We start from the raw sequence: 144,179 nt of genomic DNA on the forward strand, positions 1-144,179 counted from the left end.
TATTGCTTCAGGGATATGCGGTGGTCAGTCCCTGACCTTTCCGCATCCTCCATATTTGGTGGCTCACGGGCTCGAGCCCCAGTCTAATCAAGAAGCGTGTACTATGCACTGCTGCTCCTGCCCACCTGGCTACAGAGGCACCAGTAGTTGAGTAGAAAAGTAGTAGTAGTTGATTAGTAGTTTCAAAGTTGAGTAGTTGCAACAGAGCCCATAAGTGGTGCTCTCGTCGCTTCACACTGCTGCTCATTGCACTAGAAATAGCAGTGACACAGTGATAACTTGACAGCGTTTCGAGTGCTATGCGAAACAGGTGGCACTCAAATAAAAATTTTCAAAAACAAATTTCCACAAAAAAAAAATTTGTGGAAATTTGTTTTCTCTCTTATATAAGTACCTAAATAATATCCCCAATTTTGCCTCTTGGCCCGCACACCTAAAATATTTACTACTGGCCCTTTACAGAAAAAGTTTACCAACCCCTGTTCTAAACCAACTAAACCTGGAAACTGAAGAGACTGATTCCTCCCCCAAAAACTCAATAATGATTATGTTATCTGCCCAGGTTGTATTCCACTTATTTTCTGAAAAATAAAAAAAATTATTGTTGGCTCTGTTTGTTTCACCCTTGTAATCACATTCAATCTTTCATACTGGGAATTTTCCAAACCACTTAAAGCAGGTTACTGTCAAGCAAAAAAAATTTATTAAGCAATTACAAACCACTCTATTAAACAGTATTGCCAAGATCGTTGATACAATAGTACATAGTTACCTTTACAACTATTTAAGACCTCAAATGGTTAAAGGCCTCCCATTTAGAATTCATACAGTGAATTCTAAATGGGAGGCCTTCGACGAATTAATCTTGGAAGCTACTAGGCTTTTCATACCAACTAAGAGATACTGTTCAAGATTTAGACATAAATGGATGTCAGATGAACTAATGAGGCTCGTGCTAGAAAAGAAAAATGCATGGTGACACAGAAGCCTATGGCAGATATAAGCTAGTCTGTAATCAAGTCACAAAGGAGATTAGGCAAGCAAAGTCTGATTACAAGAAATCCTTGGAAAAGGATGCAAAGAAAAACAAAAGACCTCTTTACTTATGTAAACTCTAGAAGGAAGGGGATGAATCAGATTGGTCCACTTGGTGTTGGTTGTTCAACTGTTGATGATCCTGCTCAGATAGCTGACAAACTGAATAAGTGCTTTGCATCTACATTCACATATGAGGAATTCTGTAAGGAAGGGGAGGACAGAAGTTTATTAAACTCTAACAGGAGCTAAATGATTTTGTAATAACAGAGAGCAAGGTACTGCATATTGGTAGCAGTAACCCAAGAGAAACATACCGTGTGGTACTACACTCAGGGAGGTGGAAAACGAAAAAGACCTGGGGGTAATTGTGCAGTCAGAATATGAAGTTCTCTGAGCAGTGCAGACTGGCTGCTAGAGCAGGTCACGGAGTTTTGTCAATGATATATAGGAATTTTGCTAGCAGAGACAAGTTTGTTTGTTATTTGGTTTTAAGGAGCATTAACAACTAAGGCCATATTCCTCCGGGGATATGCGGTGGTCACTCCCTGACCTTTCCGCATCCTCTGTATTTGGTGGTCACGGGCTCGAACCCTGGTCCAATCATCCAATCAAGAAGCATGTGCTACGCACTGCTGCTCCTGCCCACCTGGCTACGGAGGCGGCACAGAGACAAGGAAGTGATTATACCTTTGTATAAGACAATGGTCAGGCCGCACCTTGAGTACTGCATACAGGTTTGAAGGCCTCATTTTAGGAATGATATAGAGTTGCTAGAACGAATACAGAGAAGGGCAACAAGATTGGTGAGAGGAATAAAGGGGTTCTCTTACCAGGAGAGGCTTAAATTCGGTAAGTTGCAACATCTGGAGACTAGGCACCTGCAAGGTGATCTGAATGAGGTGTACAAGGCCTTGAATGGTTTGACCACCCTCAATGCTGGTGGGATACTTCCACTTGCTCAGATTAAGCATCTGAGGGGGGTATAGACTCAAATTGAAGAAAGACAGTTGTAGAACAGATGTACCAAAGTTTGCCTTTAGCCAGCAGGTAGTTGTTTGCTGGAACAAACTTCCATCTGTTGTTGTGGAAGTTGATAGCTTAAATAAATTTAAAGCTGAACTAGATAAACATTTGGAGTGACCGGATGGATGAAATGGGAAGGTTTTTTTTTTTTTTTTTCGGCTGATGCTTTATAAGCTTGCTTTCTTGCATCATAAGCCTCAACTAATGCTAATAACAAACCTCACTTTACAGCCTATCCACACTGTGAGAGAACTGCATATCAGTTAGTACCCAGTATCTCAACTTTTTTTTTTAATCTTCAATTATCTTAAGTTGTTAAGATAAGTTATCTTTAGTTGTTTTAATCTTCAATTATCATTGCTATTAAACAAATGCAGAACTTTGCATTTATTAATGCTCTTTTTACTGAGATTACCTGAATAATTTATCTAGACTTCTGATGTACCATGCTCTGAATATCACTTATTACAATATCAGTTAATTAATGAATATCCAATGGGGTACTGCCACAGCCGAATACAACACCTGCCTGCCTTTTAAAAAAATATAAAATTAAACTGTGTAAAATACAAGTGACACAAAATCATTAATGTCAAAATTTTTTTTTCTCAAATGGAAACTAAAAAGGCACATCATATGATGTACGAGGAAAAAAACAAAACCAAAACTAATATGAACAGGTTATACTCTATTACCTTTAACTAACATTCGAAAACAGAAGAAAGGCAAATTAGTTTATTATGAACAAGCAATATGTGTTAAAAGCAGTACATTTCCGATGACTTTTTCTGAAATAACCCGACATCTGCTTATCGTTTAGTTATTACTAAAATTGTAATAAAATGGAATAATTTATATTAAGATATGAGAATCCTTCAATACATTTTTAAAATAAATAATTTTACATCGCGCAATGATCAGCAGACAACGATCACAAAAGGCATACAGATATTTAAAAGCCGATTCAGTGCTACGTGAAGTCTGCTCAAGGTCGAGAGACAGTGAATAGCAGCTAACATACAGAAAGAAACTACTAGTATATTAATTAAAAGTTAATACTACATCATTTTCACTGTCAGGATATTAATAAAGCCACATTTACAGAACAGACAACCATAGCACTAAATCAAATCGTGTGCATTAATCAATAGCCTGAAACTACGAACTGAAACCCTCACAAAAATGTGGTAATCAGGTTATCCAACACGTGCACTGTTTCTCATTTTCTCTTAACCTCATCCACAGACGAATCTGATAATGAGGTTATGAATTGTTACATATAAATATGTGTATGAATACGTGTCACAGATTGACAGATATTGTCGGGAGTGAGAAAAAAAATATACATATAATAAAATCAGAACCACCCACCTTGAGGGCGTGAAGTACAGTACCTACAAAATAAGTAAGAAAAAACTGCAATAATTTAATGGTATAATTAACCGACGCAAGGTTCCCTACTTGAGAGCATACGTTGCAGCACCGCACGACTTAATTGTAAAAACTTCTACGTTCCGATACAGGGTTGCTTAAGCATTGTTTAATTGTTATCAGAATACATTCCCAATCAAAACTTAGTAACAAACTGATAGAGAAAAATCAAAGGGCATCCCTTTAAATAAACCATTATCAATGTTTTTTTTTTTTTTTTTATCTTTATCCATTTCAAACCATACTTCTCGTATTGACGAAGGGACACCAAAAAGAGGCCAAAATGTAATCTAATTTTCCAATTTAATTTTTGTTTTAATATTATTATTTTAAGGAGATGATTGTTCGTGAATACTAACCAAAACTTAGCTGCTCGATAATAACACTTGTAAGTTAATCATAGTATATTAATGTATGCATGGTGGCAGAGGCGGATTTAACGGCGGGGCGCACAGGTCCGCGCCCCGGGCCCCGACTTCTGAAGGGCCCACGCAAAACCCCAACTTTATACGCAAAACCCCAACAAATTAGTTGAACTAATAAGTTCAACTATTAGTTCAATCTTTGTGATTATTATTATGCTATTATTAATTATATTATACATATATTATATCAAATTTTATTGGAAATAAAACATTAATAGTACATAATATTTTTTATTTATTTAAAAAAATGGTTAGCATGTATTTTTATTTTCCCTGTCTTTCTCTTTTTTTAAGTGGCCCAATATTTTCTTCTGTGCCCGGGGCCTCAATCGACCTTAATCCGCTACTGCATGGTGGCACCTAAACCATCTCCACCGTATGATCAGTATCAAGTAGAACATCTACCAATAGTAAAAAAAAAAAAATAAATAAATAAATAAAAATAATAATAATAAAAGAGCCACTCTCCCACCGGGGAGCAAACACCAAATTGGCGATTGCTTCACGGTGCTCATCCCTAGAAGCCAGGGCAGGATCAACTTTTCCTTTCTGTGCACAATGCACAATCCACTTGTAAGTCACTAATCCAGCATCGAACCGAGAAATTTTGTTTTGGGGGGGGGGGCGAAGTTACATCTCGTACATTTCATATTAATAGTGTTTTCAAGCGCCAAACACATAGCACTGCCAATCATATAATATAAAAAATGTTATTTGTTGTGGGGGACAGAATTACATCACAAGACCATCCCCCCGCAGGTTTTTTCGGAATTTTTCGTCCCTGGACGAAAAATCAATATAGCCGAAGTTACTGAGGCTAAACTCCTACAACAAACACCCTGGAAAATTTTGCTACTTTTGTAAGAACTTTAGTTTAGGAAGATATAAAGAAATAAAAAATCAAATGGTCCAAAGTCAGATGAACAAGAAGGATGTTGTCAGCACAGATTACTAAGAAGTCATACAAATGTGTGCACATTATCAGATTTACAGAATTGGTATAGCATAATTAATTAATCGTGGATGCTACTAAAAGTTCCATATCTATTAAGAAATATTGTTCAAGGTTTAGGCCTAAATGGTTATCAAATGAACTAATGAGACTCGTTACAGAGAAGAAAAATGCATGGGATGCATATAAATCATCAAGCGACTCAGAAGCCTATCGCATATATAAGCTAGTCTGTAATCAGGTGACAAACGAGGTCAGGCAGGCGAAGGCAGATTACCAGAAATCTTTGGCAAAATTTGCTAATAAAAACAGCAAGGATTTCTTTACTTATATAGAAACTCTAAAAGGAAGGGGTTGAATCTGATTGATTGTTGCACTTGATATCAATGGTTCAACTGTTGATAATCCTGCTCAGATTGCAGCAAACAAACTGAATGAGTATTTTGCATCTACATTCACATATGAGGAGTTATTAAGGTTTGAAAATGGCAGAAGGTTATCAAATTGTAGCAGAGTGCTTAATGATTTTGTAATAACTGAGAGCAAAGTGGAGGAGAAATTTTTGAAGTTAAACATACCATAGGGGCTCACATCTGGTGAGTATGGGCTTGGCACACCCAGGGTCCCGAGCTGAATATCATCATTCTTCACTTTCTTGGTGATTTCCTTCTCTCTCTCTCTCTCTCTCTCTCTCTCTCTCTCTCTCTCTCTCTCTCTCTCTCTCTCTCTCTCAATGGTTCCTAGGGTAAATCTTTTTTTTTTTTTTTTCTGGCTGGTGCTGCATAAGCCTCAGGCTTCCCTTGCACCGTATGGCTAATAATAATAATAATAATAATATAGGCACCTGGGGTGATGGGCTCTATCCAGTTATATTAAAGAGGGCGGATCAGCAACTAAGCAAACCCTTAGCCATAATTATGAGAGCATCCTTGGACTCAGGAGGTTCCAACGGACTGGACATGTGCAAATGTATCCCCAATTCACAAAGGGGGATCGAAGGGTGACATTACAGACCAGTTAGTTTAACTTCTGTTCCGGGTAAAATAATGGAGTCACTGATTAAAGATGCATTGCAGGATCATCTAGACAAAACTGCAGCAATAATTCAGACACAGCCTGGGTTTGTTAATGGAAAGTCTTGTCTGACAAATTTGATAGGAATATTATGATGTGGTTACAAAGGAACTGGATGCGAAAAATAATTTGATATCATATATTTGGATTTCAGTAGAGCTTTTGACAATGTTGCGCATGGAAGACTATTGTACAAATTGGAGCAGAATGGTATTAAGGGTAAGTTGCTACAATGGATAAAAGGATGGTTGAGTGGAGAAGACAGAGGGTGGTAATTAATGAGTGCTGCTCTTCGTGGACTAATGTTATTAGCGGAGTCCCACAGGGTTCGGTGTTAGGTCCTCTGTTGTTTTGTATATTTCTCAATGATATTGATGAAGGTATATCAGGCTCAGTGTCGAAGTTTGCAGATGATACAAAGGTTGGCAGGGTTGTTAATGACAATAATGGCAGTGTGCTACTGCAACAGGATCTAGATAATTTGGGCAGAAGGGCTAGCAAGTGGCAACTAAAGTTTATCCTTGAGAAATGCAAAGTACTGCATACGAGTAGAAGTAACTGCAGAGAAACGTACCAACAGTGTGGTACTACACTTAAGGTGGTAGAAAATGAAAAAGACCTGGGAGTAATTGTGCAGTTAGATATTTAGTTTTCTGAGCAATGCAGACAGGCTGTCAGTGCAGGTCGTGGGGTTCTGTCAATGATATATAGGAATTTTGCTAGCAGGGAAAGGAGGTGATTGTCCATCTGTATAAGGCAACGGTCAGGCACGCCTTGAGTACTGCGTACAGGTCTGGAGGCTCATTTTAGGAAGGATGTAGATTTGCTTGAGCGTGTACAGAGATGGGCAACAAGATTGTTGAGGAGAATGAAGGCATCCTCTTACCAAGAGAGGCCTAAATTCTGCAAATTGCAGTGGCTGGAGACTAGGCACCTGCGCTGTGATCTGATTGAGGTGTATAAGGCCTTGAATGGTTTGAGTACGCTGAATTCTGATGGGAACTTTCCATTTGTTCAGATTACGAACCTAAGGGGGCACAAATTCAAATTAGAAAAGACAGATGAAGAATAGATGTGCGGAAATTTTCCTTTAGCTAGCGGGTGGTTAATTGCTGGAACAAACTTCCATCTGTCGTTGTGGAAGTTGATAGATTAAATAAATTTAAGTAGGAACTGGACAGGCATTTGGAGGGAACGGTGTGATTTTTTTTTTTTTTTTTGGCTGATGCTGCATAATCTCATACACTTGCTTTCTTGCATCACATGCAACTACTACTACTAAAACCAATTATTACATGCCCACACTGCGTAGTGTCCACTTGCCCGTTTCAGGTGGTAGATGACTTTCATCAACCGGTGAAATACCACCACTTTGCTTATTGGAGGCTTGAAGTGGTGAAACCCATGTTTAGTCTCTAGAGCAAAGTTTCCGGCATCGCCCCTCCTCCCATACTTCTCCTTCAACCCATGCACGGTACTAAGTATTATAGGTTTTGATACCTTTCGTGTTTGGGGTTTTCATAAAAAAAAAAAAAAAAAAACACCCAACATATTAGTTTCTGGATCATTGGGGAAAAAAGATCATTAGGCGGCCTAATGATCTTTTTTCTTTATCCATTTCAAATTCTGATTCTAAAGTAGGGCCTACCCGCAATGGATCAGAAAGTGTATTACGGCGTGTCGAATCACACGTACATGTCATTCGTATCCAAACTCTCCTTCAGAAAATTCTGTGTAGTACAGTTTCATAGAGGTATACTGTCAGATGATTCTTGTACTATGGACTTGGATCATTGTTCATCGAACAAATAGCACCAGGTGGTACATTGCATTCTGGTCAATTCCGCTCTTCTTATATTGTGCTAACAGTATGATGAATCCCAAGCGAAGTGGTAAGCAGGAGTTGGAAAGAGTTTTCCGAAGAGAACATGAATAGTGAAACAATCGCTGCATAAGAACAGAAGTTAGACAGCCATTATGAGAACGTTGAGGTTATAAAGGAGAAAGAATTTTTCTAGCATTGCATAGTATGAAGTCAGGGAAGGCAGCAAGGCCTGGCATGATACCCGTTAAATTTTCAAGTGGTCAGGATAGAGAGGAATCCCATTTATGAAGAGGCTAATGAATAAAATAACGAGAGCAGCCAAGATACCAGATGCTTGGAGGGAGACTCTTATAGTACCAATATATAAAAGGAAACACAAGACTGCAATAACCATAGACCTATCGAACTAATGAGCCAGACAATGAAGTGGTTATAGAGGGTTGTTGAAAGAACACTAACAGTTAAACTGCAAGACCAGATTACCAAGATCCAGCTTGGCTTTATGCAGGGAAGAAGAACTGCCGATGGATTATATAGCAAGGGTCCTGCAAGAGAATTGTAGGGAGAATGAACAAGCTCTTCACCTAGCCTTCATTGACCTAGAAAAGGATTATGATAAAGTACCTAGAAGTCTTCTGTAGAAGTTTCTGAGGAAGAGATGTGTTCCTGAGACCTATCTCACTCTTATCCAGGATATATACCAGGACAAAAGAAGTAGAGTACGTAGTGCAGCTGGAGTTAGTAATGCCTTCACTGTCAAAGCCGTCTTACACCAGGGCTCTGCCCTTATGCCGTTTCTATTCATCATCATAATGGACACACTAACTAGACATTCAGAGCAATGGCTCTTACAGTTTACGCTCTGCAGATGACATCGTGCTTAGTGGTGAATCTCCAGAGAGAATACAGGAGAAGCTAGAGAGATGGGTAACCTTTATAGGGTGGGAAGTTCTAAAAGTCAACAGGAGTGCTTTGGAAACCAAGATGGCTCTCTCAGCATTGGCAATGTACAGCAATAGGGTTAACAAATACAAGTACATTGAGTCGGTGCTGCACACAAATGGCAGCTGTGAACAGGACGTCCGAAGTCGAATAAAATTTGGATGGGCCAAGTAGTGGGAAATGTTTTGCAAGACAAGAAGATGCCAACTAAACCGAAATCAAAAATTTACAAACAGGTGGTAGGGTCATGTATATTATTTGGCTCGGAATGCTGGGCTGTCAGAAGAAAAGATGAAGGGGCTTAAATGTCAGCAGAAATGAGAATACTAAGGTGGAGTTTGGGAATATCACTGAGAGATAGAAGGCAGAATGAAGATGCGAGTCAGGGGATGCAAACTGCACCCATTAACATGAAGATTAAGGAGAACAGACTTAGATGGTGGGGTATGTCTAGCGTCGCGAGTTTACACACATTACCAAGCATGTGCCTACCTGCAAGGTTCCGGGTCAAAAGAGGAGAGGCAGGCCGAAGATACAAGAGAGCGGAATGCAGCAAGATATATAAGAACTAGGGCTCACTCCAGCGGACTGTGCCAACCTTACTTAGTGGAAGCGTTCCATCCATGTCGCTGACCTCTAACATTAGCATTAATGATATTAAGAGTAGGAAACCGCAGAATTTATTAACAAGTACAGATCACTGTTGAAAAAAAAGCCGTAAATTAGGGTTGAATTTGAAAGTGTCTGTAATTCTGCCCAGACACCATAGAAGGGAGTATATGATGAGAGCCGGGTCGATCAATACGGTCTTGGAAAGATTGTGCAGGGCTCAAGGGGTGAAATTTTTTTCGGCCTGGTCTGTACTTGTTAACATGAGAGACTGCTTCTACAGAGATGGGAAACACTTAAATAGAAAGGGTGCAAGAATATTTGCTGATGCTATCGAGGCAGTGTTAGGTGGGTCGGAAAACTGCTATCTTGGGGGAACACAAGGACTAATACATTAACAGTAGCCACTGGTAGAGGTGAAAGTGATTCTCGCACTGCTTCTATTGGAATGAGCAGCAGCCTGGAAAACAAGATGCAGGATATTTCAGACTGCTAGGAGTCATTGCGGTACATATAAACACATGGGTTGTGTTAGGGCAGTTAAGAATAGGAACAGGTGCATGTATACCTGCGTGTACACCAATGCAAGGAGTTTGGTAAATAAATTTGATGAATTTGTGGTTTTGTTCAAAACATTAAAGGGGGATATTGTTGGGACATCAGAGACGTGGTGTCACACAGATATAAGGAATGCAGAACTAGAATTTGGGGAGTACAACGTCTACAGAAAAAAAAAATCAAATTATTACTTTAGGGTTACCCGTAATTAAATATATTAACCCGTATTTGTGTCTGTAAATTGCGTATGTTCTGTGGTTGATTTGCCTGTTTTGCTGGACGAAAAACCTTGCTATCTACGCCTGAGACCAACTAACTCAGCCACGGAGTGAAAAAAGCCCATTAAAGTTCCTCTCGTCATCGACGGGATTCGAACCCAGTCCTTTTCCACTCGGTGTGGGGAGGGCGGTGACGATACGACTGTGCTACGCGCGCAGACTACGTCTACAGGAAGGATAGACAGGATAGGAAGGGAGGAGGGGTTATGCGATTAGTTAAGTAACACATAAAATCCAAGGAAGTGAAGCCAGTCGACATCGCTGGACAGTGCAGTGTTGAGTCAGTTTGGTGTGACATAAGCATTGGGAGATCAAAATTGAGAGTAGGAGTGTGCTATAGGCCTAATGACTCAGATGAGTATAATAAGGACCTGTACAGGGAAATAGAGTGGGCCAGTAAATCAGAGAGTCTTATAATGGGAGATTTTAATTTCCCAGATATTGACTGGAATTTGTGGATTAGTCACTCACACACTAGCAAGGCTTTTGTGGATTTATTGGATGATTGTTTTCTACATCAGCATATTCGGAAGGCAACTAGAGGGAGTAATACTCTTGATCTGATTATCAGCAGTGATTCTTCATGCATTAAGAATCTGCAGATAAAGGAACCACTAGGTGGCAGTGATCACAGTGTGCTGAAGTGGGATTTACTCAAAGAGATAACTACCATCAGGGGTAAAGGGAAGGGTTTTTGCTTTCGTAAAGGCGACTACGATGGTCTGAGACAGTATTTAAATTCTTTACAGTGGGACCAACTGATGATGTTACCAACAGCAAATTCAAAATGGGAAGCATTCAAAGTACTTATCTTGGAAGCTACTAGGCTTTACATACCAACTAAGAAATATTGTTCAAGGTTTAGGCCTAAGTGGATGTCAGATAAACTAATGAGACAGAGAAGAATATGGCAGAGAAGAAAAATGCATGGGATACATATAAATTAATGGGTGACATGGAAGCCTATGATAGATATAAGCCTGCCTGTAACCAATTGACAAACGAGATTAGGCAGGCAACGGCAGATTATGAGAAATCCTTGGCAAAGAATGCAAAGAAAAACAGAAAAGAGTTCTTTACCTATGTACACTCTAGAAGGAAAGGGATGAATCAGATTGATCCATTGTATATTGATGATTCAACAGTTGAGGATCCTGCTCAGGTGGCTAACAAACTAAACGAGTATTTTGCATCTACATTCACACATGAGGAGTTATTCAGGAAGGGGAATGCCAGAGGTGAAGTAAACTCTGGCAGTGAACTAGATGAATTTGTAATAACTGAGAGGAAAGTGGAGGAGAAATTGTTGAAGTGAAACGTAAGAAAGGCACCTGGGGTGGATGTGATCTATCCAGTTATATTAAAGGAGGCGGCAAAGCAACTAAGTAAACCCTTAGCCATAATCACGAGAGCATCCTTGGACTCAGGGGAGGTTCCCACGGACTGATGTGCAAATGTATCCCCAATTCACAAAGGGGGATCGAAGAGTGAGACGAGTAATTACACTCCAGTTAGTTTAACTTCTGTTTCGGGTAAAATAATGGAGTCACTGGTTAAAGAAGAGTTGCAGGATCATCTAGACAAGACTTCAGTTATAGCTCGGACACAGCATGGTTTTGCTAAGGGAAAGTCTTGCCTGACCAATTTCATTGGATACTATGATGCAGTTCCAAAAGAACTGGATGCAGCGAATAACTTTGATATTATATATTTGAATCTTGGATCTTAGAAACGCTTTTGATTCTGTTGCACATGGAAGACTGCTGCACAAATTAGAGCAGTGTGGCAATGGAGGCAAATTGCTGCTATGGATAAAGGGTTTGTTGAGGGTCAGAAGACAGAGAGTGGTAATCAATGGACACTGCTCATCGTGGACTAATGTTATTAGTGGAGTCCCTCAGGGTTCAGTTTTGTGTCCATTATTGTTTTCTTTACTTATAAATGATATTGATGATGGTATATCAAGCTTAATGTTCAATTTTGGAGACGATACAAAGATTGGCTGGGTTGTTAAGGGCACTACTGACGCTATGCTGCTGCAACAGGATCTGGAAAGGTTGAGCAGATGGGCTCAGAGGTGGAAAATTAAGTTGAACCTTGAGAAATGTAAAGTACTACATATGGGAAACAGCAACCCCACAGCAACGTATCAACTCTGTGGTACTACACTGACAGTGGTAGAGAATCAAAAGGACCTGGGGGTAATTGTGCCGGCAGATATGAAGTTCTCTGATCAGTACAGACGGGCTGCAAGAGTAGCTCATTGTGTCTTGTCAATGATATACAGGAATTTTTCTACCAGGGATAAGGAGGTGATTATTCGCTTGTATAAGGCAATGGTCAGGCCACACCTTGAGTACTGTATACAGGCCTGGAGGCCTCATTGGAAGAAGGATGTAGAGCTGCTGGTACGAGTACAGAGAAGGGCAACAAGATTAGTGAATGGAACAAAGGGTTGCTCTTACGAAGAAAGGCTTAAGTTTTGCAAATTACAGTGTCTGGAGACTAGGCACCGGCGAGGTGATCTGCTTGAGGTGTATAAAGCCTTGAATGGTTTGAGCATGCTCAATGCCGACGGGATTCTTACTCTTGCTCAGAATAATCACCTGAGAGGGCATTAATTCAGATTGAGTAGACAGATGTAGGATAGATGTGTGGAAATTTGCCTTTAGCCAGCGGGTAGTTGGTTGGTGGAACAGACTTTCATCTCTTGTTGTTGAAGTTGATAGCCTAAATAAATATAAGGCTCAGCTGGACAGGTATTTCGAACGAACGAAGGAAGGATTGAAGTGGAAGGGTTTTTTTTTGGCTGATGCTGCACAATCTTGCTTTCTTGCATCATATGCCTCGACTAATGCTAATTAGTTGAAGCATACCATGCAAGAAAGCAAGGTTATGCAGCATCAGCAAAAAAAAAAAAAAAAAAAAAAAAAAACCCTCCCATTTTACTCATCCATTCATTCCAAATACCTGTCTAGTTAAGCCTTAAATTTATTTACTCTATCAACTTTCAAAAGAAGGGTTCAAGAAATCAACTACCCGCTGGCTAAAGGCAAATTTCCACACATCTATTCTACAACTGTCTTTCCTCAATTTGAATCTATGCCCACTCAGGTTCGTACTCTGAGCAAGTGGAAGAATCCCATCAGCATTGAGCTTGCTCAAGCCGTTCAAGGACTTATACACCTCAATCAGATCACCTCACAGGTTCGTAATCTCCGGACGACGCAATTTGCAGAACTTAAGCCTTTCTTGGTAAGTGCACCCCTTTGTTCCCCTCAGCAATCTTGTTGCACTTGTTTGTTCTCATTCTAGCAATTGTACATCTTTCCTAAAATGAGGCCTCCAGACCTATAGACAGTACTCAAGGTGTGACCTGACCATTGCCTTGTACAACGGTATCTCCTTGTCCCTGCTTGCAAAATTCCTATATATCATTGACAAGATTCCATGACCTGCTGTAAATGATTTTGTAATAACTGAGAGGAATGTGGAGGAGAAATTGTACCAGTCATCTGCACTGCTCATTTTCTCTATAACTGGGACCCTAAGAGGTGCCCCAGTTATATAGAAAGGAAAGATTCATATTTTCTATTTAAAAAAATGGATTTAAATAAATATGACCACTTGGGGAAATGATAATTTTGACAATAATAACATAACTTCTATTAATAAAATTATAATTATTTGAAAAATAATTATATTTATCTGACGTATGGGTTTTGTTTCTTGTAAAAATTAACAAGAAACAAAACACATATTTTTGTTTCTGAGACTTTGTCCAGCAAAATGCATTACAATCATGTTTCATTTTAGGAAAGATGTAGAGTTGCAAGAACGAGTACAGAGAATGGCAACAAGATTGGTGAGGGACTCAAAGGAGTGCTCTTACCAAGAAAGGCTTATGTTCTGCCAATTGCAGTGTCTGGAAACTAGGCATGTGTGAGGTGATCTGATTGAGGTGTATAAAGCCTTGAATGATTTAGGAACTCAATGCTGATGGGATTCCTCCTCTTGCTCATATTACGCACGAGAGGGGGCATAGGTTCAAATAGAGGAGAGACAGCTCTCCTCTATTACAACAGATGTTCGGAAATTTACCTTTAGCCAGCGGATGGTTGTTTGCTGGAACAAGCTTCCCTCTGTCATTGTGGAGGTTGCCAGCTTAATAAATTCAAGGCAGAACTAGACAAACTTTTGGAGTGAATTGGGAGGTTTTGTATTTTTGGCTGATGCTGTATATGCGTGCTTTCTTGAATCATATGCTAATGTCTGGTCATTTACTCAATTTCAATTGACAATATCGCTAATGACGAGATCATCTTGTCTGTCATTGAGTGCCAAAGGTAGGTTTCGATCAGTTTCAGTTGTCAGAAACATCTTTCAGCACCGGAAACCCTTGATGTTTCTAATCAAAGGTTGCCGGTGCAGTAAAATATGTCATTAAGTTAGTAAAATATGTAATGCTTCCTATATATTTGAGAAGCAAGTATTTAGTTATTTGTGTTAGGGGTGAATTTAAAAGCTTCTCGTAGCTAATCCTACCCACTAGATAGAATAAAACAGATTTTTGAGCTCATTAGAAAGGCTTATTCTGATTACTTCACAGTGGTCGCTGTCAGTAAGGACGGCCATCATTCTGGTAAAAATGGAAAGCACTTTTAAATTTATTCAATGGAACGCACTTTTAAATTTATTCAATGGAACGCACTTTTAAATTTATTCAATGGAACGCACTTTTAAATGTATGCAATGAGCATACATTTGGTATGCTCATTGCATACCAAATGTATGCTCTGGTAATATTCACTCGTTACATAAAAATCCCCATAGTCTGTTATTATTTTGAAACTTCTCTTTCAGAGAAACAAGAATGGTGTCGATAGAAAACTCACATTTTTATATTTCTCCATCACTGCCTTACTAAGTGGTTGTGTCCCTCATCATCAAACATTTTTCATTTTCGCCCAGGTTCCTAAAAGGAAATCAGCATCAAGAGGTTCTGTAATCTCTTTTGCAATATAAAAAGGACTTTCAAACCCACTATTTCTGTACAGAGTTGATCACAGGTTCCTATCAAATCTGTGATTAACTAATTTTCTAGGCACTTTGATACATGGTCAATATAAGCCCCATGATTCAACTCAAATACCTTGTTTCATAACGTATAGTATGCGTTCATGGCATCCCAATCACTTATCGCTTGTTCAGATCACCTCTGCCGCCTCATCTAAAGCCGGACCTGATCATATGGAACACCTTTGGGATGTATTAGATGAATTCTGTGCCACATGCAGTCTGTTTAATAAGGTGAGTGTTAGTTTAATTCTGGTGGATTTACTATGAATTTTCCATGCTATGAATCCCCCAATTTCAAGGCAGTTAATAAGTACTGACTCATAGCTGGACTTTAAAAAGTCGATCTCAGAAACCAGCATTCAATGCAGGGATTTTTTTAAATTAGTGTAAGAAGCACCAGTCAGATCAGTTAGGAATATATAATAATGGGTTTGGTCATTCTTGAGAAGTGTTTGATAACAGTGTGAGGAGAGCGATTATGCTGTAAATTTTGTTTACCACACTAAATAGTTCATAAGTTTTTTCATAAGGTTGCTTTAAAAAATTTCATTTATAGTCATAGTAGATTCCAAGATTGTTATGTGCAAGGACAAGAGGAATAATTTAAGAATCAAAAGAGGACAACTTCTGAAGGATGTTGTTTTTAAGTGAAATTTGAAGATTTGATTAGAGTGTGAGTTGGTATGAAACAGATTGAGAGACTAAAGATGTGAGGAAAAACTCTGCAGATGAATTCTTGAGCCATGGTGGAAGATTGAACTGAGCATGAAGCAGAAAGGATTTAACATCATCAGCTTTAAATTTTCTGTTTATACTCCGGCACGACAACCAAGTCAGTAGAGTTTACATTAAATCGTCAATACAAATATTTATCGTATTTTGTAGTCACGGGCTTGAACCCCGGTCCACTCAAGGAACGCGTGCTATGCACTCTTGCTCATGACCACTCGGCTACTTCATGTGATAATATGAGTTGGAAGAGAGAGCATTGCCAAAAGTGTACTTCTTGAGCAGTAACATGGATGTGGTGCACCCAGGCAGTGACACAGAAGGGGCACCAAAGCATTCTTAAATGAATAAAATAGCTATAACAAAAGAAACAGCCTCTGAAACTAATTAACTATACACCTTGGCCTCAGGATAATATATGCTCCTCTCTTGAGGATTACCAGCCGAACATACAATTTGTATATTATTGTAGGAGATATTTTTGTAATTGGAAACATAAAACATGTATTACAGAGAGTAGGTAAAAAAGTTTCAGAATAAGCAATGACAGAATTGAAACAGCATCAAACGCAGAACTTTTTGTGCCATCCTGCTCCCACCACCAAGCCTACCTAAAAATAAAATGAAATAAACTGAAATAAAAATAAGGGGACCAAAAGAAAGTGACACACCCCCAGAAGTGTGAATGCATGACTTTGGCCTAAGGAGATGCACTCTCACAACCACCAAAGAATGAGCACCTTTTTAAATGAATAAAAGGAGAAAGGACTAGGAACATACAAGCACTACTTCCTCAAGGGCTATCGCAATAACATAGTTGGTATAATCAGTCCTTCCTACATCAGGCAGAAAATGCCCGAGTTCAAACCCCATTAATAAAGGAGGGAATTTTTAAGGGTAATTTTTCACATGACAGAGTTAATTGGTCTCTATCAAAGGTAACATGGTCTTTCATCTTGGGAACTTTCGTTTTTCAGTCAGTCAAGTAATCCAATCAGAAGTGTAGGGTCCAGGGTGCCTTGGTCATTCAGGTAGTCTAGCAAGAAAGCCAAACCAAATCATCCAAAATCTCCTGGTCAAACAGCCAGTCAAATCCAAACTGAGAAGTTGACCTACTGGATGAAATGTAATCATGTCGCCCCAATCGTTTTATTGTAGAGTCCAAGATACCTGGTCAGTCAGGAATTTAGTCGAATGTGGGACAACTTATTCCAGTTAAGACAGGGACTAAGTGAAGTCTTAGATATCTTAGTCAAAGAGGAAGTCTAATCCAAAATGTCCAAATCAAGAAACCCACCAAACGATAGAAATTCAATCAAATTGTACTGATCCATTTTTTTTTTTTTTTTTTTTTTTTTTTTTTTGGTAGTTGTTGGTGCATTGGCTTCTGTGGCCATAATACACCTCCCAAGGTTTTTGCAGTACTTTGACCCAAGCCCAAGGCGGGATTCGAACCCGTGACCTTTGGGTTGCCAGGCAGGCACTTTACCAACCCGACTGGCCCGGTTGGCACTGATCCATTAAAATGTTATTAATAGATGAAGAGCAAGGTGTTGAAATATTTATTTTCAGAAACTAATAGCTATAACAAAAGAAACGGCCTCTAAAGCTAATTAACTATGCACTCTGGCCTTGTGATAACACTGCATGCTCCTCTCTTGAGGATTACCAGCAGAACATACAATTTGTGTATTATTGTAGACAGTGGGGGGGATCCAGAAAAATATTCTTTGAAAAACGACAGGGGGGGCATGTGCCCCTACCCTGAATCTACCACTGATTGTAGGAGATACTTTCAACAATTCCCAAGTTCTGGAATTGTTGCCATGTACGAAACGAACTACACGTCCCTGAATGAAATGTGAAAGTAGTAAAATATGATTCTAGGGTAGTTCTGAAGTCTAGATAAATAGGTCATTGATATATTTGATGAGCTCAATTTTCCTCCCCCCATAAGTACATTGATTCAGAAATAGGCAGTCCAAATTAATTCAACTTACCAGATTTCATAGATCAAGTAGGAGGAATAACAACTATGTGTAAACCATTTCCCGACCTCTGATTTAGATGCAAAAGTAACTTCAGGAATGGAGCTGATACCTTTTTTTGACTTGTCCTACCAAGTCTGCCAGATATTCACAAGTTCATTCCAGATGAGTTTTTCATTTTTAGGATCATCCTTAATTTTAATAATTTCTAGTATTTCTATTGAAATATGATGTTTAATTTCGTAACCACGTTCTCTGTGCATATAATGGAGATCCGAACGTAGAATTCCTGTCAAAACTTGCTAGGCAGAATGGACAGTCCTCCATTGCGTTAAAAAAAATAATTGTTCGCAGAAATTCTAATCTCATCCACAGCACTATGAGATTTATGCTTATTTATTTGCAGTATTAATTTTCAAAAAAAAATTTTCTCTTTATACTCCATAACACTGCATTTAGTCAGAGGATGTTGTTGTAGTAGTAGTTTTAGGAGCATCAGCGACTAAGGCCATACTGCTCCATATATACTGTCTGTAAATTGAGTGTCTTCAGTGATCAATTTTCGGCTTGCTGGACAACCCCCCCCCCCCGCAAGATTCCAGGACAAAAAATCATGCTGCAATTGCCTGAGACCAACTAACTCAGCTAATGTTGTGAAAAAGACCCATAAGTTCCTGGTGTCATGGACGGGACTCAAACTGAGGTCTTTTCCACCCAGTGTGGGAAGGACAATGATTCTACCAACTGTGCTACCCATGGGATCAAGTCAGAGTACAAAAGATAAAGAGAATACCAGAACAGTACCATACTTAGTAGTTATGCGGGTTTGAACAAGCTGCTATTAGAATTCACTGTAAACAAATTGACTTGGTGTACCACTAATTTTTTTTTGTGCCTGAGCATACAAGTTCAAGGGCTCTATATGATGTGTTCCATAGACTGATAATCTGCAAATATATAATGTCTCTTGGCAGTGTCCAATTGGTGGTGAGGTATGGGAGCAATACTAAACAGAGTGCCCATATCCAAGGCATAGGAAACACTTGGTGACCAAAGCAAATCTTCTGTATTTGTAAGTAATCCAGTCTAAATATATCTTACAATTAGTTAGAAGATGCTTAAATATTCTGGGAAGGAAAACCCCAGTACCCAATTCACCGTACTTTTTTGTTTTAGCAAGTCACCATTGTGTGTATATTTCTGTTAAGTACCAAAGCAACTAAGCATATAAGGAAATAGTACATTGCGTCTGAAACTGCATGGTCAATTTGCTTGTTGCAGGAAGAAATAGCCAACCTTTCAGGACAGAGAGAGAGAGAAAAAAAAAAAAAAAAAAAACACCATTCAACTCTCACCCGACTGATCAATTCGGTCACATTGTGGCTGAATTGAATCTCACACCAGGTATTCCCACCAATTTGTTCCGTTTAAAATCGGAGAATTTTCCACCAGGTGGGAAGAATGATGATTATATCAACTCTGCTATCTGCAAGGGCTTAGCAAAAGTATTCTATCTGCTGCAATAGTGTTGGTAATGGATCTTCCCCTTTGCTCTCAGGAACCCTACATGTTCCTTTTCATAGTATGATAAAATAGATCTCAGTTTTTCCAATTTCTGGTAAGATGTTTCTAGAGAAAAGAAACTTGGGATTCTTTGTAAAAACCAGAAGTGTCTTCTTGGTGATTCAGATTTTTGATGCAACATACTGATTGCCAAACCATATTTTTACCTTAAATTGACCACTTATGGGTAGAGTGACCAGATTTTCAGTGATGAAAAGCTTGTGAAAAATTAATTCAGGGTAAAAAAAAAAAAAAAAAAAAAAAAAAATGGCACAGAACAGTCTAAAAAGAAAAAAAAAAAAAAAAAAACAAATGGGGACATTGCTAGAAACATATTTATAATACCCAGGTGGCATACTGTCCAGTCAAAACATTCTGACCACCTACCTAATTATTATTAGCCATATGGTGCAAGGAAGTCTGAGGCTTTTGCTGCACCAGCCAAAAAAAGTTCGCAAGAGAGAGAGAGAGAGAGAGAGAGAGAGAGAGAGAGAAGTGAATCACCAAGAAAGAGAAGAATGATGATATCCAGCTCAGGACCCCGGGTGTGCCAAGCCCATACTCACCGGACGTGAGCCCTTGGGGTTGCCATGTTCTTGTCTTGCCAGCAGTACTGCTGCCACATGGTGAAACATTGATTCTATAAGGCCTCTGAAGGTTGCAAGAGGTACTATTTTTGCCAGGATTTTGTAAATCTCATTTGAACAAAGTAGTTTTGACCAAAATTCTGTATAATGAATTATTTTCAAGGTCTGCCTATGCATAAAATGTATTGTTGCACAAAGACTGTGCGTGAAATCACGAATGCTCAGTGAACAGACAAATTAAACTATAGTTTTGCTCATCAGTCATACGTAAAATTCTTTCTCTGGAATACTGTGTCAAGTGCTTGTACCATATTGTATATACAACAAAGGAGGGAATAAATAAAGTAATGCCAACACACGTGCTTTAGAAAAAGCAAAAAAAATTGCAAGATTTTAAAGGTGCAGCAAAAACAAATTCAGTATCACACCCACATTTTCCACATTCCTGATAAAGAAATATGGAAAAAGTGGGAGTTATACTGAATCACTCCCCCTACATTTTCTTATATCATAACAATAGGGGGAGAGGGCAGACACTGGATTTGATCATACTCAGATCCAGTGTCCTCTCCCCTATTTCTTGTATGTATGAAATATCATACATATAATGTATACTCTAGCATTGTGATTGTGCAATGTACTAACACATTTGATTGAAAAATAAAAAGGATATGTGACAAAAGTTTGTATACTGTATCCCTTCCCCATCACCTAAATTTAAAAAAAAAAAAAAAAAAAAATACTAAAGTTGAAAAAAACATGAGAAATAAACTATTCAGACTTTATACACCATAATAATTTTAATAAATGAGCATCATGTAACAAACCTTTACAAGAACCTATAAATGAAGGGTTTGTAATGTAATGCTTGTTTATTAAAATTATTTACTGTGTACAAGGTATTTGAATAATTTATTTCTTGATGGATAACACCTGTGAAGAAAACATCTCATCTAAAGACATGATTAAAGCAACAAGATAAATAATTAAGGACTGAATTATATTAAGAATAAAGCCATCAGACATTTAACCATAACATAAGTACTTTTACTTGAACCATAATGTACTTGTTTGGCATAAAAAGCATTAGAATTATTAATCAGATTAAACTAAAATTACTGCATTAAAATTGAAATTTCACTTAATGGATAAATAAATATAGTTAAATATCAAAATCAAAAATTAATGTACAGCCAATCCCCAGCTTACATAATAGTACACTTACAGAAATTCGACTTTATGTAAGGTTTTGCTGGCCGATGCAAACTTTCCCGCAGGAATAAATGGAGGTATCGTGAAAATATTGTAATGTGAACCCAATAGCATTGTTTTTTTTTGGTAATTCGTTCCAAGACCTCAGAAATTGAAATTTTCGCTATATAACTAAGCTATTTATCTCTCTAAAAGGTAATTTTTATAATGGAAATTGCACTACATTTTCATTGTTATCATATGTTCCTTTATAAGTATCAATTTTGAACACCTTTGTGATATTTTTCTAAAACACTTTTATGGAGGTCACGACCATAAAACAATAAAAACAATTTGCACTTTCTGGTTAGTGCATCTAATTATAAATGGGTAGTAAACTATCTTATTGCATTTGCGATAATCCTGATAACTGGAATTATGTGCGTTTTTACGTTACAGTATTATGGTGAAATGAGTTCCCCTTCACTGAAATCTTCAATCATATAAAAACATAAATAATTTTCAGAATCTTTTCTTCTTTCCTATTTACTTATTACAATGGTGAAGGGAAAGTGACTAATGGAAAGTGCAAGTGCTGGCAGTGCTAGGAAATGAAACAAAATTGATTTAGAAATGTGATGATTAATTAAGAAGTACAAAGCCGGACAAAGTTTGTCATCTATTGCATGGAATTAGGTCTTGCTGCTTCAACAGTGAATACTATTTTAAGGAACAGTGCGTGTATAAAAGAACACGTTAAAGGATCAATGTATTTAAGATAAACATTGATCACAAAACAGCGTTCAGGTGCTATATTGAAGATGGAAAAGCTATTAATAATATGGATGAAAAATCAGATTCAGAAGCAAGTGCCCCTGAGTTCAATGGCTATTCAAGCAAAAGCAAGAGGTATTTATGAAAATATTAAGGATAAGTACAGCAAATCCCAAGCCAAGTTCATGGCAAGCAACGGGTGGTTTAATAGGTTCAAGCATTGCGCTGGCTTACAAAACGTTAAAGTATGCAGTGAAGTCACAAGTGCCAATTCTGCCGCTGCAGAGAAATTTTATGGTGTGTTGGAAAAAAACCCCTTCTAAATATCCACAGCCCTCAACTTCCGCAGTGGCATGCTTATCAGCTGGAGAGTTAATTCTGGCAATGTAAAATTCTTGAAAGGTAAAACTTGATGACATTATGCCTGTCTCCTCTCTCTTTTTGTAATTTTGTACACTTTTGTAATTTTTCCTGCACATGAAATAAAAAAATTGAATAACTAATTCTATTTACATGTGTGTCAAACATTTATTTTTTGCTTCAATCAAATTTGCGAGTGCTGCATAAGCATTTAGGGAAATTCCGATTTACGTAGAGTTCCGTGGAAACAACCCTTATGTAAGTCGGGGAGTGGCTGTATTAATAAGTAAACATTGGCAATTTTTATCTACTTCACTGTATTTTTTAATGTGTGACATTAAAATTTATATAGTACTAGATTTCTTATTAATAAAATATTTTTTCAAAACAGCAGTACACAGATTCGAGTTCATGTGGTTAAAGCCCTTATGACTGCTAAACACAGTGCTATTCATATATTCTCTCTATTATGTAAGCTCCTCTGATCCTATGTGGCTGTTCCAGAGTATAAACAGAAAATGCATTTATTTATTATTCTGCCATCATTTGTTTAATCTTGATTTTAAAGTCTTTTTTTGTTGTTTATACATTTTAACATTTTAAATCTAAATTCAAGCAGTATTTAAGTAATTTAAGTGGAAATTGCTACTTCTATATATTAGAAAGCATAGAACTTATTTAAATAAATAATAGTCCTTTTATAATAATTTTGAGTGATCTTCACTAGAATGAAAAATTTTTGTACAACAAAATGATTTATGCATTCCTGAAGTGTGATTTAATGGGATTTTACTGTACAAAAATTTTTAAATGAGTTTTATGATTATAGAAACATGCAATTCTTAATCTTATTAAGTAAGGAATTCATAATTCATAATAATAGCTGAAATCATGTTTGAAAGCCATTACTTGAATCATATTAAGCTAAAATATTTCATCTGTTTGTTAGAAATAAAAATATAAATAAGTGCTGATATAATTTTCTTTGGTAATCCATTTTGGTAGTTCATCCTTCATTACATCTGCATCACAGTTTGATTGTTGGAATGAACTAACCAAACACCCATTATTTACAATTTTTATTTATTTTGAAATTTAATTTTATAAAAACAAAATAAATATACACAATGCTAGTTTCCCAAGAAGTAAAGCATATCCTTTGCTGATCATTATTTACAGGATAGTATAAATGTAAAATATTTGCAACTGAAAAGAGGAAAATTTTTACCATATTTATACTTCTTACTTATTTTATTTTCTTTCATTAAAAATATTTATAACAACATTTATAATATTTTTGTTGCAGCAAAAATTTATTTTAAAGAAATGGATTACTTTCTTAATTTTTTTCAAGTGATTTCTTCAGATTATTAATAATAGTTTCAGCTTTTCTCAGTGTACCTTCATCCTAAATAAAGAGAAATATGAAGTCTATTTTATTTTAAAGCAACAGATAAAAAAAACAATTTCCAAGAAAAGAAAAAAAAAGTATATCTTTAACTTTTTCAACTTGCTCATATATAGAAACAGGTATAAAACTATATAAAGTTACAAAAGAAAGGGAAAACAAGTTAGATAACATATGCATTGCACTAGATTTAGTAGTGTTGATTCTTTTCCTTTAAATCAACTGAATTTTTATATTTTCTGTGAAAGTAAATGACTAGTTAACTTTTCACGAATTCATTAACTTTCATTTCACTGCAGAAACCTCAATGTAATATTCACCCAACTTTAAGTACATTACTTGCTTCCTCATGGATTTTAATAAAATACAACAAATATTATTGTATTTTAATACAAAAATATTCACTGTATATAATACAATGAAATACAATGTATATTAATCAACTGTGCCAAGTGGTACATTTTTAGCAAATACATAACTTTTTTTAAATGGTTTTCAAAGTTTAACAATATTACCATAAATTCAAAATGAACACATCACACTGCATATCCTGTGGAACATGATGCATCCTATTCTGTACTCCAATGCAATATCATCAATTTAATATACTAATAAAAAAAAATCTAGATCATTAATTTGAAGCAACTATGAAAATTATCTGAACTTAATTGAACACAGTACTATCATGAATCATCCAAAAATATTTCAAACATTAGTTCTTAAAGCAGTGTGGATGGGCACCCCTACCCCAGATCTTTTTAGTTCTCTACCACCTTCAGTATGGTACCACATGGCTAGTATAGGACCAAAAGGAGCAAACATGTAATTGGTTTCAGCAGCAAAGTACATGTTTGTACTTTGCTACTGAAACTTAATGTTTGTACTTTGCTACATCAAGGACTTAATGACAATAACTTATTACAGCAGTTATCTATTAATATTTCCTTTGTGTTGCATCATGAAAAACATCTGTATAAAGCTACATTACTTCTCTCATCTCGGTTATGAACAATAATCTCACTCATTTTTAAATCATAAAAATATCTTCCAATCTGCAATGAGTCACCTTTCCCTTTGCTAATTGTTAGACCAGATGGTCTTCCCAAAATTTTTTGGAAGGCATTGCTCTACTATAATTCAACTTATCTAATTAAAATTTCTTTTCTTAGGGCAATATAAGAAAGGCAACAGAAACTTCCCTTCATCTTGCCAATCCATTGAACATGCTAACCTCTTAAACAGGATTTTCAACATAGTCTTTCAACAACCTAACACTTATTTAAAACTTTTATTCTTTGAAAATTAAAGTTTTTTATTCTTTGACGATTTTCAAAGAATAAAAAACTTTCTTTAATTAAGTCGAACCAGAATGATCTACTTGATGGTTTTTGAATATGAATATGTAAAACCCTTAATACCAACACACGACCTGGAGCCATAGCCTTTCCAAAGAAATTTATTCCTTTTCTATTCAAGAACTATTGAAAAAAAGCAGTGAATTAGGATTAAATGTGAAAGTGTCTGCCATTCTGCCCAAAAATGATAGGAGAAAATATATGATGAGAGCCTTGTCGATCAATTCAGCCCTGGAAAGGCTGTGCAAAGCTCAAGGGGTAGAATTTTTTTCAGCCTGGTTTGTACTTGTTAACAGGAGAGACTGCTTCCACAGAGATGGGATACACTTAAATAGAAAGGGTGCAAGAATATTTGCTGATGCTATCAAGGTGAGCCAGAAAACTGCTAGCTTGGGAGGATACAAGGGCTAACAGATTAACAAGTAGCCACTGGCAGAGGTGAAAGTGATTCTTGCACTGCTTCTATTGGAATGAGCAGCAGCCTGAAAAACAAGATGAAGGGTATTTCAGAGACTGCTGGGAGTCATTGCAGTACAACTAAACACATGAGTTGCATTAGGGTAGCTAAGAATAGGAACAGGAGCATGTATACTTGTGTATACACCAGATAGTCTTATAATGGGAGATTTTAATTTCCCAGGTATTGACTGGAATTTGTGGGTTAGTCACTCACAAACTAGCAAGGCTTTTGTGGATTTATTGGATGATTCTTTTCTACATCAGCATGTTCGGGAGGCAAATAGAGGGAGTAATACTCTTGATCTGATTATCAGTAGTGATTTTTCATGCATAAAGACTCTGCAGATAAAGGAATCACTAGGTGGCAGTGATCATAGTGTACTGAAGTGGGATTTACTCAAAGAGATAACTACCATAAGGGGTAAAGGGAAGGGTTTTTGCTTTCGTAAAGGCAACTACGGTGGTCTGAGACTGTATTTAAATTCTATACGGTGGAACCAACTGATGATGTTACCAACAGCAAATTCAAAATGGGAAACATTCAAAGAATTTATCTTGGAAGCTACTAGACTTTGCATACCAACTAAGAAATATTGTTCAAGGTTTAGGCCTAAATGGATGTCAGATGAACTAATGAGACATATGGCAGAGAAGAAAAATGCATGGGATACATACAAATTAACACGTGACACAGAAGCCTGTGATAGATACAAGTTGATCTGTAACCAAGTTACAAAGGAGGTTAGGCAGGCGAAGGCAGATTACGAGAAATCTTTGGCAAGGGATGCAAAGAAAAACAGCAAAGAGTTCTTTACTTATGTAAACTCTAGAAGGAAGGGGATGAATCAGATTGGTCCACTGGATATTGTTGGTTCAACTGTTGATGATCCTGCTCAGGTGGCTAACAAACTAAATGAGTATTCTGCATCTACATTCACACATGAGGAGTTATTCAGGGAGGGGAATGCCAGAGGTGAATTAAACTCTGGCGGTGAGCTAGATGATTTTGTAATAACCGAGAGGAAAGTGGAGGAGAAATTGTTGAAGATAAACATAAAAGAGGCACCTGGGGTGGATAGGATCTATCCAGTTATATTAAAGGAGGCAGCAAAGCAACTAAGCAAACCCTTAGCCATAATTATGAGAGTTTCTTTGGACTCAGGGGAGATACCCATGGACTGGAAATGTGCAAATGTGACCCCAATTCACAAAGGAGGATCAAAGGGCACACAGGTAATTATAGACCTGTTAGTTTAACTTCTGTTCCAGGAAAATTAATGGAAGCACTGGTTAAAGAAGCACTGCAGGATCATCTAGACAAGACTCCAGTTATAGCTTGGACGCAGCATGGTTCTGCTAAGGGAAAGTCTTGCCTGACCAATTTGACTGGATACTATGATGTGGTCACAAAGGAACTGGATGCAAGGAATAACTTTGATATCATATATTTGGATCTTAGAAAGGCTTTTGATACTGTTGCCCCTGGAAGACTGCTGAACAAATTGGAGCAATGTGGCATTGGAGACAAATTGCTGCTATGGATAAAAGGATAGTTGAGTGAGAGAAGACAGAGTGGTAATCAATGGACACTGCTCATCGTGGACTAATGTTATTAGCGGAGTCTCTCAGGGTTCAGTGTTGGGTACATTGTTGTTTTCTGTATTTATAAATGATACTGATGATGGTATATCAAGCTTAATGTCCAAGTTTGCAGACGATACGAAGGTTGGTAGGGTTGTTAAGGACACTAATGACAGTACGCTGATGCAACAGGATCTAGAAAAGTTGAGCAGATGGGCTGAGAGGTGGCAAATGAAGTTTAACACTGACAAATGTAAAATACTACATATGGGAAGCAGTAACCCCAGAGAAACGTATCAACTCTGTGTACTACAATGGTATGAGGTATATTGGGCGCCTCCGTAGCCAGGTGGACAGGAGCAGCAGTGCATAGCACATGCTTCTTGATTAGACCGGGGTTCGAGCCCGTGACCACCAAATACGGAGGATGCAGAAAGGTCAGGAAATGACCACTGCATATCCCCGGAGCAATATGGCCTTAGTTGCTAATGCTCCTAAAAACCAAAACAACAACATGAGGTATATTGAGGGTCTAGCGGCTCCTGGGATTTCTCCCATCTCCGCGAATGTTCTATGTATCGGTGACAGTACCCTGTCAAAGCCAGAGATTTAGAAGTGTGTGGGTCATGAGTAGTGTTATATGTTGTGCCCATTGTTTATCCGGCTTATTGGCCGCCAGGCCCCTAATGGGATCCGACGTTGCCCATACCTCGCCACGTGGAGGCTAGCCGGGTGTTACCATTGAGTCAATTGTACTCTGGCAGGTCCTGCCACTTACTTTCCTGGGATTTTAGTGGCTAGGACCTAAAATAAAATTGGAACGACCGCGGTTGATTTTAATTCACTTACATTAAAGCGCTAATATGGGGTTTGACGCTGAAGGCCTGTTTCTGAAGTGCCTAAAAGGTTGGCCGAAATTTTTTTGGTGTATTTTAAATTTGGACGTGTAGGGCTATACACTGTGCAAGAGAAAGAGCTGGAAGGGGAGAGTGAAGGCTGGGGGGTGAAATAGGAAGAAGAGGGTCGATAGGGTAAGTGACCCCCAATTATTCAGTGAGGCATGCCCATGCCCCACCAGAGGGAAGGAATGGTGTGGCAGGGAAGAGAGGAGACAGCAAGCCGTCACCTCCCTCCCCTGCCGGGTGTGGGAGTAAAAGAATTGCACTGCACAAGAGAGTGCAGAGCCTTGAGCCAATATGGCTCCGTTGAGGCAGAAACTTGGAGTTTCTCTATCTTTGTCGGTCTTCTGTCATTGGTAGCGTTTGGTATCCAGATTTGTCCTACAGCTATGAACACTGGTCAGGTCCGTTGTGCAGGCAGATATGAAGTTTTCTGGGCAGGGCAGACGGTCTGCAAGAGTAGCTGATGGTATCTTGTCAATGATATACAGGAATTTTTCTACCAGGTATAAGGAGGTGATTATCCCCTTGTATAAGGCAATGGTCAGGCCACACCTTGAGTACTGTATACAGGTCTGGAGGCCTCATTTTCAGAAGGATGTAGAGCTATTGGAATGAGTACATTGAAGGGCAACAAGATTAGTGAATGGAAAAAAGGATTGCTCTTATGAAGAAAGGCTTAAGTTTTGCAAATTACAGTGTCTGGTGACTAGGTACCTGTGAGGTGAGCTGATTGAGGTGTATAAAGCCTTGAATGGTTTGAGCATGCTCAATGTTGATGGGATTCTTCCTCTTGCTCAGGATAATCACCTGAGAGGGCATAAATTGAAATTGTAGGATAGATGTGCAGAAGTTTGCCTTTAGCCAGCGTGTAGTTAGTTGGTGGAATAGACTTCCATCCTTTGTTGTGGAAATTGATAGCCTAAATAAATTTAAGGCTGAGCTGGAAAGGTATTTGGATCGAAAGGAAGGGTGAAATGAGAGCATTTGTTTTTTAGGCTGATGCTGCATAAATGATTTAGGCTGATGCTGCTTGCTTTCTTGCATATGCCTCTACTAATGCTACTAATGCTAAACTATAAATAACAAGACTCTGACATAACAGATCTTCCTCAGACTTAAAGAGATTCTAAAGGACAGGAGGACAATGGGCTGCATGAATGGATCAGCATCTCATCCACCTTTCCTTTTCAAGGGAGACTGCAGATGATGGATGATGTTAAGATCATTAGAGTAGTTAATGATCAGTACCAAAAAGGCACTTCAAGGCAACTTATTAGTTTTAGAGATAGTCAGAGAAATAGCAGCTATGTTTTAATGCAATTTATGAATCCAAAGTATTAATTACACTTAGTGAATAGTAATATCAAAATAACTTATATACCCGGCAGGATAGAACGAAAAATGGTAGTTGAAGAAAGATTTTGAGATTTATATTACAGACAGACATGGACTTCTCCATGTAGTGCAGATAAGTGGACTATGGTCTCTTATTGATGATTTATCAAACGTTTGCTTACAATGACAGGAGGCCATAATTCTACTATATAAGGCACTTGTATGAATTATTTGGAATATTATGTCCAAGTAACGAGACTACACCTAAAAAAATGATGTCAACTTTCTTGAAAGGGTCTAAAGATGAGCACTGGTGAGAGTGGCAAAATGGACATCCATATCAGGAAACACTTTGAATGTGTGAGCTACAGAGCTTAGTAACTAGGCGCTTTAGAGGAGGAACTGACTGAAGTCTATAAGGCTCTTAGAAGAGAAAGTGAAATGAATGAGGGCAAAATTTTCACTGTTATAAATGAATCTAAAACTAGAGGTCACAAATTCAAATTAAAGGGGAAGAGAGTGGACTGTAGGAAGTTATCTTTTAGCCAGTGAGGCACTTATTCCAGTAAGTGCTTTCATGGGTGGTTGAGGCTGACAGCTTGGAAATTCAAGTCAGCTGAATAGGTACTTATGTCAGGCACAATATATTATAGGATTTGTTGTTGGGCAAATACCTGGGCTTTTTGGTAATATATGGCTAATACTAATAGTTGTTCGTCCACCCTAAACTTTTAAAAGAATCCAAATTTATATTAAATTAATTATATTAAATTTAATTAATATTAAAATCAGCTCATGCAAATTATCTTATTAAATATTTCAACAGGACTCGCAAGTTTTTAATACTAATGAACTAAATATCAATTGGTAGAGATATAAATATCTCTACCAAATCTATAAATAGCATTGGTAGAGATATAAATATCTCTACCAATGCTATTTTTAAAAACTTGTATCTAACAAAAATATACAGTAGACTCTTGATTTTCCAGGATAGATGGCAAAAAAAAAAAAAAAAAAAAAAAAAATTCCTGGATAATCAACTTCCCGGTTAATCTAAAAATACAGTAAGTTCCACAGGAATGAAAATTCCTGATTACAGGAATTTTCATTCCTGTGATCAGGACAGTCGGTCGAAAAGCATTGTCAGCTTCAGGAAGGAAAATCGTTTTGAATATTTTCGTTAGATTCTTTTAATTGCGTTAATTGGAATTTTAATTGTTTTGAATTGATTTTGAATTGTGTTAAATTGATTATTTAATTATTTATATTTTACTTTAATTATTTATATTTTACTTTAATGTACCGGTAAGTTGTCGATTTTTTCGTTTTTTCCGTTTTAATTTCTGGAGGGTATCATACGGAAGTGTTCCACGTACTATATTGAGGTAAACTCCTCTTATTAATTTACTAATATAAATAACGTAATGTAAGTCCAAAGCTACATAAGTCGGGGACTTCCTGTATCGAAAAATGTTCAGCAACATATATAAAAAGTATGGCGATAGATTTTTTTTATTATGAAAACCTCAAACACAAGAGGTATTAGAACCTATAGTACTTGGTACCGTGCTTGGGTTGGAGGTTGAGAAGATGAAAGAAGATATTTGTTGACATTAGACTTTGAACTTCTCTATACTGTAATTTTCAGGAAAGACATATGAAGGAAGGTTGTTCCAGAAAACGGCAGTTGAATAAATAAACGAGGAAGATGAAAAGTTGGTTCTGTGAGTTTGAAGTTGGACAGTAAATGGATGTTGGCTGGTGGCAGCATGTGCTCGGACTGTTTTGAAAGAGAGAGCAGGAATAACAGAAGCCAATTCAGAAGAACAGTGCCCATGGACGTATCTGTAGAAAAGGCATGCAGCAGAAACAGTATGTCTATGAGACAGCGAGTGAAGAGACTCTGTTAGAGCGGAGTCATTAATTAACCTAATTGCCCACTTCTGAATGGAATCTAGAAGCCTGAGAGAGGTTTTGGGGGCACCACCCCAGATGTGGGAACAATATTCCATGGTATGACGGATTTGCAATTTGTACAGATTGCAAATCTGTACAAATTGCAAATTTGCAGAAGCTGTTTGGAAGAAAATAATGTCAAGAGCGAAAGAGAAAAACAAGTTTTTTAGATGCACAGGAAGCAATATTAGTAATGTGTTTGTGCCAAGAGAGATTAGAAGTCAGGGTAATCCCCAAAAGAGATATATCAATTTGCCTAGAAATCGGAGTGTCACCAAAGATAAGCATAGGAGCAGAAGAATCCTTTTTGCGAGATATAAGAAAAGACGGAGTTTTAGAAGGATTGAAATCAACTAAGTTGTCTTTCCCCCCACTGGAAAATTACCTGGAGATCGGCATTTAAAGAACTGGTAGCAGATATTCGAAAAGTTGAAGCTGATTGAGCAGGGCATGAAAGTGGAATGCAATGTGCTATCATCGGCAAAACTATGGATAGGATTTCCTGTCAACAGAAGAAGGTCATTAATATACAAGAGGAAAAGAGTGGGGGAAAGAACTGAACATTGGGGCAGACCACCATTAGTGGAGAAGCTAGAAGACAGAGAGCCATCTATCATCACTCTCAGTGGATGATCAGAGAGAAAACTGGATAACCAATTACAAAACACAGTTGGCAAACCATAAGATGGAAGCATGTTTAAAAGACCTTTATGCCAAACATGAGTGAAAGACTTGGAGATGTCAAGAGCAACTGCTTGTGTTTCACCGAACTTTTCCATTGAATTTGTCCATAAATGGGTAACATAAGCCAGAATATCACCAGTGGATTGACACTGGCGGAATCCATACTGGCAATCGTTGATCAGACAGAAGGTTTCTAGGTAGTTTAAGAGTTGGCGGTTAATTGATTTCTCCATTACTTTAGAAAGAGTAGAAGTAATTGCAATGGGACGATAATTGGATGGGAGGGATTTGTCACCCTTTTTAGGAACTAGCTGGATATGAGCAAATTTCCAAGCAGAAGGAAAAACCTCTTTGGAATAAGAAAGTGAAAAAAAGGCGGCAAAGAACACAAGTAAGTTCAGGAGCACAGGTTTTGAGAACAAGTGGAGAAATACCATCAGGACCTGGAGCTTTCTTAGCACCAAGATTCATCAAAATCCTTCTGACATCCTTTTGATGGAAGACCACAGGAGGCATCGAATGGAGCATGCTAGGAATGGTGGGAGGTGTTTTACCAAGATCATTAATACGTGGGTTGGAAGAAAAATGGGATGTCAGCAGGTCAGCTTTATCCTTGGCTGTTTGTTTGTTTGTTTGTTTCGGAATTTATTGGGCGCATCGGCAACTATGGCCATAGTGCGCCACATTATCCTTGGCCGAAGTGAAAACTGAATCATCTGGTTTTCAGAGAGATGGGAGCACAGATGGGCAAACGTTGCAGCCAATAGCTTTGGCAAGAGACCAGAATGCTTGGCTGCCATTAGGGCAAGAAGCAAGTTTTCTACTCTTAGCCTGTACAAAATCTAGTTTGGACTACTTAATAACTGCTTTAAAATTTTTGCGAGCTTTGGTGTAGGCAGTAAATGAAATTGAAGAATTGGAAACAAGGCAATTACGATAATAAACACAAGGTTGGAAATAGCCATGAGATAAAAGCTCCATTGGAGAAGAGACAATCACCAAGTTGTGATCTGAGGTGCTTGAAGGACCCCTCACTTCGACCGTGTACTTAGAAGGGTCATTTGTGAGAAAAAGATCAAGTGTGTTGGCTGTATTGTTAAGATTGTCCGGTATTCTTGTACGTAAATGAACAATCTGTGTAAGGTCATTAGTAATTGCAAGTCTCAGCATCTCAACCAGCTGGGCCGGTGTGTCTAGAAACTGGAAGCCAGATGGAGTTGTGGACATTAAAATCACCAAGAAAAATTACCTCACTGTTAGGAAAGTTGGACTGGAGAAAGTCAAGTTTCAAAGAGAGGAAGTCAAAGAGCTCCAAGTGATTAGTGGAGTTGGGAGAACGGTAGAGACAGCAGATGAATTTGACATAATGAGATAGAGAGATTTTAAGCCTGAGAAGATCGAAGAGAGGAGATTCCAAATTACCATGTCTCTGACAGGGAATATCGGAATGGACATATGCACAAGTGCCACCTTTGAGGCAGAAGGAATCGTACAGCAAATAATTTGGGCAACTGAGATGAGCAGTAGTTGAACCAACCAATAACTGAGATTCTGTCAGAAAAAGTACATAGGGTTTGGCAGACTGCAAGTGGAAATGGACATCGTTGAGATTAGAATTGAGACCACGTATATTTATGAAATTAACTAGGAAGTGTTTGGGAGGTTTAGATCTTTTCACAGATAAGCTTGCTCTATTAGTTTGACAATTCATGGTGTATTCAATAGTCAAAAAAAGTGGGGGGAATATGCTGTATGAAGTAATGAAATTTTTGGATATGGCATACACTTGGTAAGAATATACCCAGATCCTTGACATAACATGGCCTCGACAACTCCCCCCCGCATACACTACTCGGACTCCCTCCAGTCAATATCTGGCAGAGTAGAGGTAGCAAGATTATACGATAGCTGATCTGGAAGCCTCCTAAAGGGTTACCAATATGTTCGGTCCGGTGTACTAACTAGCAGCCGGCCTGCGAACACCGTTTTAGAGTTGTACCCTCGAAATGTAAGGAAGATTGGATCTCGCCATGATGTTCATCGTAACCTCAAAAGTCATCTGTCATACTGCATGATGGAAGAGGTGGGGGAAGGGTTGACTGGAACTTAGTTCTGGAGACTAAACATGGGTTCCACCACTTCAAGCCTCCAATAAGCAAAGTTGTGGTATTGCACCGGTTGACGAGAGTCATCTACCACCTAGTATTGCCTGGTAACACAGAGGCAGCATTCCTCATGTGGTGTGGGTGCCACATCTTGACCCCTGCTTGCGTTGGTTCACACCTGGGTGGTCACCCACAATGCTTGTGCATGGAGGTTATACCCAGGATTACTAACAGTCCCACCATCATGAAGTTGCAAGCAGAGGATCTGGCTGTCACAGGCTGTCCGAACTTTGCCAAAATTGCGTCCACTTGACTTGAATGTCACCCAAATATCAGTTCCATCAGGTTTTAGACTCTCAGGTAGCAAGTACAGCTTGTCTGGCATATCTGAGAGAATGTCTGTGACAACCTCAAGGACCTAATAGATAAAAAACTTACCACGCACTATTCGCATGTCCAATACATGAATAGTGCTTATTGGACACGCATTTAATTTTTACGATGTAGATTTTAAATCGAATAGCTTCCCTTTATTTTTTACAACATCACATATGGTTTGGTCACCAACATTATAATGGTTCTTTAGACATTTAATTAAAGGATGCACTGTTTTCAAACTTTTGAATAATTTGAAGTTTTTGTTTAATTGAAAGCACAACTCTTGCATTTGCCCATCATTTTCATAATTTCTAAACAAAAAAAAAAAGTTAACTGCAAAAAAAAAATTCAAACATCCCTGACATAAATAACGAAACAAAATTTGTCCATTTGCAGTGTGATGGAACAACAATCGACGCAACACACTAAAACTAACTAAACATTTGGTCTCTCTTTTTTTTTTTTTTTTTCTGAGCAGCGGGTGTGAAGACAGTGGGGGTTGCAAGATAACAGGTACACTAATCTCCCAATGACGACTTATAACACCACTTCTTGTCACTTATTTACGACTTGCAAACCATCTATCTATTCTAGTTATTACTTGAATTTTATGATTTTTTTTTTTTTTTTTTTTAATTTGGAGTCTTGAAGTGTCCCTCCCGGTTAATCCGCTTCCTGGTTAATCCAATCCCGGTAAATCGAGAGTCTGCTGTAGTTTGTAGTCAAAATGTATAAAAATAAATGAAATATATTTGAGACATTATAACATTTTATTAAAGTCATCTTCCTTATTATAAGGAAACATTATCATATATAAGGACTGTTAGGTTTCTCAAATCCCTTGTGGGTCAGATTTAGCCTGTGGTTCAAGTGTTGCTGATTAGCAAGCTATAGCTTTTCATATTTTACACATTATCATATCATATCATATATAAGGACTGTTAGGTTTCTCAAATCCCTCATGGGTCAGATTTGGCTTGCGGTCCAAGCGTTGCTAACTAGCAAGCTATAGTTTTTCATATTTTACAGTTTTTAGTTTCTTGTTTTTATGACTGATGAAATACCAAGGTTTATGGATAAATCAGAATTGCTTAATAAAATTCCAAAATGGTACTTTGTTAGGAAATTACAATTTCATCTGGTGCAATTTGGCCATAGCAGTCCTTGTGCGGCACCTCTGTAGCCAGGTGGGCAGGCGCAGCAGTGCGTAGCACACACTTCTTGATTAGACTGGGGTTCGAGCCCATGACCACCAAATACGGAGGATGTGGAAAGGTCAAGGAATGACCACCGCATATCTCCGGAGCAATATGGCCTTAGTTGCTAATGCTCCTAAAAACCAAATAATAACAATAACAGTCCTTGTGCCATTAAAAAACAACAGCAATTTCATCTAGCTATATTTTATATCGCTTTTTTTTTCAACATAAGTTTATCTTTGATGATATATACATAAAGCTAAATGCTTATATAAAACTCACCTCATGAACTTGTAATAATTCACAGGTGATGGCAAGGCAATGAAAAAAAATTTAACGAAAATTAAAAGTTAGAAAATTTTCTTCAAATATCTCATCACATTGTTATCACCTATGCTTTATTAAAAGTTTATAAGTTGAGTTATGCATGAACATTATGCATTGTCTATATATATACACTATTGAATAACTGTGTTTCTTTGAAATTTGAAGCATTCACTAAAAAGAAATTGATTAAAACAAGCTTACCTTAATAAAACAGAACCGTATGTAATTTTCAGCAAGATATTTGTGTTCATCACAATAAAAGATACTGGGTGGAATACCTTGAAGTTTCTGAAATGAATAAAACTAGTTATTATATAAACAATTAACAATATCTTCAAATTTGCATTAATATGATGCAAGAAAGCAAGCTTATATAGTATCAGTTAAATTTAAAAAAAAACAACAAAAAAAAAAACACTTTCCTATTTCACTCATCTATTCACTACAAATGCTTGTCTAGTTCTGCTTTGAACTTATTTAAGTTGTCAACCTCCACTATATTGGTTGGAAATTTGTTCCAACTATCAACCACTGGCTGGCTAAAGGCAAATTTCTGTACATCTCTCCTACAATTGTCTTTCCTCAATTTGCATTCAAGTCCCCTCAGGTGAGTAATCTGAGCAAGATCAAGAATCCCATCAGCATTGAGCTTGCTCAAAACCATTCAAGGCCTTTACATCTCAATCATATCACCTCGCAGATGCCTAGTCTCCAGATGCTGCAATTTGCAGAACGTAAGCCTTTCTTAGTAACACTAACCCTTTCTTCCATTCACCAATCTCGTTGCCCTTCTCTGTACTTGTTTCATCCTTCCTAAAATGAGGCCTCCAGACCTGTATGCAGTACTCAAGGTGTGGCCTGACCACTGCCTTATACCAGGGGATAATCACCTCCTTATCCCTGCTAGCAAAATTCCTGTATATCATTGACAAGACACCATGACCTACTCTTGCAGCCTGTCTGCTCTTCTCAGAAAACACTACCCTGAGTGAAGTACCGTACAGTTGGTAAATTACTATGGGGTTACTGCTACCCAAATGCAGTATTTTACATTTGTTAATGTTAAACTTCAGTTGCCACCTCTCAGCTCTAATGCTTGACTTTTCTAGATCCTGTTGCAGTAGTGTACCATCAATAAAAACCCTGTCAACCTTTGTACAAACTTGGACATCAACCCTGATGTCCTGATACCTTCATCAATATCATTGATAAATGCAGAAAACAACAATGGGCCTAACACCGAACCCTGTGGGACTCCACTAATAACATTAGTTCACAAAGTGCAGTGTCCATTGATTACCACTCTCTGTCTTCTCCCACTCAACCAACCCTTTATCCATAGCAGCAACTTGCCCTCAATGCCATACTGCTCCAATTTGTGCAGTAGTCTAAGACAAGACTACCACCACTCTGGCAGATGGCTGGAAAGTGTGCCATTTTCATGGAAATGTCCCAATTACACAAAAAATATTTTTATTAAGATTATATATCATTATTATTAAAACTAAGACCAACAATATTCCCAAATATGTTTAAAAAATATAAAATTTAATTTACATTTTTACAAATGCTAATATGCTAGTAATACATTACCAAAATATTAATGAATGTACCTAACAGCACACACATGTCCACCTTCAGTGGTGATTACAGCAGCAACCGCGTGTGACACTAATCTGATTTGGTGTGCAGAGGTGTTCTTGGTTATATTATTCCATTCCTATTTAAGAATAACACATCTAAATCAGATGTGTATTCCAGATAATCCTACAGATTCTCAGTGGGATCCATATCCTGTGAGAGTTGTGGTAGATGCATATTATTGGAGTGTTCTACAAACCATTCCAGCAAAATTTTTGCACCTTGTGGCATTGCTATCTTTATATGTGTTACCACTTATAAAGTTGTTTTCAGATACAATGTCAGCATTATGGGATGAATCTGATTTGCAGGAATGTTTCAGAGGAACCCACTGTCTTCCAGGCGATGGTTTCCTTTGAAAATTAACAAGAGGACCTGTGTTTACCATGAAAACAGTCTTCACACAAGACCACCACCACCACCACCACCACCTGTGGCAGTTGGCTGGAAAGTGTATCACTTAGTCATGGCAATGTCCCAATTACATGAAAAAAATTAAATGTAAATCTTTTTATATTTATTACTGATTTATATTTGTTTTATATTACTTATTTGTATTTATCTTGTGTTTAAAACAACCAATGCTATAAATGATTAAATGTTATTTGTAAGTCAACAGCTAAAAGTGACATTACTCTAAAACTAGCTCTTGTGCACATATTTGGTATTCTTAGTGAAGAGCTGTGTTCTAATATTGTGTGGTAATACTAAGAAATCTTCTGAAAGATGATGGAATTCAATGTTTGTAAGTAAGCATCACTGAAAGAAAGTAATTCTGGAAGTGAGCTTCTCTATAGAAATTAGGAAATTTAGTTCAATTGTTAGTCTTCAATCAAGTCAGTTTCTGAAACCTTAATAGAAGTTACAATAATCAATTTATTACATTTATACTCAGCCCATTTGTAGCTAAGAATGGCTGTAGTCCTGGAGTAGCACACACACAAAAGACAGAGCCCACATGCTGCCATAAAAAATATACAGCCCATCATTAACTGCTGCACTGGTACATTAGCTGCAATAGAACAGTTACAATAAAGCTCTAAACTTTTCTGACCACGATGTCCATACCGAATATAAATGGAAATTTCATTTATTAGTAATAGCTCCAAGATTACTTTCATTTTAAAACTTTTATATCTGTGTATATTATCTCTGATGCTCCATGTTACAAACTTCTAATCTGTAGTCAGTTTTTGACCCTTTCTTTTAAAATTCCTTAAATCTACTATATTAATTTCACTTTCAAACTGTTCAACTATGAACCATAATACAACAATGACTACAAATATATCGGCTGCAAAGATATGTCTGCTTCTAGAATCACTGAATAATGTGAAATTTTTACAATATTAAGTGATGCTAGAACTAATGGGCAAAAAACCAAAGCAAGCAGGGAGGATAAGTACAGACTGGATTACAGAAAGTTTTCCTACGTGGGTAGTTAGGCCAACAGCATGGGCTTAGCAGTATGAGACATATTGAATAACTATGTTGCTACTTGCAAAGTAAAGAACTGGGCATGGTGTTCAATGGTATATAATTACAATGTGGTTAGTGCATAGCATTGGATTTCTCACTGCTATAGCAATTTAAAACAAAGAAAAGCATGAAAAGGGATATCATTATATTACATCTCATATGATGAATCACTTCAAAATGAGTTGCTTATGATATACTCTTAAAACTGAAATAAGTAACATTTCTCCTGGGACAAGTACAAGTATAATGTTACTTAATTTCAGCGGGATGGTATCACCCAGAGCACCATTTCAGAGATAGCTATCTCATTGTTTGTGGATGAGTAAGTGCCCCAGGTGAAACAGCTGACAACTCAGTTGAGACTAAACTACACACTATGAGAGATGCTAAATGGGATAAGAAACTTCAAAGCATAGCAATTTAGGACAGAAACTAAATAAGAATTAACTATGATGCAAGTAATGCATAGCATCAGATTGCTCATAGTGACAACAATTTTAAACAAAACTGCTTTATGTTAAATTAAAATGTGTGTTATTTGTGCCAACTGGTTGTTGTATTAATCACTAGTGAAAATATTTCTCCATTCATTTTACTACTCCCCTCCCCCCCCCCTCAGGGCTTTATACACTTCAAACAAACCCTCCCTAAGGTGTCCAGTTGCTAGGCTCTGCAGACCACAACTTCTAAGCCACTCCTCATAGAGATATTGTTGTGCTCTTAACCAATCTAGTTACCTTTCTTTGTATCTTCTCCAGAAGTTCTGTATATTTCTTTAGATGTGGCCTGCAGACCTGTTATATAATATTCCAAGTGTGATCACACCATAATTTTATAGAGGGATATGACCTCCTCTCTGCTTGCAAAATTCTAATAAATCTTAGAATACCATGTGTTCTTTTTGCCACCTGCTTACATTGTATGTTGAATTTCATGTCTTTTTTTTTGTACAGTAATCTCCAAGTCCTCATCATGAACATCCTTTAATTCCTTTTCACCTAATTTATAAACTGCATCTGAGTTTCTATTCCCCAAGTGGAATACTTTGCATTTGATAGTATGCAACTTTAGCTGACATTTTCAGACCACACTTGTAGTTGGTCCAAATCCTTTTGAAGCAGCATAGGATCATTATCTGATCATTAATTACTCTCCTAACCTTTAAGTTATCAGCAAACATTGACAGCTTCTCCTGTATTCTCTCACAATATCATTTAGGAAAATAAGAAACAAGAGAGGTCTGAGCACTGATCTCTGAGTGGCTTCACTTGCAGCTTCAATCCATTCTGAAGAATATCCATTTACGGCCATTCTCTTGTTTCCTGTCCTTCAACCAACCCCTAATCCAATGATGATCCTCCCTGTTATTCTGACCTGTTCCAATTTATGCAATAACTTCTGAGAAATCACATCACAAGCCTTATTAAAATCCAGATATACAATGTCAAAGTTGTTTCTTGAATCCAACTGCTTTATAACCTTTGTCATAGTAATGTGCCAAATTTTTCAGGCAAGGTCCTCCCTCCTAAACCATGTTGAGACCCATTTAGGATACCATTCTTGTTGAAATGATCCTGTATTGTCTTTAACCATAGATTTGGTAATCTTACTACGACAGAAGTCAACCTTGGTGTCTATAATTCCCATCACTTTTTTGGGGGAAGACACAAACTTTTCAATCAAAGGGAATAATCCCCCAATCTAATGATAAGCTCATTTAACACGAGAAGACAGTCTTCCATTTTTTTTTTTCATAATGCAGCTGTTATCTGTGTGAAGTCAACACCTTATTTTAATTTTTATTTTGAAAGGGGAGTAGCAACTCTAAGGGTTTTGCAAGCCTAGAATGTTATGCAAATAAACGAACAATTATTACCTATAGTAATTATAGTATAAAGTTGAAAAATGCATATTTGTAGTGTGTCACTCTAATAAATAATAAAACATTTCACTCAGCGAATTATTCCGAAGAAATTTTTACCTTGGATTTTGAAAGCCATTTAACAAATCTGTAATCTTTAGTTCCAGATTCTTCTTTAATATTAACTTTGGAGCCTATAAAACAAAAGCAAAATAATAATAAAATAAAATAAAACATATATACAGAAACCTCTATGCATATACACTGTGCTGCCAGTTTATTAGGTACACCTCTGCTGTGCACACAAATGGTTTGTCCCACAACGTTGCAAGTCACATGACCACAGTTGTGGGTATAAATGCAGCAGAACAATCTTTCTAGTATCAGCTAAGCGTACAAATTGTAGCAAGAATAGGAAAAAGGAGTGCTCTAATGGACTTCGAATGTGGCATGGTAGTAGGTGCAAGACATGCTGGACAAAGTATCTCTGAAACGGCAGTTCTCCTGAACTTTTCACGTACCACAGTTTCAAGGATGTATCAAGAATGGTGCAACGAACAGAAAACATCCTCTCAACAGCACTCCTGTGGAAGAAAATTGCTTGCTTGTTGATGAGAGGTCAGAGGAGGATGGCTTCTTCTTCTTCTTGGTCCTTAGCTAGCAGCTGGGGGAGGCGGTTGGCCACGCAACCAGTATGCTGCTGTAGGTGCCGCAGGGTTTCGGACTTGCTCTGTGATGTTCTTCCATACTTTACGATCCATGGCATCAGTCCTGGCCTGGTTAAGGTTGAGATGTCGGCTCTTCAAGTCATTTTCCACTTGCTTGGCCCATGTTTTCCTAGGCGAGGTCCGTTGGATGCTCCATTGGGTGGGTCGTTGTCTCCAAAGGAGTGTGGATGGTATTCTGTTCGTGCCCATTCTACATACGTGGCCAAACCATCTAAGCCTTCGCTTCTGGATTTGGTCGGCAATGGTTGGTTGCTGTTGGCATCTGGCGTGGATGGTATCATTAGTGATGCGGTCACGAAGTGAGATGCCCAAAATCTGCCGCAGGCATCGCATTTGGAATACCTCAAGTTTGTTTCAATCTAGCTTGAGACAAATCCATGTTTCTGATCCGTAAAGGAGAATGGGCAGGATCAAAGTCCGGAAGAGTCGGATTTTAGTCTTTGAGGAAATGTTGGTCCTCTTCCACAGACACCATTTGAGCGAAGCGAATGCAGTGGCCGCCTGTCCAATTCTGCTGTGGATTTCCATGGTGGATGCAACTTTCTTCTCCTGGACCAGCGACCCAAGGTATTTAAAGTCCTGCACTTGCTCGATCTGGATGCCTTCGAGATAGATGGTGGCTTGCGACCCATCTGTTGTCAGGGCCTTTATCTTATCAGCATTGATCTTCAAACCGTATGACCGGGCAATGCGGGCAATGTCGTAGAGGATGTCCGTGGCTTCAGAGTCGTTACCAGCAAAGATAGCACTATCATCGGCAAATTGTGCAAGCAAACAGACGGGTCACAATGTTGCACTTCATGTCAGAATACAACCTTGGTGCACAGAACAAAATATCGCAACGGACCACTAGTCGCACTTTGTTGCGAATGGGCTATAACAGCTGATGGCCACATCGCATACTTTTGTTATCAATGAAGAACAAGAGATCATGCCTCCTGTGGGTACAGCAACACCAGCACTGGACTATCGAGGATTGGAAAACAGTTGCTTGGTCTGACGAGTTGAAGTTCCTGTTGCATCATGTTGATGGAAGGCTCAGAATTAGGCGAAAACAACATGAATCCATGTAGCAGTCATGTCTGATGACTACTGTGCAAGGTGGTGGTGGCAGTGTTATGGTGTGGGGAATGTTTTCTTGGCCCACGTTGGGTCCATAGATTCACGTCTGACTGCCACATCGTACCTAAACATCATTGCTGACCAAGTGCATCCATTCATGTTGACAGTTTATCCTCAATCAGATGATAATGCACTGGTGCACAAAGCCCGAATCACTTTTGAATGGTTCCAGGAACATGAAAATGACTTTTCTTTACTGCAGTGGCCTGGTCAGTCCTCGGATCTCAATCCTATTGAACATCTTTGTGATGAGCTGGAAAGGGCCTACACACCTCCGCTGAATCTCAAGGAACTGCATGACACACTCATGTCTGCATGGCACTCCATTCCTGCACAACGTTTTCAGCATCTGGTTCAATCCATGCTTAGACGAATTCAGGCTGTTTTGAAGGCTAAAGGAGGCTCAACACGCTATTAGGTAGGTGTACCTAATAAAGTGGCAGCACAGTGTATATGTAAAACCACCACAAATGTAAACCAAAATTAAAGTTAAATTTTATATGAATATGTGCAATCCTCTAAATGCATTTAAATGCTCTTGAAAAGGTTGTGAACTGGGCACATGCAGATGAGGAAAAGGTATAAAAGCAAACAGGAAATATTTGAAATATTAGTAAACTGTTTAAGTTGAAGTAAAGAGCTTTTATGCTTCCAAAGAAAGATGATTTGTCATATTTGGTTGCTATATCAGTAATTTGTCAGTGTACTACAGTATAACCTCAGGCCATTTGAGCTTTCCAAAGTAAAAACATCGTAATAACCATTTTGTGAAAAAAATGGAAGACTGTGTCTTTCAATGCAATCATAGGAAGCATATTTTAAAATACAGATAATCGACTATTGTTTAAAAAAAACAAGCCTTTACATTAATTAAAACTGGTTTATTTTAGATTTAACTGATTTTAATGATAATTTATTTTAATTTAACAATCTTTAGCAGACATTAAATTAAGGTTTGTTAAGGTGAGTGTTTACTGTAGTATCACAGGTGGAGTTGAAGTATGCATTGGAATTTGGAGCACAGTGAGTTAAGCCATTGCAAATAATACTGGAACAGCACAAAAGTATTTCCAATCAGCTTCACTGTAATTATGGAAGCTGCTGTGCAGTTCAGGTTCAACACGATGAAAAGATTAGTTTAGGATGGCTGATATATGATCGGAGGAGTGAATGACTGGATGCACTGAAGAAATAGAGAAGATGGAAGGTGAGTTGTGAGTGCTAAGTTGAGAAATGATCAAGATACAATTAGAACCAAATCATTTGAAAAGTATATTTTTTGCAGATGCCTTCCTAGAAGTGAGAGCACATGTGCTAGTTCAAAGGCATTGGGGAGATTTAAACCACAGTTGAATACAGGAATTGCTTTATTAGGAAGAGAAAATGAGTCTGACAGAAGTGCTCTATAACTTACATAGCATTTCTATGGAGATGGGATGAGGTAAGTACAATAATGATATAGTGAATATTTGGCAAATACTGGATGTTCATTTTAAAATGCAATCAGAGTGTTACTTCATAATATTTATTTACAATAACAGCCAATATGTAAAACACAATGAAAGAATTACTTAAATGCAGTTCACAAAAGATGCTGGAAGTGCTCACCATTTTGCTGAATGCATGTATTCACTTGTTTCACTATTCTGTTCTACTTAATGAAGAGCTGTATGATTTATTCTTGCAATGGCCTCTGAGATGTTAATTTTCAGTTCTACTATGGTGTAAGAGTTACTGTCATAAACAAGTCCTTTGAGATGGGACCACAGAAATAAATCTGGTGGAGATAGGTCAGGAGACCTAGAGGCCATAAGTACTGTGAAATTAACTGTTTTACAAAAAATTCTCACAATAATTCCAACCGTCATTCATGCAGTATGGCAAGTGGCTCTGTCTTGCTGAAACCAGGAATATTTCTCATTGATCTAAAGCAGAGTAATAAACTGCATTAAAATGTTTGATAGTATTCTGTCAGTGTCCTCAAAGAATATTGGACCAATAAGCTTGCACTGTGAGAGCCCACACCGAACGCCAATTTTAAATAGAACACAATGGACTTTCATGATATGTATGGGAATTGTCCGAACTCCATATTCAATCAATATGATTATTAACATAGCTGCTCAGATGAAACCATGCTTCATTGGAAAAAAAGCTTTGTCTAACACTTGAACATTGTTATGAACAAAGGCCATAAAGCAAATCACAGTAAGGAACTTAGCAGTAAGATCAGTAGGCTGCAATTCATGCATGGCATGGACATGATATGCTCTCAAATTCAGAAAATGTGTAGCTTTATGCGTACTACCTAAAGATGGGTTCCTCTGTTGGGACAGTTTTCATAATGATTTATAGGGGGACTGCAACATACTGAGCCTCACATCTTCCAGTACGTTGCCATTTAGGCCTGTGCACCTGCAATTATGCTTTTGATCACACACACACACACAGACCCTGTCTCTTCAAACTTTCTAACACAGTGGTAAACTGTGGTTTTCTTTGGAACTTCCACTTCTGGGAACACTTGTTGAAAAGCTTCTTGGCACCATGCATATAATTTCTTATCAAAAGAAATAATGCTTCACTGCAAAAATTAATTGTTAAAGAGTCAGTTTTTCATGTTCCTAACAGCTTATTTACTTAATGTTAAGTCTCACTGGTTAAACTCAATCAGCTCCTTCTACCAATGAAATCACATACAAACAATGAATGGAAACTAACAGTTATGGGTTGCATTTTAAAATGAACACCCTGTATTTGGTAAATGGCAAAGCTTATGTAAACTGTACCCTGTAGACTAAAGTAGGACTCTAACCGATAGGTCTTGATTGCCCTAAAAACAAATACAGTGATTTTATCCTTTTGAGTGGAATAGTCACAACAGTACACTCAGTAAGATGCAGTGGAAAATTCATTACCTATGATGCTGAGAAACAACTTCGTTTCAGTGAATAAGATAATGACATACAAGTTTGCTGTTTGAGGAAAAGCTGGAGTTCATTGAGGTTCTTGGTTAGACTTTGTATGTTGGCATAACAGCATAAAAGTAACTTACTCATGCAGTTAGACAAGCAATAGTTTACTGACTGCTATCCAGTAGACTCTGGAAGTCCAGTTCAAGTGCCACACTGAAAGAACGGATAGATCAACATTTCAAATGGTCATATCAAAGTATTGGAGGTCACAGATTGATCAGAAGATCTGGAAGAGATGAGAAAACTTGATAAGGACAGAGAGCTGGAGAAGACTGGAAAACTGTGGCCTTAAGTTTTAAATCCACCTTGAGAAAAATCCAGATATCAGTTTTTTGAGTTCCCTGATGTTAAGCTGGAAATGAGCATTACGATATTGGCAGTCACTTTGAATCTGGTGGTAGAGCCAGTTCCAACATGGTAACTGTTATTAATTGGAAAAAACCGGCTAGATTTATTTGAAGTTCTTCCAGAGGCTTGAGATCAATTATAATAACAAATAAGAGCAGATGGAGCTGGCTTGGGATCAGGTGTGATAATTGCAGGTTAAGAATATCAATGTGTAGAACAGTTATCACTATAGATGATGGTAGTGGAAGGAGAGATCTGCCAGCAGTGTGTGGGACATATTTGACAGAGGAACTTGACTAAAAGATTTGCATAATATTTTCCAGTACAAGCCTCATTCATGGTCCTCTTCTTGAGAAGAGGACCATGAATGGGGACTGAATCAGAAGAATTTTAAGCTTTACTGATTGTATGCAGCTATATGGTACAAGAAACAGTGGATTGAAGAAGTCCAATGAATGCTTTGTTGCAGTTTGTATTCCATTGTGTTTAGAAATTATGAGCATATTAACTTTGTGTTAACTTGTTCAGATGTGATAGTTAAATGACACGAGAGATTATCATTGAGATGCTATATACCTTGCTGGCATTTGTGATATTCTGCACATAACATTGATCTTTAAATATTCCAAAATTGGTGTTTAAGGATTTGATTGCACTAAGTTCATCAAAGGGATTTTCTGGAAATGATGACAGTCTCAGGAAGACAGAGAAATTTAGCCAGTCGAAATTTTAGCCAGACTGAGAAATTTAGCAGTAGCAACATTTGAAATATTGCATGAGGAAAATGTCTATCAGTTCTAGGCTTTCTTAAATAGACTGGAATTCCATACTAGATTAATAGGCAGAAATACACTCATACAGAAAGTGGTTAGTTTTCACATATATTGTTTGTGATAGTACTATAGACATAATTAGTCTCAGTGAATTGAAAGCAGAAGCAAAAACTGAGTTATTTATCTAAAGAGAGAATGGAACTCATTCACATGGCTTCATATGCATGATCATTCTTGTAGAAAGCTGACACTAACATTAAGAATAAAAGCATGAAAACTAAAAAACTAAAAACATACAATTAGAAAGATGTATCCAATGCTATAATAACAGCACCCTCTGAACTTGCAAGTTGGCAGTTAACTTTACCTTTTCAAAGATATCCATTTCTAAAACAAATCTATTATAATTGTGTAATATATTATAATTCTAAATTATATATATCTTTTTTATATGGAAACACCTGCTATTCTTTATTATTCATCACACTTGTAATATTAAGGTAAAACATCTGAATAACTATTACACATACTACAACTTCTAATTTAGCAAGTACAGTAAACTCCCGCTATTCGCGGGGGTTATTCCTGAGAAATGCCACGAATACTGAGTTATGGCTCCCATAGTAATAGAGGGGTTCCGTTCCAAAGTATGAAATATATAAGAAAAAGAAAAACTAGTCTAAAATTTTGTCTATGTATGTATTATATGTACCTTCATAATATGACTATGTACATAGACAGTACATAGTGAAATGCAAGCATATGGCATCGAAATGAAAATAAGAAACAATTTAATATTAAATGTAATATTTATTAGAAATTTCAAACAAATCATTCAAACCAGTGACTTTGCTAATTAAAAAACTTATCCCGCCAGTGCTATCACCAGTTTTGCTAAAGTGTTGATAAAGGAGTTTTGTCTTTTCACGAATGATGAGTGAACTTAAGGGAATTTTATTTTGAGTTCGGTCTTCTATCCACAGATTTAAAGCCTTTTCCATTTTTTCTAATTTAACATCACGAGTTACAGAGCAAATTTTTGAAGCAATTAGCGCATTTTCACAGACACTACGGCGAATTTTTTCTTCCGATTTTTTGTTTGATCGTACTGTTGACTCATTGATTTTATAATGTTTTGCCACTGAGGAGACACTTTCAGCATTAGAAATTTTGTCTAATAACTCAAATTTATCCACTAATGTCATCACCTTCTTTGATCTTTTCACATTTCCCTTGTTATTCGTAGCCATATTTTTGTACGAGTTAGAAAGAACTTGTCCACAATAAAGTCACTTTCTTCAGTTAACACACTCGAAAAAGTCTGTTTTACACTGCAAAACAGTAGATTTATCACTTAATCTACGTAAGCATAAATAAATTGAATAAATTTATCAATTTATAAATTGATAAATTTATTCAATTTATAAGCATATAAATTAAAAGCAAACGATGAAACCTTCCATGACAAGCACATAACACATACTGAACAAGGATTAGCAAGAAACATCCACGCTCGCGATTTTGACACCCCCCCACTGCTGTTTTGACTGGGAAAGGTAATTTTAGCCACGCCCATGTTTTTTATGGGGGAAAATGTTCACGGCACTTTAAAATTCACATTTTTTTAGGTTTCATTTTATATTAAATCAGCGACTCCGAATAGCGGGGTTTACTGTATATTAATTAATATTAATTTATTTCTATAAAAAAGCACCACAAAAATTTTTGAAAAAATAGATCTTTGTAAAAGAATTAAAAAAGTAGTAATTTCCGTTGTAATTAATTGAATCTTGTTAGGAATTACATTCAATTTCTCTGAAAGTGATATGTATGTATGAAAATTTTTAAAATACATATTCCAGTAGTAGTAGTAGCAAACCATTTAAGTATTTAAAGAAATTAAAAAATAGTACCAAGATCTGAGAAATTAGCAATCATAAAATATCCGCCTTCAGGAACTGTTGGGGCCATTCCTACCGAGGACAAAAAATTGATCATTCTATCTCTTTTCTTTTGAAGCATATCAGATAACTGCTTCCAGTAGCTAGTTGGTGAACCCAGTCTTTCAATTTCAGTTTCAAATCCTATGGCAATAGCTTCCTGAAGGGTAAAAAAGAATTAGTTTCCTTTCGTGTAATGCCATGAATTAAATATAAACGAAGTTATCATGGTTTTAATTATAGTAATTAAATGTCTCAATGATCTACAAAGTTTATATTTTAACTTCCTAAAATTTCTTGACAGTTTCATACTTGATGTTTAAAATTTCATATTAAAACATCTCCAATAGTTTTGTTTGTTTTATTTGTGTGCATAAAATCTCTTTTCTCTGCTAAGCTGAAGCCCAGTCTGCTCAAACTGAAACAGAAGATCTGGTATCACATTTTTGAAAATACATTGCAATAAATTAAATATACATAGTCATACATTAATGTGAAGGTATATTATGTGATAATGATGTATCATATTTTGCATGCTACTTATATCAGGCTCTAAAACATCTGTTGTTAATATATCCCCATTTTAAAAGGTATAATATCAATTGCTACTGTATAAAATGCTGAACAAGATAATCTTTCAAGAAAAACTCTTAGCCATTTTTTGAATGGAAGTAATTATGAGACACTTTATGCACTGGTAATCACATTTAATCTTATAAAAAGTGGAAAAACAATACAATAACAATTCTTGATATTTAGGCCAAGGAAGATGAGAAGGGGTAATATACTGTGAAACAATTACACAGGTTGTGTTAGGGTTACCAAGAGCAGCAAAAACAGGTGCTCATATACTTCCTTGAACACTAGTACTGAGAATATAATAAATACAGATAACAGAAAGGTGGTGCCACTCAGACACAGGGGATGCAGAATTTGAATATGGAGAGTAATGTTTACAGAAAGGATACACAGTTGTTGTTATTTGGTTTTTAGGAGCATTAGCAACTAAGACCATATTGCTCCGGGGATATGCAGTGGTCATTCCCTGACCTGCATCCTCCGTATTTGGTGGTCACGGGCTCGAACCCTGGTCTAATCAAGAAGCGTGTGCTATGCACTGCTGCTCCTGCCCACCTGGCTATGGAGGCGCCTGGATAGACAGTAGAGAGGGGGGGGGGATTATGCTCTTGGCTAAGAAGCATATAGAACCTAAACCAGTGCACTCGGTTGACATAGGTGGGCAGCACGATACTGGATCAGTTCAGCAAGACAAACACTAGAAAATTTTTAGTAAATTTTAAATTTCCAGATATTGAATGGAACTTGTGGGTCAGTTACACAAACGGCATAAATTTTCTGCATTTATTGAATGACTGTTTTTTTACATGATGTGATGAAGACAACAAGATAAAACAATACTCTTGTTCTGATTATATAATTATTAGAAGTTACTCTTAATGCATTAAAATGATATTGTTTAATGTTTAATTAAAAATTTCAATGCATTAAAAATATGGAACCACTAGGTGACAGATATCATAATATGTTGATGTGAGAACTATTTACAGATATAATTAGTAAAGGGAAGGGATTTTGATTTCGTAAAGGAAACTACAATGATCTTAGGCAGTTTTCAAATTCCTTTTAGTGGGACAAATGAAAATGCTACTAACTGCAAATACTAAATGGGAAGGTGCCTCTGTAGCCAGGTGGGAAGGAGCAGCAGTGCATAGCACACGCTTCTTGATTAGACTGGGGTTCGAGCCTGTAACCACCAAATACGGAGAATGCGGAAAGGTCAGGGAATGACCACCGCATATTCCCGGAGCAATATGGCCTTAGTTGCTAATTTATTTATTTATTTATTATTATCAGCCATACGGTACAAGGAAGCCCGAGGCTTATGCTGCACCAGCCAAAAAAAAAATTCCTGAGTTACTCTGAGAGAGAGAGAGAGAGAGAGAGAGAGAGAGAGAGAGAGAGAGAGAGAGAGAGAGAGAGAGAGAAATAAAGGAGTCACCAAGGAAAGAGAAGAATGGTGATATCCAGCTCAGGATCCTGGGTGTGCCAAGCCCACACTCACCAGATGTGAGCCCCCGGGGGGTTTTATTTATTTCTAATTGAATCCTCCTGACCACTGCTTAATTCAATTATATGGACAGCGAATGATTTTACTTAGTGATCTCTGAAACTGCTGAAGTTGTCTATATGGATGGCTACCCCTGTTTAAAAATTGTATGTAATCTTGGTTAGTCTGCGCGGATAGCACAGCGGCACCGTCACCGTACCCGCAACACCGTGAGATAAAGGCCCCGGTTCGAACGCCGTCGACGACGCCAGGAACCCCCATAGACCTCCATCACTCCGCGGCCAAGCCAATCGAGCTAATGCTCCTAAAAACCAAATAACAAACAAACTAAATGGGAAGTATTTAGGGAAGTAATCATAGAAGTTTCTAAGCCTTTCCTACCAACTAAGAAATAGTGTATGAGGTTTAAACGTAAATAGATGACAGATGATTATCAAGGTACACAGAAGCATACAGTAAGTATAAACTGAGATCAGCTTACTACAGCCTCAAACTGAAGAGGTCTTTATTATTCTAAAATTATTATTTTCAATTTTTCTAATATCCTTCTGTCCAAAGAGCACAGTAGTTATTGAGTGGAATGTGTCAGGTAAGGTAGGATGCAATTTATTAAGATCATCGACGCAGGAGTCAGAACAAAAATAGGATGCTAATAAGTCAGCTTTATCTAATAATATTTCGGGGAAGAAAGCCACAAACTACGTAAAGTTCAAACTATGACATGATTTAGTGCATTTGCATCATTACTACGTAGTTGAATTTTTTAGACAAACCTAAGTTTGTCTATTGGCATCATTATTGTAACATATTGTGAAATCCTTTACAATGAGCTATCCTCCTTATACTTCAACTAAGTAACATTTCCCCCATTAGACAAGACTACAGTTACTTATTTTCAGTTAGTACGACTACTAAGACAGCTCTGTTTTGAAGCTATTTGGATTCTCATCAGTGAGTAGGTTAGTTCCCAGAGGTATAAGGGGTGACAACTCAGTTGTGACTTATTTACATAATATGAGAGTGTAAATATTGTGCAGATGTGTCATATAACCACATATGAGTAAAATACATGTCACTCACTTAAACATTTACATTAACCTTAACTACTGTAAAAAAAAAAAAAAAATCTTATATCTCATATTGTGACTGCCTTCGTTGTGAAGGCAGTCATAATATGAGATATAACCAAAACGATGCCAATTTAATTAATTAATTTAACTACTTTGGTAGATAGCTATGTTAAAATGATGCATTTGCACTAACCTACATATCAGTCATTCTACCTCGTAGCATGAGGCCTTTGCCCTTAAATACTTTATAGTCTATATCACTACGCACCATCGGCCTCTCTCATATTGTGAAGTCATACTTCATAACTGGGTTGTCACTATTGCAACACCAGGGTACCTGCCCACCCACCAAGCTTTGAAACGGTGCCATCTGGGTGGTGGTATCCGCTGAGAATAAATAACAATTGTCTTCTCCACTGATGAAGTGTTATTTATTTGAGGTAGTACAATACTGTGGCAACTCATTGTGAAGGCAGGCACAATATGAGATATAACCAAAACGATGCCAATTTAATTAATTAATTTAACTACTTTGGTAGATAGCTATGTTAAAATGATGCATATGCACTAACCTACATATTAGTCATTCTACCTCGTAGCATGAGGCCTTTGCCCTTAAATACTTTATAGTCCATAGCAGAATGTTATTTAAAAATTTGAATCAAAGAATACCTTCCACTGATGACTTGGTACCTTAATTTCAGTTCATAAATATGGATTAAAACACTATCAACTCTCTTTTGTTGCAGATCTGATAAAGATAAATGATGTAGATCTGCTAGAACAGGTGCAACGAAACTAGACACCTGCAAGGTGATCAGATTGAGGTGCTTAAGGCTTTGAATGATTGAGCAAGCTCAATGCTGATGGCATTCTTCCTCTTGCTCAGACTACACATATGAAGGGGCATAAATTCAAATTGAGGAAGGGTTGTTGCATGATAGATGCACAGAAAGATGCCTTCAGCCAGTGAGTGGTTGATTGTTAGTTCCTTTCTGTAAGTCTTATTATATTAAAGTTGGTTACCAAGGAGAAGCCTGCAATTCAGAAATTCATGCAGAAAAAAGTAACAAAAGCATGGGGCAACTGTCATGTGAAATATTATGCTTGCATTATGTTGCTTTAGAAATAAAATTTTATTTTGCCTCCTGCCCTGCAAAAAATTATACTCTCAACACAGCACATTGCCTTACTTGAAAGTAAAAATTGTCCTTCACCTCATTCAAAATTGTAAACTATTTCTCTAACTGGTATTAAATTATTTAAGGGAGTTTTGCTTGAGGAAAACCTCTGAAGTTGCTGAGGTAATGCCAACAGTCTGCTGTTAAGAATTATGAATCTAAGTCAGATATGAAGTTTTCTGAGCTGTGCAGACAGGTGCAAGAGTAGCTCATGGTGTCTTGTCAATGATATATAGGAATTTTTCTAGCAGGGATAAGGAAGTGATTATCCTCTTTTAAGGCTATGGTTAGGCCACACCTTGAGTACTATATACAAGTCTGGAGGCCTCATTTTAGGAAGGATGTAGAGCTGCTGGAAAGTACAGAGGAGGGCAACGAGATTGGTGAGTGGAACAAAGGATTTACCTTACCAGGAAAGGCTTAATTCCTGCAAATTGCAGTGTCTGGAGACTAGGCACCTGCAAGGTGACCTGATTGAGGCATAAAAGACCTTGAATGGTTTGAGCAAGCGCAATGCTGATGGGATTCTTCCTCCTGCTCAGATTAGGCACCTGAGGGGGCATAATTCAAATTGAGACGGTTGTAGAAGAGATGTGTGGAAATTTGCCTTTAGCCAATGGGTGGTTGATTGATGGAACAAGCTTCCATCTGTCGTGGAAGTTGACAGCTTAAGTAAATTCAAGGCAGAACTAGAAAAACTTTTGGAGTGAATGGGTTGGTGAAATAGGAAGGTTTTTTTTTTTTGCTGATGCTGTATAAGCTTGTTTTTTTTGCAACATATGCCTCTGCTAATGCTAATGAGATACCCTTTGCAGAACAGTGTATGTGTAAAGCACTCATAGACTGTTGCGCAAACTTCTTTAGTGACTGCTTAGATCACATTAATACCTGTGCAACAATCTTTTCTTTTTTGTACACTGTGTGGCTTTACACTGTTGCCTTTATATAAACTTTGCATCAACTTTGTTTTGCAATCGTCTGATGATTAGTAAGAGAGTGGATAAAATATAATGTCTATGTATACTGCACATCTTCTACATTCTTGAATTTTGGATATCACATTAACCTCATTTGCTCTGTTCAAAAGACTTCTCTACCTCCCATTTTGGCTACATACTGAGGAGATGACTGTTATTCATGACAATAATCATTTCTGTGGATTTGCAAATGCAAAAAATCCCAACATTATAAATTTATCTTTGTGGGAATGAGTCAAGCTATGGTAACATTCTTCTGTAATGCTACTGCAATCTACAGAAATTAAATTAAACAGCAAATAAGGCCAGAATAAATGCACTAAATTTAAATTATAGCATCAACAGAAATAATTATATTTACCTGAAGTGGTGTGGCACAAGTATAAATACAGTTCTGATGCAGCAACTGAAGGGCTTGCATGAGATGCTGAGGTCCATATGCCCAGCCTATCTAGAAAAATTAAATATTTGTTATAAAATGATGTAGCAGAAAAAAAAAAAAATACTCAATAGAAATTGCAATCGATCTAAAACTAAAGGCAAAGAAAGTATATAAAAAGCAAAGTATAGCTTTACTATGCCTATCATAAGAAATAGAGGTAAGTTCTTCAAATATTTAACCCTGATTTGTGTAATTATAAAAAAAAATTATGGGTAATTAGAAAAAAAATATATGTCACAAATATTTTTATTTTATTTACAGATTTTCAATTATTTTCTTGGGGGATAAAGGTGAATATTAATTCTTTTTGAACATGTTGTGATGTATAATAACCACAGGAAGAGGACAAAACATGCAGACACATTTGGTTTAGATCTGATTTTAATTCTTAATATTATATTTCCCTTTCTTATTTCATATATATTGTATGCTTTTTTTTTTTCCTTCTTTGACTATCACAAATATTACTTTGTCTCTAGTTCCTGTTGTGTATAAGATAGAAAGAGAGAGATTATCAACTTTTAAATAAAAATCTGAAGAAAATTATTAGAAAATTAGAATCAGAGAAATTAAACTTTTAAATAAGAAGGGATGTATCGGAGTGGTCAAAAGCAATAAAGTACAAAAAAAAATTTTTTTTATACATTAATGCCAGGAGTTCTGTATAAAAATTAAGTTAATTTGAAGTTTTGATCAAATAAACTAATGCTGATGTAACTGGGATTACTGAGGCATAGTGCCACACAGATACAATACGAAGAATTTCCGTTTCAGTAAATACTCTGTTCAAGAGAGGCAGGAGTGAAGGAAGGAACTGTGGGGAAAGTGATTCTTCTGTTCAAAAACTTCCTGATATGGCAAAGACGTTTCCCAACGCAGAAAACAGTAAAGTGGACGTTGAGTTGGTGTGGTGTGAAATGATTTACAGTAAAGAGAAGACAATAGTGGGGTATGTTACTGGCCAATTGACTCTGAAGAGAGTAACAAAAATCTAAATAAATTGAATGGACTAGTAAGTATGATTGCCTCATTTTGGAAAACTTCCAACTGTTTGTGGACTGGGAAATGTATGGACCAGAAACACTATATGATATGTTTTTTTTTGAAAAATTGGATGATTGCTCCAAAATTGGATTATTCCAGAAATAAAGACATAATTATAATTACAAGAAAACAGATTTATGCCAAATTATGGGAAGCTTTTAATTAGCTTCTAAGTTAATTACTGGAATAAGTTACCGCCACAAGGTGCATGAGGCTCACAGCCTGGAGAAATTCAAAGGTCAGCTAGATAGTTATCTACATGAAGAGGGATATGCATATATTGTTTCTTTAAATTTTTTTTTTATATACAAGGTGTGGCTATTAAATAATGGGACTGATTGCATAGTCACTGCACAACAAGCACCAACTGTGAAACAAAAGCACAGTAGCTGACCTTGAACCTTTCTCTAGTTGTCCGCCAAGTCACATTCCAACATGCTCATTAACTTTGCAGTAGACAAGTATTCATTACCTTGTGTTTTTGTAGTTTTCCTGAAAAATGACAGACAAAAGAATCAAACAATGAATCAATCTCAAGTTTTTAACAAAATATACTGACAACATTTAGGGCTAAAGCCTCAACTAAAAAATTCACTAAACAAAGTTACAGAAAATTCACTAAACATAACAGATGAGTGCATTAGCAGCATGTTTGAATGTAGTGAAATACCGAAAAAGGAAAAATGGCATTGTTTTTATCATATCTCATATTGTGAATACCTTCACGAGTTGCCTGATATTGCACTACTTCGTATAAGTAACGCTTCACCAATGGAGAAGACTATTATTACTTATTCTCAGTGGATACCACGACCCAGATGGCCGTTTAAAGGCTGTTCAGCTTCTCATCAGTGGGTGGGTAAGAATCCTGGTATTGCAATAATAACCACCCAGTTATGAAGTATAACTTCACAATACATAAGTATTTTTGATATTTTTACAGCATTCTTGATTAATTAACATATTAAATTGTGTTTGGCAAGATATTATATAGGCTTAGTAGCATTTGTTAGCTTATTTTTAAATTTAATTAGTGATTTTTGTAAGTTACGATTCACTGCTCATACTGCTATTGTATCAGAGTTTTTGGCATGAATATCGCAGAACATAACCAGTAGTGCAGTGGAATAGAAGGGTTTTAATCACTTGTTGGGCATATATCATTTGTATTTAGCTAAGGATATAACTAATTTAACATTGTGATCATTATGATATAACGTAACTTGATAGCATATACCTCGAACTTGACAGCATAAGGGTAATATAAGAGCAGCAAAGCAACAAAAAAACAAAGTAGCGGGAGTGCTGTGGCTTGGGGGGAAAACCAAAGGGGGCAATTCTCCAACACTTCACAACCTAAAAAAAATATGCAATGTGTGAAATGTTTGCAGACTGTCTGGAACAAGACATGATCTAGCCAAGGATGATGTCTTCGTGTGTACTAGAGCAGCAAAGCAATGTGCACAAAGTAGTGGGAGTGCTGTGGCTTAGGGGAAATCCAAAGGGGCAATTCTCCAATGCTTCACAGCCTAAAAAAATATACAACTTCTGAAATGTTTGCAGACCTATCTGGAACAAGACATGATCTAGCCAAGGATGATGTCTTTGTGTGTGTGCTAGGTGTAGAGAGGGTCAAGAAATTAGGCACCAACATAGCGTTCTGATGGACATCTATGAGAGTTTTTTTAAGAGTAGAGTAAATGCCCTTGAGGGAATTAAAATGGGGGGCCCATCAAGCTCTCAGCTGCCCAACTCAATGCTACAACTCACTCTTGTGCATCAAGCAACACAGTGGCAATCTTCAGAGCAGAATAGAATATGCTGGTCCCACGGGAGCTAGTTATTGTCGGTGACACTATTGTCAGGGAGACAGAAAATATATTGTGCAAAAAAGGATAGGTGGAATAGGACTAGGGTATGTCTCCCAGGATTGATGACGTTGTAAAGCAGATGTTATCTTTTAAGGGCACAAAATATGATATTGTTGTACATGGCACTACTACTCTTAATGATCTACTCTTAATGTTGTGCATTAAGAGTAGATCTGCGGACTTACTTAAAAGGTACAGGTCAACATTGAAAAAAAGTCTCAAGTTAGGGTTAAATTTGAAAGTTTCTGCAATTCTGCCCAGTGATGATAGGAGGGAGTATATGATGAGAAGTCGGCCTCCGTAGCCAAGTGGGCAGGAGTGGGAGTGCAGTAGCACACGCTCTTTGAGTAGACCGGGGTTCAAGCCCCTGACTGCTGAATACGGTCGATCTGCCAACCCGCACTGGACCAGCGTGGCAGATTATGGTCCATTTCCCTCAGCATGAATTGTTGAGGAGGCTTCCATCCTGCAGTGGGTTGATAATGGCTGCACTTTACTTTTACTTTTATATGATGAGAGCCTTGTCAATCAATTCGGCCCTTGAGAAATTGTGCAAGGCTCATGGGGTAAAATTTTCTCAGTGTGCTCTGTGCTTGTTAACAGGAAAGACTGCTTCTACAGGGATGGGATACACTTAAATAGAAAGGGTGCAAGAATAGTTCCTGATGTGATAGAGGCAGTGTTAGGTGGGTCAGACTAATAGATTAACGGTAGCTGCAGGCAGAGGTGAAAGTGATTCTTGCACTGCTTCCATTTGAATGAGCAGCAGTCTGAAAAGCAAGTTGCTAAGGATTTCCAGGACTGCTCGGAGTCATCTTGGAACAAGTAAATACATTAAATATATAAGTAAATAGAAAAGATAACAAAAAAAAAAAGTTAGAGCAATAAAAAGTACTGCAGCCTATAACAGCTACAAATTGATCTGTAATAGTGCCACAGAAAAGGTTATGTTAGCAAAGGCAGATTAATGGAAATCACTAGCAAAGAAGGGGGGATAAGGAATTCTTTACATATATAAATACAAAGAAGAGAAGGTCATACCAATTGGACTCCTATGTAATGGACGTGGGATAGTATTAGATACTCTAGCTGAAGTTGCAGATGAACTCAACAGTTACTTTGCATCAATATTTACAGAAGAAAAACCCATTACGACAATGAGAAATTATGGGAGTGAAGCTGAAAAAATGTAATTAATGATGTTGAAATTTGACGTTTATTTAATGAAAAAACTTTCGAGCCTACAGGTAAGTAAGGCTCCTGGGGTTGATGGCATTGTTATTGTTATTTGGTTTTTTTTAGGAGCATTAGCAACTAAGGCCATATTGCTCTGGTGCGGTGGTCATTCCCTGACCTTTCCGCATCCTCCGTATTTGGTAGTGACGGGCTCGAACCCCGGTCTAATCAAGAATTGATGGCATATACCTTATAATCTTAAGGGAGATGGCAAGTGAGTGCATTGAACCATTGAGGCTAATTATGAGAGTATCACTGGACTCGGGAGTAATTCTGTTGGATTGGAAAAGTGCCAATATATCTCCAAAACATAAGGGCGGTTCTAAGAGTGAAGTGGATGGGAAATTACAGGCAGATTAGTCTAACTTCAGTAGTATGGAAAATCATGGAAATTATAATCAAGGTTGGAATTCAGGATCATTTAGATAGAGATGGTATTCTGAAGGATACTCAGCATGGTTTCGTAAAGGGAAAATCATGTTTAACTAATCTGGTTAGCTATTTTGACAAGGTCACTCAAGAGCTGGACTTAGGGAGTAATTTCAACATTGTTTATTTGGATTCCAGCAAAGAATTTGACTCAGTTCCACATGAGTGGTTACTTTATAAGCTAGAACAGGTTGGAATCACAGGAAAAATCCTTAGATGGATAGCTGAATGGCTTCAGGGCAGGAGGCAGAGGGTAGTGATAAATGGTTATTCCTCAGGTTTCGTTGATGTAAGAAGTGGAGTTCCCCAAGGATCAGTATTAGCACTACTGTTGTTTTTGATTTTCATAAATGACATCAATGAAGGGATAGAGGGTGTGACATCTAAATTTGCAGATGATGTAAAGCGTGGTAGAGCAGTTAATGACCACTGCCAAGCAGAGCATCTTAGAGTGACCTAGATAGAATTCAGGAATGGTCAGAAAAATAGCAGCTAGGCTTTAATCCAGCAAAGTGTAAGGTATTGCACCTGGGGAACAGTAACCCCAAAATAACTTTAGTTCAACTCCACTTGGTGGAGTTGAACTAAAGCTGGTAGTGGAGGAAAGGGACTTGGGTATTACAATATGGTCAGACATAAAGTTCTCCGAGCATTGTAGACTGGTTGTAAGGAAGGCCTATAGTGTCCTATTGATCATTTATCGAAGAATTGCTAGTAGAGATAAGGATGTCATAATCCTATTATACAGGGTGTCTCAAAAATACACGGCATAACTTCAGGAATGAGTTCCTCATATGTAGACAATAAAAATATTTTATATTAACATAGTTCCAGAAATGCTTGGTTCCCGAGTTATTAACTGGAATGTCTTATCTCCCGCATGTGATTTCCTTCATCACAAGGTACCGACAGAATCTGGTGGTTGTCCGTGGTTGTCCATTCAGACCATGTACTCAAATGAGGAGCACGCAGATATGCACTTTATGTACGGTTTGGTGAATGGCAATGCTCTGGAGGCTTGTCATTTGTACCACGAAAGGTTCCCAGAATGAAGATGTCCAGACAGGAAAACGTCTGAGGGCATCCATTGCTACCTTTGTGAATGTGGGACCTTTACACCTCGTGCTGCCGACAGAGGATGACCAAGATCTATGACTCCTGAAGTAGAGGAGATTTTGGATGTTTTGCATGCCACTCCTGGAATCAGCACATGCAGAATAGCAATGCAACTGGCTGTTCAACGTTCGACTATTTGGAGAGTGTTGTGAGAACACCAACTGTATCCTTACCATCTGCAATGGGTACAGGTATTGCCACCAGCAGATTACCCTGCGCAAGTAATGTTCTGCCAGTGGTTCTTGCTGCAGTGTGGTACAACTCCTCACTTTTCTGCCTTAGTGATATTCACAGATGAAGCACAGTTCACACGAGATGGAATCCAAAACTTTCACAATCAGCATTTATGGGCTGAGGTAAACCTACTTGCAATTCTTCCATCACATCACCAACAGCGGTTCAGCCTCAACATCTGGGCGGGTGTTTTTGGTGATAAGTTATTTGGGCCCCATATACTTCCAAACAAACTCACAGGGCAGGCGTATAGAAACTCTCTGGAAAACAACATGCCTGATTTCTTGGACGACATGCCACTGATCATTCATCAACAAGCACACTTCATGCACGATGGCGGCGCAGCACAGTTCAGCCACCTAGCCCGCAATTACCTGAATCGAAGGTTTCCTGGTTGGTGGATAGGTAGAGGTGGACCAACTGCCTGGCCTCCACGATCAACTGATTTAAACCCACTAGATTTCTTCTTGTGGGGCCATTTAAAGTCATTGGTGTATTCAATTCTGGTAGCTGATGTGGAAACTCTCCGCAATCGAATTGTGGCAGGTTGTGAGACAATACAAAACATGCCAGGAATTTGGCATCGTCTTCGCGAGTCCATGAGACGTTGATATGAGGCCTGTATTAAGGCAGAAGGTGGACATTTTGAAGAATTACTATAAAGTGATGTGAACAATTAAGTGTCAAAGATAGACCTTCAAAACTCGGAAACCAAGCATTTCCGGAACTATGTTGATATAAAATATTTTTATTGTCAACATATGAGGAACTCATTCCTGAAGTTATGCCATATATTTTTGAGACACCCTGTGTTAGACCACACTTGAAATACTGTGTTCAAGTATGGAGACCACCTAAAGAAAGACATTGTGCTTCTTGACAGGGTCCAAAGACTGGCCAAACTCATCTGATGAGATCGGCAAAAGGGCATCCATATGAGGAAAGACTTCGAATATGTGGGTTGCAGAGCTTGGAAACTAGGCACCTTAGATGAGACTTGATTGAGGTGTTTAAGGCTCTGAGAGGCAATAGTAAAATGAATAAGGACGAAATTTTCACGGTTATAAATGATTCTAGAACAAGGGGCCAGAATTACAAGTTGGATTGTAGGAAGCTTTATTTTAGCCAGTGAGTTATAAATTACTGGAATTAATTTGATAGTATGAATCAGAGCTGAAATACTCAATATGTTCTACGTTGATAATAATATTAGTAAATTAATAAGAGGAGTTTACCTCAATATAGTACGTGGAACACTTCCGTATGATACCCTCCAGAAATTAAAACGGAAAAAACGAAAAAATCGACAACTTACCGGTACATTAAAGTAAAATATAAATAATTAAAGTAAAATATAAATAATTAAATAATCAATTTAACACAATTCAAAACAATTCAAAACAATTAAAATTCAAATTAACGCAATTAAAAGAATCTAACGAAAAAAAATAACTAGGAAGGAAAATCGTTTTGAATTTTTCGTTAGATTCTTTTAATTGCGTTAATTTGAATTTTAATTGTTTTGAATTGTGTTAAATTGATTATTTAATTATTTATATTTTACTTTAATTATTTATATTTTACTTTAATGTACCGGTAAGTTGTCGATTTTTTCGTTTTTTCCGTTTTAATTTCTGGAGGGTATCATACGGAAGTGTTCCACGTACTATATTGAGGTAAACTCCTCTTATTAATTTACTACTAAAATTACTGGAATAAGTTACCTACATGGGTGGTAGAGGATGACAGTTTGGGGAAATTCAAAGAACAGCTGGATAATTACCTATGGGAGGAGGGAAACACATTGGTTATTTCCTTTTCTCTTATTATTTTATTTATTTTTGTTATTTTATTTTTATTTTATTATTATTTTTTTTGGCTAGTGTAGCATAAGCCATAGGCTTCCTCATACCATGTGGCCATTGATAATACTAATATATGGGCTGTGTTAGGGTAATTAAGAGTAAGAACAGGTGCTAGTTTACTTGCATGTACACCAATGCTACGAGTTTAGTATATAAATTTGATGAATTTGAGGGTTTGGTGTCAAGACATCAAAGGCAGATACTGCTGGAATATTAGAGACGAAGTGTCACACAGATATAAGGAATGAAGAATTGTAATTTGGGGAGTAAAATATGCACAAAAAGGACAGACGGGATAGGAAGGGAGGAGGGGTTATGCTGTTAGTTAAAAAAACACAAAATCTAAGAAAGTGCATCCAGTTAACATTGGTGAACACTGCAATGTTGAGTCAGTTTGGTGTGACATAAGCACTGGGAAAACAAAATTGAGAGGAGTGTGTTATAAGCTTAATGACTCTGATGGTACAATGAACAACTATACAGAGAAATAGCGTGGACCATTAAATCATATTGTCTTATGATAGCGGATTTTAACTTCCCAGATACTGAGTGGAACTTGTGGTTTGGTCACTCGCACACTAGCAAAGCTTTTGTGAATTTATTGGATGATTGTTTCTACAGCAGCATGTTGAGTGTCATTAGACACACTCAACATTCTCAATGATGTCCATTTCCACTTACACTCTGCCAAACCCCATGTACTTTTTCTGACAGAATCTCAGCTATCAGTTGTTTCAACCACTGCTCATCTTAGTTGCCCAAATTATTCACTGTATGATTTCTTTCGCCTCAAAAGTGGTACTTATACATATGTCTGTTCCAATATTCCCTGTCAGAGACTTGATGATTAGAAATCTCCTCTTTTCAATCTTCTCTGGCTTAAAATCCCTCTACCTCATTCTGTCAAATTCGTGTGTTGTCTCTACTGTCCTCCCAAATCCACTAATCACTTGGAGCTCTTTGATTTCCTCACTTTGCAACTCGACTTTCTCCAGTCCAACTTTCCTAACAATGAGTTAATTTTCCTTGGTGATTTTAATGTTCACAACTCCAGCTGTCTTCCGTTTTCTAGTCAAACAGACCTAGCTGGATGAGATACCGAGGCTTTTGCAATTACTAATGACCATGCACAGATTGTTCATTTACCGACCAGAATGCCAGACAATCCTAACCATACAGCCAACACGCTTGATCTTTTTCTCACAAACAACCCTTCTAAGTACACGGTTGAAGTGAGTGGTCCTTTAGGCACCTCAGATCACAACTTGGTGATTGTCTCTTCTCCAATGGAGCTTTTATCTCATGGCTATTCCCAACCTCGTTTTGTTTGGCATTACAAGAATGCAAAATAGGATGACCTGCGAGATTTATTTTCTTCTTTTTCTTGGTCTTATTACTGTTTCAAAACTTCTGATGTCGACATTTGCTCAGATCGTGTCAGTGAAATTATTCTTGTAGGAATGGAATCCTTTATCCCACACTCCACTTTAAAATCTCATCCTTTATCTAAACCTTGGTTTTTCAATAAATGTGCTAAGACTGTTCAAGAGAAGAATGTTGCATATCGTAATTGGCTTGTTTCCAATTCTTCAGTTTTATTTTCTGTCTACACCAAAGCTCGCAACAATTGTAAAGCAGTTATTAATCAGTCCAAACTAGAATTTAAACAGTCTAAGAGTAGAAAACTTGCCCTAATGGTAGCCGACCATTCTGGTCTCTTGCCAAAGCTATTGGCCGCAACTTTTGCCCATCTCTGCTCCCACCTCTGTCAAAATCAGATGGTTCTGTTGTCACTTCAGCCAAGGATAAAGCTGACTTTCTAGTATCACATTTTTCTTCCCAACTCATGTATTAATGATCTTGGAAAAACACCTCCCACCCTTCCCAACATGCTCCATTCAATGTCTCCTGTGGTCTTCCATCAAAAGGATGTCAGAAGAATCTTGAAAAATCTTGATGCCAAGAAAGCTCCAGGTCCTGATGGTATTTCTCCACTTGTTCTCAAAACCTGTGCTCCTGAACTTACTCCTGTTCTTTGCTACCTTTTTTCACATTCTTATTCCAAAGGTGTTTTTCCTTCTGCTTGGAAATTTGCTTATATTCAGCCAGTTCCTAAAAAAAGGATGACAAATCCCTCCCATCCAATTATCATCCCATTGCAATTACTTCTACTCTTTCTAAAGTAATGGAGAAATCAATTAACCGCCAACTCCTAAACTATCTAGAAACCTTCTGTCTGATCAATGATGATCGCAATTATGGATTCCGTCAGTATCGATCCACTGGTGATATTCTGGCTCATGTTACCCATTTATGGATAAATTCAATGGAAAAGTTAGGGGAAACACAAGCAGTTTCTCTTGCCATCTCAAACGCTTTCGATCGTGTTTGGCATAAAGGTCTTGGTGTCTCCCAAGGTTCAGTTCTTTCTCCCACGCTTTTCCTCTTGTATATTAAGCACCTTATTCCATTGACCGAAAACACTATCTATACTTTTGCTGATGATAGCACATTGCATTCCAATTTCCAGTTTGAGACACCTCCAATCAGTTTCAACTTCTCGAATATCTGCTACCAATTCTTTAAAATACTGATTTCCAGGTAATTCTCCAGTGAGGCAAAGACAACTTAGTTGATTTCAATCCTTCTAAAACTCAGTCCTGTCATATCTCGCAAAAAGGATTCTTCTGCTCCTTTGCTTATCTTTGGTGACACTCCAATTTCTAGGAAAGATGATATATCTCTTTTGGGAATTACTCTGACTTCTAATCTCTCTTGGCACAAGGATATTACAAATATTGCTTCCTCTGCATCTAATAAACTTGGTTTTTCTTTCGCTCTCAGTGCTACTTTTCTTCCATACAGCTGTTCACTCTGTACAAATTTCAAATCTGCCCTACCATGGAATATTGTTCCCACATCTGGGGTGGTGCCACCAAAACCTCTCTCAGGCTTCTAGATTCCATTCAGAAGAGGGCAGTTAGGTTAATTAATGACTCATCTCTAACAGAGTCTCTCTACTCACTGTCTCATAGATGTACTGGGTCTGCTGCATGCCTTTTCTAAAGATACTTCCATGGGCATTGTTCTTCTGAATTGGCTTCTATAATTCCCGCTCTGTTTCAAAACAGTCCGAACATGTGCCGCCACCAGTCAGCATCCATTCACTGTCCAACTTCAAACCCACAGAATCAACTTTTCATCTTTCTCATTTATTCATTCAACTGCCATTTTCTACATATTTCCTGAAAATTACAGTCTACAGAAGTTCAAGTCTAATGTCAACAAATATCTTCTTTTTGTCTTTTCAAACTCCAACCCATGCACGGTACTAAGTACTATAGGTTCTAATACCTCTCGTGTTTGGGGGTTTCATAAAAAAAAAAAAAAACGACTGAGATTTTGAATATGTTGCTTACCAATGTTTCAGAGCCAGAAAAAAGTCTGACTAAATTCAAAAACAGATTGGATGGTTACCTTGAAGAATGAGAATAGTACGAGTATTCTATTTTTTGTTTTTATTTTTTTGGCTGATGTAAAAAAGTCCACTTCCTTGCATCATTTGGGGCATACTAATATTAATACTACTACTAATAATAATAACTTTTGTAAATAAAAAATTACCTACCACATAACATCAAAGAAGTTAGAACCAGTCACACTGATTCAAACCTTTTAAGAGGAATCAGTGTGACAATTGCATTAATGTAATTCATGAAAACAGCTACTTGTTATGTGTTATAAAATAATGAACATAAAATGAGTCAGTCACTCGGGATTCTGTATTTTGTTTGTTTTAAAATATTACAACATGGTTTTTGAAAGTATATTTTTTATATATAAAAAAAATAATTATTTCTGTTTACCTTATAAGATAAACTGAAATAAATAAATATACTAAAAGATTTAAAGAATTCTATTTAAAAAGTTACAGGATCCTAGTTTCTGTTTCTCTATGGATAAAATTACCACAAACTATCCTAAGCAGGTATATATTTGTAAGCTGCTAACAAATCTAGCATAAGAAAATAAATGATTTTTGTTTGATTATAAGATGGCAGTATAGCTATAAAAGAAATGTTATTTGACATAAATGTCAAGTCACATGACCTTTAAGAATAATAACAATTACCTTCCATCCTGTAACACTGAATGTCTTTCCAGCACTTCCTATTGTAATTGTCCTTTCCCACATTCCTGGTAAAGTTGCTAATAAAAAAATAAAATAAAAATCGGCAAAAGAAAGCATTACTACATTTTTATTATAATCTTATTTTCCATTCATAGCTAAAAGATACCATAACACAGTTTTACAATACATATTAATGAATGAAACATAGAATATATTTGATTTTGATCTTTTACCACTCAATGTTAAATAGTGTTTCAGACATTAAGTACATATACCATGAAACATTCATAAAAGTACATAATGTGGGTAAAATTTTTCCTTTTAATTTGTAAAAACAAACTTACAAGACCATTCCAGACTTGCATTCTTTATCCATTCAATAGTTCTTTATCACATATTCTTTATCTGTTCTGTTCAATAGTTCACATGTATATACTGCTGTGAAATTAAAATAATTTCTTTATGGTTTTTTAAATATTTTTAATAGTTTAAATCTAAATGAATGAAATTTATTTCATTAATGTAATTATTTACCATTTTTAATCCTGCACTAATAGTGCTGAACCAATGAGGTCCCTCTCAAAAATAACATGGCTAAGTTTACTGATTTCCCAGAATTATTACATGGGAGAATCTATCCATCATGCACCACCACATTTTTTCTACTTTCACGTGAAGTAATGTGCACACACATGCACGGACGCATGCACAGACTTGCTCCACTGGTCTTCCCAAGCTTTGAAACTGTTTTTTAAAATCATGTTTTCTTAGTACATATAGGGCCAATTGGCATTTTCTTTGTGTTATCCATTGCCGTGCAACTGGGTGCATTGTCATGATGTAGGATCCACCATCCTTCCCTTTCTGAGATCATCTTCTTTTCACGTTCTCATGCAAATGTGTCAAAACCTTAACGAAGTAAGCAGGAATAATGCTTCTGCTGTCACAAATTCATGGTGTGCTATGCTCTCATCATCATAAAACACGATCAGCATGGCTTTGACGTTGGATTTTGTTGCATATGAGACTTCTTGAGCCGTGGGGACATTTTTATGTGCCATTAGGATGACTCCACCTTGGTCTCGGGGTTGTAGGTGAACACCTGACTCTCAACCCCACTTTTCTTAGGAAGCTCAGATCCTGTGTAGAATTTTTGAACAAATTGCCTGCAATCCATTTGATCATCTGCCAGCAAGCAAGCATGTAACAAACTTTGCACACATGCGACAGATCCCTAAATCTGGTGTTAGGATATTGTGAGAAACTTCAACAACAATCATGCATCTATCATTTTGCACGAATTCCTTCACTTTCATGACACTGAAGGGCATCCACCGCAAGGTTCATCTTCTAATGTTTCCTGTCTGTTTTTAAACCAATTAAACCACTCAACTCATAAACTGCTGTTTTCTTTAAAGCCATAAACTTTCTTCATCTCCATAAACTTTCTATAATGCTTGCAGTGTCTCTTTAGTGCTTTTCCCAAGTTTAAAGAACTTGATGTTAGCTTGCCATTCAAACTGCAACATTCCACAATAAATCAGCTGTGATACATGAGTAAAGTGGTTGAGCCATTCCTACTTGGCATGCATGCACACCAAGGTCAACGTTAAAGCCCCACAAAACCTTATGGCTGCAGGGCAAACCATTTAAATACCAACATGCAATTCTGGGAACTTTTTGAATGTATTATGCATAGTTTTACAACTGCTACAAGGCGCCTTCGTATCCTGGTGGGAAGGAGCAGCAGTGCGTAGCACACGCTTCTTGATTAGACCGGGGTTCGAGCCCGTCACCACCAAATATGGAGGATGCGGAAAGGTCTAAGTGATGACCACCGCATATTCCTGGAGCAATATGGCCTTAGTTGCTAATGCTCCTAAAAACCAAATAACAAACAAACAAACAACTGCTACAGTAGATTCATAAATTTCCTATCCAAAAAAGAAACTATTCAGTGGGTTAATCATGAGATCCCTGTGGAACTCAGAAGCGCTCTGGTCGAGGAAGAGAACAGTCGGTGGATTTTTGGCTGCTGTAAAGGGCTAAGTATTTATAATTTTATCATATTCTTAGTTAATTAACATACTATATTGTGTTTACAAAGATATTAAATAGGTTTAGTAGTGTTCATTAGCTTCTTATTTTGAACTTAACTAGAGATTTTTGGAAGTTACAACTTCCGGTGTTGGTGCCAATATTGTTGAACTAACCATCATATTGTAATCGATAAGAAATAGCGCAATGAATATATCTCGAACTGATAGCGTAAGGTATAACGTAAAACTAGATAACATAATATGAAGCATTATATTAAGAATCTGTTAGCTTAGTATAGTATTATCAATTAATCAAAAATATTTATTAATCCTATTAAATTCCATTGTTAATTAAACTGTATTTAAATGGAAATCATGACTCAGACTAGCAAGAGTGCTGTGACTCAGAGTAGAAACGAAGGGGGGGCGATTCTCCAACGCATCACAGTCTCAAAAAATGTGCGAAATGTGAAATATTTGCTGAACTTTCTAAAACGGAACATGATCTAGCCAAGGAGGATGTCTTTGTTTGTGCTAGATGTCTAGAGTGTCATAAAATTAGGTGCCAACTCAGCGTTCTGATGAGCGTCTATGGGAGCTTGAGGAGTAGGGCAAATGCCCTCGAAGAAATTAATATGAGTGGCCCATCAAATGCTCAGCTGCCCAGCTCAACAGCAGAGCTGAATCCTGTGCATCAGGCAACACAGAAGCAATCACCAAAGCAGAATATGCTGGTCCCAAAGGAACTAGTTATTGTTGGTGACTCTATTGTCAGAGAGACATGGAATATACTATGCAAGAAGGATAGGTGGAACAGGACCAGGGTATGTCTACAAGAGGAAAAAGTTGATGATATTGTAGAGCAGATATCATCTTTTAGGGGCACAAAGTCTGATATTATTGTACATATTAGCACTAATAACATTAAGAGTAAGAGATCTGCAGATTTTCTCAACAAGTACAGGTCAATGTTGAAAAAAAAATCGCGAATTAGGTTCGAATGTGAAAGTGTCTGCAATTCTGCCCAGACACGACAGGAGGGAGTATATCATGAGAGCCTTGTCAATCAATTCAGCCCTGGAGAGATTGTACAAGGCTCAAGAGATAGAATTTTTTTCAAGCTGGTCTGTACTTGTTGACAGGAAAGACTGCTTCTACAGGGATGGGGTACACTTAAATAGAAAGGGTGCGAGAATATTTGCTGATGCTATCAAGGCAATGCCAGGTGGGTCAGAAAACTGCTAGCTTGATGGGGATACACAGACTAAAAGGTTAACAGTGGCCACAGGCAGAGTAAAAGTGATCCTTGAACTGCTTCTATTGGAATGAAGAGGAGCAGTATGGAAAGCAAGGCAAAGGAGATTTCCAGGACTATTGGGAATCATAGAGGAACAAATAAATACATGGGCTGTGTTAGGATAACTAAGAGTAGAAACAGGTCTGTTTGTTTGTTGTTTTTAGGAGCATTAGCAACTAAGGCCACATTGCTCTGGGAATATGCGGTAGCCATTCCCTGACCTTCCCGCAATCTCCATATTTGGTGATGCCAGGTTCGAACCCTGGTCTAATCAATAAGCGTGTGCTACGCACTGCTGATCCTTCCCACCTGGCTACAGAGGTGCCATAGAAACAGGTGCATGTATATTTGCATGTACACCAATGGTAGGAGTACAGTTAATAAATTTGATGAGCTTGAAGTGCTAGTCAAGACACCAAAGGGAGATATTGTTGGGATATCAGAGACGTGGTGTCACACAAGTATAAGCAGTGCAGAATTAGAATTTTGGGAGTACAATGTGTACAGAAAGGATAGATAGGACAAGGAGTAGGGGAAATGATGTTAGTTAAGAAACACAAAATCTAAGGAAGTGCATCCAATTGATGTTGGTGGACAATGCAATGTTGAGTCTGTTTAGTGTGACATAAGCACTGGGAAAGGAAAAATGAGAGTAGGTTTGTGTTATAGGCCTAATGAATCTGATGAGTATAATGAGCAATGTGCAGAGAAATAGAGTGGGCCAGAAAATCAGAATGTCATATAATGGGGGTTTTTAACTTTCCAGATATTGACTGTGTGAGAGTGACCAACTTGTGGGTTGGTCACTCTCACACTAGCAAGACTTTTTTGGATTTATTGGATGACTGTTTTCTACACCAGCATGTTCGAGAGGCAAACAGAGGGAGTAATACTCTTGATCTGATTATTAGCAGTGATTATTCATGCATTAAGAATTTTCAGGAAAAGGGACCACTGGGTGACAGTGATCACAATGTACTGATATGGGAATTACTTAAAGATATAACTACCATCAAGAAGGGAAGGGCTTTTGATTTCATAAAGCTAACTACAGAGATCTCAGACAGTTTTTAAATTCTGTACAGTGGGATCAACTGATGATGTTACCAACGTTGAATTCTAAATGGGAAGCCTTCAGGGAGTTAATCTTGGAGGCTACTAGGCTTTTCATTCTAACTAAGAAATACTGTTTAAGATTCAGGACTAAATGGATGTCAGATGAATTAATGAAGCTCGTCGCAGAGAAGAAAAATGTATGGGATGCATATAAATTATCAGGTGACACAGAAGCCTATGGCAGATATAAGCTTGTCATTAATCAAGTCACAAAGGAGGTTAGGCAGGCGAAGGCAGATTACGAGAAATCTTTGGCAAAGGCTGCAAAGAAAAACAGCAAAGAGTTCTTTACTTATGTAAACTCTAGAAGGAAAGGGATAAATCTGATTGGACCACTCAACATAGACGGGTTGACTATAGACGATCATGCTCGGGTAGCTGATAAACTGAATGAGTATTTCGCATCTACGTTCACACGAGAAGTAATTCAATGAGTGGAATGCCAGAAGTTTATCAAACTCTAAAAGGGAGCTAAGTGATTTTGTAATAACTGAGAGCAAAGTGGAGGAGAAATTGTTGAAGTTAAACATAAGGAAGGCACCTGGGATAGATGGGATCTATCCAGTTATATTGAAGGAGGCAGCAAAGGAAGTAAGCAAACCATTAGCTATAATTATGAGAGCTTCCTTGGACTCAGGGGAGGTCCCCATGGACTGGAAGTGTGCAAATGTATCACCAATTCACAAAGGGGGTTAAAAGGTGACACAAGTAACTATAGACTTCTTAGTTTAACTTGTGTTCTGGGAAAATAATGGAGTAACTGGTTAAAGAAGCATTGCTGGATCATCTAGACAAGACTGCAGTAATAGTTATGTTGTTGTTGTTATTTGATTTTTAGGAGCATTAGCAACTAAGGCCATATTGCTCCGGGATATGCAGTGGTCATTCCCTGACCTTTCCGCATCCTCCATATTTGGTGGTGACGGGCTCAAACCCCGGTCTAATCAAGAAGCATGTGCTGCTCCTTCCCACCTGGCTACAGAGGCACCTAGTAATAGTTAAGACACAGCATGGGTTTGTTAAAGGGAGGTCTTGTCTGACCAATTTGATTGGATACTATGATGTGGTTACAAAGGAACTGAATGCCAAAAATAATTTTGATATCATATACTTGGAGTTCAGGAACATTTTTGATACTGTTGCACATGGAAGACTGCTGTACAAATTGGAGAGGTATATTGGATAAAGGGATGGTTGAGTGGGAGATGACAGAGAGTGGTAATCAATGGACACTGCTCTTCGTGGATTTCCCCAGGGTTCGGTGCTGGGCCCATTGTTGTTTTGTGTATTCTTCAATGATATTGATGAAGGTATATCAGGATTAATGTCTAAGTTTGCATATGATACAAAGGTTGGCAGGGTTGTTAATGACAGTAAAGACAGTATGCTACTTCAACCGGATCTAGACAAGTTGGCTAAATGTGCTATGACGTGGCAACTGAAGTTTAACATTGACAAATGCGAAGTACTACATATGTGTAGCAATACCCCAAGAGAAATGTACCAACTGTGTGGTACTACACATAGGGAAGTGGAAAGTGAAAAAAACCTGGGGGTAATTGTACAGTCAAATATGAAGTTTGCTGAGCAGGGCAGTTCATGGAGTCTTGTCAATGATATATAGCAGGAGTGGCCAACTTAATTTGTGATGTGATCTACTTTTTTTCTTCAAAATGTTATGTTGTTTGGTTTTTAAGAGTATTAGCAACTAAGGCCATATTGCTCCGGAATATGCGGTAGTCATTCCCTGACCTTTCCGCATCCTCCGTATTTGGTGGTGACGGGCTCGAACCCCAGTCTAATCAAGAAGCGTGTACTACGCACTGCTGCTCCTTCCCACCTGGCTACGGAGGTGCCTTCTTCAAAATGTGCCACGATCTCCCATCTCAAAAATTTCATTGCATATGATTAAAAAAGTTAATCAACACATATTGAAAAATGTTGTTTATAAATTTTAAAATTCAATACAATTCGGAATTCTTATTTTAAATTCATACGTATTTAAATTTTTAATTTGTGAAGTTTCTCATCATCTTCTTCATGTCATCTGCCAAGCTTTCAAAATCAGGGATATACTGTGATAAGGCTGACCATAAAGAATCTTCTGTATGCAAATCCGTAAGAGCACAGTGTTTCTTCGTCTTTGTTTGTTTTAAATACAAAAAGGCCAATTCACACAGATATGTGGAACCAAAACAGGAATTTAAAAGTTCACTGCATTTTTTTTACATTTGGGTACTTTTCTCGGAAAACGTATGTCCTTTTTCTGATGATCTGGCTTTTAGGAAGATATCGTTTCGCAATGTAATAATTTCATTTTCAAGTAATATATTCTCCATGTGAAAAATCGCAGCGATTTTTTCTGCAATTTGTTTCGTAACTAAGTCAACATTAAATGAAAAAGAAATATATTGAACAATGTCTTCAATTGTTTTAAAATCACTGAATCTGGTTTCAAAATCATCCACAACTTTCTCAATTTCAGAAACGTATTTCTTACTATTAAATTCAAAAATAGGATAGTTTTGCAAATGATCTTGCATATTTGCAAAATGGTCCATTTTTTTATTCTTTGAGATCCTTAGCCATAGGCAAAAATTAATATTTATATGCAGAATACTACTAATCATGTCACCCACATTTTTATTTTTTCCTTTTAATTCCAAATTCAGATCACTTAATTTACTTGTAAAATCTGCCAAAAAAGCCAGATCAGACAACCACTTCGTATCTTGTAGCTGCTGATAATCATCTCCCATTTAATCAACTAATTTTTTAAATTCATTCAGCAACAAATTTCAAAATCTCTGTAGAAACTTACTCCGACTCAGCCACCTCACATCTGTGTGTAATATCACATCTGGTTCTTTTTCATCGAGTTGAATTTTGAAAAGTCTCCTTTGAAGAGATTGTCCTCTGATGGAATTCACGATTTGATTTTGAAAGCAATGTCCATAACACTTTTAGTATTTAATCTTTTGCTGGCTAACACTTTTTGGTGGATGATACAATGGTAACTCAAATTCTAGGAATTCATCATCCTTTTGGCACAATGCGATGAATCCGTTAAAATGCCCCATCATTGCTTTAGCTCTATCTGTTGTTACTGATACGAGCTTAAATAGTGGTCATTTAATTTTTTCAGTAAAATATTTGAATGCATTAAATATATCAAGACCTCTAGTTCTTTCTTTTAACGAAACCATACCCAGCAGTCCTTCTCTAGTGGCAGAATCATCAAAAAACATACCAACAAAAATGAGGAATTGAACTGTATCACTGACGTCTGTAGATTCACCCAGTTGTAAAGAAAAGGATACACAATTAGCAATATGAGCACGCAGTTTTTCACATTTTTACTAATTTTTTCAATGCGTTGCATCACAGTATTTCGAGATAATTGCAGATCTTGAAGGGCATTTTTAATTTCATTTTTGTTCTTAAAATTTTCAAAAAGAGAATCTGTTATTTCTAAAAATGCGTCTTTGATAAATTGACCATCAGAAAATGATTTGTATTTTTTTTGCAAGAAGATGACTCACTTTAAATGATGCTACAGTTACTGCTTTCGTTTGTAAATTTGGTGTCATGAAAAAATTTTGTTCCACGAATGATCTAGATTTAAGTTCTTCTAATTTATTTTTTCTAAGGTCACTATTCGGCAGAAAATCCAATTGGTATTTACCATGGAGTGCGTTGAAGTGCCTTTCTAAATTTCCTCTTTTGGGTATAGCCATGGAAGCATTGCAAATCAAACAGCAACGTTTTTCTTTCACCATTACAAAAAAGTATTCTAGTTCCCACTCTTGATGAAAATGATACGTTTTACTCTTTTTCGTAGTATTCATTTTAAATCAAAAGGTATAAATTAACATATAAGTACTGTCCAGTTATTAAATCAGCAGAAGCAAAGCATACCAATTAAAACACTTTAAGTTGCGCGAACTGGAAAAACATTCTGTCTAAACAGCTAACGTAGGATAATTGATGAAGAGGATTCCCATAGGAAGTTGTTTCCAAAATAACGCTAGCCGAGTGGGTAAAGTACCTGCCCGGCAACCCAAAGGTCGCGGGTTCGATTCCCGCCTCGGGCTTGGATCAAAGTACTGCAAAAACCTTGGGAGGTGCAATATGGCCACAGAAGCCGATGCGCCAACAACTACCAAATCAATCCAAAATAACCGGACAAACACACCACACCGTTTATTGCTCTGTTTGGTTATATCCTTATAAGAATCAGTTTTGAATGCCTTTGTGATATTTCTCTAAAGCTACTTCTGGAGGTCACGACCATAAAACAATAAAAACAATTTGCACTTTCTGGTTAATTGGGCTTTTCTGTTACTGCAATCTAATTATAAACGGGTAGTAAACTCAATCTTATTGCATTTGCAATAATACAGCTGGAATTCTGTGGAATTTTACGTTATTATGGTGAAATGTGTTCCCCTTCAAGAAAATCTTTAATCATACAAAAAAAACAAAAATAAATTTTCAAAATCTACCCTTCATTCCTATTTTTAAAGCTTCATAAAAAAAAAATAATAATAAAAATAAAATAACGTGCAGGTAGCAAAACCCACTGCGCAATATAAAATTTTGGTAGTATACCTAACCGTGCATATCGAGGGATGACTGTATATTTAAAATTCGTCATAATCAACTGAAATTAAAGCCGCAATCGATTGGTAGATCGTGATCGACTTATTGGCAACCTTGATATATAGGAATTCTGCTAACAGGGACAGGGAGGTAATTATCCTATTGTACAAGGCAATGGTCAGGCCACAATTAGAGTACTGTGTACAGGTCTGGAGGCCTCATTTTAGGAATGATGATGTAGAGTTGCTAGAACGAGTACAAAGATGGGCAAAAAGATTGGTATAGTGAAGAAAGGCTTAAGTTCTTGCTTAAGAAAGGCTTGCTTCTACCAAGAAAGGCTTAAGTTCTGCAAATTGCAGTGCCTGGGGAGTAGGCACCTGCAAGGTGATCTGATTGAGATGTATAAGGCCTTGAATGGGTTGAGCAAGCTGAATTCTGATGGGATTTTTCCTCTTGTTCAGATTAAGAACCTGAAGGGGCATAGCTTCAAATTGAAGAAAGACAGTTGTAGGATAGATGTGTGGAAATTTGCCTTTAGCCAGTGGGTGGTTGATTGGTGGAACAGACTTCCATCTTTTGTTGTGGAAGTTGATAGCCTAAATAAATTTAAGGCTGAGCTGAACAGGCATTTGGAACGAAGGGAGAGGTGAAATGGTTTTTTTTTTTTTTTTTTGGCTGATGCTACATAAGCTTACTTTCTTGCATCTTATGCCTCTACTAATGCTAATCTCTTTGCATTGGAGAAGTTTCAACATATTGACAATTCACCAGAGGAGAAACTGAAAAAAACATAGGTAATTATAGACTGGTTAGTTTTATTTGAGCTGCAGGGAAAATCATGTAGTCTATGGCTAAGGGTGCATCACAGTACATCATCTATAACACCCTAAACAAATTATAACATGGCTTTGTAAAGGGAAAATCTTGTCTGATTAACTTGATAAACTGCTGTAATATGGTTAGGTTTCATAAGAGTTGTATACATGACAATATGCATTTCTCTCAAGATAACAGTGGGTGTTTATATTTTTTTTTACCAGATATAACTGAGTTTCAGATCAGTTGTTGTATAGCTCTGTGTGGGTATACCACATATAGTTGTTTAGTTCAACACATATATAATACTTCTTCCCAATATGTACCTGAAATTTGTTTCTCATCCCTGTACTACCTCATGCACATAACACTGAAAAGTTCCTCCAGAGTTTTCAATACATGTTTTAAAGAAATGAATGCAACTATAGACATGCAATTTTTTGTAACTTGTAGTAAATTTCTCAAAAATTTTGTTGCATAGCATGGAACCATTGGTGGCATGGCAATTTCTTGCCATATCTGTTGCAACACATCAAAATGGCATGATATCCTTAACATATCTCCACATTCATTATTGAGATATGGGTAAATAACTAGACTCCAGAGAGGGAACTCCTGTTTTGTTGCAGAATGGCATATAATTGTAGGTGATCAATCTGAGGCACTACATAATGTTGAAGTGGGGTAACTTATGGAAGGGCAACTGTTGGCCAAGTTGTGAACACATAAAGTTGGATCTCAGGATCTCAACAAAGAATTTCTAGGAAGATAGAATGGCAGAGATGGACTAATTGCTTAGCCACTTGGTTCCTCAGATATATTTCCTTCACCTTTTGGCAATATGTTAAGAACATACACTGTGCTGCCACTTTATTAGGTACACCTACATAGTAGCGTGTTGAGCCTCCTTTAGCCTTCAAAACAGCCTGAATTCGTGTAGGCATGGATTGAACAAGATGCTGAAAATGTTGTGCAGGAATGGAGTACCATGCAGACATGAGTGTGCCACGCAGTTCCTTGAGATTCGGCGGAGGTGTAGGCCTGCAGCGAACAGCCCTTTCCAGCTCAAAGATGTTCAATAGGATTGAGATCCGTGGACTGAGTGGGCCACTGAAATAAAGAAAAGTCATTGTCATGTTCCTGGAACCATTCCATAGTGATTTGGGCTTTGTGCACTGGTACATTATCCTGCTGGAAGTAACCATCTAACTGAGGATAAACTGTCAATATGAACGGATGCACTTGGTCAGCAACAATGTTTAGGTACGATGTGGCATTCAGACGTGAATCAATGGGTATCAATGGACCCAACGTGTGCCAAGAAAACATTCCCCACACCATAACACTGCCCCCACCACCTTGCACAGTAGTCATCAGACATGACTGGTCCATGAATTTATGTTGTTTTTGCCAAATTCTGAGCCTTCCATCAACATGATGCAACAGGAACTTTGACTAGTCAAACCAAGCAACTGTATTCCAATCCTCGATAGTCCAGTGCTGGTGTTGTTGTGCACACAGGATGCATGACCTCTTGTTCTTCATTGATAACAAAGGTACGTGATGTGGCCATTGCTGTTTGCGACAAAGTGCAGCTAGCTGTTTGTTGCGATATTTTGTTCTGAGCACCAAGGTTGTATTCTGACATGATGTGCGACATTGTGGCCCGCTGTTTGCTTGCACAATTCTAGCCATCCTTCTCTGACCTCTCTTGTCAACAAGTTATTTTATTCCACAGGAGTGCTGTTGAGAGGATGTTTTCTGTTCGTTGCACCATTTTCAATACACCCTTTAACTGTGGTGCGTAAAAAGTTCAGGAGAACTGCCATTTCAGAGATGCTTTGTCCAGCACATCTTGCGCCTACTACCATGCCACATTCAAAGTCCATTAGATCACTCCTTTTCTCCATTCTTGCTACAATTTGTACACTTAGCTGATACTAGAAAGGTTGTTCTGCTGCATTTATATCCACAACTGTAGTCATGTGACTTGAAACATTGTGGGACAAACCATATGTGTGCACAGCAGGGGTGTATCTAATAAAGTGGCAGCACAGTGTAGTGTATCATACTTTCTGGGACTGATGACCTAGATCACAAATGTCATTGCAATGACAGATGCTGCTATGCTGCAATGAACTTTCCAGGGAAATTGACTATCAGCTGTATATACTGTACTCTGTGCCACCTAGGGTTCCCCTATATAGGTATACAAAATCAAGCAATGAAACTAAGAGATTTACTACAAATTACAGGAAACTGCATCTACAGCTCTTTTATTTGCTTATAGCACTATCAAAAACCCTGGAGGAATTTTATGGACACCTTGTATACCATGCATTTGACAAACTCTTGTGTGGATATATTTGTTTTAAAGCATTACATAACGTATTATATTTTTTTACCTCACATTATGTCACATAACTTGACTAATATTTTTCTTTTTTAGGATTTATATTATTAGAACTTAATTAAATAAACAAATATGAGTGTATTATCATGAGAAACTATTTTCCAAAGACAGACTGGAATTTTTGGGTGAAGTGTTCACACAGCAGCAATATATTTCTAATACAAAAAATGTAATTAAGCTTTAATGCTAGTAAATGCAAGATGCTACACCTGCTTCAGAGTTAAGCTACTGGAAGTCACATGAAATCATATACAAAGTAGTTCCAACTTTGTAGCACATGCTCACCTTATTCAATAAAGACACTTCTTGAATTTTTAATAAAACAACTGTGGCAAAAAAAACCAAAAAAAAAAAAAAAAAAAAACACTACTTCACACAACTTCCAGTAAGTTAAATTATCAAGTGGGGCATAATACTTTTCATTATTAAAGATGAAAAAGTTCTGGGGTTGTCTGTATGCATATTTACAGTAGACAGAAAGAGGTAGTTAGCTTATAGTACAAATCAATGATTAGTTTGTGTATTTAAAATACAATAAACAGTGCTGTAACTAGGTATTCCTATACTCAGGGCAAAATAAACATTTTGCACTCCCTAGTCCCCCCCCTAAATAAACATAACATATTATTAATGAATAAATAAATAATGAAATATTGTAAATGCATGTTGTGTTCATTCATTTTCAGTATTTCAAAGTTTAAAGAAGTACCAATAAATATTTATATATATAATATTTTGAAATCCTATGGTTTTGTGCCCCTTGTTTACGAACAACCCTAATTACAAGCTCTGACAATGAATGATAAGTATACTATCTTGTGCATTATGATCACCAAATGATGGAGTTGATTATGTTTTAAAGGTTATGTTTTAATCAACTATATTTATTTCAAATAATGAGATATTTTACCCATTCGAACATGTTCATAATCCTTATATATGATCCACTCATATACTTCATCCATTACAACAATAATATCATGTTTTTTGCATAGTGTTGCAATGTATTCTAATTCCAATCTTGAAAACACCTAGAAAAGATTTAAAAAGGATGCAATTATAATCAATTGCAATCGTTAGAAAAAAAGAGAAAAGCAATTTAATATATTTTATCAACACATTAAATAAAACCTCCCTTACCAGACAGTTCTCATTAGATGCTTTCAAATAATGGACATTTCTTAGTTCACCAGAAAAATATATGGTTTTTTATAGGACACGCTGCCTCCCATTAACAGGCCTAATAACAGATGCAGACACTTGTACAGATATATACACAAAGTGCAATATGACCTTATTATTCTTGTTATACCACATTAGATTCTAGTGTATTAAGGTCAATAACAATGACAATCTTCCTGCTTCCTCTGGTATTAATATATCTGCAACATTAAACTTTCCATCATTCCTAGCTTTAAGCATATTTAAACTGATATAACTTGTCCATTTTATTGTTGATAAATGTTGATAAAAGCAATATATGCATGCAAAAAGCTATTATATTTCATTTTAATCAGTGTGTATATTTTTAATGTATGTAATTCTGCAATAGTGTATTTTATTTATATATGTTTACTGCTTTTAAGGAAGTTATTTATTTTTAGAATAATAAATATTTTTGTAATAGCTACATTAACTCTACATGCATCTCATTCCTAATCACTATGGATACTTTATTCAATATTTATGTTCTTTAGCTATGTATAAAACTGTTGAATTTTTGAAGCTAAAATAAGGTACCTGAGAATGACACAAACTATCCAGTTATATTTAGAGAAGCAGCAAGAGAGAGAGAGAGAGAGAGAGAGAGAGAGAGAGATAAGCAAAATTTAGCTATATTTATGAGTGCATCCTTGAATTTGGGGGTGATCCCTATAGATTGGAGATGTGTGCAAATAGCTTTCCTATTCCCAAAAATGGATTACAGGATAAAGTGAATAATTACAGTCCTGTAAGCTTGACTTCTGTTCTAAGGAAAAAATAGTCACTGATTAAAGAGATAATATGAGGCCATTTAGACAGGGATACATTTCTGCAGCAATCACAGCATGGATTTGTTAAGGGACAATTTTGTATGACTAATCTGACTGGCTACAATGATGTAGTAACAAAGGAAATGGTTGCAAAAAATAATTTTTTACATTATATACTTAACTTTCAGGAAAGCTTTTGATATTGTCCCCCATGAAAGACTATTGTGCAAATTGGAGCAATCTGGCATTAGGAGCAAGTTGCTGCTATGAATAACAGGATCATTGAGTGGCAGGAGACAGAGAGTGGTTATTAATGGCTACTGTTCCTTCATAGCCTTTAATAAGAAAACAATATTGATGAAGGCATCAAGTTTAATGTAGAAGTTTGCTGATGACGCAAAGGTTGATTGGCAGGGTGGTTAATGGTGGTAATCAGTATGCTACTGCAACAAGACCTACAGAAATTAGGGAGTGGGCCGAGAAGTGGAAACTAAGGTTTAACAATGATAAATGCAAGGTGCTGCATTAGGTAGCAGTAATCCCAGAATAACATACAAATTGGGTGGTACCCACACTCAAGGTAGTGGAGAAAGAAAGACACCAAGGGGTAATGTACAGTCCCTGATGTGAAGTTTTCTGAGCAGTACACAAACAGGCTGCCAAGACATTTCATGGGATTTTGCCTATGATATACATGAATTTTGCCAGCAGGGATGAGGAGGCAATCATTCATTGTATAAGGCAATGGTTAAGCTACATCTTGAGTTCTGTGTTAAGCTACTGAAGTGAAGGTCGTTTTAAGAAAGCTCATTTTAAGTATATGTACAGCTCATTTTAAGAAAGATGTGATGTGGATCTGTCAGAACAGGAAAGCCACCTGCAAGGAAAACTGAAAATATTTATGGCTTTAAATGGGTTGAGTATGCTAAATGCCCTTACTCTCTCATAAGATCCACATGAGGGGAAGTAAATTTAAATTGGAAAAGGATAGTTGCTTGTATAGATAAGCAAAAATTAGTTTTCAGTCAAAAAATGATTAATTGTTGGAACAGACTTCCAACCATGCCATGTTATGGAAGTGGATAGTGGAATAAGTTTGAGGATTAGATAAATTATTAGAGGAAACAGACAAATTATGTGAACAGTTTCTTCAATTGTTTTGCTATTTATTTTTGCAAAAAAATAAATAAAATGATTACATTAAATTTTTATTTTTTTTTGGGCTGATGCTATGTACTCTTGCTTCCTTGCCCACTGCTAATGCCTGTTATATAAATCCACATTAAACACCAAATTTCAGATGTATAATTTTTCTTACCTTTCCAAGAGGATTATGAGGTGTGTTTACAATAATCATTTTGGTCTTGTTATTAAACTTGGAAGCTAACTCCTCAGGATCTAGAACCCAATCTCCACTAGATACTGCAGTTCCACCTTTTTTCTATAAAAACATATCAGATAACTGTAGAAGTTTTATTCACTCAGATAAAGATATAAAAATTAGGTGAAAAAGTACTGAAGAGTATGAATAACAATTTGTAGTTGTCTAGTTATACAGCAATCCATTTTTGAGTGGTAATCGATAATTGAGATTCTGCCAGAAAAAGTAGGTGGTGCATGGCAGACTGTGGGTGGAAATGGACATCATTGAGATTGGAACTGAGATCATATATATTTGTGAAATGAATGAGGAAGTTTTTGGAAGGTTCAGATCTTTTTTCAGATACATTTGACTGTTCACGATGCATTGTTTGTTTGTTTGTTTGTTTGTTATTTGGTTTTTAGGAGCATTAGCAACTAAGGCCATATTGCTCTGTGAATATGCGGTGACCTGACCTTTTCGCATCCTCCGTATTTGGTGGTGACGGGCTCGAACCCCGGTCAAATCAAGAAGCGTGTGCTACGCACTGCTGCTCCTTCCCACTTGGCTACGGAGGTGCCTCGTGATGCATTGAGTAGATAACATAAATGTGAATTAACAAATTTTTTAATATGGCATACACACAGTAAGAATATAACCAGCTCCTTAACATAATGTAGCTTTGACAGTGCCTCCTGCATACATACAAGGGGTTTCCGAAAAGTAAGGTAACACATTTTTTCTCTCAATGATGTTTAATAATATGAAGTTGAAATTACACACCAAGAAATAAGTGAACATGCACTACTTTTCCACAAAGTCTCCAGTTTTATTGATGCACTTGTCCCAATGATGGATCAGTTTATCAATACTAGTACTGAAGAAGTCTGTGCCCACATTCAGTAACTAACATCACACCACCTGGTTTGTAGTTGTTCCTCATCTGTGGTGAAATGCTTTCCAGAAAGGTGTTTTTTCAGAGGGCCGAACAAATGGAAGTCTGAAGGCCATAAGTTTGGGCTGTAGGGGGGGATGTGACAGTTTCCCAACGATTATGGCACAACCACTCACAAGTGGTGTGGGCAGTGTGTGAAGTTGTGTTGTCATGCAACAAAATCCCGCTGCTTGTCAGGAGTCCTGGTCGTTTGCGTCAAATGTTGGCTTTCAGGTTTCCAACTTTACACAGTAAAGCTGTGCATTGATTGTTCCTCCCTTCGGCAAGAAATCCACCAACAGAATGCCTTGGCAATCCAAGAACACTGTCGCCATGACTTTTCGGACACTGGGAACAGTTTTGAATTTTTTGTGCACAGGAGATTGTGGATGTTTCCAGGTCATGGAGTCTTGTTTGCTCTCCGGGGTAAAGTGATGAATCCACGTTTCGTCTGCTGTGACTATGCAAGTGAGAAAATCCTCTCCTTTGTCGCTGTATCACAACAGGTTCTCCAGATACATCCCATGTGTTTTGCTTTGTCCTCCTCTGACAATTGTCGGGGCACCCAGTGGCAGCACACCTTTCTAAAGCCAAGGACATTGTGAACAGTCGACTTACTCATGTTCACTATTTGTGCAATTTCACTCAGTTTCACTTACCTGTTTTCAAGAATGATGCCCTTAATGTGCGAAATGTTGTCTTCTGTCTTGCTTGATGAAGTTTTCCTGTCTGGAGACCTTCATTCTGGGAACCTTTCGTGATACAAACGGCAAGCCTCCAGAACATTGCCGTCCACAAAACAGTATATAAAGTGCATATCTGCTTGCTCCTGATTTGAGTACATGGTCGGAAGGGAAAACCACCAGATTCTGTCAGTACCTTGTGATGAAGGAAATCACCTGTGGGAGATAAGACATTCTGGTTAATAACTTGTGAACTAAGCATTTCCGGAACTATGTTTGTTATAAAATATTTTTATTGTCTACATATGAGGAACTCATTCCTGAAGTTATGCCGTGTATTTTTGAGACACCTGTATATACATACTGAGTGATCACTGAATCATTACCACCTACCTAATACTTCATAGGTCCTCCTTTTGCCCTCAGTACAGCAGCTATCCGATGTGGCATTGATTCAACAAGATGTTGGAAGCGTTCAGGAGGTATGGCCAACCAAGCTGTGTGTAATGTGATCAGCAATGCAGGTATGGAGGTGACTGGTGTATCCAGATGCCTGATATGCCTTTCCATAGTGTCTCACAAGTGATCTATGGGATTGATATCGAGGTAGTTCGGAGGCCAATCGATATGCTGGAAGTCAGAACTGTGTTCCTCGAACCATTCCTGCACAACAAGCACCCAATGGCTCAGCGCTTTGTCATCTTGGAAGACACCATCGCCATTCGGGAAAAAGTGTAACATAGCGGGGTGTACATAGTCAGCAAGCAGTTGATGATAGTGGACACCACTGATATGTTGTTTCACATGCACCAGGGGTCCAAGTTCCTGCCAGTGAAACATGCCTCACGCCATACAATCGCCTCCACCAGCCTGCACTTTTGATACCATGCATGATGGATCAAGAGCCTCATGTTGTTGATGCCAAATCCATACACGACTATCCACGGTGTGGAGTAAATAACTTGACTCATCTGACCAGCACACCTTCTTCCAGTCTTATAACGTCTAACTTGCATACTCTTTGCACCAGGCAAGTCTTTTACACCGATAAACCTTGGTTAGGAGAGGATGCCGTAGGGGTCGTCTGCTGGTGTAGCCCATACGTGCAAGTGTGTCAAACATGGTCATGCCAGATATTGTTCTGGTTTGGACCATGTTGTATTGGGTAGTCAACTCTTCAACAGTGCTGCTCCTGTTGGCCTGTACGAGTCGTGAGACCCGGGGCTCACCTATAAAATCAACCTTTTGCTGACCTTTGCAGTTTTGCCATCGGGTTGTTTGACCATTTTGAGGCCAGTCCTGGTACACTTTAACTACGCAGCTCTCGAACACTCCACCAGTTTTCAGACGTTTAGGAAATCGAGGCACTAGCTCGTTAAGCACCCACAATCTGTCCTTTATCAAAGTCCAATAAATCCTTCCTTTTACCCATCATGCTCGGAATTTACCTACCTACTGAACCACTGACACCTTATTATGCTATGTAGGTCGACTAACTGTGCACAATGTGTCAAATTCAGTTTTCATAGAGGTAGTCATAATTCAGTGATCACTCGGTGTACACACACAATTGAATTTCCTTGAATTTATTCAAACTGTCTTCTTCCACAACAACAGATAAGCACACTATAGCCAGTGTAGCTTTTGTGCCACTAAACACCCATCACTCACTCACTCACTCACACACACACACACACACACACACACACACACACACACACTTTCAGCTTATGCTTTTCTCTTCTTTTTAGGCACTTCCGTAGCCAGGTGGGCAGGAGCAGCACATGCTTCTTGATTAGACCGGGTTCGAGCCCGTGACCACCAAATACGGAGGATGTGGAAAGGTCAGGGAATGACCACCGCATATCCCTGGAGCAATATGGCCTTAGTTGCTAATGCTCCTAAAAACCAAATAACAACAACATCTCTTCTTTTTAAGTCTTTATGCCTTCATATTCTCAATTTTATATCACATGAATTATTAAACTATTCGAGCATGATTGGGGTACTTTTGCTATCCCATTTCTTCCCTCATTTCACCTATTTTATGTTACAAATAGATGAAATCCTCATTACTTATCCTCTTATAACACCTCTGCCCCATCACATGCATATAATTCTTCTGTCTGCTATCTGTTGGGCTAGTGGTTATTCTGTCAGTATGCTACTAAACTGTAAATAAATTATTACCAAGGCTTCTTGGCATATCATTAGGTCCTGCAGTTATGGGCAAATAGCAATCAGAAAGATATAGCTTTTTCTAATTATTATTTGGACGTATTGAATGAAATTTAATACACACTATTCAGTGTATCCTTTTACTAATTAGCAATAATTTTATTAATTAGCTTTTTTTTTTTTTTGTGGTTTCTCTTTGGTTATAGCTCAGGGCACTTACACTTACAATATTATTAACCAGCCTATTTCTTATGCTGAGCACTAATACTGTTATTGGCGTTCTTGGCTTCCACTCTTCTCTCTAAGGTGCATAGCTTTACAATTTTTTTTATATATATTGTTCTCCATATCTTCTTATAACACAATGTTCTGTTAAATCAGAATATTATTCTATATTTACATACCTTTACTTCATATCTGGAAAACTGGTTTGTTCAAATTTTGTTTTAATTTTATATATATATATATATATATATATATATATATATATACAGTAAACCCTCGCTAATCCAGAGTAATTGGGGGAAGAGGTTATCCGGATTAGTGAAGCAAAAGATAGCCCTAAAAGACAAAAAATCTTAGAACACAAATAAATGGAAAATTTAATGATATAGGTAGTGCTGATGAAAATAAATTTTAAAAAATATCACTGCAGAGCTTTTATTTAAAAACTACAAAAAGACAATACATTTATCCATTGATAGATGGATAAATGTATTGTATTTTTATACATTTATCAGGTGGCATTGCATGCCAATGCCACTTGATCATTGCTGTGAATACCACTTAATTAATACAGCTTCTTCCAGTAACACTTCTTTTGGCTTTTTTATTGTCTGTCTATATTGATACACTGCTTTTATCACTCCCCACATTGAATTTTAAAGGAAATGTCTTTATAGATTCTTTTTGTTTTTTAATATCTGACAGCCTTTTGGCTAATACCAAATTCTTTAGAATTTTTTTTTTCCAGGAACACCAATTTCAAGTTCTATCACTTTGAGCTTGTTAATGATAGTCAAAGTAAAGTGTTTTCTTTAGAACCCATAATTATATAAAATATGTTAACTTATGTATATACATATAAAGAAATATGCAAATGAAGCGACATAAGCAATAACATCTGTCCGACTCAAGAGTCAACAACAATACTGAACAACATGCAAGACAATGTAATTATGTTCTCTCCCTCTCTGCACCATCAATCAGCATGCAGGAGAGTTACTCATCTGCCTTCCTAAATCATGTATCTTTCAAAGTACTCAACTGTAAATAGAATTTTTCATATTTCAATCTGGATTATCCAACATCCGGATTAACTTTAACCGGATTGGCAAGGGTTTACAGTATATATATTTCTATTGAAGAATGTTAAATGTTTTTATTTTTTTTAATACCATCCTTTTTCAATCAACCATTTTATTACTATTATTTTTTTATGAATCATCTAGAGCTCCAAATATATTAACATGAAGAATTTTCAGAGAAAAAAATTACAAAAAATTTTGATTAGAACTTACCAGTAAAGAACCAAGCAATATGATCGTGCATCTAAATAATTTAAATAAATAAATAAAAAATTCTATATAAAAAATTAAATATTAAGTATGTAACACAAATGTTAGCATAAGTTGATGATAATTGTCAATCGATACAAAAGCTCTATAGTGCTGTGTTTTTATTGTAATATTTAAATAACCTTTAAATAAAAAGTTCACTCAATTAATCATAAATTTTTGCTTGTCTTTTCAGAAAAAATAAACAGATAAAAATTGGGAGGTGGGGAATGTAAGTTGAAAAACACGTATGAATACTAAAAATTTTAGACATGTTTATGCTTCACTTAACAATTAAAAAACTTACTAATCGAAGTGGAATGAAAACAGGTATACCTCCAGCCATTCTTGTCACTGGTTCATAGCAATCAAAGAATGGTTCAATGATTATCACCTAATCATATAAAAAAAAAACTTAAATAAAAAGAATTACAAAACAGGATAGCAAAATGTAATACTGAGCAAAATGTGCTTAGGATGTACCTGCAAACTATAATATACATGTATTTTATTTTGCAGGTACAAACATTTCTTACTTCTTCCATTAAATATCATTTAAAAAACACTGAATGGTATTATACTTGCATACAATTTACTACAATATTACTGTGGCTAAATAAAATGCCTGAGCAACTGAATGAGCACAAACAAACAAAAATCATACTTTGTTGAAACATCTGGTTGAAACCCCTGAGGCTGTTGCAAACATTCTCTCAGGTATGACAAGCTGGGCTTGCTATCTGGGAGTCTAAAACAAACACTGATGGAACTGATATTCAGGTAACACTTGAGCCAAGTGGACTGTATTTTGGTGAAAATCAAATCCTCTGCTTGCACATTCATGATGGTGGGACTGTTAGTAACCCTTGATATAACCCCTGAAAGTATACTAGGTGCCTGAAATATGGCACCTGGTATACTGGAAGTGACCACCCCAAGTGCAAACCAACATAAACAGGGGTCAAAGTGGTGTCTACATCACATGGAAGAATGCCGCTCCCCCCCCCCATGTTATCAGGCAATACAAGGTGGTAGATGAATCTCAACAACTGGTGCAATACCACGATTTTGCTCACTGGAAGCTTGAAGGGATGGAACCATGTTTAGTCTTCAAAGCAAAGCTTCAGCAAGCCCCATACCTTACATCATGCAGTATGATTGATGTTTTTTTGAAGTTATGGTGAGCATCATGGCAAGATACAATCTTCTTTACATTTCGAGAACACAACTCTAACCAGTGTTCACAGGGCGGACACTAGACAGTCCACCAGACCGAACCTATTGGTAACTTCTAGGAGGCTTCCGGATCAGCTAGTGCATAATCTTGCTACCTCTACTCTGCCAAATAGTGTGAAGGCAGTGAGCCATTGTCAAAGCCATATTATGTCAAGGAGCTGGATATATTCTTGCCATGTGTACACCACATCCAAAAATTGCGTTACCTCATATACAACATGTTCTTCCCATCTTTTCTTACTACTGAATACATCATAAATAGTCAAGCTAACAAAAGAAACTTATCAGCAAAAAGATCTAAACCTCCCAAACACTTCCTCATTCATTTCACAAATGTACATGATCACAGTTCCAATTTCAGTGATGTCCATTTGGACTCAGTCTGTTGATGATTAAGCTTCACACCAGCCAGAAGATAAATAAATTGAATACTGTAACTAAAAACTTTATTTACAATAAGTATAAAATATATATTTACAATAAAAATTAAAAATATACAATATTTTATATTGTATATTTTTATTGTATATTGTATACTGATAAAATATACTAAAAACCGTGGACTTGCTATTTAAGGACGTGCCGCACAGTAGACATATGCTGCTGAGGAAGGAGACTGCTGCCACCGAAAGCTAGAGCAAATTTTTATCGCTTTTAATTTCTAGGTTTTTAGTATATTTTATCAGTGTTATTTGTATATTTTTAATTTTTATTATAAATATATATTTTATACTTATTTTATTGTAAATAAAGTTTTTAGTTACAGTATTCAATTTATTTATCTTCTGACTGGTGTGAAGCTTAATCATCAACATGGTTTGTCCCAGCCTTGTAGGCCTATTTAGAGATAGACTTAGTCTGCCAAGCCCCACGTACTTTTCTGATAAAACCCTAATTACCAGTTGATTCAACCACTGCTCATCTCAATTGTCCTAATTATTTGCAGTATGATTTCTTTCACTTCAAAGGTGGTATTTGTGCATATGTGCACTATGACATTCCCCATCAGAAACAATAATTTGGAGTCTCCTCTTTTCGATTTTCTCTGGCTTAAAATCTCTCTGCCCCATTCTATCAAATTCTTATGTTGCCTCTATCATTGTCCCAACTACACTAATCCCTTGTAACTTTTTGACTTCCTCTTTTTGTTACTTGACTTTCTCCGGTCCAACTTTCCTAACGATGAGGTAATTTTCTTGGTGATTTTAACGTTGACAATTCCAGCTGTCTTCTGTTTACTAGTCATATGAACCAAGCTGGTCGAGATGCTGAGGCTTTTGGAATTACTAACAACTTTTCACAGATTGTTCATTTACATCCAGAATACAGATAATTCTAACCACACAGCCAATACTCGATCTTATTCTCACAAACAATACCCTTCCAAGTACATGGTTGAAGCGAGTGGTCCTCTTAGCACTTCAGATCGAAACTTGGTGATGGTCCCTTCTCCAATGGAGGCATTCTCTCATAGCCATGCTCAACCTAGTGTTGTTTGGCATTCATTAGAGGAATGCAAAATGGGATGATCTGCAAGATTTCTTTTCCTTGGTTTGATTACTCTTTTAAATCTTCTAATGTCAATGTTTGCTCAAATCATGTTGGTAAAATTATTCTTTTAAGGATGAAATCCTTTATTCCACACCCCACCTTAAATCTCGACATTTATATAAACCATGGTTTTCCAATAAATGTGCTAAGGCAGTTCAAGAAAAGGATGTTGCATATAGCAATTGCCTTGCATCCAAATCTCCAGGTTTGTTTTCTGCACACACCAAAGCTTATAACAAGCTTTGGTGTATGCAGTGTTGTAATTAGTGTAAAGCACTAATTAATCAGTCCAAACTAGATTTTGAACAGGATAAGAGTAGAAAACTTGCTTCTTGTCCAAATGGTAGTCGAGCATTCTGGTCTCTTGCCAATGCTACTGGTCACAACTTTTGTCAAAACCAAATGGTTCTCTTGCCACCTCCACTAAAGTTGACCTGCTAGCATCCTACCTTTCTTCTAATTTACTTGTTGACCATCTTGGTAAGCCACTTCCTACCATTCCAATACACTCCATTCAATGCCTGCTGTGGTCTTCTGTCAAAAGGATGTCAGAAGAATTTTCAACAGTCTGGATGCCAAAAAAGCACCAGGCCCTGATGGTATTTCTCCAATTCTCAAAACCTGTGCTCCTGAGCTTACTCCTATTGTGTGTCCCTGTTTTACACTTTCTTATTGCACTGGTGTTTTCCCTTAAGCTTGGAAATTTGCTAATATCCAGACAACTGCTAAAAAGGATGGCAAATCCCTCCCATCCAATTATCATCCCATTGCACTTAACTCTAATCTTTATCTAAAGTAATGCAGAAATCCATTAACTGCCAATTCCTAACTATCTAGAAACCTTCCATCTGATCATAATCACCAGTATACATTCCATCAGAGTCAATCCACTGGTAATATACTGATTTACGTTACCCATCTATGGACAAATTCAATGGAAAAGTTTAGTGAAAATCAAGCAGTTACTCTTGACATTTAAAAGGTTTTGGTGTTTGGCATAAAAGTCTTCTAAATAAGCTTCATCTTATGGTTTGCAACTATTTTTTGTAATTGGGTATCAAGTTTTCTCTTTGATTGCTCATTGCAGGTGATAGTAGATGGCTGTCTATCTTCTAACTTCTCCAGTAATGCTGGCATTCCCAAAGGTTCAATTCTTTCTCCTACTCTTTTCCTATTGAATATTAATGACACAACATTGATTTTTCCATTGACTGGAAATCCTATCCACAGTTTTACTGATGACAGCATATTGCATTCCATCTTCCACTTTGAGAAACCTTGTCCTGCACAAACAGCTTCAACTTCTCAAATATACAGTACCCATTCCTTAAATGCTGATCTCCAGTGAGCCAAAGATAACTTAGTTGATTTTAATTCTTCTAAAAGTCAGTCCTGTCTTATATCTCACAAAAAAAGATTCTTCCACACCTATACTTATCTTCAATGACACTCAGATTCTAGACAAGATCACACATCTCTATTAGGAATTACCCTGACTTCTAATCCCTCTTGGCAATAGCACATCTCAAATACTGCTTCCTCTGCATCTGAAAAACTGGGTTTTTTTCTTTTGCTCTCAGTGTTACTTTTCTTCCAAATAGTTACTCATTCTGAAAAATACCAAATCAGCCCTACCATGGAATATTGTTCTCACATCTGGGGTGGTGTTCCCAAAACCTCTCTCAGATTTCTAGATTCCATTCAAAAGAGGGCAGTTGGGTTAATTAATGATCTATTTATAACAAAGTCTCTCCACTCTCTGTCTCATAAACATTCTATTTCTGCTGCATGCCTTTTCTATAGATACTTCCATGGATATTGTTCTTCTGAATTAGTTTCTATAATTCTCGCTCTCTCTCTTCCAAACCAGTACGAACACGTCAAGACCAGTCAGCATCCTTTTGCTGTCCAACTTCAAACTCATACAACCAACTTTTCTTCTTCCTCATTTATTCATTCAACTTCACTTTTCTGGAACAACCTCCCTTCACACACATTTACTGAAAATTACAATTTACAGAAATTGAAGTCTAATGTCAACAAGTCTCTTCTTTTATCTTCTCAATCTTCAACCCATGCATGGTACAAAGTATTATAGGTTCTAATATCTTTTGTGCTTTTCATAAAAAAAAAGCAAGTCACCATTTATAAATATTTTCATTTATAATTATGAGGGTACTATTCACTGAAAGCATTTTAGGGCTAAATTGTCATGTTGCATCAAAGTTTACTGATGTACAAATTAGCACAAATGCATAATTGTAGTACATAGCAACCAACTAAAGTAGTTAACAATTGGCATCATTTAAGTATATCTCGTATTGTGATTACCTTCACAATGAGTTGCCACGAATAGGTCCCATTCGCCCTGTCCTATTCGAGAATTGAGTCACCAAATATAGCTACTTCCTCTGGGACCAAGGAGGATGTTTTTGCATAGTTGTGATGCTCCCAGATGATGCCTTTATGTTGTTGTGATGCTGCAAAGGATGTCTTTGTGTTGTCTGATGCTGGAGCATGGACCCAAGCATTGGGCTGGATGGCTAAGTGCTGTATGGTCCCCTCTCTTTAAATCCTTTGTAAGTGCATTAATCCTATTCTTTATGCCCTCATAGAATCCTACCAGAACACAGAATTTGTGCTTAACCTCCTCATACTCTTTGCAAAGGACAAGCACAAAGGCATCCCTTATGACCGTATCATGTCCTGTTAGAGGTAGCTTCTCAAAAATGCTGACGGGATACTTCCGCTTGCTCAGATTAAGAACCTGAGGGGGGCATAGATTCAAATTGAGGAAAGACAGTTGTAGAATAGATGTGTGGAAGTTTGCCTTTAGTAGTAGTAGTGGCATTTGATGCAAGAAAGCAAGTGTGTGAGCTTATGCAGCATCAGCCAAAAAAAAAAAAAAAAATCACACCATTCGTTTTAGACATCAGGTAGTTGATTGCTGGAACAGACTTCTATCTGTTGTCGTGGAAGTTGATAGCTTAAATTTAAGGCTGAACTAGACAAACATTTGGAGTGACCGGATGGGTGAAATGGGAAGGTTTTTTTTTTTTTTTTGGCTGATACTATGTAAGCTTGCTTTCTTGCATCATATGCCTCAACTAATGCTAATGTTATATGAAAAAGAGCATAAGTAACACACATAACATAATCCTGATTCATAGGAGAATTGTCTTCAGAAGTTCCCCCCAAAACCAAAGCATTCAAACTATTTTGAGTCCTTTGCTTTGCTGCTCTAGTCTGATGCATGATTTTAGTCTAAATTTAATTTAAAAACACATGAAACTAAGGCACCTCCATAGCCAGGTGGGCAGAAGCAGCAGTGTGTGTAGCACATGCTTCTTGATTAGACCAGGATTCGAGCCCATGACCACCAAATACAGAAGATGCAGAAAGGTCAGGGAATGACCACCGCATATCCCTGGAGCAATATGGCCTTAGTTGCTAATGCTCCTAAAACCAAATAACAACAACAGCATGAAACTAAGAAACTGAAAAGAATAATGTTATGCTAATCTGCATATTTAACAACCACAGAAACTATGCTCTTTTAGATTATGTTATGTACTACATGATAAGGTCATGTTATTAAAACATGTTTTTATTGCTATAAATTTATAGTTTATAGGCCTCTTCTGTAATGATTAAATTGCTACAAAACTACGTAGAAACCTTCAAGTATTGCATATACCAATGCAATACAATGGCAGCAGAATTTTAACATTCTTATTGATACAACACAGTGAAAGCAAAATTCAAACATTCTTATCAATAACAACACAATGGTGACAGAAATCTAGTGTGATTTCTTAAGCAATTACAAAATCAAGTAATAAAAAAATTCACCAACTTAATCTGAGAATCTCAAATAGTAACTACACAACTAATTTTAAATCAAAAGTTACAAAAAAAAAAAAAACAATTTTTAAGCAATAAAGAAAGTTACACTTAACTGCTCTTGAAAATTTTCTACCTCCAAAGAAAACAAAAAACCATTCAACCATCAACTAAAACAGAATATCTTCAGCCATGGTGTGAAAATAATCTATAAAAGTTTATCATGTCCCAATAGGAAGCATTTTCAACTTTAGCTGGCAACAGAAATCAAATCTGTCTTTTATCTATGTCTTTTCCATACGAGGTGAGATAGCAGTGATGCTCTCTCACATAATGTTGTCTTGTCACATTTCCTGAATTAAAGACAGATCATAGTTGATTAATATATATGACTGGGACATATAATAATGCCCTCCTTTGTTGTTTACTATAACGACAGATTCCCCAGATTAACAAAGCTTTTTTGCAGGTCACAGTGGACCTTTCTTTTTTCCCATAAAAACCTTGAAGGATTCTTAACTACACAATAGAGCAGCATGAAACTTTTCTGTACTTTCCAAACAATGATTAAAACTGATTAGGTTCAATCGCACCACAGAAAAGTTGAGGACATTTGTGGGGGGGGGGGAGTGAACTGCCTGTTATAGCAATGCTAGTTCAAAAGATGGGACAATAAATGACATAAATGATAATAAAGATTTGCAGACACCAGCTGAAAAGAAAAGTTGTCTTCATCCATTTTATCAATGTTTGTTCATTTGGCACAGTATTCCATTGGTGGTGGATTGCAGCAATTTTTGACAGAAATCATTGCTGAAATATTCATTACTACACAATACAAAACAACATCTCTACTTACTGGAAGCCCTGATAACAAGAACATCAAAAACACAGAAATGCTAATTTTAGATGTAAATCAACAAAAATAAATTGTATCCTGCGAGAAATGAAGAATTTGTTTAAACTGAACCATCCATAAGGCATCCAGCCACATATGCAATATGTGACTAGAATAAGTGTGTAACTATGTATGACAGTGTTGGTACTATAATCATTCACAGATTACTAATCTTGTAATTCTTTATTAACTATTGTGCTTAGAGTCAGAAATTACTATGAAAAGAACAAGTAATAAAGTGGCTTTAATAATTAATAACATATTTATGAAATAATATGTATTTTTTTTATCAACACAGTTTACAAAAAAACATACATAAAAATTAATCAAAGCAGGGCTTTGTCAATACAAAAGCCTGGAAGTATCAGTATTAAAATAGCAAAATGATGCAAGGAATAAAGCATATATTACGAGGTGTGACAAAGTTTCAAGAATAATTCATTTAAATATAGGTGGTAGATGACTTTCATCAACCGGTGAAATACCACCACTTTGCTTATTGGAGGCTTGAAGTGGTGAAACCCATGTTTAGTCTCTAGAGCAAAGTTTCTGGCATTCCCCTCCCTCCATACTTCTCCTTCAACCCATGCACGGTACTAAGTACTATAGGTTTTGATACCTCGTGTTTGGGGTTTTCATAAAAAAAAAAAAAAAAAAAAAAAAATTAAAAATTTTATTTTGAAAATTATACAGATGTGAGGCTATCACCTTCAAAGTAGTCCCCTTCAGACTGTACACATGCATTCCAGCATAGGATCCACTAATCATAACATTTCTGGTATTCACTTTCTGGTATCTGTTTTAATACCTGCGTTACATTACTCTGAATTTCAGAAACTGACTGAAAATGCATTCCTATCATGACTCCTGTTAGTCAAGGAAATAAAAAGAAGTCATAAGGAGACATATTTTGAAGTTAAAAACTCTTCACTACAATGGCAGAATGTGCGGGAGCATTGTCATGATGAAAAATCCACAACAAAGCAATTTCAGGTTGAACCCAGTTGAATCGCTTGAGAAGCCTTTCCAAAACTTGAAGGTAAAATTGTCAATTGCAGTTTCAATAGGTGGAGCAAACTCTTTGTGGACGATGACATTCTCACTTTTTTGGGTCTTGGCCAGGAAGCTCCCTTCCATTGTTGACTTTGTCTTTTTTCAGGGTCGTAAGCAAATACCCAGCTTTCATCCCCTGTAATCACACGAGGAAGCAAATCTGGAACATCTTCAATGCTTTCCAACATCTCCTGAGAATGTTGCAACCGAATTTCTTTCTGCTAATGAGAGAGGTTTTTCGGTACCAGCTTTGCACACACTTTCCTCCTTGTTGGCATCATCCTATAAAGAGAATATATCATCACTAAATCTGCTCAATAAAGCCTTAAATATCTCAACAAGAACCCCATGCAGATGCCCAGTTTCCAAATTTTGCAGCTCACAGAAGTTCTTTCTTGTAAAGCTATCTCTTTACAACCCTAACAGTTTTGTTGTCATTCTTTGCATCCTTTCAAGCAAATTGTTATATTTCCTGAAATGACACTGCCTAATTCATATACAGCATTCAAGATGTGGTCTGATCATTGATTTGTATGGTGGGAAAAATTGCCTCTTTATCTTTGGAAAAACTTATTGGCCATCTTATCAATGGAAAAATTCCTGCATATCATTAACTGTATTCCACATTCTGTTCTAACAGCCTTATCACACTGTTAAGGAACCTTCATGTGACTGCATATACCAGCTGTAAAAAATAGTAAAATGAATATTTCTAAGATCATTTCATGTAGTGTAAAAATAGTATTTTCTTGTTTATGTCCAAGCACTTAAAATTCTTGATGTAACCCAGTCTATAAGATATCCTGCCATTCTGAGTGAGGACTACAATCAAAGTATGTTAATATAAAATATATTTTGCAACTTAAATTAAAAACATAATAAATAAATCATGCCAGTATAGGTAGTTCTCAATTTTACGAGTTAATTCGTTCCTAACGCGAGCTCGTAAAGCGGGAATTTATTTCCCATAGACATAATGTTAAAAATAGGGGTTACGTTATCAACAATAAAATTAGTTCGCTAATTAGTTTAGGTTTAAACAATGATTGATTTATCCAAAGAAATGAAAACATAGCCTGTAAAATCAAGCAAATTATAATAATAGAGAAATTATTTATGACTTACAAATGTTAAAGAATGTTTATTCTTCATCATCACAACTAAATGCACACTTGTTGATCACTCATTATTGGCTCGGCACGCGCTGGTTTGTTGCACAAGGAGTCATCTTCTTCAGAAATGCTTCAAGAGGCATTTATTTCCAAGATAATCTTCTCTTTTCTTTATAAATTTTAATAGCATGCATAAGCATTTTTAACGAAACGCACAAATTGCAACTAACATGATTTGAGCAGAGTAACAAGTTTACGAAGCTTAAAAAAAAGGAATGAAGAGAAGATTCTGAAAATTTATTTATGCTTTTTATATGATTGAAGATTTTAGTAAAGGGCGCACACATTTCACCATAATAACATAAAAATCCACACAATTCCAGCTATCGGTATTTTTACAAATGCAATAACATTGAGTTTATTACTCGTTTATAATTGCTTGCAGTAACAGAAAAATCCAATAAACCGGAAAGTGCAAATTATTTTTGTTTTATGGTCGTGACTTCCAGAAATGTGCTTTAGAAAAATATCACAAAGCCGTTCAAAATTGGTTCTTATAATATATGATAATGATGAAAGTGTAGTGCGTTTAATGATTTGAATTAGTAACTAATACAATTTACACTATAAAAATGTAAATAGTGTAAATACTACACTTAAAAACGACCTTTTAGGTCATTTTTATAATGTAGTAGTCCTTTTAGGGAGTTATATAGTGAAAATTTGAACTTCAGAGGTCGTGGAATGAATTACCAAAAAACAATGTATTATTGGTTTCACATTACGATATTTTCATGATACAATGGTAATGGATTAATATCGTAAAGTGGGATACACTGTATTGTATAGCTATGCACATGGTTTTAAATGCAGTATTTATGTAAGTTTAACATTCATTTTTTGCAATGTTCATATTTTCGATTTTGTTGATGCTTGATAAAAAAAAAAAAAACTCGTAAACCCGGGAACTCGTAAAGCAAGAACTGCATGTATATCTAAATATTTTACAGGTGTATTTCATCTGTAATACATCTCTAAAATAAACATAACACAAAGAAGTTTTTAAGCATGAAGGATTTTAAATTATTTTGGGACTGCTTTAACATTTTTAAAAAATTTTTTTGTTATGGAAAGTGGTAATAATTAACTAATCTTTAAATATCAGTTTCCAATAAGTGTTATTAGATATGTCTGAATGATAATGTTTATCATACTTCATCTCCAAGATTAATAAGACCTAAAATGGCACAGTAAAGGGCTTCATCTGCTCCCACAGTAATTAAAATTTCCTTCTGGGGATTTATGTTCTGGCCAATTAATTTTGAATACAACTTGGATAAAGCATTGACTAATCTTGGGTGGCCCTGTAACAAAAAATAAAATAAATCTAAAAAAAAAATTGGATTAATGTTTATATAAACAAGTCTATATAAGTCTTTATATAAACAATATACAATGGCTAATCAAAAAGTATCAAGACAATACATTTTTCTGATAATTGAACTGTGTGGGAGATGTGTGGTACTGCTTCAATAAGCATTGTCTGACACATGACTGCATTTGTAGGTTCAGAAAGCTCATTTCGCTGCTTCAGGCACTTGTGCTCAGCATTTTAAGTTGGTGTTTTTTATGATGCATCACATTTAACCATATCCAAGAGAACAGAACAACATGTGTTATTCTCTACTCTTGGCTATGGTTAAATCTCAGTTGCATTTTGTGTGTGAAAATCAGAAATGCAATGGCAAAAACTAATCAACTGAAGTAACTAGCATTTTCAAATGCAATAATGAGTCATGAATGAATTTAAGCAGTTCTATTGTTTTAAAGTGGACAAATATCTCACTAAAGAAATATGGATTCTGGATGACTGTGAGCCAGTAGAAACAATAACTGGTAGGTAAAGTGTGCAATTTAATAGAAAATTGACTATTTTTGGTATTGTTAAAATGGCAAGCACGACAACACAATTTCTTATATTTCGATTGCTGTACATCAATTCTTTCTTCTTTCATATCTTCTAGTAGGGTCTCACACTGAATGTAACAGAAGTAAAATTGAAAAACATTTATTGCTCCATCTATTTCTTTAATTTCAATGATACTGTGAAGTAATGCAAAGTTGTCCACACAATTTTAAAAATTATGCACTACCAATTTAAATTTGTGCTACCTAACCATTTATAAGAATATAATTTTTTAATCAGAATTTTTACACCATGTAGTCACACGCAGCAATAAAGTACTTCCTCAAATGAACAGATTCTCAATTTTATCTTGTTTTAGATTCTCCATGACCTTGGCAGTATAATTACTGTACATGAAGTTTGTAATGAACTTCCAAATTGGTGGTGGAAGATTAAACAACTGTCCAAAGAATTTACACATCACATTCTTCAGCATGTCACAGAGTAATGACCTCAGTAAATGGATTTGAGATACATTTCATTAAAGAGCTGAGTTTAGATTTTTGATTTCATAACATTTAAGAGAAAGAAGCAAACAACCTTATTCATTACAGGAGAGAGGAACATGAACAGACTTTCTATATGTCTGAGATTACTCTCCACAGGGTTATCAGCCTTCTTAAACTGTTTAGGAGGTTTGCTTAACCAGAAGTCTGCAATTAAAAAGTTCTTTTCCTTGAGGAGTTCATTAATTTGTCATTTTATAAAACTTCCTTTGAATCATGAACTGTTTGGACATGAGTCACTGCTACTCACTAATGACTGCTTGTACTTTTCAATTTGATAACTTTGAAAAGTGCTCATGGCTTTTCTCAGCACTTCTAATCTCTTCTTTAAATGAACTTGTTAGAGGTTGCCTCTATTCTACCAGCAACTTAAATATTTACCCAAAGACAACCAATGTAGTAGTAGTGGCATGTGATGCAAGAAAGCAACTGTATGAGCTTATGTAGCATCAGCCAAAAAAAAAAAAAATCACACCATTCCCTCCAAATGCCTGTCCAGTTCCTCCTTAAATTTATTCAACCTATCAACTTCCACAACGACAGATGGAAGTTTGTTCCAGCAATTAACCACCCGCTGGCTAAAGGCAAATTTCCGCACATCTATTCTACATCTGTCTTTCTTAATTTGAATTTATGCCCCCTTAGGTTCGTAATCTGAACAAGTGGAAGGATCCCATCAGAATTCAGATTGCTCAACCCATTCAAGGCCTTATACACCTCAATCAGATCACCGCACAGGTGCCTAGTCTCCAGCCACTGCAATTTGCAGAACTTAAGCCTCTTGGTAAGAGGATCTCTTCATTCCCCTCACCAATCTTGTTGCCCTTCTCTGTACACGCTCAAGTAAATCTACATCCTTCCTAAAATGAGACCTCCAGACCTGTACGCAGTACTCAAGGCTTGGCCTGACCATTGCCTTATACAGAGGGACAATCACCTCCTTTTCCCTGCTAGCAAAATTCCTATATATCATTGACAAAACCCCATGACCTGCCCTGGCAGCCTGTCTGCATTGCTCAGAAAACTTCATATCTGACTGCACAATTACTCCCAGGTCTTTTTCATTTTCTACCACCTTAAGTGTAGTACCACACAGTTGGTACGTTTCTCTGGGGTTACTTCTACCCATATGCAGTATTTTGCATTTGTCAAGGTTAAACTTCAGTTGCCACTTCTTAGCCCATCTGCCCAAATTATCTAGATCCTGTTGCAGTAGCACACTGCCATTACTGTCATTAACAACCCTGACAACCTTTGTATCATCTGAAAACTTCAACATTAAGCCTGACATACCTTCATCAATATCACTGATAAATATACAAAACAACAGTGGACCCAACACCGAACCCTGTGGGACTCCACTAATAACATTAGTCCACGAAGAGCAGCACCCATTGATTACTACCCTCTGTCTTCTCCCACTTAACCATCCTTTTATCCATTGGAGCAACCTACCCTTAATACCATTCTGGCCCAATTTGTACAATGTGTACATACATTGGTTGTTTTTGTATATGAAGTTTGTAATCAGCTGTATTGTTGATTACAATAACTTCCCAGATATAGACTGGAACTTGTGGGTTGGTCACTCACACACTAGTAAGATTTTGTGGAATTATTGGATGATTGTTTTCTGCAGCAGCATGTTTGAGAGGCAACCAGAGAGGGTAATACTCTTGATCTGGTTATCAGCAGTGATCATTCTTGTATTAAGAATTTGCAGATAAAGGAACCACTAGGTTGCAGTGATCACAGTGTGCTGATGTGGGATTTACTTAAAGATATAATTACCATCAGGGGTAAAGGAAAGGAAAGGGTTTTTGCTTCCGTAAAGGTGAGTACAGTGGTCTCAGACAGTTTTTAAATTCTGTACAGTAGGATTAACTGACGATGTTACCAACAGTAAATTCTAAGTGGGAAGCATTCAAGGAATTAATCGTGGAAGCTACTAAAAGTTTCATACCTATTAAGAAATATTGTTCAAGGTTTAGGCCTAAATGGTTATCAAACGAACTAATGAGATTCGTGACAGAGAAGAAAAATGCATGGGATGCATATAAATTATCAAGCGACTCAGAAGCCTATGGCAGATATAAGCTAGGCTGTAATCAGGTCACAAAGGAGGTTAGGTAGGCGAAAGAAGATTATGAGAAATCATTGGCAAAGGATGCTAAGAAAAACAGCAAGGATTTCTTTACTCATATAAACTCTAAAAGGAAGGGGACGAATCTCATTGGTCCACTTGATATCGATGGTTCGACTGTTGATGATCCTGCTCAGATAGAAAACAAACTGGATGAGTATTTTGCATCTACATTCACACATGAGGAGTTATTAAGGTTTGAAAATGGCAGAAGGTTATCAAATTGTAGCAGGGTGCTTAATTATTTTGTAATAACTGAGAACAAAGTGGAGGAGAAATTGTTAAGTTAAACATAAGAAAGGCACCTGGGGGTGGATGGGATCTATCCAGTTATATTAAAGGAGGCAGCAAAGCAACTAAGCAAACCCTTATCCATAATTATGAGAGCATCCTTGGACTCAGAGGAGGTCCCCAAGGACTGGAGATGTGCAAATGTATCCCCAATTCACAAAGGGGGAAATCGAAGGGTCACACAAGTAATTACAGACCAGTTAGTTTAACTTCTGTTCCAGGTAAAATAATGGAGTAACTGATTAAAGATGCATTGCAGGATCATCTAGACAAGACTGCAGCAACAATTCAGACACAGCATGGGTTTGTTAAGGGAAAGTCTTGTCTCACAAATTTGATAGGATATTATGATGTGGTTACAAAGCAACTGAATGCAAAAAATAATTTTGATATCATATATTTGGATTTGAGGAAAGCTTTTGACACTGTTGCACATGGAAGACTATTGTACAAATTGGAGCAGAATGGTATTAAGGGTAAGTTGCTACAATGGATAAAAGGATGGTTGAGTGGGAGAAGAGAGAGGGTCATAATCAATGGATGCTGCTCTTCGTGGACTAATGTTATTAGTGGAGTCTCACAGGGTTCAGCGTTGGGTCCTCTGTTGTTTTGTATATTTCTCATTGATATTGATGAAGGTATATCAGGCTTAGTGTCGAAGTTTACAGATGATACAAAGGTTGGCAGGGTTGTTAGTGACAGTACTGGCAGTGTGCTACTGAAACAGGATCTAGAAAATTTGGGCAGATGGGCTAAGAAGTGGCAACTGAAGTTTAACCTTGACAAATGCAAAGTACTGCATATGGGTAGAAGTACCAACTGTGTGGTACTACATTTAAGGTGGTAGAAAATGAAAAAGACCTGGGAGTAATTTTGTAGTCAGATATGAAGTTTTCTGAGCAGTGCAGACAGGCTGTCAAGGCAGGTCATGGGGTTTTGTCAATGATATATAGGAATTTTGTTAGCAGAGAAAAGGAGGTGATTGTCACTCTGTATAAAGCAATGGTCAGGCCATGCCTTGAGTACTGCGTACAGGTCTGGAGGCCTCATTTTAGGAAGGATGTAGATTTTCTTGAGCGTGTACAAAGAAGGGCAACAAGATTGGTGAGGGTAATGAAGGGATCCTCTTACCAAGAGAGGCTTAAGTTCTGCAAATTGCAGTGGCTGGAGACTAGGCACCTGTGCGGTGATCTGATTGAGGTGTATAAGGCCTTGAATGGGTTGAGCACACTGAATTCTGATGGGATCCTTCCACTTGTTCAGCTTACGAATCTAAGGGGGCATAAATTCAAATTAAAAAAAGACAGATGTAGAATAGATGTGCGGAAATTTGCCTTCAGCCAGTGGGTGGTTAATTGCTGGAACAAACTTCCATCTGTCGTTGTGGAAGTTGATAGGTTAAATAAATTTAAGGAGGAATTGGACAGGCATTTGGAGGGAATGGTGTGATTTTTTTTTTTTTTTTTGGCTGATGCTGCATAAGCTCATACACTTGCTTTCTTGCATCACATGCCACTACTACTACTACATGCTTCAAAATCTTTTTTTTTTCCTTCAGTGGCATGCATTTATTGATACTGTTATGATCTGTCCTATTTTTCTTAGCACTTCTTTCTAGGTCAGAGTAAATTTCCACAAAATATTTAGCCACTTTCACAGAAGGCATGCAGTTCCCTTTTCAGCACACAAATTAATAAAATGACAAGAACTGCCTCATCAAGTGCACAATCTCCTCTTTTAATATCCTTACTACTCCAGTTTTTAGGCTCACCATAAAAGGGGGATTATCAACGATACATATTAGGCAGTTTTCTAAAGAAATCTACTCCTCTTTCTTTTAGGTTGGTCAGAAGATGCAAAGTGCTGTCACTGTGAAGTCACTTCTCAACACTGGTGATGAGAGCAAGCTTGTTTATTAACTGGGAAACTATTTTATTCTTTCAAGTAGCTACAGTGCTTTTCAATGTAATTTTTTGCCACAATTCTCTATTAGATAGGGTGAAAATGTGCTACCAAGTTGGCAATGTCATAAATAATTTCAATTAGCTAGGTTAAAATGTTCACAGCATTTTAAAATGGAATAAAATGCTCACAGGAGCAGCAGCAGCAGTACCCCATTGGGAACCACTATCTTTAATTCTTTAAACACACACAATTTAAAGATCAGCACAAATAGCAACTTGTTTTGATATTGTTTTTTTTTTTTTTTTTTGTTTTTTTTTGGTAGTTACTGGCGCATCGGCTTCTGTGGCTATAGTGCACCTCCCAAGGTTTTTTGCAGTACTTTGATCCAAGCCCGAGGCGGGATTCTAACCCGCGACCTTTGGGTTGCCAGGCAGGCGCTTTACCCACCCAGCTAGCCCGGTCAGCTGATATTGTATGGAATACTCATGTGGCATGAAACCATTTCTATAGCTGTTTTTTTTTATGATAAGCTGTCAACAACCACGATAACTTTCATTCCTTAATTTTTAGAATTAAATGGAAATGTGTGCATTTTATATGTTTATTCCTACAGCTTAACAACTATCAGGAATAAATATACAGAACTTTGTCCAGTATTTCCAATTCTGTTTCCCAAAATGGTTTAGTCTTGGTAAAGAAGTATCCCTCCACAATAAAAGAAGCAGTCTTTTATTGTGGACAGATAGCAAGACCAAGCTATAACCACTACTAAGTTACTAACAAGGCTTTAGTATTACTATTAGTTATAGTCATATAGTGCAAGGAAGCCAAAGGCTTTTGCTACACTGGTCAAAAATAAAAAATAAAAAATAAAAATAAATATATATATACAAGGTGTTTCAAAAGTGATGGTCAATAATTTAAAGGTGAGCTGTACAGACTACAATATGCAAAAAAAGCCTAGTAAACATGGGTCCTTAAGTGAATCGTTTTTGAGATATTGCACATTTCTAGTTGGGATCCACCACTGACTTGTTTGTTTAGGTTAGGTTATGCTCATTCTTTCCCTTTCCCCTCTCTCAATGCTCTGAGATGTAGCAGGCATATTAGTACTTGTCAAAGGATAATCAACATGGAAAGAGGTTACAGAAATGAAGAGTATGTGGACATGCACTTCATGTATGGTAAAGCTAACAGCAGTGCACTCGAGGATGCACGTTTGTACCACAAAGCATTTCCGACTGAAGGCAGCCCAACAGGTGCACATTCATCAGGGTACATCAATGCCTTAGAGAACATGGGCACTTTGCACATGGAGTATGAGCAGGTAGGCCCAGAAGCATAACACCTGATGTTGAGGAAAAGGTGTTAGAAAGAATAGAACAAAATTCAGGAATTTCGACAAGGAGGGTTGCTCTGCAAGAGTGCGTACTGAGTCATAGCAGTGTATCGAAAATTTTACATTGTCAATTACTGTATTCCTACCATATCCAGTGTATACAAGGTCTCAGCAATACAGACTACCCTACCAGAGTGCTCCCATAGTCAGTGGCAGATCTTAGAAAATATGCATTATCTCAAAAATGGTTCATTTGTGGCCCAGTGTTCACTGGGACTTTTTTGATTATTTTAGTTTGTACTTTTCACCTTTAAATTATTGACCATCATTTTTGAAGCACCCTGTATAACAGTAGATGAAATATGTAACAGTCTTATTTTCATGATGCATTTCTTATATCTAAAATTATATTTAGTGAGAAGTTTGATTAGGACAAATACATAAAAAATTAATATTTTTTTATTAAATATATTACTTACAAATCCTCTTGTATACTGGTTCAAAAGTACATGAGGACCACTAACAATATCAGAAAGTGCTTGTGTGATATGTTCAGGTGCTGCAAAATCAGGAAATCCTTGACCTAAGTCAACTGGCTTATAATCCAAAGCAATTTGAACTAACTCTGTCCTTCAGAAAGCAGACAAAATAAATAAAACTTAAGCATCAAAATTACATTAACTGAAAGTTTCATAGTAACAAAGGTATTGATCCATCACATAGTAACAAAGAACTGATCCATGTTAAAATCTAAAAATCTACAGAGTTAAAATCTAAAATAAAAAAAATAAAAAAAAAATTTAATTTCATTTAAATTTAATTTTTGTATTTTAATGAACCTCAATAGGAACCTACTTCATATACTGGAGACAACGTGTAATAAATCTTCTCTCCCTCTGATAAGGAAATCATACAAGTTGTGACAAAAAAAAAAAAAAACAGAGAAAGGATGATAATAAAGTTACCTGATTCATAGTTTTCCATGTGAATTTAATTTTTAAAACAGTTACAACTCAAGTTATATTTTATGTTACAATAATGAAATGTACTTAATTCTTATTCCATATTCTTAAATTATAATCAATTGTACACAACCAATTCTATCATAGCACTTTAATAATATGAGGTATGACCAAAAAGCTCCAAGTCTTTATTTACTGTGAATTAGAGTTTTTTTAGAGCTAATTTTTGTGCCTACAAAAGAAGCAATGGAGGTAGAGCATTAAGATTATGACTAAGCATTGGGAGAGCTTTCACCACATCACTGGTCTGAGCTGTTTCTTGCTCCATCAAAGAGTAGCACATGTTGATATTCAAAGGAGTCTTGGGCCTTTTGTCATAACCAATGATAGACATGAAAGTGGAACAACATAGATATCAAGTTTTGGGTGAAGAATGGGAAAAATGGAGTGGAAATCCCCCAAATATTAACAACTGTATTCAGTGATTTTCAAAAGTTAAGGTTGTAATTTATCAGCGGATAAAATGTTTCCAAAAACAGCTGAGAATCTGTTAAAGATCGCAAACATTCAGTCTTTAACTTCAAGCAATGAAGTTAAAGGTTTTTCATATGGTTATATAATCTTTTAATCGTGCCAGATGATTTTGGTCTGGTTTTAACCCTAGCATGTGATGAGTGTTAGCAAAATCTGTTCCAAGATTGTTGAATGGTGACCAAAAAGTTCATCATTGAGAACTGCATGAGGAACTGAAAAGGGTGGAAATTAACCCTAATTTCATCAATTGTAGTGTTGCTGATGATGAGACATGGGTGTAAGGCTATAACCCTTAAAAAAAACCCTATAACCCTATCTAAAATAAGCATAGCAGGTTCAGTCAAACATGAAAATAACACTGCTTGTTTTATTGAGGGTATCAATCATCATGAATTTGTTTAGAATGGTCAGATGATAAACCAGACCTGTTATGTAGAAGTTCTGATTTGATTGAGGGCAAAGGTTAGATGAAAAACACCATCAGCTTGTTTGAAAAAAAGCCCAAAAGTGCGCATTTTCTTTTCCTCAAAATCTCAATGAAACTTGGTGATATTTTAACTATTCAATAGAATGCATCAGTGTAACTCCATCAGATCATAGATGAAGACTTGCAATAATGCTTCCAGAAGTGGAAGGAATTTTGGGATGCTTGCATAGTCAGAGAGAGATATTAATTTAACTACTTATAAAAATGTTGAATGTACTAAATTTTTTTAGAAAAATTAAGGCATATCAGAACAGATTAATAAAGTCTTGTAATTTTTTGAACAGACCTCATATATACCCATATGCCTTGTACATGAATACATCACGTTTATTGGCCAACAAGTACTGACTACAAATGTTATAGAAAAATCAAAAAAGGTGCCATCTATGTAGACATTCTCTCATTGTGAAGAAGACCTTGGAATATCATTTTTGAAGGGAACTGAACCTTTCACATGAGTACCAAAGTTATTAAACAATGTAAGGTCTGTATGATAATATATACACTCTATATATATTAATATTATATTAAAATATATGTAAACCTATGTGTTAAAGATATGTGTAAATTTGGTCTTTGAGGTTGTCACAGACATTCTCTCAGGTATGTCAAGCAGGCTTTGCTACCTGGGAGTCTAAAACACTGGTTGAACTGATATTCAGGTAACACTCAAGTCAAGTGGACCAAATTTTGGCGAAGTCCAGGCGTTCTGCAATAACTAAATAATCAGATTGCACCTTCATGATGGTAGGACTGTTAGTAACCCTGGGTATAATGCCCATGTGCAAGTCCCAAAATACAGCACCTAGTATATTGGAGATGACCACCCAAGTACAAACCACTGTAAGCAGGGGTTGAGGTGTGATGTCCATAACACATGGAGGAATGCCACTCCTCTGCATTACCAGGCAATACTAGATGATAGATGACTTGTCAACCGGTGCAATACCACCACTTTGCTTATTGAAGGCTTCAAGTAATGGAAAGCTTTTGATACTGTTGCACATAAAAGGCTATACAAACTGGAACAATGTGGCATTAAGAGTAAGTTACTGCTATGGATAAAGGGACAGTTAAGTGGAAGAAGACAGAGAGTGGTTATCGATGGGCACTGCTCTTCATGGCCTAATGTTATTATTGGAGTTCCCAAGAGTTCAGTGCTGGGTCCATTGTTTACAATATTTATCAATGATATTGATGAAGGTATATCAGGCTTAATGTCTAAGTTTGCAGATGATTCAAAGGTTGGCAGGGTCGTTAACAACAGTCACTAAAGTGAGCTACTGCAACAAGGTCTAGGAAAATCTGGTTGATGAACTGAGAAGGGACTCACATCTGGTGAGTATGGGCTTGGCACACCCAGGGTCCCCAGATGGATATCATCATTCTTCTCTTTCTTGGTGATTCCCTTCTACTTCTCTCTCTCGGGGTAATTCAGAAATTTTTTTTTTTTTTGGCTAGTGCAGCATAAGCCTCAGGCTTCCTTGCACCATATGGCTAATAATAATAATAAAAAAATGGCAGTTGAAGTCTAACATTGATAAATGCAAGTACTGCACATGGGTAGCAGTAACTCCAGAGTAACTTATTAACTGTGTGCTCCTACACTCAGGATAGTGGCAAATGAAAAAGACGTGGGGATAACTATGCAGTCAGACATGAAATTCTCCGAGCAGTGCAGACAAGCGGCCAGGCCAGCTCATGTGGTTTTGTTAACGATATACAGAAAATTTGCTAGCAGGGACAAGGAGGTGATCATCCTTTTGCATAAGGCCATGGTTAGGCTGCATCTTGAGTACTGTATACAGGTCCGGAGGTCTCACTTTAGGAAGCATGTAGATCTGTGGAACAGGTGCAGAGAAGGGCAACCAGATTGGTGAAGAAAACAAAAGGGTGCTCTTACCTATAAAGGCTTCAGTTCTGAAAATTGCAGAATCTTGAGACTAGGCACCTGCAGGGAAATCTAAATGAGGTGTCTAAAAGCCTTGACTAGATTGAGTAAGCTGAACGTTAATGGTATTCTTTCATTTGCTGAAACTACACATGTGAGAGGGCATAAATTAAAGTTGAGGAAGGATGGTTGCAGAATAGATGTGCGCAAGTTTGCCTTCAGTCAGCAAGTGGATGATTGTTGGAACAGGCTTCTATCTGTCGTTATGGAAATGGATCGGATGAATAACTTCAAGGGAGACCTAAACAAATTTTAGGAAGGTACATTTGGACAACAGAGAAGGCCTAAGGTATTTTGGTGCCCCAGACAGAAAGATTTTTCGGCATCCTTTTACTAAGGATATATAGGCAGTTCTCGCTTTACAAGTTTTTGCTTTACGAGTTTTTTATTTTTTCAAGTATCAAGTATCAACAAAGATATGAACATTAATTGCAAAAAATTAATGTTAAACATTCATAAATACCACATTTCAAACCACACGCGTAGCTATACAATACAGTGTACCCCTCTTTACAATATTAATCCATTACCATCGTATCGCAAAAATATCGTAACGTGAACCCAATAACACATTGTTTTTTAGTAATTCATTCCATGACCTCGGCAGTTCAAATTTTCACTACTCCCTAAAAGATCGTTTTTATAGTATAAATTGTATTAGTTACCAATTCAAACCATTAAATACACTACACTTTCATTGTTATCATATGTTCTGTTATAAGAATCAATTTTGAACAGCTTTGTGATATTTTTCTAAATAACATTTCTAGAAGTCACAACCATAAAACAATAAAAACAATTTGCACTTTCCAGTTTATTGAGCTTTTCTGTTACTGCAAGTAATTATAAATGGATAGTAAACTGGATGTTATTGCATTTGTGAACTGTGTGGTTTTTTACGTTATTATGGTGAAATGTGTTTGCCCTTTACTGAAATCTTCAATCGTATTAAAAACATAAATAAATTTTCAGAATCTTCTCTTCATTCCTTTTTTTTTTTAAGCTTTGTAAACTTGTTACTCCGCACAAATCATGTTAGCTGAAATTTGTGCGTTCCATTAAAAAATGCTTATGCATGCTATTGAAATTTATAAAGAAAAGAGAAGATTATCTTGGAAATAAATGCCTCTTGAAGCATTTCTGAAGAAATCGACTCCTTGTGCAACAAACCAATGAGTACCGAGCCAATAGTGAGTGATCAACGAGTGTGCATTTAATCGATGATGATGAAGAATAAACATTCTTTAACATTTTTAAGTCATAAATGATTTCTCTATTATTATAATTTGCTTGATTTTACAGGCTTCATTTTCGTTTCTTTGGATTTTTTTTTTTTGTAGTTGTTGGTGCATAGGCTTCAGTGGCCACAATGCACCTCCCAAGGTTTTTGCAGTACTTTGATCCAAGCCCGAGGCGGGAATCGAACCCGCGACCTTTGGGTTGCTAGGTAGGCACTTTACCCACCCGGCTAGCCCGGTCAGCTGTTTCTTTGGATAAATCAATCATTGTTTAAACATAAACTAATTAGCTAATTAATTTCATTGTTGAGAATGTAACTCCTATTTTTAACATTATGTCTATGGAAAATAAATTCCCGCTTTACGAGTTTTCAATTTATGAGCACGCACTAGGAACGAATTAACTCGTAAAGTCGAGAACTACCTGTATACATTTCTTGCCTCGTTGCTCTTCTGTTTTTGGTGGGCCTTAAAGGATAGTGTCCCGGGCAAGCACCTTGCTAGCCCGTGCCTTAATCTAGCACTGATGGGCAAAATGTTTTTTTTTTGGCTGATGCTATATAAGCTTGCTTTTCTGCATCATTTGCCATTACTACTACCTTACAGCTGCCTATCATGTGAACAGTGTATGCAGTTTTTGTACAGTTCATGAGTATAGGTATAGAACCTTTTAAACCTGATGTACATTATTTGATAATCAAATGTGCTTGAAATATAATCCAAGATAGACAATAATTAAACTTCTTTTTTATCGTTACTCCAAACATAAACAGTCAATCAGGTTACCACAATATGCAATTTTATCTCTACAAACAGCAGTTACACAACTTTTATCTTATAAAACTTACCAAGCACTTTCCTGCAATCCATATAATCTTTCTGCTGGACCATGAGAAGTCATTACCACCTGTATGAAAAATAAAAAGAAACTATGCCACTGATAGCACAATATAAAATAAGTAAAGTTTAAAAAAATGAATGCAAAGGCAGCAGAAAAATCCCATGAAACTTTTTTTTTTTTAATGGTAACCTCAAATACAGAACCAACAATACACCAGTACCATTTTTTTTTTTTTTTTATGAAAAACCTAAACACGAGAGGTATTAGAACCTATAGTATTTAATACCATGCTTGGGTTGGAGGTTGAGAAGATGAGAGAAGATATTTGTTGACATTAGACTTGAACTTCTGTAGACTGTAATTTTCAGGAATACATATGAAGGAAGGTTGCTCCAGAAAATGGCAGTTGAATGAATAAACAAGGAAGATGAAAATTTCGTTCTGTGAGTTTGAAGTTGGACAGTAAATGGATGCTGCCTGGTAGCGGCACATGTTCGGACTGTTTTGAAAGAGAGAGCTGGGATTATAGAAGCCAAATCGGAAGAACAGTGCCCATGGAAGTATCTGTAGAAAAGGCATGCAGCAGACCCAGTACATCTATGAGATAGTGAGTAGAGAGACCCTGTTAGAGATGAGTCATTAATTAACCTAACTGCCCTCTTCTGAATGGAATCTAGAAGCCTGAGAGAGGTTTTGGGGGCACCACTCCAGATGTGGGAACAATATTCCATGGTGGGGCAGATGTACAGAGTGAACATCTGCCCTACCATGATTTGTACAGAGTGAACAGCTGTTTGGAAGAAAAGTAATACCAGAGTGAAAGAGAAAACCAAGTTTTTTAGATGCAGAAGAAGCAATATTTGTAATGTGCTTGTGCCAAGAGAGATTAGAAGTCAGGGTAATCCCAAAAAGAGATATATCATCTTGCCTAGAAATCGGAGTGTTACCAAAGATAAGCATAGGAGCAGAAGAATCCTTTTTGCGAGATATAAGACAAAACTGAGTTTTAGAAGGATTGAAATCAACTAAGTTGTCTTTGCCCCACTGGAGAACTACCCGGAGATCGGCATTTAAGGAATTGGTTTGTTTGTTATTTGGTTTTTAGGAGCATTAGCAACTAAGACCATATTGCTCCGGGGATATGCAGTGGTCATTCCCTGGCCTTTCCGCATCCTCCGTATTTGGTGGTCACGGGCTCGAACCACAGTCTAATCAAGAAGCATGTGCTACGCACTGCTACTCCTGCCCACCTGGCGATGGAGGCACCTAAGGAATTGGTAGTGGATATTCGAGAAGTTGAAGCTGATTGAGCAGTGCAAGGTTTCTCAAACTGGAAAGTGGAATACAATGTGCTATCATCGGCAAAACTATGGATAGGATTTTCAGTCGATGGAAGAAGGTCATTAATATACAAGTGGAAAAGAGAGGGGGGAAAGAACTGAACCTTGAAGTACACCAGCATTAGTGGAGAAGTTAGAAGACAGAGAGCAATCTACCATCACACTCAGTGAGCGATCCGAGAGAAAACTGGATAACCAATTACAAAACACAGTTGGCAAACCATAAGATGGAAACTTGTTTAGAAGACCTTTATGCCAAACATGATTGAAAGCCTTTGAGATGTCAAGAGCGCTGCTTGTGTTTCCATTGAATTTGTCCATAAATGGGTAACATAAGCCAGAATATCACCAGTAGATTGACACTGACGGAATCCATACTGGCAATCATTGATCAGACGGAAGGTTTCTAGGTAGTTTAAGAGTTGGCGGTTAATTGATTTCTCCATTACTTTAGAAAGAGTAGAAGTAATTGCAATGGGACGATAATTGGATGGGAGGGATTTGTCACCCTTTTTACGAATTGGCTTGATATGAGTGAATTTCCAAGCAAAAAGAAAAACACCTTTGGAATAAGAAAGTGAAAAAGGTGGCAAAGAACAGGAGTAAATTCAGGAGCACAGGTTTTGAGAACAAGTGGGGAAATACCATCAGGACCTGGAGCTTTCTTAGCATCAAGATGCGTCAAAATCCTTCTGACATTCTTTGGATGTAAGACCATTGGAGGCATTGAATGGAGCATGTTGGGAATGGTGGGAGGTGTTTTACCAAGATCATTAATACAAAAGTTGGAAGAAAAATGGGATGCTACAGGTCAGCTTTATCCTTGGCTGAAATGACAACAGAACCATCTGGTTTTGACAGAGGTGGGAGCTGAGATGGGCAAAAGTTGAGGCCAATAGCTTTGGCAAGAGACTAGAATGCTCATCTACCATTAGGGCAAGAAGCAAGTTTTCTACTCTTAGCCTGTTCAAAATTTAGTTTGGACTGATTAATAACTGCTTTACAATCGTTGCAAGCTTTGGTGTAGACAGAAAATGAAACTGAAGATTTGGAAACAAGCCAATTACAATATGCAACATTCTTTTCTTGAACAGCCTTAGCACATTTATTGGAAAACCTAGGTTTAGATAAAGGATGAGATTTTAAGGTGGAGTGTGGAATAAAGGATTCCATTCCTACAAGAATAATATCACTGACATGATCTGAGCAAACATTGATATCAAAAGTTTTGAAACAGTAATCCAACCAAGGAAAAGAAGAAAAGAAATCTCGTGGGTCATCCCATTTTGCATTCTTGTAATGCCAAACAACGCAAAGTTGGGAATAGCCATGAGATAAACATTGGAGAAGAGACAATCACCAAGTTGTGATCTGAGGTGCCTAAAGGACCACTCACTTCGACCATGTACTTAGAAAGGTTGTTTGTGAGAAAAAGATCAAGCGTTTTGGCTGTATGGTTAGGATTGTCCAGTATTCTTGTAGGTAAATGAACAATCTGTGCAAGGTTATTAGTAATTGCAAAAGGATCAGCATCTTGTCCAGCTGGGTCTGTGCGACTAGAAAATGGAAGCCAGCTGGAGTTGTGAACATTAAAATCAGCAAGGAAAATTACCTCACTGTTCGGAAAGTTGGACTGGAGAAAGTTAAGTTGCAAAGAGAATAAGTTGAAGAGCTCCAAGTGATTAGTGGAGTTGGGAGAACGGCAGACACAACAGATGAATTTGACAGAATAGGGTAGAAAGATTTTAAACCAGAGAAGATCGAAAAGAGGAGATATTCCAAATTACCAAGTCTCTGACAGGGAATATCGGAACAAACATATGCATAAGTACCACCTTTGAGGCAAAAGGAATCATACAGCGAATAATTTGGACAAGTGAGATGAGCAGTAGTTAAACAAACCAATAACTGAGATTCTGTCAGAAGAAGTACGTGGGGTTTGGCAAGTGGAAATGGACATCGTTGAGAATTAAGAGTGTGTATATTTGTGAAATGAACTAGGAAGTAACACGAATGTATTTGAGTACTATGAAACTAAAAAAAGCCTGACATTAAAATTAAATTTTGTCAGTTGCAATTCTTTTTTCATAATACTATCAAGTATTATCCAAGGCATCATTAAATCCTAATCTTTTGAGTTGACTGGAAGAAGAAAAAAAAAAAAAAAAAGTTGCAGGGCAACACAATGGCAATTTCTGGCCAAGAAATTCTTGGCCAGAAATTGTCAGATAGATGAGACAGTTTTAGCACCTACCTTTTAATCTTGAAAAATAATTTTCTATTCTGTACTCTTTTATTTCCCTTTGTTCATTTTTCCTACTTTTTTGTGTTACCATATAGGACTGGAAACTAACGTACTGAACGCTTCATTTTTCTCCAATGCATTCTTAAATTAACACACACTTTATTGTCCAAAAAATATAGAATACAAAAAAAAAAAATTAAAGAGGCTACTCCAGTATACATCCAAAGAAAATGCATAACCTCGCAGCATTCCAGAACAAATCCCATTAAGTCTATCATGATGATGACACCAAACAGACATCACTATCAAGGACTTATGGGCTTATCATTGAGTAGAATCAGAAACAAGAAGACCCCAACACTGAACCCTGAGTGATTCTGCTTGCTAGATTAATTGCTATAATGTCACAAACACAGTGAAATGAATGAAATCATTTTAAAATGAAATAATTTTTTTTCCAGTTAAGTATAATAATTCATACTAAAAGATAAAATCCTATAAGAGGATATTTAAACGTTTACTCAAGAGAAAATGCTTCTAAAGCAAAACAGATTTAAAATGCTTAACATGTGTAAATTCCATCATTACCAATGCATTATGGAATGTCTGAAAAATAAATTAAATATATTTCATTTTTAATGAGTCATCAGATTGTAGTGTGTTTGTTTTTCTTTCTTTAAATCACCTATTACTGGTAGGTAAGCAATTCCACACCTATCTCAATAACACTAAAGTCATGAAATAAAATAAATTCTAGTAATTTTGTGCCACTTAGTAAATTACATTTGATGTCTTGAAGTGCATTATTTGTACTGTTTATCCTTTGTAACTGTTTGTCCCATAACATTGTAACCAAAATTGTAATTGTCAAAGCATTTCATTAATTTTGGGCCCAAAATGAGAAAGCAATTTACTAAGTGGTTGTGGTTTCTCATCTTCACTATTATTAATATGTTTTTAATTTTGTTTTTATTTTAAAACCAAAACTACATCAGCTCTTACTGTCCACCTTGTATCAGTCACTCTTCCTTATGAGGTTGTTTGGAAGTTGTGTGGAGCAGTTCATAACACTGGAATATTAGAATATTCCAACATTATGATGATGCATGTAAAGATTTTGAACAAATTCAGAAATTCCATGCAATGATGCTCTAGCACAGAATTCTGCAGCAGTTTCCTGCTAAATTTCAAGAGATTGGCACACAATATATAAAAGCAATTGCATTACGTTCTTTTAATTGATCTAGCTTGCAAACTGAAATATGTTAGCAGTTATCTTTACCGCAGGGACTCGGGGGTTATGAGTATCATAACTCATAACCCAAGCCCACACTCACCAGATGGTGAGTATGGGCTTGGCACACCCAGGGTCCTGAGCTGGATATCATCATTCTTCTCTTTCTTGGTGATTCCCTTCTGATTCTTGCTCTCTCTCTCACACACACACACACACACACACAGGGTAATTCAGAAATTTTTTTTTTGGCTGGTGCAATATAAGCCTCAGGCTTCCTTGCACCATATGGCTAATAATAATAATAATTTGCCTTCTAGATATTTTGAAAAAATATTTTTTTCTAATCTATATATTGAGCATCATATTGCTCAGCTGAAAAAAAAAAAAAAAAAAACTGTAAACCTTTCCTTTTACTCTCCTCGGGAAAAGGTTGATTTCTGTGTTACCCCTCCCCTCACTTTCCATTAGAAATTTGGTGCTAAAGGATAATTTTGACCCCTCCCCCCCACACAGAGTTACATCCTTTCCCTGTTTCCTCCACTGCTGGTATTTCAAACAGTAGTGGAGAAAGACAGCACTGGGTTGTGGGTAGGGCAACCTACTGCCCAGTAAAACTGTCCTTAAATATTATTATTATTATTAGCTATACAGTGCAAGGAAGCCTGAGGCTTATGCTGCACCAGTCAAAAAAAAAAAAATTCCCGAGTTACCCTAAAAGAGAGAGAAGAGAATAATGATGATATCCAGCTCAGGACCCTGGGTGTGCCAAGCCCATACTTACCAGATGTGCCCCTGGGATTAATATCAGGCATGCTTTGGTGTAAAAAAATTATGGAGGTCCTCAAGTCTCGAAACTTTATTAGACAGTTGGACAGACAACGTGAGTAGCGAGACCCGTTAATTTATCAGGCATGCTATGTGAAATTAATACAGTTTAACACTTTAAGCACATGAAGAATCTTCAATGCCGTAGTGATCTTACTTCCTTTAAGAACAAGAATATTGAAATGTTTTGTCTTTTCTGACCTCCTTTATGGAGCTGAGGCCAGGACACTGACAAAGAAGACCCAGAATAAGTCATTATTATTATTAGCCATATGATGCAAGGAAGTCTGTGGTTTATGCTGCACCAGCCAAAAAAAAAAAAAAAAATTTGAATTACCCCCGAGAAAAAGAAAGAGAGAGAAGTAGAAGGGAATCGCCAAGAAAGAAAAGAATGATGATATCCAGCTCAGGACCCTGGGTGTCCCAAGCTCATACTCACCAGATGTGAGCCCCTGTTAAATGCTTTTGAGATGTGGTGTTACAGATGAACGTTAAGAGTGTCATGGACTGATAAGATAAAGAATGATGAGATGGATGAATAAAAAGACAGAAATAACTAACACCATTAAGCAGAGGAAACTAAAATATTTAGGACATATGATGAGGAATGACAAACATAAGATGTTCAATTGATAATCCAGGGGGCAAGGTCAATGGAAAAAGAAATCAAGGGAAAAGAAGGAAATCTTGGTTGGCAAACCTCAGAGAGTGGTATGATCAGAGTAATGAGGGTTTGTTTAGGGCTTCTGCCTCATGTCTGTCCATTGCAAAGCTGACAGCCAACCTCTGCAAGGAGACCACACACTGAAGAAGATGCACACACCCAATGACAAACCAATTTTTCAGTCTTGCTTCTAAAAATCATTTTGCAATCTTTATGTAATCATAAATAAAATTATAGGTAATTTGATATTAGTGTACATGCAGTAGTAAAGATTTATAATTATGGGTATTTTTTTTTTTTACTGTGTAAATAAAAAACCTACAAGTTATTATTTTTAAGAATACCATGCCAAGCAGTAGTACAGCCCTTAGACCAGGGCAAGGGGAAGAGCCTCACATATCACAAACACAAAAAAAAAAAACTAAATAAGAGATAAAAAAATTAAATGTTAGGAATCAAATCAGATAATATAATTGTTTAGAACGACATACACAACCCAAGGGCCTATCACCTTATCTTGTAGGAATGCGAATACAGAAATAAAATTTAGAACGTCTGAATGCATCTAATTCTGTCTGCCATGCGTTCACGTGGATAGCGACGACCGTGCGGCCGCTCTGCGCGATAAGAACACATGGTCGCCTCTGTAACTCGGGATCAGGCGCTCAGCGCAACCCGTAAGTTACCCACAGAGACTACTCTGTGCCTAACCCTAAATAACCTTGAATGATGATCCTTGAAAATGGCCGTTATATTCTTCTGACAGCGCGAGAATGCTTATAGCAAAACACAATCCGATTCAAATTAATGATTACGATTTTCCATTAGATGAACATGCTGAAAATTTGGTATCTCGTTCTACACCAAAATATTAATTTAAATGGAGAAAGAAACTGTAGAAATTGGCTTTTATATTCTAAATCATTCTTGGTGATTCCCTTCTACTTTTGACTATCTCTCTCTCTCTCTATCAGGGTAGCTCGGGACTTTTTTTTTTTTTTTTTTTTTTGGCTGGTGCAGCATAAGCCTCGGGCTTCCTTGCACCATGTAGCTAATAATAATAGTAATAATAAGTTTAAAGACAAATTATTAGTATTTTGTTACTACTGTTACATGTTTCACAACTAATCTTCAAGATCAGGTTTGACCAACGAAGGTACTGTATTTGTGAGTGGAAACAAGAACACGAAAAAGCACACATGCAATTACTAGAACCGATAAAAAGGCTGAATAAACAACAAACAATCGATAATATTCAACAAAGACAAGTAAACGCCGATACAGAACATTGGCTTGATATTCTTTTAGAAGAATAATATGTGAGCAATATTTGGCCAAGCATAATGCTTTTCGTGGCATTAACTGCACAATATTTACAGAAAACAATGGAAATTTTCTAGGTTTAGTGGAAATGATTTCGAAATTTGATGCTAGAATGGCCGAGCATGTAAGACAGAAGTAAAAATAATGAAACAAATGGTCACATCTAGAGCGAATTCAAAATGAGATTATTAATTTAATGGGTAATAAAGTGAGAGAAGAAATAATACATAAAATTTTAAAAAAGTAAATATTATTCAGTTAAACTTGATTGTACCAGGGACAAAAGTTATGTTGAACAATTAACATTTATTATTATTCTTATTCAGGACCCTGGGTTTGCCAAGTCCATACTCACCACCAGATGTGAGCCCCTGGGGTTAGTCGATCGTATACCACATTAAAAAATCGCACGTTTTAAAGTAATGCATTATGTTCAAATAATAATTTTCAAGCGCCAGTTTCTTTCTGTTTTACGTATTTCCCAAATTGCCACAAATAAGATCATTAACTTAATGATTATACGTATTGTTAAAATACCAGAAAAAGAAAACAGGGAAGTCAAAATTAATAAGTATTTCATTGGTTTTACACCTGTTTTTGACTTAAGTGAAGAACTGAAAAAACAACTATCAATTATAGGCAATGATTTAAAATATTGTCGAGGGCAAGCCTATGATAATGGCGCTAATATGGTTAGTAAAGAAAAAAGTGCTCAAGCCAGAATTTTGGCCGAAAATTCGGAAGCATCCTTTGTGCCATGTACGACGCATGGTTTGAATTTGTTACTAGGAAATATGGCCTCAATTGTACCGATAACGATGACATTCTTTGGAACAATTCAAAGATTATATACGATATCCAGGGGCTAACATCTGGTGAGTATGGGCTTGACACACCCAGGGTCCTGAGTTGAATATCATCATTCTTCTATTTCTTGGTGATTCCCTTCCACTTCTGACTCTTGCGCTCTTTCTTTCTCTCTCTCTCTCTCTCGAGATTTTTTCTCGAGAGGTAATTCGAGATTTTTTTTTTTTTTACCTCTCTCGAGTAATTCGAGATTTTTTTTTTTTTTACCTCTCTCGAGTAATTCGAGATTTTTTTTTTTTTTTTTTTTTGCTGGTAGAACAAAAGCCTAAGGCTTCCTTGCACCATATAGCTAATGATAATTAACAAATATATATTTTTTTTCTGGACCTGCCCAAAGATGGAACGTGTTGATGAAACGCATATCAAATTTGACCTTACAACCACTCTCGGGCACATAATGGGAATACCGACTAAATTCTGTTAAAGCAATTAGATTTAATTTAGACAAGATACGAGATGCACTAGAAGGGTTAAGGGAAACAACAGGAGATCCTCAAATAAAGAGCGAATCGTGGTCTTTGGAGGAAAATGAAGTTAATTTTGAATTTTCGCTATCCACAGTTATTTAGTTTGAACTGTTGCTTTCTAATGTTAGCAAAAGCTTACAAAAAAAAAACAAACAGATCCAAGTTTGGCTATTTCACTTTTAAAAGTGATTAAAAAACATTTTTAAAAATTTTAGAGAAAATGGTTTTTCTAAATCAAAAGAAACTGCTTGTGAAATATGTAACAAAAGTGACATTCCAATAAATAATCAAATTATACCAAGGAAACGAAAACGTTTGCATGACTACGAAGGAGAAGATTCATGTACAAATAACCCCGAAATTTATTTCTATAGAGACTATTTTCTGGCCATATAGATCAAGGTATAATCTCGATTGAGAAGAGATTTGAACAAATTGAGCAATATACTGCTATTTTCGGTTTTTTTTATAACCCAGGATTGAAAAATTAGGAAGACCTTAAGAAATACTGTGTGGATGTAGACATTGTTTTAAGGACCGGTGAAAATCACGATATAAGTGATAGCGATTTATATGATGAAATGAAAATATATTCTGCGATAACGATAATTTATCATATGAGACCCCATTACAATGTTTGAACATGATATATAAAATTCATGATTCATTTCCGAATTTAAATATTGCGTTAAGAATCTTATTGACAATTTCAGTTGCTATTGCCTCAGCAGAGCGAAGTTTCTCCAAATTGAAATTAATAAAAAACTATCTAAGAACTACACGGACTCAAGTAAGGGTGTCTAATATGGCAGTATTGTCAATAGAACACAAATTATGTGAAAATCTTGATTATAACAACATAATTACAGTGTAGTTATTTTTATGAAATGAAGGCAAGAAAAAAAACTAAATGTAACGGAATAAATACGTTTGTTTGTTTGTTTGTTTCGGGATTTATTGGGCGCATCGGCAACTATGGCCATAGTGCGCCAGGAATAAATACGTATATCCCAGGGGCTCACATCTGGTGAGTATGGGCTTCGCACACCCAGGGTCCTCAGCTGGATGTCATCGTCCTTCCCTTTCTTGATAATTCCTCTCTCTCTCAGAGTAACTCAGGAATTTTTTTTTTTTTTTTTTTTTTTGGCTGGTGCAGCATAAGCCTCAGGCTTCCTTGCACCATATGGCTAATAATAATAATAATTTACGAATTATGTGTCTTTATTTTATTACTCATTCAAACATCGCTGGCCTAATAAAAGAACATCCAGACATGCGCAATAATAATTAAATTCAGTCGTCTTTGATATTTTGCCGACTTTCAGTCATATAAATACTGTAGCTTTACACATATTTTTCGATTTTGTCGTTATGATGGTATATTTGTCAAGTTAGGAAGATAGAACATATTTTATTTAACAGTTTGTTAGCTTGATTTATAACTTTTAAACATCTAGACATATGGTATGTCGGCCTCTATTTGTATTCTTGCCCCAGTCCCCGCAAATGTTAGGGGCGGGCCTGTCACCCAGTGCTAGTCCTACAGTTTAGAGGGGGGGGCACCATGGTGTTGCAAGAATTAAAGTTTGATCCAATGCCACTTTCCGGACAGAGGATGTCCCGTTGTTAGTATTTTAAACCATTTTTCAATCAGGATGAGAGAGAAATTGCCCACACTCCCCATTTCAAGGACTTCCTGCATTAGCCTATCTTGTGTTTGTAGAAAATGTTTTTTTTTTTCTAATATATTTTATTACTGAAAATAAAAATTTTAAGAAAAATATTTTTATTACCGAACTTAAGTTTAAAAGTCTCGTAACATTTTAAACTGATATTTAGTATTTTCTGTCCCTTAAAATCAAACTGTGTAGTCATCTGTACCAACTTAAGCAGCGCACATCATGTGACTGAAGCCACTGCGTGATGACAATGCTCAAGGAAGAAGTCGGGGGGAGGGGGGTAAAATGGCGGAGTTGAAGAACGAGGTAAAAAAAAGAGGGGGTGAAGGAAAGATCTACTCAAGTCCTGGCGAGAGGAATACTGCATTTAAAGCTAAGTTTAAAGTACGTCACGTTCGTCATATTGAAGAATTGTGGACTTCATAATAGGATGTACGCTGATTACTTTGATGATTTTTCTACCCCCTACCCGCTTTTTACCTTCCTTCATCCTCACCTTCCTTGAGCATTTTCGTGTCTAGGTTGCTCCTATCACATGACGACCTATTTATACAGATGTGTGCTGCCTACTGTTTAGTTGGCAGAGAGACATGCTTTTGCATTTTTAGCGCTTTTATTTAATTGTTCTTAACTGATTTTATGTCCTTTTTATTGGTTGTTAACATTTTATTTTTGTATATCATCATCATATCTTTTTAATAAAATATCATGTTTTATTAACAAGTGTATTGTTTATTGTCAAGTAACTTTTTTGATTAACTTCCACAGTCGGCCTTTTTTCTAATATAGTAAACTTACTATAGTCCACCGCTCTACCAACTTCAAATTAAAAAAAAAAATTTAGGAGAGAAATAAAACAGTCTTAGTTAACTCGTACTAAATATACCAAATAACAACGGATTATTTCATTATATCCGTACTAAGTAGTGTACTTACCGAAGAGCACTAATCACAAACTTAAAAATGAAATAGAACGTCAGCTACTTTTCTACTAGAGCCCTACCTTTCGGATCTATCTGGAAAGATAGATCAAAAAGGTGATTGTTGACTTCCTAGCATACTGCTACGACCGAAAACAACAGAAAAGAACAATAGAAGTTCCAAAGAGGCAACTGATAAATTAAGAGTGGTGACAGTAACATGTTAAAGGACGTTACTGAAGACCTTATAATCTAGAGCGCTTCGTAATCGTAAAATTTATACCCCTTGGTTATTTGTGGAATAAAAATTTTGATAAAGTTGTTTCTGAAAACTACACGATTAGGATGGAATGATGAAATTACTGAGAGGTATGGTAAAAATAACAATAATAAATAAATAAATATACGGTGTGTTTCCAGTTCTTTTTTTGTTTTTTTTTTTTCGCAAAGTAAGTAAATAATAAAAATATAAAGAAGTGGCTGAAATTTACTACCGGGTGCACCCCCAGACTGCCTAAGTCTTAGGGTGTTTACCCCCCACCATTTCCCGCTGTTTTAAAATAGGAAACGAGTTCCCGATTTTAAAACAGCTGCAAGGGGGGTGAGAAACAGTCTAACTAACACTGACCACGGCGGGTTAGGCATGTCAATCACTGCCTTCTTCCTCTTCTCCTCTCCGCAATTTTTGGAAGGATGCACCCTTAAGTAAATTTTAACCAAAGAAATAAATAAAACAAAAATGTTTTGTTTCTTTGAGAACTGGGCGCCCTTTGATTCTGGTGTCCAGGGAAATTTGTCAGTCAGCTGGTACTTCGAGTCGACTGTGTTGGCCCTAGAAAAAAATAGATGTGCATGTACCTCTATAGAGGAAGGGAGGAGGGTAACAAAATTTCAAATCACAATGATTGAAACACTAATTTAAGGCCTTTTTTTTTTTGAAGCTGTAAATGATTGTAGCATGTTATTGTTAGTTTTTAGGAGCATTAGCAACTAAGGCCATATTGCTCCGGGGATATGCGGTGGTCATTCCCTGACCTTTCCGCATCCTCCGTATTTGGTGGTCACGGGCTTGAACCCCGGTCTAATCAAGAAGCATGTGCTATGCACTGCTGCTCCTGCCCACCTGGCTACGGAGGCGCCGATTGTAGCATGTACGGTGGTCCAAACTGAAAGTAGTTTTGGGCACTCCCAGTGCTTATATCACACCAAACTGACACCAGTGACTAAGGGATAAGTGGTTAGTGTGTTACAAGAGTTAGTTATATATATATACAAAAGAAAGGTGTTTTTCCTTTCTTGTAGGAGGCTTCCTTCTTTCTTTATAAAGAGCCAGAAAATAAATAACTTTGAAAGTAAAAGACTTTAGAAATTTTAACCACTTCTTTATAGAAAATACGCTTTGAAAATCGCTTTGGAAATTGCTAGATCACTCGCTTGGCACTCGGGGCCATACCTTTCACTATCAAGTTCAAGATATACATTACACTATACAGTAATGCTTGCAATGTTAAATTAGTTGTATCCTAGCTAAATAGTAAAAATTCCTTAGCTAAACACAAAAAAGATGTATGCTCAACAAGTGATTAGAACCTTTGAGCAACTTATTTATCACAATTAAAACCCTACTGTTCCTCTGCATTACTCGTTACTGCTACGATATTCGCGCGGAAACAGATACAACAGCGGTGCGAATAGTAAGTCGTAACTTACAAATCACTAGCTAAATTTAAAAATAAGCTAACGAACGTGACTAAGACTATTTAAACTTTTGTAAATCACAATTTAATATGTTAATTAATCAAAAAGATAGTAAAAATTAAAAAAAAACTTATGCGTTTCTAGAGGTCAAAATTCTTCGTCCTGCCACTTATAATCTCGCACCCGTCTCCCAAATTGATGTGCACATTTCTGTTTAAAATATTTATTATTATTTTTTTTTTTTCATTTAAAGCAAAATTAATATTTTTGGTTATTTTTAGTAAAAGGTGCACACGAACACTCAGAACCCAAACCATTACATCAGTAATTTCTTACATATTATTATTATTATTATTATTAGCCATATGGTGCAAGTTAAGCCTGAGGCTTATGCTGCACCAGCCAAAAAAAAAAAAAAAAATTTCTGAACTACCGCAAGAGAGAGAGAGAGAGAGAGAGAGAGAGAGAGAGAGAGAGAGAGAGAAATACAGTAAAAGGGAATCACCAAGGAAGAGAAGTTTGGGTGTGCCAAGCCCATACTCACTAGATATGAGCCCATACCCATGTACGTATTATGTCTGTAAATTTCGTGTGTTCTCTGGTCGATTTGCCTCGAAAGAACACTGCATTTGTTAGTATTTATTTATTTTTTTGAATTATTGGTATTATCCAAACAGAATCGTTAAAAATTTATTCTTTGCCATACCGGGGGCACCGCCAACTAGTTAATGCGCATTGGCATATTAGTAACATCCAATATTACCACTATGAAAACTTCCTTCAGCTCAGTGTAGATGTCGGTCAACAATTAGGGCGGACGGTAATAATGTAATTAGTATTAACAATACGGTAATAATACTTTCAGCATTACTGGAAGATCAAATAAAAACACTTCATCCTTCAAAACGTCCATTTTTAGAATTCTATTGTTATCTCAGGTATTTAAAGAATGGAAAAGCCATCTCATTTCATTCAGTTGGAGGAGGCAGACAAGAACTTCGATTGTTATAGAGAACATTGCAGACGCTGTCTCATCATGAAACGCTGGAAAGAGATATTATATCACATCTCATTCCCATAACAGCCGGTCCTTCCTATGAGCCGAAGAGTAATTGCTAAGAAGATAAACGTAGATGGTTTGTATCAGTTAGAGGCAGGAAGTTGGTGGGTGGTTCGAGAATTACTGTCGAGCTTGGCAATCGCGGTGTTCTGCGAGGGCTAACATGATATCATTGAGGCTTGATGAAGCAAGTAATCACCAGTGGAAGTTTCGTGCACCTCTGGAGTGGGTTGTATTCATTGTGGGGGCTGCTTGGATGGGTGGATTTCCTATTTGAATGTATTACTTAAGGTATTAGCTGATACGGGTCCTCTTAAGTGATCTCCGCTTAACCGGCTGGCTGGATTAACCTACGTTTCCTTCCGAAGTTCCTCATAACTGGGATGTGAAGGAACGTTAGAAATAAACCAGCTTTTCAGGTAAGTTTTTCAATTAAATAATCACAGACAGTCTACAAACAAGTAAAAATTGAATTACGAACAAACACAATGCAACTCTCGCGGTGTAGCACAGTTGGTAGAATCGCTGTCTTCCCCACACCGGATGAAAAAGACATGAATTAGAGACTTGTCGATGGCGTGAGGAATTTTTATGGGCCTTTTTCACAAAGTGGCTGAGTTAGTCGGTCTCACGCGAAGATAGTATGGTTTTTTTTGTCCCGGAAACTCTGGTTCATCGTCCAACAAACAGAAATTGACCACAGCACACCCACAATTTACAGACAATATACACAAAGCAATATGGCATTAGTTGGTGATGCTCCTAAAACCCTACAACAGCAGCAGCAATTCTCGTGGCGTTAATGCAATGGTCTGCGTGCTCATAGTTTTTTTTTTTTTTTTTTGCTAGTGCAGCATAAGCCTCAGGCTTCCTTGCACCATATGGCTATTAATAATAATAATAATAACACCAGAAAATATAGAAAATACATCGCAAAGGAGCCCTGGAATATCAGATGACACATGTCGACGATGCCACCTGGCCTAAGAAACGATCCAACACGTCACCGTGGAGTGCAAGGTGATCACCCAGACTGAGCACACTCATAGACACGACCAGGTAGCAAGGATAATACATCAGAAGCTAGCGAGGAAATACCAGTTGACCGAGGAAAGTGTACCATACTACAAGTACGAACCGCAGGCAGTACTAGAGACCCGAACCCACAAGCTGTACTGGGACCGCGCCATAATAACGGATAAGACCATCCAGCATAACAGACCGGACATAACCCTTGTGGACAAGATGGAAAAGGCTACCTACCTGATTGACATAGCGGTGCCCAACACTAGCAATGTCCAGAAAACCCATGAGGAAAAAATTAGGAAGTACACGAACCTGAGACATGAGATCAAGGACATGTGGCATATGGAAGAAGTATCAACCATCCCAATTATCGTGTCAACCACCGGTATGGTACCAAAGACTCTACATAACAGCATAGCAGCAATAGGTCTCCCAGAGAACACCTACAAGAAACTCCAGAAAGTCGCAATCCTGAACACCTGTAGGACAGTCAGAGATTTCCTCTACCGACAGTAACACCAGACATTACAACCACCCTATGTACTTGGAAGCAGTACCCGTCACGGAGTGGAATCCCTCAATCAGGGAGAAATAATATAAGAGAAATAACAACAACAACAACAACAACAACAATAATAATAATAATAATAATAATAATAATAATAATAGCAGAACAAACTTTGCCTTAAGAACGAGTTGCAATGGTATTGCACTTCTTTAATAACGAGCATCTCCAAAATTTTAAACTCCAATTTTTTAAATTTCATTTGCTCTTAAACTCTATGACAGTCTAAAAGCAAATGAAATCTGAATTGCGAAGAAACATAATTTCAAGCTTCGCGGCGTTAATGCAGGTCTTTATGCTCAGAGCAGAAAAAACTTTGCCTTCATTACGAGCTGCATTGGAATTGCACTACTACTAGCATTGCAGTCCAATATTAACCAATCGTTCATGCTCATGTGAAAGCCGTAAAAATAATTTCAAAAACCATACTAAGTAAAAATTTATTTAGGAAGAAACAGAAAACCAGTGATCTTCGCGTCGGATAAGAGAAATTTCTGGCTTCTACTGTAAATCGAACAGATTTCGATATGCTCGATCTAGAGCCGGCGGAACACGGTAAGCAGGACATAGGGGCGCCAACATTTGGGGGCACCGAAATTCAAAATTTTTGTTATAGTAATATTTAATAAAAGTATCTCAAGGGCGACAAGTACATTTCTGCTTAGGGGCTCCAAAAACCCTAGCGCCGCGCCTGGCTCAATCGGGGTAGTGCCAGATGATACAAGATTGTAATTTACTGTATTCTTCTGATGTCATCGAAGCCATCAGAGAACTGTGTGTGTGCCTGCATCCAAAATATACTAACGTATATAAATAAGCATTTATAAATAAATAAATAAAAAATAATTACGAATAATTTGTAATATTCTGCTTAAAGAACATTATCGATTCGTTCATGCTGTCCTATCATCAAAAGCAGAACAGAGATATCACGTCGCATCTCATTCCCATATTAGCCGGAGCCCCTGTGAGCCGAGGAGTGATTGCTACGAAGACCATCGCGGATGGTTGGTATCAATTATTGGCGGGGAGTTGGTGGTTGGGAATCACGGTTGAGCCTGGCAATGGTGGAGCTTTGCGAAGGCGAACATGATATCGCTGAAGGCTGTCTGCACCCCAAGAGTCGGTGTCACATTGTGAGGCTGCATGAATGGATGGATTTGCTATTTGAACATGTTATTTAGGGTGTTAGTTGAGACAAGTATAGCGAAATCTGTTAAATGCGTTCTGCTAAAGAAATCTGTGGCGCAAAAGATAAATCGGAATATTGGAAAGTGGAAACATCCACTTTGCGGTTTAAAGGCAACCGCATTTGGATTATATTTCGTTTTATGCTCATACGGGACTGAATAATTAACCTCAGGGGCTCACATTTGGTGAGTATGGGCTTGGAACACCCAGGGTCCTAAGCTGGATATCATCATTCTTCTCTTGGTGATTCCTCATCGCATCGGAATGTGGAACTTCTGACTTGTACAGTAAATGAAATACATTTCTTTATGCTCCTCAGACCAATGAAAATTAATAAAGTTATAGTTATATGTAATTTAGTATTGTTGAGAGAATTCTACAGGCGCTACATATGCCTTTCACTCACGTAATTCGTGGTGCCGTCTGCTGGCAGAAAGCATAGTCATTCTTTTTTATATTTTAAATTATTTAAGTAAATTATTTCAATAAATTGAAATAACTTACAAAAATTACGATATCAAATTACAGAATAAAATCGATAGTGAAATATTCGTAAAGAATGTGAATTAGTATAAAAAAATTATGTTGCATTGTCGTTTGAAAAGTTATCGAGACTATCAGAACGGTCAGCGTTTAACCTTTTCTCTCTCTCTCTCACGCAGGGTAACTCAGAAATTTTTTTTGGCTGGTGCGGCAAAAACAGGCTTCTTTACACTATATGGCTAATAATAATAACCGGATAGTAATTCGTTCAGGTTCCGTCTTATAAGAAATCTTGTTCCGAAGTTTCTTTGAGTGGCATATTTTTCCCAGGTCGACAGTTGCAGAGCGTTTTTCAACAAATTTCCCGCGACACTTATTTTGAAAGTTTCTGAAAGTTCAACCTTCACTCGAGACGAGATCAGTTCTGTTGTATCGTACTGACATTAGAACGGACGAAGTCATTTCACCTCATACCCCATTTCCATTACAATTTCATCAAATTCATATATTTTGTATTTTTTTTTTTTTTTTTTTTTTTCTGTTTTGCTTGACTACAGTGAGAAATTCAGCTAAAGTGTGGGTAGGATCATATTCAGTACTTTACTGCGCAGCCATTCGCAAAAGTCGCAAATTTGAACGTGTCTGCAATTCTGCCCAGACAAGATAGGCGGGTGTGCATGTTGAGTGCCTTATCGGTTCGGCGCTAGAGAGAATGTACAAAGACAGTTTTTACAGGAATGGGATCATACACTTAAATAGGAGTGCAAGAATATTTACTGATGCTGTCAAAGCAGTGATAGGGAGGGCAGTGATAAGGAGCTTTGTGGGGGAGGGGTATATAGACTAATAGACTAACTACAGCCGCAGGCAGAGGTAAGAGTGATTCTTGCACTACTATTATTTTATTATTTATATTTTCTCTTACCCATCTTGTGAGGATAGGATTTGCTGGCAACTTCACTGTTGTGAAAAGGCTAGATTTTAATTTTATTGTCATTATTATTTTTGATCGTTTTCGTACCAATACTATGCTCTCTTTCTCTCTCCTTGCTCCCATTTTTTTTTTTTTTTTTTTTTTTTTTGTTCAGAATGGTCTCAAGCTCGTTTGGGATGATCAGTACGAGATGTCGACTTCTGCCACGGTCCATGTTTAGCTGTGGCCTACTTCCTCGTGATGTAGACGGGCATTTGGGTAGGCTTCCCAGATGATCGCCATTCCTCCATACATACGATACTAAACGGCCAGTATTTCTAGACTAATTCTTGATGCAATAAGTACCATATAAGGATTGTGTTGACGGCATGGTGCATCTGAATCCAAAATATACTAACATGCATATAAATAAGCATTTATAAATTAGTAAATAAAAAATAATTACGAATAATTTGTAATATTCTGCTTAGAGAACATTGTCGATTCGTTCACGCTGTCCTATCATGAAAAGCAGCACAGAGATATCACGTTGCATCTCATTCCCGTATTAGCCGGAGCCCCTGTGAGCCGAGGAGTAGTTGCTACGAAAGCCATCGTGGATGGTTGGTATCAATTATTGGCGGGGAGTTGGTGGTTGGGAATCACGGTTGAGCCTGGCAATGGTGGTGTTTTGCGAAGGCGAACATGATATCGCTGAAAGCTGCCTGCTGTATCCCCTAGAGTAGGTGTCACTTATTATAGGGCTGTTTGGATGGATGGATTTCCTATATGAGCATATTATTTACGTGTTAGCTGAGTTATCCTGTTAAATTTCATCAAATGTGAAACCATAGTCTGATAGATTCTTGTGGAAGTCCTCAGTGATCTCATCATGAGTCATATCTTTGGGAACGTCTTAAATTAGGATAGTCGGATTTGAATGCTTAGTGGTGTTTAGAGTGATGCCTACATTTAAAGAAGTATCAAAGCAGATATATTGTGTAAGTCAGTTTCACTGGCCGTTTCAAGGATTGCTCCTTTATTTATAGCAAGTTTTAGAGCTTTTACTCTGTCATGAAGTCCTTCAAAGTTTTGGTAACTAGTTCTCTGACATCATGACAGGTTTTAATGTCACTGTCTTCTCTCAATATAATCACAATTTGTTGTTCCCTAGCAGGGGATTCGTGAACATCAGTTGTTACAAGATGTGTTTGTCTCCAGGAGAGTCAGACAGACCTCTGTGCACATGATCTCGGCAAAGGTACAGGTTAAATCGCTTTCTGCCTGATGATTGACGCTATCTTTGTAACGCCACATGGTGCACGGAAGCCTGTGGCTTATGCTGCACCGGCCAAAAAATAAAAAATAAAATAAATTACCCTGAATTACCCCCCCCCCCCCCTCTCTCACAGGATAATTCATTGACGAGGTAGAACTGACAACTTTCTCTAAGAAATTAGCACGAACATGGAGTTACATATTTCTGCTCTCTCCTTTCATTGTCGGTGAGGAGCAATGTAGTAATGGTCTCTTTGTTGAGTAAAAAATTTCCAGCAGCCTTGGTACTCTATTGACTTCACCGTTGAGAAACTTACCCACTTCGATTTTAAGATTCGAGATGGCTTCAAAATTGTTGATACATCCTGGCAATTATCTCTACTATTTAAAATACCAAGCTTACTATAAGCTGGTAGCCCAGAAGCAATTTTCTGATCAAGTGCCGCTGGTTGAGGTAAAAACTACCTTTCACCTGAGGAAAAGAATGTTTAGCAATACTGGTTAACGTTACTCTTTGAATATACTCTTTGGCTGATATACCATCTGTAGCCTCACGAGGTCTTGGATTCATGTCCAAAGAAGCAAGTGCAGGAAAGTCACAATTATTTGGAGTATTTTTCAAAGTATTAACATAAAAAAATATTCCAAAAAAAAAACAACAGAAACAGTTAAAAAATGCTTTACAATGCAGCTAAAATTGACTGATGCTTCAAATCTACAGTGTTTCCTGGAAATATGCGTCTCAGCCCTTGAGGTTGTCGAACCTGTTTCTGAGCGGGAGCCTAAAGTCTACTTGGCTTCTTCCAGCAAATCGAATAGTTTTAATCAGGTCCGTCATACCAGGGTTTCCTCTGATTAGTCTGGCCAGTGCAAGTAGATTATCTGCCAAAATCTGTTGTTTCTACGAGGTTACTTCGAGATTGATATACAGTTGGGCCCTAGAAATAGTGTACTGGTTGCCAGTCTGGTGGTTGAGCCATTTCAGGAGCCAGTATTTCGGGCTAAGGAACCTGTTGAAATGTGTTGTAGGGACACAGCACCAAATACTTGCTGCACAAAGTGGTATGGAATGTTTAATCGAAGAATGTATTTCTTGTCTTGACCAATTCAGTATCGTGTATCCCCGTGAGTTCGTGACGGATTGCCCACAAAGCAGAGTACATTTCTGTTTTTGTGTTCGGGAGGTGGGGCTGGAATGTGACTCCCTCATCTCATACTAATCCCAGATTCCTGTGCGCTTTCAGTTTTTTTTTTTTTTATTGAAACAGAATAAAATAGTGCAATGATATCACTGCATGACTTCTTCCAGGTGACAGACATTTGCTCTGTCTTTGTCTATCTGTAGTCCAATTGGGGCCAGGTATTGTTCAAGTTGCTAGATTTTTTTATTTGCCTAAGAGTAGTGTAAAGAACTTGATTTGTTCAGATGTAAAGTTTCACGTCACTTGCGTATGACTGGAATTCAGTTTGGGATGCCAGGAAGGGCTCCAGAGCTGCAGCGAATAGAGCTGACGATGGGACTCCCGTTGTGGGATACCCCTATTAGTAATGCATGTTCTCCGATAACTGTGATGTGAGATGATGAGGTGTCTAGGCTCCAAGACTGAAATAATTATACTGAGAGTATTGCCTGTAATGTTGAAGTAATTCTTGAGAATGGAGATTACAATTATTATGTCTATTTTGTCACAGGCTGCTTTTGTATATCAAAGAAAATTACATCAAATTGTATCCTGTTGAGGGCTTTCTGGATTCTTAAAAGAGTATCCATGAGGTTGCTATCAGTAGACTTCCCCCTTATCACCGTGTGGAGATTCGTTGACCCGTGGATGAAACAGGTGTCTGCAATTGAGGGCTGAATTGTCTTTTCAGATATCTTAAGGAATACGCAGCTGATGGCAATAGGTCTAAAGTCTTGCAGCCACATGGGGTCTCCGCAATTAGGAACTGGATGGACAAAGTAGGTGTTCCAGATTTTTTGTGTCTTTCCGCTTTCCAGGTCTCTGTTGAAAATATGACCAGGAGATCTATAAATGTATGTACTACAGATTTTTGTTAGAAACAATGGGAACTACTTTAAAACAAATGACATCCGAATAGGTTTTTTTTTTTTTGTAATTTATTGAAAAGAGACCACCCGTTGTCTGACGAGGGATCAGTGAATCTTGAAAGAAGTTATCAGAGCAGTGTTCCTTCTTTTAAATTAATATAAAATAGCCATTTTTGAAAGTAGTCCACTAACAGGCCACTCGCTGTATAACGTTTTTGATGTTTTTTAGTCTTTAGGAACATCAACAACTTAGGCATACTGCGCCATTGTGTACTATGTCTGTCAAAATGTGTGTGTACTCACTGGCCCATATGCATGTTGTGTGGGCCGAAAAACCCGCAGCATTTCTCCCCCTTTCAGAGGAAAACGGTCAACCAGAGCTCTGACTCCTTCAGTATATCAGGCGATTCGAACCAACCCCATGGAGCTCACATCTGGTGAGTATGGGCTTGGCACACCCAGATATCATCATTCTTCTTTTTCTTGGTGATTCCCTTCTGATTCTCTCTCTCTCTCTCTCTCTCTCTCTCTCTGGGTAATTCAGAATTTTTTTTTTTTGGCTGGTGCAGCATAAGCCTTAGGCTTCCTTGTTTGCCATTTTTGAAAGTAGTCCACTAACAGGCCACTCGCTGTATAACGTTTTTGATGTTTTTTGGTCTTTAGGAACATCAACAACTTAGGCATACTGCGCCATTGTGTACTATGTCTGTCAAAATGTGTGTGTACTCACTGGCCCATATGCATGTTGTGTGGGCCGAAAAACCCGCAGCATTTCTCCCCCTTTCAGAGGAAAACGGTCAACCAGAGCTCTGACTCCTTCAGTATATCAGGCGATTCGAACCAACCCCATGGAGCTCACATCTGGTGAGTATGGGCTTGGCACACCCAGATATCATCATTCTTCTTTTTCTTGGTGATTCCCTTCTGATTCTCTCTCTCTCTCTCTCTCTCTCTCTCTGGGTAATTCAGAATTTTTTTTTTTGGCTGGTGCAGCATAAGCCTTAGGCTTCCTTGTACCATATGCTAATAATAATAATAAAAAAAACTCTTCTTCAAACGAGTGACAGCGATGATTTCAACTGTTTAAATATGTTCAAGGAGAATCAATTTATGATCAAGTATTGTTCCCAAAAACGAATACCCTGTCGTTGCCCATATACCGGTATTAGTTGTCCCTCTAGATTTGATTCGTGATCCTGTTACTGCGAGCCATAAAACAATTAGTAAATAATAACAATTACGAGTAATTTGTAACATTCTCCTTAGAGAACATTGTCGATTTGTTAATGCTGTCCTATCATCAACACAAATAGGGGTTTATGTAATCAATTACGGATAACCCTAATTTAAAAATAATAAATGTCCTATCATTAAAAGCAGAACAGAGATATCACGTCGCATCTCATTCCCATATTAGCCGGAGCCCCTGTGAGCCGAGGAGTAATTGCTACGAAGACCATCGCGGATGGTTGGTATCAATTATTGGCGGGGAGTTGGTGGTTGGGAATCACGGTTGAGCCTGGCAATGATGGTGCTTTGCGAAGGCGAACGTGATATCGCTGGAGCCTGCCTGCACCCTTAGAGTAGGTGTGACTTCTTGTAGGTCTGACGTGTTAGCTGAGACGGGCATAAAGAAATGTGTTATGTGCATTCGATTGAAGACATCTGTCGCGCAAAAGATAAATAAGAATATCGGAAAGTGGAAACATCCACTTCGTGGTTTAAAGGCAATCACTTTTTTATTAATAATTCTGATGCGCTCGATCGGAGCAGTAGCAGATAATAGAGAGTTATCATAGTTTACTACCTCAGAGTTCATGATGACAGTACACCGAAGAGGATATCAAATGGTATTACTGTTTGATATCGCCTTCAGTGTTTTCGTCTTGATTATTCAAAATAACAACGAAAAATAGATCGAGGTGGCGATAAAACTAATGCGTTAAGGAAACGGTTTAAATTTAAAACGGGTTAATGCTTATTGTCCAATGTCCAGGCTTAATGTCCAAGTTTGCAGATGATACAAAGGTTAGTAAGGATGGTAATGACAGTAAAGACAGTATGCTGCTGCAACAGGATCTAGAAAAGTTAGGCCGATGGACTGAGAAATGGCAACTGTAGTTTAACATCGATAAATGCAAAGTACTACATATGAGTAGCAGTAACCCAAGAGATATGTACCAACTGTGTGGTACTACACTCAGGAAGTAGAGAATGAAAAAGACCTGAGGGTAATTGTGCAGTCAGATATGAAGTTCTCTGAGCCGTGCAGACGGGCTGCCACAACAGGTCATGGAGTTTTGTCAATGATATAAAGGAATTTTGCTAGCAGAGACAAGGAGGTGATTATCCCTTTGTATAAGGCAATGGTCAGGCAACACCTTGAGTACTGTATACAAGTCTGGAGGCCTCATTTTAGGAAGGATGTAGAGTTGCTAGAACGAATACAGAGAAGGGCAACAAGATTCGTGAGAGGAACAAAGGGGTACGCTTACGAAGAAAGGCTTAAGTACTGCAAATTGCAGCTTCTGGTGACTAGGCACCTGAGAGGTGATTTGATCGAGGTGTATAAGGCCTTGAAAGGTTTGAGTAGGGTCAATGCTGATGGGATACTTGCGCTTGCTCCGATTAAGAATCTGGGGGGAAAAGCGTAGATTCAAATTGAAGAAAGACAATTGTAGAGTAGATGTGGGGAAGTTTGCCTTTAGCCAGCGGGTAGTTGATTGCTGGAACAGTTGATAGCTTAAATAAATTTAAGGCTGAACTGGACAATCATTTGGAGTGACCGGATGCGTGAAATGGGAAGAGTTTTTTTTTTTTTGGCTGATGCTGTTCCTGGATGACTAACTGCTGGTTAGTCATCCAGGAACTCAGATATATCTCATTGAATTTACAAAGCGGTTTATATGAAAAAGGTTCTATTCTTCATGTAGCAACATATAGGATCTTACTGGTAAGGTCATGAGCATGCGTGCACGTGGTGCAACTTATGCTCACCAAACGTGCCCCATGAAAATGCATAAAAGTTTGGTCATAAAAATTCGCACTGTACATGAGTATATACGGTAATTGACAATATTTTTCTTAGAGACCATTGCGTATTTGTTCACGCTGTCCCATTATGAAAAGCAGCACAGAGATATCACGTCGCATCTCATTCCCATGCTAGCCGGAGCCCCTGTGAGCCGAGGAGTAATTGCTACGAAGACCATCGCGGATGGTTGGTATCAATTATTGGCGGGGAGTTGGTGGTTGGGAATCACGGTTGAGCCTGGCAGTGGTGGTGCTTTGCGAAGGCGAACGTGATATCGCTGAAGGCTGTCTGAACCCTAAGAGTAGGTTTCACTTATTGTAGGTCTGCCTGGATTTCCTATATGAGCATATTATTTACGCGTTAGCTGAGACGAGCATAAAGAATTCTGTTATGTGCGTTTGTTTGAAGACATCTGTCGGGAAAAGATAAAACAGAATATCGGAAAGTAGAAACACTCATCTTACAGTATAAACGCAGCTAATTTTGGATTAATAGATTTCGTTATGCTTGGTCGGGGCCGAGTCAGATTAACCCATGGTTCATGAGGTCATCAACACCCTCAGAAGACTGTGTTGATGACATCATGTACCTCCGTCCAATATAATCTAACACGTATGCAAATTAGCATACATCATGTTGCGCCACTGTTGGTGGCTAGAGAACGTTTTGAATGTAAACTCACGTACTCATAATCGGTCGTGGAACTGATTTGCATTCATGATTGGGCCTAGCTATTTTTGGAAATGTGGATCAAATATAACAGCCCCTAAAATTACACTGTACCCAGATGAAGTGAATATTTTCCCGACAGCCACACTACAGATTCGTAATAGGTTGTAGTATTGTAGTTGTATTAGGGCTTTAGGAGCATTGGCGACTAAGGCCATATTGCTTCATGTATATTGTCGGTAAATTGCGTGTGTTCTGAGGTCGATTTTCTGTTTTCTGGACGAAAAACCCGAGTTTCCGGCAGAAAAAACCACGCTACCCTCTGCTGAGACTGAGTAACTCAGCGACGTTGTGAAAAGGCTCATAAAAATTCCTCACGCCACGAAGAGATTCGAACTGAAATCTTTTCAACCCGGTGTGAGGAGGGTGACAATTCTACCAACTGTGCTACCCCAAGAGGGCCTTCGTAATAGGAATGTGTGGGTAAACAGATAATACTGTAATATTAGTATCAATAGAAATTATTTCAGTTTTGATAGTTGAGAAGCTGGATGAAAGAGGTCACATCGTGAACTGGACTTCAACTGTCTCTTGGGGTTGCTGCGGCCACAGGTGAAAACATTTACAGCCGGACTTTGTTAAGAAGGCTCCAAGTGGACTCTACAAAAGGAAGCTAGTGGTTTGTATACAGTTAAGGTTTACAGTTCTCTTCTCTGATGACTCCCGTTTTTGCCCACAAACAGATTCTAGATGTTATTTCTTCTGGAGAGAGGAATGCGGTATCATCCCTCCAACGTCAGAGAAAGGGATACTTATAAAGGAGACGGTGTTCTCATGTGGGGTGGAATAATGATATAAGGAATGCAGAACTGGAATTTGGGGAGTACAATGTCTACAGAAAGGATAGACAGGATAGGAAGGGTGGAGGGTGTTGCTATTAGTTAAGAAATACATAAAATCCAAGGAAGTGAAGCCAGTCGACATCGCTGGACAGTGCAGTGTCGAGTCAGTTTGGTGTGACATAAGCATTAGGAGATGAAAATTGAGAGTAAGAGTGTACTATAGGTCTAATGATTCTGATGAGTATAATAAGAAACTGTGCTGGGAAATAGAGTGGGCCAGTAAATCAGAGAGTCTTATAATGGGGGATTTTAATTTCCCAGATATTTACTGGAATTTGTGGGTTGGTCACTTTCAACACTAGCAAGGCTTTTGTGGATTTATTGGATGATTGTTTACTACATCAGCATGTTCGGGAGGCAACTAAAGGGAGTAATACTCTTGATCTGATTATCAGTAGTGATTCTTCATGCATTAAGAATCTGCAGATAAAGGAACCACTAGGTGGCAGTGATCACAGTGTGCTGAAGTGGGATTTACTCAAAGAGGTAAGTACCATCAGGGGTAAAGGAAAGGGTTTTTGCTTTCATAAAGGCAACTAATATGGTCTGAGACAGTGTTTCAATTTTATACATTGGGACCAACTGATGATGTTACCAACAGCAAATTCAAAATGGGAAGCATTCAAAGAACTTATCTTGGAAGCTACTAGGCTTTAATACCAACTAAGAAATATTGTTCAAGGTTTAGGCCTAAATGGATGTCAGATGAACTAATGAGACATATGGCAGAGAAGAAAAATGCATAGGATACATATAAATTAACACGTGACACAGAAGCCTATGATAATTATAAGCTGGTCTGTAACAAAGTTACAAAGGCGGTTAGACAGGCGAAGGCAGATTACGAGAAACCTTTGGCAAGGGATGCAAAGAAAAACAGCAAAGAGCTCTTTACTTACGTAAACTCCAGAAGGAAGGGGATGAATGAAATTGGTCCACTTGATATCGATGGTTCAACTGTTGATGATCCTGCTCAGATAGCTAACAAACTAAATGAATATTTTACATCGACATTCACACATGAGGAGTTATTCAGCGAGGGGAATGCCAGAGGTGTATTCAATTCTGGCAGTCATCTAGATAATCTTGTAATAACTGAGAGTAAAGTGGAGGTGAATTTGTTGAAGATAAACACAAGAAAGGCACCTTGGGTGGATGGGATCTCTCCAGTTATAATAAAGGAGGTAGCAAAGGAAGTAAGCAAACCCTTAGCCATAATTGTGAGAGCTTCCTTGGACTCAGGGGAGGTACCCATGGACTGGAGATGTGAAAATGACCCCAATTCACAAAGGAGGATCAAAGGCTGACATAAGTAATTATAGACCTGTGAGTTTAACTTCTGTTCCAGGAAAATTAATGGAGGCACTGGTTAAAGAAGCACTGCAGGATCATCTAGACAAGACTTGAAGTATATCTTGGACACAGCATGGTTTTGCTAAGGAAAAGTCTTGCCTGACCAATTTGATTGGATACTACGATGCAGTTACAAAAGAACTGGATGCAGGGAATAACTTTGATATTATATATTTGGATCTTAGAAAAGCGTTTGATACTGTTGCACATGGAAGACTGCTGCACAAATTGGAGCAGTGTGGCATTCGAGGCAAATTGCTACTATGGATAAAGGGATGGCCGAGTGGGAGAAGACAGAGAGTGGTAATCAATGGACACTGCTTATCGTGGACTAATGTTATTAGTGGAGTCCCTCAGGGTTCAGTGTCGGGTCCATTATTGTTTTCTGTATTTATAAATGATATTGATGATGGTATATCAAGCTTAATATCCAAGTTTGGAGACGATATAAAGGTTGGCAGGGTTGTTAAGGACACTACTGACGCTATGCTGCTGCAACAGGTTCTGGAAATGTTGAGCAGATGGGCTGAGAGGTGGCAAAGGAAGTTTAACATTGACAAATGTAAAGTACTACATATGGGAAACAGCAACCCTACAGCAACGTATTAACTCTGTGATACTACACTGACAGTGGTAGAGAATGAAAAGGACTTGGGGGTAATTGTGTAGGCAGATATGAAATTCTCTGAGCAGTGCAGACGGGCTGCAAGAGTAGCTCATGGTGTCTTGTCAATGATATACAGGAATTTTTCTAGCAGGGATAAGGAGGTGATTATTCCCTTGTATAAGGCAATAGTCAGGCCACACCTTGAGTACTGTATACAGGTCTGGAGGCCTCATTTCAAGAAGGATGTAGAGCTGCTGGAACGAGTACAGAGAAGGGCAACAAGATTAGTGAATGGAACAAAGGGTTGCTCTTTCGAAGAAAGGCTTAAGTTTTGCAAATTGCAGTGTCTGGAGACTAGGCACCGGCGAGGTGAACTGATAGATGTGTATAAAGCCTTGAATTGTTTGAGCATGCTCAATGCCGATGGGATTCTTCCTCTTGCTCAGAATAATCACCTGAGAGGGCATAAATTCAGATTGAGGAAAGACAGATGTAGGATAGATGTGCTGAAGTTTGCCTTTAGCCAGCGGTTAGTTGGTTGGTGGAACAAACTTCCATCCCTTGTTGTGGAAGTTGATAACCTAAATAAGTTTAAGGCTCAGCTGGACAGGTATTTCGAACGAACGGAGGGGTGAAATGGAAGTGTTTTTTTTTTTTTTTTTTTTTTGGCTGATGCTGCATAAGCTCGCTTTCTTGCATCATATGCCTCTACTAATGGTAATGCTAATGCTAATGTCTTTGATAGGGGTACCATAACTGCGCATAGGTACCGAGAACAGATCCTCGAACGCTATGTGCGACTTTTTAGGGATAATACAATTTGCCCAGATTTTATTTTCGTGCACGACAACGACACTGCACATAGAGCTGAAGGGATGGCGGAATATCTGGAAACTGAAGAGATCCAGTGACTGCCGTCGTCAGCATGATCACTAGACTGAAATCCGATCGAACATGTATGTGATGCCCTTGAGCAACGTCTGCAGAAAATCTAGCCCATTATCCAACAATCTCTTATAAAAGCCTCCTATAAATCAGCAAAGAAGAAGACCATCCGCTCTAAAGTCCACTCCTGGTGGTCCCAGGACCTTACTACTCTTCGCAAATCAGTTCATTGAGCTCGACGGTTATATCAGCGACACCGAATCTGGCCTGCTGATGACGTTATGCTATTATATAATGACTACATTGCAAAAAAATTGCCTTCTATAAAGCAATTGCAACTAGAAAAAGAGAAACCTGGACCATCTTTGTAAAAGAATCCAACAGCAAAAACCCATGGGGGCCTCATGTACAAGATAGCTCGGGAGAGAACGTTTACCTCTGATGTCCTTGGTAATGTTACCACTGAGACTCATGAAACCTCTGGCTGGACAGACTCTATCAACCAAATTCTTGATAACTTATTCCCTATGGATAATCCTTCTGAAGATTCTCCAGAGCATATGGCAATTCGGGAGGCAAATAACAAGTACACCATTGAGGAACGTACCGAGCCATTTACTTTAGAGGAACTTACCTCGGTGGTCAAGACGATCAATGTGAAGAAGTGTCCGGGCATGGATATGATTGAATATGTGTTCATTCTCCGGCTGTTAAAATCAAGACCTCTCTACTTGCTCTTGCTCTTCAATAAATGCCTCATGGAAGGCATCTTTTCCTCTGTTATAAAAGAAACCTTCTTTTATAAGGTTTCTTTTATAACAGAGGGTTATAAGGTTTCTTTTTTAACCTCAGAAACCTTCCAAAGAAACCTTTGGAAAGTTTCTTTGCTCCGTCTTATCAAAAAGCCAGATAAGCTTGCCTCAAATCCACGTGCCTACAGACCAATTGCGCTGCTTGCTAATCTAGGGAAGATCTTGGAGCAGCTTATGGCTCTTCGACTAACAGCTCTGTTTCAACAACAAAATCTCTTTTCTCCCTGTCAATATGGCTTCATCCCAGGTCATTCTTGCTAGGAGGCCTTCTCTGACTTTGTCTGGCACATTATAAATTCTAAATCCAAGTTTGAACTAACTATTATGGTCGACTTCGAGGGCGCCTTTGACACTGTCTGGTGGGACAGCGCCCTTGAACGTCTCCGGTCTGCCAGCTGCTCCTTTCATATGTACAAATTATTTCAAAACTATTTCTCTGACAGCTCAATAATTGTCAAGTCCAAATTCCTCCAAGTCTCTAGGAAGGTTTTTCGAGGGTGCCGCCAAGGTTCAGTCCTGGGGCCCCTTATCTGGAACTTTGTGCTTCAAAACTGGCTGGGCCACTCTCTCCAGAATTGCAAAATTTTTGCTTTCGCCGATGACCTGACAATTGTGGTCTCAGGCAGTTCTCTTGAAGTGTTGGAGGTGAATGCAAACCAGATTTTAACTGACCTTTCCACCTGGTCACTGGCTAACAAACTTAAAATTAATCCATCGCAAACAAAAATGATGCTTTTTAAATCGAAATTAGATCTCAGGCGGCAAGCGGCTTCCTATAGTCACTGAGGCAAAACTCCTTGGGGTCATTATTGACCATAAGCTTTCCTTCTATCCTCATCTGATTCACATAAGTACCAAAATCAAAAAAGTTCACAGGGTCAATTATTCGAATTTCCAGAGGGGGAGTGGAGTCTCTCTATGAAGTCACTCTTTCTTTACTATAATGCCGTTTTCCTGCCCATAGTCACCTAAGCAGCAGGAGCTTGGTTTCATCGGGCCACTAATTCCAAAATGAGGTTAAAACTGAATTCCATCCAGCGGAGCATGCTCCTCTCTATTCTCAGAGTCTGTAGAACAGTTTCCACCGCTGCAGTGCAAGTTATTGCGGGGTCCCTCCCATTGGATCTATTTGTCATCTATCGTGGCATCTGCTTTCGACACAAAAAACAAATACCTTCAGAATTACTTGGTATCCAGCTAAATTTAAATGAAGATCCTATAAAAGAGAAATCCAGATGGTTTAACGAGCGAATTAGCATCTGGCAGACCAGATGGGACACCACCACACTTGGAGCGACGACAAGAAAATTCCTGCCTGATGTGACCTTCTTACTCTCTAAATCGGTAAAAACCTGGTGCTCTTTAACTATGCAAACTTCCTTTCTGATAACAGGACATGGCTCTCTCAATCAAAAACTCTTTCAGCTTCGCTTGCATCACACCGATCTCTGCAGCTGCAGGTATACAGAAGATTGGAGTCACCTGCTCTTTAACTGTGCAATCTACGACGATCTTAGGGTGAAGCTCCGAACTGACGTTCCAGATCTCTCTCCGGGGAAAGAGGAAATGCTTCTGCATAATAAGAATCATCTCTCAGCTCTTCAGAACTTTGCCTCCGAGGTGTTTGCTCGCAGAAAAAGAATCAACGCCAGATTAGCGCACCAGAACAATCCACCAAATCCAACGGTGTAAGCGGGACAATAGTTTGCTTCTCTGATTTATTTTCTTCTATGGTTCATGTCTGCATGAATTGTCATTGCGCTGATCCTAAAGGTCATCAGTTCCACATCTGAATTATTCTGGATACAAGAGTATTTATTGAAGACACTACCCTTTTTTTTTTTTCTCTCACCAACGCCAGTCTGTGTTTTTTTTTTCTTTTACTATTAGTTTATTATTATTTTATTTTATTCTTTTATTTATTTATTATTTTAATTTTTTTTTTATCACAACGTGTCCTTTTTTTTTTTAACGCTATGTTTTTTTTTTTTTACCAGCACCACGGGTTGTGTTTACTTTATTATTATCATTATTATTTTCTTTTATTACTATTATATATTTTTGCTTTATTTATTTATTTATTATTATTATTTTTTTTTTTTCCTCTCTCGCTCCTTTCTTTTTCCTCTGGAATGGGCCCCCGGAGGAATCTGGCCCACCTTTTGGCAACATAAGATGGGTCAGAGTCTCTTTTGAGGCGTTACGTGCTCTACTGGAACTGGCCCACCTTCCCGTGGTGTGGACGAGTACCCAGAATCATCTGTCCAGGTGACTGATGCTTCTGGGTAGCCAAGTGGCCAGAACAGAACACACACATAATACACACAAACCTACGTCACACACATATCTGGCCCATTTGTAGTGATACTGTTCTTCACAGAGACACGAGGCAGAGTTGAACAGACGTTCTAGGTGCCGCCCATTACATATACACATGTCCACATGCCCTTGAGCAACGCATTGCACACTTGCAGCCAACTTAATGGTCACTTGGTGAGCTAAGGTCTGCGCTGGTGGAAGAATGGGATTTTCTGCCACAGAATCTTATAGACACCTTAAAACGAGTATGGTTTACCCTGTCAGCCTATTTAG

General features: G+C 37.3%; 2 protein-coding genes across 7 annotated transcripts in view; both read right to left on the minus strand.

Moving 5' to 3' along the window:
- Positions 1-3,541, minus strand: part of Kyat (Kynurenine aminotransferase) — a 141,310-nt gene extending 137,769 nt beyond the window's left edge. Inside the window, exon 1 of one of the 6 annotated variants that reach the window (XM_090370506.1) lies at positions 3,433-3,536. The gene's annotated coding sequence lies outside the window, so the exon portion shown is untranslated. Of the gene's footprint in view, positions 1-2,476; positions 2,569-2,756; positions 3,194-3,239; positions 3,297-3,432 lie in introns of those variants that run through there. The other 5 variants (XM_090370508.1, XM_090370503.1, XM_090370502.1 and 2 more) reach the window with 5 other exon arrangements.
- A 12,985-nt stretch (positions 3,542-16,526) lies between these two features.
- On the minus strand, positions 16,527-115,166 carry LOC150087905 (kynurenine aminotransferase-like). The gene is made up of 13 exons (XM_090369961.1): positions 115,089-115,166; positions 111,502-111,560; positions 105,961-106,111; positions 98,546-98,695; positions 87,946-88,032; positions 82,246-82,368; positions 79,865-79,985; positions 66,672-66,748; positions 54,664-54,753; positions 48,959-49,145; positions 41,220-41,293; positions 36,320-36,406; positions 16,527-16,574 (listed from the first exon to the last, which is right to left on the minus strand). Exons 2-13 carry the CDS (start codon positions 111,552-111,554, stop codon positions 16,527-16,529), a joined length of 1,248 nt encoding a protein of 415 aa, XP_090226087.1. The 5' UTR covers positions 111,555-111,560; positions 115,089-115,166.
- Positions 115,167-144,179: the final 29,013 nt, after the last annotated feature.

The sequence above is a fragment of the Mastigoproctus giganteus genome, chromosome 3 (genome assembly GCF_048544385.1).
Source record: "Mastigoproctus giganteus isolate SK-2022 chromosome 3, ASM4854438v1, whole genome shotgun sequence".
NCBI lineage: Eukaryota > Metazoa > Arthropoda > Arachnida > Uropygi > Thelyphonidae > Mastigoproctus > Mastigoproctus giganteus.

Excerpts from the sequence above, each read along its gene's own strand:
- LOC150087905 (XM_090369961.1), bottom strand. The coding sequence starts at position 111,554 with ATGACTTCTCATGGTCCAGCAGAAAGATTATATGGATTGCAGGAAAGT. Across the intron at positions 106,112-111,501 it reads GGATTGCAGGAAAGTGCTTG|GACAGAGTTAGTTCAAATTG; the intron begins GTAAGTTTTATA and ends TGCTTTCTGAAG. Across the intron at positions 16,575-36,319 it reads TACGGTTCTGTTTTATTAAG|GTAGGCTTGGTGGTGGGAGC; the intron begins GTAAGCTTGTTT and ends TTTTATTTTTAG.